Source organism: Bufo gargarizans, chromosome 5, assembly GCF_014858855.1.
Source record: "Bufo gargarizans isolate SCDJY-AF-19 chromosome 5, ASM1485885v1, whole genome shotgun sequence".
Taxonomy (NCBI): Eukaryota; Metazoa; Chordata; class Amphibia; order Anura; family Bufonidae; genus Bufo; species Bufo gargarizans.
This window is the reverse complement of record NC_058084.1, coordinates 31,392,815-31,536,993: the sequence shown is the minus strand read 5'-3', so window position 1 is coordinate 31,536,993 and position 144,179 is coordinate 31,392,815. Positions and strand designations below refer to the sequence as shown.

General features: G+C 44.5%; 1 protein-coding gene and 1 long non-coding RNA gene across 3 annotated transcripts; one reads left to right on the top strand and one right to left on the bottom strand.

Annotated features, from left to right (window-relative positions):
• Nucleotides 1-10,167: 10,167 nt before the first annotated feature.
• On the bottom strand, nt 10,168-28,739 carry LOC122937709. The gene is made up of 3 exons (XR_006389902.1): nt 28,720-28,739; nt 27,570-27,652; nt 10,168-10,289 (listed from the first exon to the last, which is right to left on the bottom strand). It is a non-coding gene; the product is annotated as an uncharacterized LOC122937709 (long non-coding RNA).
• A 53,258-nt stretch (nt 28,740-81,997) lies between these two features.
• Nucleotides 81,998-137,774, top strand: ATP6V1C1 (ATPase H+ transporting V1 subunit C1). Of its 2 annotated transcripts, XM_044293949.1 has the most exons (13): nt 81,998-82,130; nt 92,430-92,598; nt 98,338-98,405; nt 99,670-99,755; nt 101,476-101,570; nt 106,510-106,601; nt 111,614-111,712; nt 112,774-112,842; nt 118,353-118,445; nt 118,521-118,614; nt 129,681-129,778; nt 133,725-133,851; nt 137,099-137,774. In XM_044293949.1, exons 2-13 carry the CDS (start codon nt 92,467-92,469, stop codon nt 137,192-137,194), a joined length of 1,149 nt encoding a protein of 382 aa, XP_044149884.1. In that variant the 5' UTR covers nt 81,998-82,130; nt 92,430-92,466; the 3' UTR covers nt 137,195-137,774. The 2 variants fall into 2 exon arrangements, with proteins under 2 accessions (XP_044149884.1, XP_044149885.1); XM_044293950.1 differs by lacking the exons at nt 81,998-82,130; nt 98,338-98,405 and having other exon boundaries at nt 92,476-92,598.
• Nucleotides 137,775-144,179: the final 6,405 nt, after the last annotated feature.

Genomic DNA, 144,179 nt, shown 5'->3' with positions numbered 1-144,179 from the left:
TGCACACAGAGTCGTTTCCGTTTTTTCCAAGCCCCATTGAAATCAATGGTTTCGTATACAGACCTGTAAAAAAAACAAAAAAAAAACGGAAGAAAAATACGTTTGTGTATGAGCCCTAACAAAGGATATTTAAAGGAGTTGTGTCATCTCAGATGGGTGAGGGTCCCACCTCTGAGACCCACACCTATCTCCAGGACAGGCCCCGAAAGAGAAGGAGAGTGCACAGTACATGTGCGGCGTATTCTCCTTTTAATTTCTATGGGAGTTTTGAAAATAGTAGAGGTAGCGCATTGGGCTATTTTCGGAACTCCCACAGAAATGAATGGAGAGCGCACTGCGCAAGTGTGACCACCGCTCTATTAATTTCTATAGGACTGCCAGAAATAGCCGTGCCAGCGCTTGGCTATTTTCAGTAGTACCATAGAAATGAATGGAGGTCCCATTCTAGAGATAGGTGTGGGTCCCAGACAGGCTTGGAGTGGCCCACAGGGCTCATCAGTGCAGAGCAGAGAGATCAAGATTAACTGGGTAAAAGGCCTTTGTCAGGATCCAGGGAGGGTACTATTTTGGCCTCATGCACACGACCGTTTCGCTTTTTGCGGATCCGCAAAACACGGAAGCTGCCCGTGTGCCTTCCGCAATTTGCGGAACGCAACACGCAGCCCATTGTAGAAATGCCTATTCTTGTCCGCAAAACGGACAAGAATAGGACGTGTTATTTTTTTTGGTGGGGCTACGTAACGGAGCAACGGATGCGAACATCACACGGAGTGCTGTCCGCATCTTTTGCGGCCCCATTGAAGTGAATGTGTCCGCACCCGAGCCGCAAAAACTGCGGCTGGGATGCGGACCAGAACAATGGCCGTGTGCATGAGGCCTTTTCCTTGTGGAGAGTAGGCATAAGGAGGCTTATAGGCCATGCAATGCTCCTCTGGGAAAAGGGTATGTAACCTGGCTGTCTTTCCAACAAGAAAAGAAAGCTGAGCCTCTTATGCCACCAGATGTAAGGTAGACATCCTGTAAGTCAATGTTTGACCTTTTAAACAGGCCTTGAGACATAATTTAGGATTATAGCCAAGCCGATACCTCATCTGTAGACAGCTGTTTCAGGATGATTGTCCCTCATCAGTGCAGAGATGGCCGTCTGCAGATGAGGCACTGGCTTAGCTATAATCCTAAATTATATCGCAATAGCTGTTTAAAGAGTAGAACACTGACCTATAGGATAGTTACCTTACATCTGGTGGTATCAGAGGTTTATCTTTATTTAATTTGTCTAAGATTGACAATTTGCATACCTTTTTTCCAAGAGGAGTATTAACTCCTTATGATGATGTATAGTCTTGTGTACACGCAGTCTTACCCTTAAGGCCTCAATGCGCTTAGCTGGCTGAGAAGACCTACTAAGACCTCGCCACAAGGGATTATCAACCTACTCCTTCCCTCATGATCAGCTTTGCTTTAGGGTACATGCCTAAGGAAAGGGTCTGTCTAATTTCATTTGCTATGCCACCAAAGACTATAAGGTGCAAACTAGATAATGTTCTACTTAAACACGTGGTGTAAGTGGCTGAGGCTGACAATATTTTGTGCAGTATTGCAAGACTAGATTACTATTGGGGAAACAAGGAATCTGCTTCAGGCCCGCGACGACTCTATGGGTCTCCGAAAGTGGAAAAATAAATAAAGGTAAGACAAGATCTGCCTGGGAGCAAGAGGTGGTCTGACATTGAATCAAAGGGATGGAGCTGCCTACCAGATGCTTATAGAGAAGAAATTTATCAGGACTGGGTTTTATATGTCAGTCTTGATCTACTTTGCACTGGAGGTTGATGAGCTGGGATAGATTTGAGCTACAACTTACAAGATCACGCCGCTTCCCATTGAACCCCACTCCTACCACGGCCACCTTCAGAAAAGTACTTCACACAATTTCCCACTGAATTACATTTTCATAGATAAAGGCCTAACAAAATGTGTGACTGAGTGTCAACGGTGACATTGTGTGGAACTAGGGGTATCGGATAAGCGCTCATTCAGATGACAGGTGTTCACCCTGATCCTCTGAACAAACATGCCATACACCTCTGGTAGCGGTATATCTCCTGTGAGAACCTCGGATTGTGCATGTTAAAATACAACATGCCCAATAGTTCATAGGCTAATGATTACTGATCGTAAAATGTACTCCACTTTTTGAAAACTATATGGAACAATTAGTGGATTGGGCTCCATGAATATATTTAAATATCCATGTTTGTCTCTGTATTTCTTTATGATATGTGTGTATGAGTGAGAACAGGACTCTAGAGATGATAGGACCTTGTTTATATGTTGGCATCAAAGAGAATTTGAAATAATTCTTGCTGTGCCAATGCTTCCCCCTTAGGGATATTAGAGCGGGTGGACATCATAGCTAATCCTCATCATTGATGTGTGTAGACAGGTAACTATAGGAATGAGATGCAGTTTTACCACATATTTAGTATAATCTTTTCCTGTCTGATGTAATTACATCGATGTTAGCTTGTCTCTTGAAAAAAGGACTCCAGAATGAATGCATTATCTAGAGTGCCCTGGAGCAAGGGTACTTTGGAGTATGGACGTTTGTGGACATTTGCCCCTACTATCTGCTACTATATTGCTACTATGCAAAGCCATCAACTCACCACTTTAGTGCACTTGGAAGGGTTAACTTGCACTATATGCCGTTGTTTACACTTCTACTGTGTTTGTAGTACCCCAGAACAGGCACTACCATGGCTTCACCCTGCTGCTGTCACTAATGGCTAACAATAATGTCAATTGTGTATTTATTTCAGTTTCTTTTCTACTGCATTTATAGTATTGCTAGGAAACTGTTCATATAAAATGTTCATGTACTGTGCCTAGTTCACCAGCAGGTGGCAGTGTATCTGGCAGAGGGAGATCTTTAGATAGAATGGAACTTACCGTTCCATTCTCCCCCCTTTTGGGCAGAAGTGGGCTAGTCCTGCTTCCTACCAAGGGAGGGGTTGCAGGAAGTGATAGTCAGTTGAAATTAGTTATAGTCTAGTTGAGTCTAGCTTTGGAAGCAAATGAGGCAAGATGGCGCAGTGAGGGGAATGGACGCCCCTCCTGCAGCAGGAGTCTCCCTAGGGAAGCATCTCATTAAGCACCATGACTCCTTACAGATAGAGACAGAGTATCATGAGGGGGCCAACAGCCAAAGGCACCCCACTCAAAGGGTACAAGAACAGTCCTAAAGCTGGAGTCTAGAACAGCAGAGAAAGATAGAGCAAGATATTCAAGTTTGCCTGCCAGTTTACCCAAACCTGCTAGAACCTAGAGAAAGAAAAATATTGTCTAGATGCAAGTTTATTCAAGTTAGAAATCTTCCACAGTTACTATAAGGGACTTTTCAAAGTTTTGGAGGGCAAAAGCAAGACACACTGACCTTCTGACTGTCTGGTTTCTGCTGTTGACATCTGGAAAAACTGATTAGTCATTACCTTAGACTTGCATTGAAACTCTAAACAAGTCAATGACAGACCAAAATCACAAGTTTCTATTTAGACAGTACTTCTCCAATCCATCCTTACCACTAAAAGGTTCTAGTTCAGTTAGAAACTGTATATAAGGAGAGCAGTTAGAGTCCCTAGTTGTCTGCAGATAGGGACCAGTGCTTAGTAGAAGAGACTGCAGAAGTACATAGGATGCCCTGTGCAGTAGTACCTTCTTCTGGTAGCCCCATCCTCAGTTACTATATACTGTGTACAAATAAGCATATTAAGAGTGCCATACAGTATATTGCCCATATAACAGTGCTATGCATTGGCCAAATAACCCACAACTGCCTAAGATCTGAAAGATGCTAAATCAGTGCCATCCTTAGAATGCATGGTGTCCTATGGGGTACGTTAGGATAGCATCCACCATTTTATACTGTTATAAAGCGCTTGTGCAGGATAAAATTGTCATTTAACTGTGTAAACCTCGTCTAGTCTCCTACAAAGCATAATAGTATACCTTTCAACTTTTCCTATGGCTAGGGTATAGGCTATACATCTCTTTGCATTCCGGCATTGCCAGACGTTTGTAAATCTCCATCTGGCCCCATTAACTATAAAGGGGAGCGGCGGAGATCCGACCGCATTCCACCAAATTTGCCAAGAATCGGACAGAAGAAAACTGCTGCATGGCTTGGCAGGGGAAGCACGGGGAAAGGGAAAAATGTATACCCAGATAACCCCTAAGTGTACAATGAACTACAGTATAGCAAATATGTCTAAATTATAAGACCCACACAGTATGGTGGCTTATCCTCAGGATAGGTCATCATTATCTGATCGTAGGGGTCCAATTTTTAGCAGCCTCACAGATCAGCTGTTTGAAGAGGCAGTGGGGCTCCAGAGAGTGCTGTGGCCTCTTCTTAGGCCAGTGATGTCATGTTCATTGGTCACTTGACCTATGTGCAGCTCAGTTCCATTCAAGTGAATGGAGCTGAGCTGCAATACCTAGCACAGCCACTATACAATGTATGACACTTTGCTTGACATGTTGTGAGGAGGCCGCAACACCCACAATACTGAGGACATGTCATCAATATTGTACTCTCTAAAAATTCCTTTAAATAGGTTGTCCCATGAATAATATTCTACGGTTTTCAAACCAACACCTGGATCTGAATACTTTTATAATTGCATGTAATTAAAAATTTAGAATAGCCACTAAGTTATTCAATAAAATGTATCTGTATAGCACCACCTGCTGTTAGTTTTTTTCCTTATTTCTTTGACCTGCTCACTGAGAAGGCAGCACATGCTCAGTTTCATCCTTCAACTGCCTCCTGAGTTGTGGTAGGAAGAGCTGAGACACGCCCCTGAGCTGTGATAGGGAGAGCATGGACACGCCCCCTGAGCTGCAGCAGAAAAGACCCTCCCCCTGAGCTGTCAGCCTGATATAAATCTAGCAGAGCAATGAATGAGGAGATCCCTGGATCCATGTGGCGTACAGGGCTGGTTCTAGGTTTGTTAGATAGAGATGGTTATATACTAGATGCAGGGCCAGCGTGAGTGGGGGTAAACTGGGCCCGATCCTCTAAGGGGCCCCCATGCTTCAGGTTGAACAGTTGGGAATTTCACAGCTTAGGAGTCCCTGCTCTGACTCCATATATCAAGTCAGTGTTATGAACATGAAAGGGGTATTCCTAAGCATGGTCATTATGTGTATATAAGTCTATGTATATAAGTCTAATTTAGATTCTATTTTTGAACAGTTTCTGTGGGGATTTGAACTCGCAACCATCTGCATTAAAGGCAAGAATCTGCATTAAAGGGTTTCTACCACTTTGATTTCACATAATTAGGTGTCAGACACTAGCGATCCGCTAGTGTCTGCTCTGCCAAACTATCCTGCTATAATAGCTTTTGGGGCAGCCGTTTACCTATAGGTGCTATGGGGGCGTCATTAGCACCTAGAGGTCTACCTTCACAAGATGCCGCCGCCCCGCGCGTCCCTCCAGCCCGCCCATCTCCTCCGGAATGCGATCAAACGGACACTTCACGTGCATGCGCCGTGTGCGGCTGTATTCAGCGCATGCGCAGTGAATGTCTGACCGCTTCCCTGCTCAGACATCTCCACTGCGCCTGCGCCGATGGAGCACTGTGACGTCAGCGACGCAGGCGCAGTGGAGATGTCTGAGCAGGGAAGCGGTCGGACATTCACTGCGCATGCGCCGAATACAGCCGCGCACGGCGCATGCGCGTGAAGTGTCAGTTTGATCGCATTTCAGAGGAGATGGGTGGGCTGGAGGGACGCGCGGGGCGGCGGCATCTTGTGAAGGTAGACCGATCCTCTAGGTGCTAATGACGCCCCCATAGCACCTAGAGGGTCATTAGCATATTAATATAAGTTCTTTTTTTAGGTAAACGGCTGCCCCAAAAGCTATTATAGCAGGATTGTTTGGCAGAGCAGACACTAGCGGATCGCTAGTGTCTGACACCTAATTATGTAAAATCAAAGTGGTAGAAACCCTTTAAGTCATTGCTGAAAAACCTCATAGACGTTTTTCTTGCAGAATACAAGAAATCGACAAAATGTAATGTATAATACAAGAGAAACTTCTATGAGGTTTTTCAGCAATGGCTTAAAAGGGTTCTGCACCTTCATTTAACTGATGATCTATCCTCTGGATAGATCATCAGCTTCTGATCGGCGGGGGTCCGACACCCGGGACCCCCGCCGATCAGCTGTTTGAGAAGGCAGCGGCGCTCCAGCAGCGCCGCTGCCTTCTCACTATTTACCGCCGGGCCGCCCGCCCACTGACGTCACGACTTGTATCAACTAGAGTGGGCGCGGCTAAGCTCCATTCAAGTGAACAGAGCTTAGCCGCGCCCACTCTAGTTGATACAAGTCGTGACGTCAGTGGGCGGGCGGCCCGGCGGTAAATAGTGAGAAGGCAGCGGCGCTGCTGGAGCGCCGCTGCCTTCTCAAACAGCTGATCGGCGGGTGTCGGACCCCAGCCGATCAGAAGCTGATGATCTATCCAGAGGATAGATCATCAGTTAAATGAAGGTGCAGAACCCCTTTAACATTGAGCTCTATAGCCCAGTGGTTAAGGTACTTGCCTTTAATGCAGATGGTTGTAAGTTTGAATCCCCACAGAAACATTTTTAAAATAGAGGTTAAATAAAACTTAGGCTACTTTCACACTAGCGTTTTTACTGGATCCAGCAGGGTTCAACAAAAACGCTTCTGTTACTCATAATACAACCATCTGCATCTGTTATGAACGGATCCGGTTGTATTATCTTTAACATTGCCAAGACGGATCTGTCATGAACTCCATTGAAAGTCAATGGAGGACAGATCCGTTTTCTATTGTGGTAGATTGTGTCAGAGAAAACGGATTTGTCCCCATTGACTTGCATTGGGGGTCATGCCAAATCCGTCTTGCTCCGCATCCCAGGACGGAATACAAACTACAACATGTTGCAGTTTGCTCTCCGGTCTGGGAACGCAACTAAGTGTAACGGAATGCATTTTGGAGCATTCCGTTCTGTTCAGTTCAGTTTCGTCCCCATTGACAATGAATGGGGACAAAACTGAAGCGTTTTTTCTTCCGGTATTGAGCCCCTATGATGGATCTCAATACTGAGAAACTAAAACGCTAATGTGAAAGTAGCCTTAAATACACAGGGTGTCCTCAACAGTGAAAAGTTTGATTTATAATTTTTTTTTATGGAGCAAAACTTAAAAAGTTTTATCAAATAACACCTGTATTAACCCACACCAACCTTTTTAACTTATGTAACCAGTATTTTTTGTTGGTAAAGGTAGCAACCCTAACAGCACCCCTGCTCCGGACGTCTATAGGCCCGTGCACTGCAGCAAGCTAAGCCTCATCACTCAGGACTCACTTTGTAAAAAAATATTTTTTTCTTTTCATATTCTGACTCATAACTTTTTTTATAGTTATGGTTACGGAGATGTGTGGGGGCTCATTTTTTGGGGTGTGTATGACTTGATCACTTTTTATTCAATTTTCTTGGGAGATAAAGTGATAAAAAAACGCGAATCTGTCTTTTTTTATTTTTTTTGTTACGCCATTCACCATATGGGCTAACTTTTTTTGAAATATTTTAATAGTATGGGCGTTTTTGCATGCGGTGATGCCCATAATGCTATTTTTTTTTGTTTCTTTTTATTTTGGGTAATGTGGTGGATGTTAATTTTTACGTTTTTTTTTATATTTTCTAAACTTAAAAAACATTTTTTTTTACATTTTGTTAAGTCCCCCAAGTGGACCACAACTTACAATCATCAGATGTAAATTGCTCCATTATTCTGTATAGAAATCACTTTATCACAGTTCAGTGCTGCCATCTAGTGGCCTGAATCGGGATATACTAACAATGAGCCTGGAAGCCTAGTAAAGGCTGTGGCTTATTTATAGAACGGTGTGCTTTCCCCAATCTCCGCTGGGGGAAAGCGCGCCTGAAGAGGAATCCCACGCTCTCGGTTTTTAACACTCTGAGTGAGGGGAACTCATTGCTGTGAGGGGAGGGGGCATGTGGCGTATTCTGGGGCCATGAGGGTGAAGAACTGTGTGAGGAGCTTTATGGGGTGTAAATCTGTGAGGGAGGGCCAGAATTAGTACATTATTACAAGATTTGGGGCCCCACTTTTGATTTTGCCCAAGGCTACATTTTGTCTAAAACCGGCCCTGACTAGATGATGTCTGAGTTTCATTTTTTACATTAATCATGGAATCTAGTGTCACCACCACTATACTATGCAAAATTAGTGTACTGTACAGTGACTTAGCAGCAATGCCACATAATGCCTAAGGCTACTTTCACATCTGTGTTTTCATTTCTGGTTTTGAGATCCGGCAGGGGATCTCAAAACCAGAATTAAACTATTCAGTGTTGTCCCCATTCATTGTCGAAGGGGACAATACTGATCAGGATGCATAAGTATGCATTCGTTTCGTTTTGGTGCTGGACACAAAACTGCTGCAAGCTGCGGTTTTATGTCCGATTTGCGAAATGGATCAAACCGTATCCGGCATGAAAATCAATGTAAGTTCAATGGTGCCGGATACATTGTTCAGTTTTGATTTAATACAACTGGATCCGGCCAAAACTGATGCTTCCGGATATATTAAATGGCACGGATTCGTTTAACTCCAGTTTTGAGATCTTCTGCCAGATCTCAAAACCGTTATTTACAATGCAGATGTAAAAGTAGCCTAAGAAATTACCACCATCTAGTGCTCACATAATACCAACATACAGTTACCAAATACCGGCTCCATACATAAAGGGATCAATAAGAGCCCTGTACAGTGTCTCAATCTGTGTATACGTCTATATATTCAACCTCTTCTACCATCTGATTCGAGGACTAAGCTTTAAGACAACACTTCTTCCCTGGGGTTTCCATGGCGATGAATTTCCTGGGATGGAAGTATTTTGCCCAGATGAGAACACAGAGTCGATATCGCTGTCAGGCGACAGAACCGGTCTGGAATGAGCACTTTATTACACAGTTCACACATCTTTCTCGAAATGGCGGCCTGTTAAACAAGTAGGCAATGTCAGACTTTCAGCAGTTACCAATGATAAATCAGTGAGAAGTAGTAATGAGCAGCATAGGCAATATTCGTTTTCGCAATATTTAGTGAATTTTTCGCATAATATTCGCAAAAAAATCGCGAATTCGTTATCTCCAGTCATTATTTTAGCGATTGAGCAAATCGGCACTAATAATGTGCATATTTTTTGCACAATACATGCAAGTTCACATTTTATCAGGTCTGAGTAGATATTACTGATTGGTGCATTAAGTATTGTTGTGACATCACAGCTCTACGTATGTATGGACAGCAGAGAAACACTAATTCCTATCACACTACCTAACACCCTGCACTGGAACCGCTACAGCTCCCACTTACTGTATGATATATATGAGCTAACTATATACCGACAAAGGCTGAACCCAGCCACTATATGTACCGCACGGCCACAAAACATGAAACTCCTACAAAGGCAAAACACACCCGCGGTAATGTTCATGCAAATCTTTATTAAACAAATATGCTCACATACAAGATAAATAATTGGTTAAATAATTAAAACCCAGTAGGGAACCCCCTGAACTTCATGGTCGCTGTCATGGCACATAACAGGTTAAACTTAGTGTTAGGTTCCCGTCTTACAGAGATCGCCTTGACGTGTGGCAGACGGGCTCAAATAATTTTGTATAAAAAGTATTTGCCAAGCATCTCTAATTTATTAGCATAGTATTAGCATTACAATACATTTTGTACTTTATTTGGTTTGCAGAGAGCTGTTGCATTGTATGTTTTGTTTTGTGTTTTCAGCCATAGCAACGTGCACCTGCGCATTGGGATGTGCTGACTAACCCCCTTTTTCTTTCGTGATTGTATTTTGACATTTCAGTTTTCATCTTCTTCATCACTCTACTGAACTTCATCATTTAGCAGTGGAACCCTAAATTATTATACAACGCACCATCATGGGGGGCCCCCCAGAGCGTATACAACTTGGGGGACGCATGGGAACATGATCACTTGTTCTTTTGGTGGTCTTATTGTTTTGGATGGTAGGGCTATTTTGTTTGTCTCTCCCCCTTTTATTTGTGTTTACAGGTCTTACCGGAGGAGAAAATCCGGTTCCAGCTGGTCTACAGGTGTCTTGGAGTCAGCTGTTCTATTGGTCAGCTGTAAAGCGGCGGAAAGAAGTCCATCAGCTGATTGGATGACAGCTGCTGTGACGGGAAGCCTGCGGGTTTAATAGAAGAGACATCGCTATTAGTCACCAGAAGTTCTAAGACCCGGACCTGTGCCCCACCCTCCCTCCCCTTTTTTAGTCGTGTTGCCTATTTGGGGGATATGATCTCCCAGCTAATACTGGGTGGACTTAGTGGTCGATATTCAGTCATTATTGGTTTCATTATTTATTGGTGGTTTATTTATTGAATATATACATATATATATATATATATATATATATGTATATATATATATATATATATATATATATTGATTGGTTGACTGAATTTGGTAACCCCGAATAAAGCAACACGGCCTATATTATCCAACATTTAGTTGTGATGTCTTATTAACAATTTAATGGTTTTTATTATGTGATCTATGTTATCATGGTGTGAGATATCCAAAGCTGAATAAACTTTGGATGCATGATACTTACCTGACCCTTTACAGCAGTTTTCCCGGGAATACTGCCACAATGCTGAATGCTGAACGAATAATGAGTGGTTCCCCTGGGTACATTTATGAGCATATAACTGTAAAATTTCTGCTTTCTTCTGCTTGTTATGCATGAAACACCTGTGTCTACTCAAGAGACATCTATTCTTGTTATGCAAGACCCGCAAGGGGCAATGTGTATATGACTAAAACTTGCCTAAAGCCACTGTCACCAAAGCAGCATGAAAACTCATGAAACTTGTTTTGTAAGGTCTATAATTAGGGACAGATAGGAGGACTTGTTCTTCCTCTTCTCACCTTCAAGTGAAAAAAATCATTATATGTTCCTGGTATGATGGCCTCTACAAACCATCTCTAAATGTTTTAAAAGTATAAAGACAAGGCTCCTGACTACCCAAAACAGGCGCCACTCAGCCTTATTCACTACAATGCAACTAGGCTGCATCACTAGATAGAACCCAAGAAAGCAGTCATGGTTTTGTAATGCTGGACAAGGGTTTGAAACCTTTTGAAATACCATAAAAGAAATCAAATCATAAGATGATTGTCTTTCCTTGTGCCTGGTAGGTGGGGTATGGGCTGCTATGGATTTTTAACTGAGCCCAGGATTTCCTAGTTACACCTCTTTAGGGAGAAATATCTACTCTTCTACTAGTTTCTTTGAAAACTGGTTTTATGTATCAGCGATAGTCCTTAAAAAGGATTTCCAAGAATTTTTAACTGATAAGTTTAACCTAACCTATCTTCTGGACAGGTTATCTCTATCTGATCGGTGGGGGTCCGACAACAGGGACCTTCACCAAACTGCTGTTTGAGAAGGCACCGGTGCTCCGGTAAGTGCTGAGGCCTTATCTCAGCTTACTAAACGCGGCACCGTACATTGTGACCAACGAACGTGACATCACTGGCCCTGGGAAAGCTGCAAGAGGGCCATGGTTCTTACAGGAGCGACAGTGCCTTCTCAAACAGCTGATTGTCAGGGGTCCTAGGCAGTGTTCCCTCTAAGCTGCGCGGGTGCGCGACCGCGCAGCAACTATTGTGCCTCCGCTCATGTCCGCTCAGCACCCGCTCACCCTGCCGCCGGCAAAATGCCTACACTAATGCCCACACTAATGCCCACACTCAAGATGACGTTTTCAATACGACCTGTGACTGAGGCTCAGCGTGGCGCCGCCTACACATATTACCGCTCTACTGCTGCGGCTCCTCCTTTTTCTGACCGGAAGAGGAGAGGAGGACTGGACTGAGCACGCAGCAGCCAGGCGAGGTAACGTCAGCGGCGTCATCTTAGAGGCTAGAGTGGTTTTACTGTCAGGGGGTGGTAATATGCTGTCCGGAGCACACATGCATTGGTAAAAGCTCAGCAAAGACATTATTTGAACTCATGGGTTTTCACAAGGGCATAATAGACTGCGCAGGAATGTATCCATCTGAGGCTCGGGGTCCAGGGGCCCCCTGGGAGTCTGGACCCCACATACTGCAGCAATATAATACCATGGGATACCCCAGATCACACAGGGTTGTCAGACATTAACCCCTCACACTTCTTAGCTTTTCTTCTTACAGACTCTTGTTATTTGGTTTAGCTGATACACTTGAACATGTCCACAGCTGTGGCTGCGTTACATTTACAGCAGGTTACACTTGTTTCATCCTTTTGGTTCCTGGTGCTGCCCTCCGCTATGATGCCCTCACCTAAAGGACCCTCATCTACAGTGCCATCACCTGTAGCATTCCCATCTACCATGTAATTTAATCTTGCCAAGAACAACAGCGTGATGGAGCTATACATTACCGTGCTAAAATGAATAGCACTATAGATGACTACAGTATACATTATAAGCCCTGTACCATGCTGTACAATATACAGTATAATCCATACACCATAGTGTACAGTATACAGTATAATCCCTGCCCCATGCCGTATGATATACAGTATAGTTCATATACCAGTGGGCTTATGCCTTTTGATCAAAACGTACCCTAATGCCTCTTGTACAGCATGAAGTATGGGGGGCTGTACACTTTAATATTGCACTGAGAAGCGAGTTTAATTAGCTCTAAGCATAGCATTGTGGATGTGCGATCCAGTTCTGTTTCTCCCCTTGGTATGCACCATGCTGTACAATATGCATTATAATCCATACACCATGCTGTATAATATACGGAATAACACCTACACTGTGGGGTTATTGTGTATATTGTACGGCATAGTGTATGGATTATACTGTATATTGTACAGCATGGTGCATACCAAGGGGAGAAACAGAACTGGATCGCACATCCACAATGCTATGCTTAGAGCTAATTAAACTCGCTTCTCAGTGCAATATTAAAGTGTACAGCCCCCCATACTTCATGCTGTACAAGAGGCATTAGGGTACGTTTTGATCAAAAGGCATAAGCCCACTGGTATATGAACTATACTGTATATCATACGGCATGGGGCAGGGATTATACTGTATACTGTACACTATGGTGTATGGATTATAATATATATTACACAGCATGGTGTATTAACTATACTATATATTGTACGGCATGGTGCAGGAATTATACTGTATATTACATAGCATGGTGCAGGGGTTACACCGTATTGTACGGGATGGCACAGGGGTTACACTGTATGCTCTTAGATGTGACAATTATCCTAGGTTTTCCTATCGCCCACCTTCGATGGCGCTGTGCCCAGCTCTGAGCTGACCCCGCTCAGCAGCTGCCAAGGCTTAGAGGGAACACTGGTCCTAGGTATCAGACCGCTACCAATCAGATACTGATGAGTCTCAGAAAACCACTTTAAAGGGTGTCTGTCACCTTCAAAATCAGCTTCAAATTGAGCTTACCGCCATATAAGCCAGGTACTCCAAAAAACAAAACCTTTCTATTAAAAATCCTCTAATCCTAAAAAAAGCTTCTTTTTATTTTGATGCAAAACAGGGGTTGTTTTTGCACCATGTTCGAGGCTGTTATGTTCCATGCACCTTACTTCCTCTACATCATCTCTCTGAAATCTCAGGGGCCTTCAAACAAACAAGAAGGCAGAGTACTGGGAGCAGTTACTGGTGGAACAAGGCCACAACAAACAGAGTGAACCACCCACGGTGTACTGAAAACCTTATTTGCATGAAACTAAAAAAGTAGCCTTCTTCAGGATTAGAAGACAGAATTTCCACAAGAAAGGTATGGTTATGTTTCAGGGCACGAAACTTGCATAAAGGTATGCTTACTTTGAAAATGATTCTGGACTCTTAAATCACATATTTTATAGTAAAACACTATTATAACCTGACAGTCAAATCCTAAATATCTTAAAAATATGATTGGAAGGGACAGGGAAACTCTACAACCCCCACTGACCCAAGGAGGTCCTATTTCCCATTTTCGAAGAAAGACTGAGTTACTTGCCATTGAAATGATTGCCCTTAGAGGTCTTCATTTATGACATGGAGGATTGTCTTGGCTCATGGATCCTCACATCTTTTTGTTCCATATTTAGCCTGTGTTGGTTTTCACTTTGGGACACGGTTGGGAATCTACTTACTAGACTCCCCCTGAGGTGGACTTCCGGTAGATAGAGTTGCATACTTGCCAACGTTTAGGTTGGTGAAATAAGGGGCATCAAAAACCCTGCTAACGGGAACGTCCCGACTCTGTCCGGGACCACTTGTTTTTTGGCCCACCACAGCCTGAATTTGCCAGGACTGTCTCTGAAAATCAAGAACAGTCCCTGAAAATTCAGGACAGTTGGCAACAGTTGACGTCATATAATTGGAACACCCCATCAAATATTTTAGTATTTGGGGAAGATTTATGAAACTGCTGTAAAGGAAAACTAATTGCAACCAATCAGATTCCACATTTCATTTTCCAAAGCAGCTCTGAAAATTGAAAGGTGGAATCTGATTGGTTGCTATGAGCAACTAAGCCAATTTTCATTTACACCAGTTTTGATAAATCCCTCTTAATAGGACCATGGAGTCATAGGCTGCTGGAGTGAAAAACTAGTATGCAAGATCAACAGCTGGCATCAGAAAAAAGATCTACATACTACAAAGTACTGCTGGGTCATATCAGGTTACAACCACCGAAGTGCTGTAAGAAAGCCAAGCTAATGTCACAATGGCAGTACATACAGCATGCCAGCGCCTACATGGTAGGGGCTGGCCAGTTATCCTACATGTATGGGCAAATAGGATGGAGAACTGCTTATCTGCCAAGTATATACATGCACACACTATGTGGATATTTCTCTAGAGAAATGCAGAATGCAGACAGGCTACAACCCCCAACAGAATTTAGTTTTCTAAACTGCATTTTGCAACCACTTCAAGAGGTTGTCCCATGAAAAATATTCGACAGTTTTCAAGACAGCGCCTGGATCTGAATAATTTTGTAATTGCATGTAATTAAAAATTTAGTAAAGCCGCTGAGTTATTCAATAAAATTTATCTGTACAGCGCCACCTGCTGTTTGTTATCTTTCTTATTTCTTTGTCCTGCTCACTGAGATGGCCGCACATGCCCAGTTTCATCCTTCATCTGCTTCCTGAGTTTTGATAGGGAGAACATGGACACGCCCCCTTAGCTGCAGCAGAAAAGACACTCCCCTTGAGCTGACAGCTTAATATAAATCTAACAGAGCAATAAATAGGGAGATATCTGGATCCATGTCAGGTACAGGGCTGGTTCTAGCTTTGTTAGAAAGAGATTGTCATAGACTATATGATGTCTGATTTCCATTTTTTACATTAGTCATGGGATAACCCCTTTAAAGGGAAACTTCATCTAAATCTAAGGCCGCTTTCACACAGTCAATTATTTCCATCAGGGACTGTAAGCTAAAACCAGGTGTGGGTCAAAAACACAGATCTTTCCATTATACCTTATCTCTGTGGAGGCTTCACTTCTCATTTTGGCTCACAACCACTGATGGACTAAACACTGACTGTGTGAAAGCGGCGTAATAGTCTTAACGGGGTTATCTGGGTAAAGATAATGATGACCTATCCTCAGGATAGGTCATCATTATCACATCAGCGGAGGTCCGAGTCCTGGCGCCCCTGCCGACCAGCTCTTTCTGTGCCGCCGTGCTCACTGGAGCTCTGGTGAGAGCAGTGGCCTTCTAGGCACTTACCAAGCACAGTGCTGTACATTGTATAGTGGTAGTTCTTGGTATCACGTTCCGCCCCATTGTCTTGAATGGGGCTGAGCTGCGCCTAGGCCACATGACCGATGTACGGTGACGTCACTTGGCCTAGGAAGAGGCTGCAGTGCTCACGGAGTTCCCAGTCTCTTTTAACAGCTGATTGACTTGGGTCCTGGGTGTCGGACCCCCATTGATCTGATATTGATGACCTATCTAGAGGATAAGTTAGCAATATTAATTCCCAGATAACCCCTTTAAAGAATCTGTTGCTAACATCTTGGTATCTGATACCACAAGACACCGTCAAAGGTCTTGTGGAAATCTTGCCTTGGTGGGGTCAGAGCTGTTTTGGGGCACCAGACGGACCTGCACAATATTAGGTAAGGAGTTTCAAAATGTTAATGTTATGGCTGCTCGGTGCCTCTGTACATGTTGGACATTACACATTAGTGCCGTCATTCTCTGTTTTACACCTGGTAAATTAAAGTTCAGCCACGGGCAATTTAGTAATGTCGTTGTCGCCACCTAGTGGTTTCTTAACATATGAGCTCACACCTGAGTTTAGTGCATTGTTTCTGGCTTTCAAAATTGGACACTCTCACTAATGAGAGTTCAGTTCATGATAGCCATACCTTAAAAGAAAAAAAACGTGTAATGTGCCCGGTAGGGGCGACGACAACCAGGTTATCCTCTCAGATAAATCAGCAAAAAATATATAAATCCTTGTGTTGTCTTGCTTAAAATTCGACTCACCTATTTTCTAGTTATGTGGGATTCTCCTTTAGAGATGAGTTGTCACTCAGCTATTCCAGACACCTGAATGGCACATCTATCTAGTTAAAGGGGTTATCCAGGAATAGATAATGATAACCTATCCTCAGGATAGGTCATCATTATCACATCAGCGGAGGTCCGAGTCCTGGCGCCCCTGCCGACCAGCTCTTTCTGTGCCGCCGTGCTCACTGGAGCTCTGGTGAGAGCAGTGGCCTTCTAGGCACTTACCAAGCACAGTGCTGTACATTTTACAGTGGTAGTTCTTGGTATCACGTTCAGCCCCATTGTCTTGAATGGGGCTGAGCTGCGCCTAGGCCACATGACCGATGTACAGTGACGTCACTTGGCCTAGGAAGAGGCAGCGGTGCTCACGGAGTTCCCAGCCTCTTTTAACAGTTGATTGACTTGGGTCCTGGGTGGCGGACCCCCGTTGATCTGATATTGATGACCTATCTAGAGGATAAGTCATCAATATTAATTCCCGGATAACCCCTTTAAAGAATCTGTTACTAACATCTTGGTATCAGATACCACAAGACACCGTCAAAGGTCTTGTGGAAATTTTGCCTTGATGGGTCAGAGCTGTTTTGGGGCACCAGACGGACCTTGCACAATATTAGGTAAGTAGTTTCAAAATTTTAATGTTATGGCTGCTCGGTGCCTCTGTACATGTTGGACATTACACTTTAGTGCCGACATTCTCTGTTTTACACCTGGTCAATTAGAGTTCAGCCACGGGCAATTTAGTAATGTCGTTGCCACTTAGTGGTCTCTTAACATTTGAGATCACACCTGAGCTTAGTGCATTGTTTCTGGCTTTCAAAATTGGACACTCTCACTAATGAGAGTTACAGTCAATGATAGCCATACCTTAAAAGAAAAAAAATGTTGTGTTCAAAAAGGGAGAGTTTTTTTGCCTTTGCCATCACAACGTGTGACTACCTGACAGAAAATGACAATGAATCCACATCTTTGCACAGATTTGGCCTTTTAAAGGCATGTGGTCCTAAAATTTTGATCAGCTGAAAAACAGTCAGTTTAATTTTTTTTTGTCTCACTCCCATTTCTTCTTGTTGCATGTTGAAGCTCTACTTGGAACCTTGTTAAGATCCAGCCATGCTAAATATGATTTTGTAACATTTTTTAAACTTCTTAAACTTTTGATCAGGACTGTAGTACATGATAACCTTTTTCTAACAAAGCTAGAACCAGCCCTGTATCTCACATGGATCCAGAGATCTCCCCATTCATTGCTCTGCTAGATTTATATCAAGCTGACAGCTCAGGGGAGGGTCTTTTCTGCTGCAGCTCAGGGGGCGTGTCCATGCTCTCCCTATCACAGCTCAGGGGGCGTGTCCATGCTCTCCCTATCACAGCTCAGGAGGCAGTTGAAAGATGAAACTGAGCATGTGTGGCCTTCTCAGTGAGCAGGACAAAGAAATAAGAAAAAACTAAACAGCAGGTGGCGCTATACAGATTTATTTTATTGAAAACCTCAGTGGCTATGCTAGATTTTGAATTCCATGCAATTACAAAATAATTCAGATCCTGGTGCTGGTTTGAAAACTGTAGAATATTTTTCATGGGACAACCCCTTTCAGTGCACCGAGGGAGGACCCAAATCACTCTGTGCACCCGGGCTCCTCCTGCTTCCTCTGCCAGGCCTCCCCTCTCCTTCATGTTTGGCAAGTTCAAGGCGAAATGACTATACAGAAACCTGATACTGTCAATCAAGGAGAGGCAGGGGTTGTCATAAGGCGCAGGGGAGTAAGGGAGCACATTGTGGCTTGGACCAGCCCTCAGTGCACTTAACTGCTCATTTGCATAGGGATTAAAAGTACTTTTTTCCAGAAGGAAATAACTGATCATTAAGTGAACAGTAAAAAACACTTTTATTCCATATGCAAATTAGCTCTGAAGGTGACCAGGGGCGGCGTTCAAGGGGTCAGTATAGGTGAAAGACTCCCTTTAAACAATACAGAGTGCTCTACAGTATAATAACATAATAACATACTGGTGTACATGTGCCTCAATGCCAAAAATTCTAATACCAACACTCAGTTTCTACAAATTTAAAGGACGTTTGTCAACTTTTTCTAAAATGTTCTGCTCCAAAATATGCAGTCTCAAATGACTTTTTAAAAGCCTTGCTTTCTCAAGGTATCTAATATTTTGTTTAGCAAAAATGCACGCTGATCCCTGCAAAGAACCTTTGCCCGTTGAGAAGGTTCTCGTGGGCTGAAATTTAGGAAAAATGGAAATCAGAGGCTCTCGACACTGATGTTGAATGAACCCTCATGGATACAGGCCTGGCTTCATGAACCTCGCCAATGTTCCCAGGGTCCTTTTTGAGACTATGACATTGCCCGCTGTCTTTGTCCCTTTCTAGCTGGGCTGACGGGGTCAGACCATATGTTAGATATATCCTTCATAGCCACGCGCTGCATGGTCTGGGGGAATGTACTGAACATGATATGGAAGAGAACAGGTGATTATTACTAAGATCTCCCATTGAGGCAGTGTCATCAACTTCATTCGACTTTTCAGTGACCTTAATCGCCCTGAATTCAGTTTCACGCTGTATCAGTCTCTCTAAGCGCCTCTTGTATACACAAAGGAGCAATGTTATCAAGCTCTAATCTGCAAATCAGCTTCGCTTTTACGAGCTGTTTTATTCCAACAGAAAAAGTCATTCATAAGAGCAAGATGACTTTCCTTGACTAGGAAACGCTCTAACATTGTCATCAGTGGGGATCTGACCTTTGGGACCGCCACGATCCTGAAAACAAAGCAACAGAGGTCCCTTTTGGATTTCTCCTGCAGTAGAACAGTAAATATTGTATTGCTGACAGTTGTGATTACATTGCTAGATGCACTACTTATACTAAAGGGCCCTTTAAGCCTCATTCACAAGTCAGACACACGTCACACGTCTCCATGGACAGCACATGTCCCCATTCATTTTAATGTATGTATTCAGACATCAGTGTTGTAGCGCGGTCCATGGGTCCGTGTTTTCAGCACGGATGCATGCTCTATTTTGTCTGTGTTCACGGATCCATCACAACCGTTATAGTCACGGATCATTAGGAAGAGATGCTTTGAAAATAATTTTTCAGCTGTGCAGGGTCTGTGAAACACAGATGACACACGGACAGCAAAAAACGGACACACGGACCACACACAGATCCTTCACGGACAGCTTCACGGATGCATCACTGATCACCTTCTCACGTATTTGAGCACGGACGCGGACGTATGAATGAGGCTTTACACTGCCCGATGTTTGGACAAATTATCCCGAACGGGTGTTCATATGAACGATAATCTGCCTGTGTAGAGGTGCTGCCAATTGCCCAGTGAACGAGCGCAAGCCATTTATTGCGTAATTTGTGCGGACACCAAAAAGCCCCTTTATATGGCCTGATGTAGAAAGCGATTGTTGGGAAGTTATCATTCCTTCCCAACAATTAATGTTGAGTGTTGAGCGAATCGAAGTATCCAAAGTAGACTTTCATCCGAATTTCAGGGAAAATTTGATTTGCCGCAAAGCTGAATTCCCTCATGACTTACGGTAATGAATAAATTTTCCCTGAAATGGCAGTAAAAATAATCATACTGACCTCATCTACAGTGGGATGCGAAAGTTTGGGCAACCTAGTTAATCGTCATGATTTTCCTGTATAAATCGTTGGTTGTTACGATAAAAAATGTCAGTTAAATCTATCATATAGGAGACACACACAGTGATATTTGAGAAGTGAAATGAAGTTTATTGGATTTACAGAAAGTGTGCTATAATTGTTTAAACAACATTAGGCAGGTGCATACATTTGGGCACTGTTGTCATTTTATTGATTCCAAAACCTTTAGAACTAATTATTGGAACTCAAATTGGCTTGGTAAGCTCAGTGACCCCTGACCTACATACACAGGTGAATCCAATTATGAGAAAGAGTATTTAAGGGGGTCAATTGTAAGTTTCCCTCCTCTTTTAATTTTCTCTGAAGAGTAGCAACATGGGGGTCTCAAAACAACTCTCAAATGACCTGAAGTCAAAGATTGTTCACCATCATGGTTTAGGGGAAGGATACAGAAAGCTGTCTCAGAGATTTCCGCTGTCTGTTTCCACAGTTAGGAACATATTGAGGAAATGGAAGACCACAGGCTCAGTTCAAGTGAAGGCTCGAAGTGGCAGACCAAGAAAAATCTCAGATAGACAGAAGCGACGAATGGTGAGAACAGTCAGAGTCAACCCACAGACCAGCACCAAAGACCTACAACATCATCTTGCTGCAGATGGAGTCACTGTGCATCGTTCAACCATTCGGCGCACTTTACACAAGGAGATGCTGTATGCGAGAGTGATGCAGAGGAAGCCTTTTCTCCGCCCACAGCACAAAAAGTGTCGCTTGAGGTGGGCTAAAGCACATTTGGACAAGCCAGCTTCATTTTGGAATAAGGTGCTGTGGACTGATGAAACTAAAATTTAGTTATTTGGCCATAACAAGGGGCGTTATGCATGGAGAAAAATGAACACAGCATTCCAAGAAAAACACCTGCTACCTACAGTAAAATATGGTGGTGGTTCCATCATGCTGTGGGGCTGTGCGCCCAGTGCAGGGACTCAGAATCTTGTCAAAGTTGAGGGACGCATGGATTCCACTCAGTATCAGCAGATTCTGGAGACCAATGTCCAGGAATCAGTGACAAAGCTGAAGCTGCGCCGAGGCTGGATCTTTCAACAAGACAACGACCCTAAACACTGCTCAAAATCCACTAAGGCATTTATGCAGAGGAACAAGTACAACGTTCATCTCAGTCCCCAGACCTGAATATAATTGAAAATCTGTGGTGTGACTTAAAGAGAGCTGTCCATGCTCGGAAGCCATCAAACCTGAATGAACTAAAGATGTTTTGTAAAGAGAAATGGTCCAAAATACCTTCAACCAGAATCCAGACTCTCATTGGAACCCACAGGAAGCGTTTAGAGGCTGTAATTTCTGCAAAAGGAGGATCTACTAAATATTGATTTCATTTCTTTTTTGTGGTGCCCAAATTTATGCACCTGCCTAATTGTGTTTAAACAATTATAGCACACTTTCTATAAATCCAATAAACTTCATTTCACTTCTCAAATATCACTGTGTGTGTCTCCTATATGATATATTTAAATGACATTTTTTATCGTAACAACCAACGATTTATACAGGAAAATCATGACGATTAACAAGGTTGCCCAAACTTTCGCATCCCACTGTATTTGAGTGCGAAGAGGCCACCGCGGCCATCTTGCTTGAAGATCCCACACACAATCTCATGCGATAACATCATCACACCAGCCAGTGTGATGACATCATCATGCAAGATTTTGTGCTGGATCTTCAAGCAAGACGAAGCTAAGTACAGTCGTGGCCAAAAGTTTTGAGAGTGGCATAAATATAGAAAATTGGAAAAGTTGCTGCTTAAAGGGTTTCTACCACCTGATTTTGACCTAATTAGCTCTCAGACACTAGCATCTCAGCCAGTGGACGAATTCTTGCGCCTGCGCCGTGCGCGTGTGTATTCGGCGCAGTGAATGTCTGACCGCTCCCTACACAGACATCTCCACTGCGCCTGCGCCGATTATGTCAGAGTGCTCCGAGGAACAGATGGCGCAGGCGCAGTGGAGATGCCGGCGCAGGGAGCATTCAGACAGTCACTGCGTCTGTGCCGAATACAGACGCACACGGCGCAGGCGCGAGGATTCGTCCGCTGGCTGAGATGGAGGATGGCATTCTAGAGGAGATGGGCGGGCTTGACGGACGAGCGGGGCGGCATACAGTGTGAGTAGACCGAGCCTCTAGGTGCTGAAAAGACGCCCCCATAGCACCTAGAGGCTCATTAGCATATGAATAAAAGTTCGTTTTTTAGTGAAACGGATCCACACAAAGGTCTGAAAATAGCATTGTTAGGTAGATCCGACACTAGCAGATCGCTAGTGTCTGAGAGCTAATTAGGTCAAAATCAGGTGGTAAAAAACCCTTTAAGTTTTTATAATAGCAATTTGCATATACTCCAGAATTGATCAGATGAATTGCATAGTCCTTCTTCGCCATGAAAATTAACTTAATCCCCCAAAAACTGCAGTACGCAGCCCTGCAGGGTGAGGCGAATGGTGAGGTCACAGGGGTAGTTACTAACCGAGGGTGTTTTTTGGTACTCACAGTTTTTATATATACCCTGGGCAGGCGTACAGCAGTGATGGAGAGACTGGCACAGGGGTCCTCTGGGGCACTCTCTATGTATAGGGACCAGGCCGGATGATAGGTGAGGTGCCCTGGGTGTTGCAGGTTTTTAATGTGACGGTGGCAAGATCCCTTTTAAGTTCGTGACGCCAGTGCCGGTAATGGTGGCACACCGATTTATTGTAGGAATAATTGAGGAACACAAGTTGCAGTGAACCAGAACTTCCTTTTACTGAAACAGTTCAACTATTTACAGTCTTTGGTTAGTTCCACATGTAAAAAGGTTGAATACAGGCAGGCTTCATACAAAACGGCAGGCAAAGTCTTTGCGAGATACTCAGAGGGCATAAACACTTACAGATCAGGCTGCACTTTTCCTCAGATCCTGTCTGGCTTACTCCAAGGCCTGTATGCCCAATTGCTGGCTTTATCCTTGGGTAGGGAAACCTCCCTCTGGTATATGTCTCCTTGCTGTAGAAATATCCTTCTGCCCTTCAGCTTTATATTCGGCTGGAAAATAAACTTGGCTCTGCACTGCTCCTTTAAGGGAACTTGGTTTCTCAGGAGGCAAACTCTTCCCCTGGTGGCAAGCTAGGAGCCTGGGCTATCTAGCTGCATGTCAGAAGCTCTTCAGCTTCTGCCTAGCTAAAGTCCACACTGATTTCTGACTCTGCACACCTCCCTGAACAGGACCTGACTATATATACTAGGAGTTCCCTAGCTCCCTCTACTGTCTAGGAGGAGGAACTACACCCTAACAGGCCTGATACACAGATAACAGGAAAAACACATAAAAACCATCATATAAAATACAATGACCCTGTTCCACAAAAGGTGGGGAACAACGTGGCCCAATTGACCCTTGTGTAGTGCCCACATTTACCTAGTGGGACACTACAAACCTTTCCACTGCATTTCATTGCTGTAATTAAAGGACCTGCTGAGATCATTTCAGTAATCGTCTTGTTAACTCAGGTGAGAATGTTGACGAGCACAAGGCTGGAGATCATTATGTCAGGCTGATTGGGTTAAAATGGCAGACTTGACCTGTTAAAAGGAGAGTGATGCTTGAAATCATTGTTCTTCCATTGTTAACCATGGTGACCTGCAAAGAAATGCGTGCAGCCATCATTGCATTGCATAAAAATGGCTTCACAGGCAAGGATATTGTGGCTACTAAGATTACACCTCAATCAACAATTTATAGGATCATCAAGAACTTCAAGAAAAGAGGTTCAATTCTTGTTAAGAAGGCTTCAGGGCATCCAAGAAAGTCCAGCAAGTGCCAGGATCGTCTCCTAAAGAGGATTCAGCTGCGGGATCGGAGTGCCACCAGTGCAGAGCTTGCTCAGGAATGGCAGCAGGCAGGTGTGAGCGCATCTGCATGCACAGTGAGGCGAAGACTTTTGGAAGATGGGCTGGTGTCAAGAAGGGCAGCAAAGAAGCCACTTCTCTCCAAAAAAAACATCAGGGACAGATTGATCTTCTGCAGAAAATATGGTTAATGGACTGCTGAGGACTGGGGAAAAGTCATATTCTCCGATGAAGCCTCTTTCCGATTGTTTGGGGCATCAGGAAAAAGGCTTGTCCGGAGAAGAAAAGGTGAGCGCTACAATCAGTCCTGTGTCATGCCAACAGTAAAGCATCCTGAGACCATTCATGTGTGGGGTTGCTTCTCATCCAAGGGAGTGGGCTCACTCACAATTTTGCCTAAAAACACAGCCATTAATAAAGAATGGTACCAAAAAACCCTCCAACAGCAACTTCTTCCAACAATCCAACAACAGTTTGGTGAAGAACAATGCATTTTTCAGCACGATGGAGCACCGTGCCATAAGGCAAAAGTGATAACTAAGTGGCTCGGGGACCAAAACGTTGACATTTTGGGTCCAAGGCCTGGAAACTCCCCAGATCTTAATCCCATTGAGAACTTGTGGTCAATCCTCAAGAGGCGGGTGGACAAACAAAAACCCACAAATTCTGACAAACTCCAAGAAGTGATTATGAAAGAATAGGTTGCTATCAATCAGGAATTGGCCCAGAAGTTGATTGAGCGTATGCCCAGTCGAATTGCAGAGGTCCTGAAAAAGAAGGGCCAACACTGCAAATACTGACTCTTTGCACAAATGTCATGTAATTGTCGATAAAAGCCTTTGAAACGTATGAAGTGCGTGTAATTATATTTCACTACATCACAGAAACAACTGAAACAAAGATCTAAAAGCAGTTTGGCAGCAAATTTTGTGAAAACTAATATTTGTGTCATTCTCAAAACTTTTGGCCACGACTGTACAATTTATTTCTTTTTTTTTTAATGATTAACCCCTGAAATGCCTTAATATTCATCTCAGATGCTGCAATCAGCGATGAACTGAGGGGGTCAATGATGGGGGGGGGGCACAATTGCTGTTGCCTATCATTGCGTCCGCTACTTTAAAAAAAATGCACTTCGTGACAAAGTCATTAGTCAGAAAGCACATTTGTTGTAAAATTCCGCGAAGCAGCCAAATCGAATTTTTAAGAACTTTGCTCGTCTCTACTGACAATCTTCTGCTCATCAGTAAAGGAGACTGATGCATTTCCATACAGGGATCCCCTCCACATTATGGGGAGAAGTGATTTCTAATGCCATCGCTTGTCCCCAAAAAAAGAAAGGTATTGTTTTACTCAGCTAGATCTACCCTACCAGGTTATATGCCTGGTTTAATAGGGTTGATCATGGTGACAGAGCCGCGTGTAGCATAAAGAGCGACATTCTGGAGAAGCAATATTATCAACTCCATGTAACAAAGTTTTGATGCTGTGTCTACCTGCACAGGCATTTTTTCTGTTCCTCCATTCCCTTCTAAATGGAAAAAAAATAAGCAGCTTTGCAAATAGTCCTCATTAAAAATATCTTCTCGTTTTGTGTCTACAGTTCCCTTGCAGACTTATATATTTCCAAAGTTACAGACTACAACCCCCCCCCCCCCCCATCCTTGTTGCTAACTTACATACTGTCTGTGAGTGGGACATGTGGGAGGGAGTAAGATTGCTGCAGTGTCAGACTACAAAGTGTTTGTAGTCTGTAACCATGGAGACATATAGAAGAACATTGGCGCTGTAAACAAGACAATGGATCATTTTTAATCCAGATTATTTGCAGAGTGGCTCTACCTTGTATTTCAGGCTACTTTCACACTCGCGTTTGGTGCGGATCCGTCATGGATCTGCACAAACGCATCCGTTCAGATAATACAACCGTCTTTATCTGTTCAGAACGTATCCGTTTGTATTATCTTTAACATAGCCAAAACAGATCCGTCTTGAACATCATTAACCGCCTCCGGACCGCCTAACGTAGGATCGCGTTCCGGAGGCAGCTCACTCAGGCACAGTCACGCATCGGCGTGTCATCTCGCGAGACGCGAGATTTCCTGTGAACGCGCGCACACAGGCGCGCGCGTTCACAGGAACTGCAGGTAAGCGAGTGGATCTACAGCCTGCCAGCGGTAGAAATATCTCTCTAAAAGACAACTTTTCCCATTTTTTTATACAAAGTTGTCATTTGACAGAGATATTTATCTCACCCAGCATGGGTATATGTAAAATGACTCCCCAAAACACATTGCCCAACTTCTCCTGAGTACGGAGATACCACATGTGTGACACTTTTTTGCAGCCTAGGTGGGCAAAGGGGCCCACATTCCAAAGAGTATCTTTAGGATTTCACAGGGCATTTTTTACACATTTTGATTTCAAACTACTTCTCACGCATTAGGGCCCCTAAAATGCCAGGGCAGTATAACTACACCACAAGTGACCCCATTTTGGAAAGAAGACACCCCAAGGTATTTTGTGATGGGCATAGTGAGTTCATGGAAGTTTTTATTTTTTGTCACAAGTTAGTGGAATATGAGACTTTGTAAGGGAAAAAAAAAAATCATAATTTTCCGCTAACTTGTGACAAAAAATAAAGTGTCTACTTTCCGAAATGGGCTCATTTGTGGGGTTTTTCTACTGTCTGGGCATTGGAGAGCCTCAGGAAACATGACAGGTGCTCAGAAAGTCAGAGCTGCTTCAAAATGCAGAAATTCACATTTTTGTACCATAGTTTGTAAACGCTATAACTTTTACCCAAACCATTTTTTTTAACCCAAACCATTTTTTTTATCAAAGACATGTAGAACAATACATTTTGAGAAACATTTATATAGAAAAGTAGTTTTAAAAAAAAAATTACAACTGAAAGTGAAAAATTTCATTTAAAAAAAAAAAAACCAGTAAATTTTGATTAATAACAAAAAAAGTTTAAATGTCAGCAGCAATAAAATACCACCAAATGAAAGCTCTATTAGTGAGTAGAAAAGGAGGTAAAATTCATTTGGGTGGTAAGTTGCATGGCCGAGCAATAAACGGTGAAAATAGTGTAGTGCCGAAGTGTAAAAAGTGCTCTGGTCATGAAGGGGGTTTAAGCTAGGGGGGCTGAGGTGGTTAAGGTCAATGGGGGACGGATCTGTTTTCTATTGTGCCATATTGTGTCAGTGAAAACGGATCCGTCCCCATTGACTTACATTGTGTGTCAGGGCAGAGTTGAGGGAGATCATCACCCCTAGACCAGCCATTACGTATAGAAGAGGGCAGAATATAAAAGAAAAACTAGTGCACAGTCACTTTATTCAGGACAAAATACAAACAAAACCCACCTGGCTTAGAACGGTTGGGTCTTATCCATGTGGGGACTGTAGCTTCTGCAGGCTGATGTCACCAAGGAAGGAATTTACAAACCCTAGTGACAATAAAAAATATAAGATCAAAGAATATATCAATTGTAAATCAATGGGAGTAGTCTACGCCATTCAATGTGACTGTCCGAAGATTTATGTGGGTAAAACCATGCAAGAATTGAGAAGACGCATCTCAAAACATCTTAGCATGATCAATACTACTGGCGATACACCCCTCTCAAGACATATGCACTATATACATAATGGCAATGTTCAGAATTTGAAAGTATGGGGAATACAAAAACTTAAACTAGGCCCAAGAATGGGCAACCTAGACCAGAGATTACAACAAGTGGAAACCAAATGGATATATCGGCTAGGTAGTCTGGCCCCATATGGCCTGAATGAGGGATTTACCTATGCCTCATTCCTATGAGAAAGATTCCTAAAAAACAATTTTATAATGTAAACAAAGAAATGTATAGAACTTTATGATTTGCATAATATGGGACGGATAAGATGACTCCTGGGAAACCAAGAAAATGATCAGAATACTGGATATGATTCTGATAGATATGATGTACCACCAAGCAGATATATGTGAGTACAAAAAATAGAGAGTAGATGATACAGAACAACATATCTCATATAAGATCCCTCTAAATATATCCGTATTTATATAAAAAAATAAGATCTATATAAAAAAAATTAAAAAAAATAAGATTTATATATATAAAAATAAGAAAAATAAAAATAATAATAAAATAAAATATAATGAGTAAAGGAAATAATAACTAATAAACCTTAATCTAAAAGTATGATAAAAATAAAAATCCCTACATTATAATGGACATAACAATACCAGATCAAAATAACTCAAGATCTGCTATTCACTATGACTAAGAGCTGTGAAAATAAGTAAACAAATATGATCAAAGAGTGTATTAATTTAAAAAGATAGAATAAGTAGACACAAATAATGCCAGTAATGAATCACAAAATATAGAATATATAATAATTCAATGGATAATAATAAAAAACAAAATAAAACACATTAAAAAGCATATTTAAAAAGATTTAGAAATGAGCACGTGCCCAATTGCACAGTCATGCACTAATAAATACTTACGTGGTGAGAGTCTAGAAAATCCTGGGATGTGTGACATCCTATTAGAACCTATAAAATACAAAAGACAAAAAAGACATTGATATAGGGCAGTTAGTGTCCAATAATAAATAAATTGCAGATAGAGGGGCTCAATCAGGTATAGATATGATACTGATATAACATTAGAGTGCACATCAGATAAGCCCCATAGAAGAAATTAAGAACAGGGGAGTATGTAGTATCAGATGATGAAGGGAGAAAAGAAGTACACCCAATGGGTCTCAGCATAGACTGTATGTAGGGGTAATAAAAATATTAAAAAATATTAAAAAATAATAAAAAATATTAAAAATAAAAAAATAAAAAATAAACATTAAAAAATATCAATTTATAGATAGGGATATGCATGTAATGAAAGAGAGGGGAGTGCACATTGAGATGCATCATTATTAGTAGTTAAAATAAGGTCAAAGGATTAGAACTTAATGAGATATCTGTACAGGCGTTTAGGACCTGAAATGTACAGGGGAGAATAAACACAAGTACTTCACAAATCTGACGTGTCTGCACAATCACCCTGAGCAGCCGCACTACGATCTATGACCGGACGGAACTGAGACTAAGTCAGATGACATGCGCAATGGGTGACGGCGCATAGTTTAGACGTCATCTAGAATGGAAGAGCGCATATAGGTGGAACTGACATCAGCCAGCGACCAAGTGCCCAGACATGCGCATTTGGTCAAAAGGATCGGCAATTTAGACCAAGGATTAGCGCAACCTAGTTGGCGCAGGAGAACGGTCATTGGCTGGGGAGACACTAGGAGGAGACATCAAGGAACGATAAGTGGTAGACACATTAAGAGTGGTTGAGCGGTCTGACTAAGAGAAAGAGAGACACGCATTGGATAACAGAACCGCCACGCCCATAGGGAGGTTTTATAAACCGGGATCCGCCCCCAACACACACTTCACTGCCCAAACCCCTGAAGACGCCAAGTGTTTGGCGAAACATGTCGGGGGGCAGATAGCGTGTTTCAGCCAGTGTATGCATGGCTAGGAAATGATCTGATGATAATATAAAGAGAGAAAGTGTACCTCTTGAGGGCGACTGCTGTTTGAAATAGCGCACTGTGCTAATAACAGAGCGCAGTAACATAGCACTGGGGCACCGTAATAATAGGCAGGAGAGCCTCAAACAGCTATTAGTTACAAGCGCCCTCTAGTGGGATCACTCAGTAAACAGAGTCACTGGCACCATTGATGAATGTATCTAGCAAGCATAGCTGATTATTTTAATTGTAGTGTTCGAAACAATTTAAGGACAAGTAATAAATGTTAAATTTTAGACTTAGTAACACGTGTCAATCAGGGACATCTATGGTCCTAGTGACCAATTGTAAATAAATAATCAGGGCAGATCTGTCTCGCTCCGCATCCCAGGATAGACAGAAAAACGCTGCAGACAGCATTTTGATGTCCGTCTCCAGAGCGGAATGGAGACTGATCGGAGGCAAACTGATGCATTCTGAGCGGACCCTTTTCCATTGAGAATGCATTAGGGCAAAACTGATCTGTTTTGGACCGCTTGTGAGAGCCCTGAACGGATCTCACAAACGGAAACCAAAACGCGAGTGTGAAAGTAGCCTCAGAGGTATTGCAGCAATGCGAAAAATGATTGTGTAGGTGAAAATAGCCTTTAAATTTTACTGTACAGACATACCGCAGTCAGGGTTGCAGCACCAATGAGGCCAAGTGCGGGCGATCGCCTCAGGCAGCACCAGGTAGAGGCAAGAGGGGGGCAGCGGAAGGGACATGGGCAATAAGCGGTTTCATTGTGGCAAAGGGGTTTGGTTAAGAAATTGGCATGGGGGGGGGGGGTTCAGTTTTCACCTCAGGCAGCAGGAAGGCTAGACCTATCCTCAATATGAAATTATGAAATTATAATGGTCTTTGTTCTACAAAAATGCCCTAAGCTCTTTTATGTAATGATGTAATAGGCAGATAACCTCAGTGTACTCTGTGTATAATAGGACAGCGGGCCTGTTGTAACTCAACCGAGAGCCATTACATTTAATAAGCAAGAATCACAGCTGAAGTTAAAAGCTTGTGTTTTTCATTTGCAGGAGAAATGTAACGTCTTACAGCATATGATCTTGGATTTTCTTTGAATGTGCCTGTTGCTTCCTCCTGCCTGGAGTGAATATGTCATTATCATTGCTGAATCACAGCATTTAAATACTCTTCTTGGCTTTGGATACACTTAGCCTTAATTACCCATGATTTATATGCAGTGACGTAAGTCTGCATCCTGAGTCTACTCATCAACACAAGCAGATTAATAACAGTATCACAAGATAGGATGAAAATGTCAACTATCTCAGAAGTCAAAGTAGAAAGCAGTCCGCACTACTTAGGACTCAGTCCGCACGAGAAGGAAAAGCTTCCAGAACGTCCAATGGGTTGAACAGAGATTATGAGCTTGTTCATCTATTATAGTGGTACTCGTTACTGCATGTAACTAAATGAATATTTCTTTTTGCAGACTGGAAACCTCAGATGACTGGTCTCCTGAGTGGTATCGTCAACTTTAATATTATGTTATACTATTTAATTGAACTAATTATTGTTTGTATACACGTCATTATTTGATTGATATGTGTTTAAGCACCGCCTGGGGCGTCTGACGTCACTCCACGTGTTTAATTAGCCTTGTTATAAAAGTGTGTAAGAATGTATTATACATTGAGCTGATGAAGGGTATATGGGCCGCAACGCGTCCTCATACTATTATCCTTTGAACTGATGGAATAAAAACAAGCCTATAGATACAAGAGAGAACGTCCGCTGAGATTTATTATATAAATATCACAGAGGAGCAGAGTAAAAACTTACTAGTATGAAAATTGTAGATGATGATTTTTTTCCATTTACTTAGGGACCTTTTACACGCGCCGACTTCAGCCAGATCAACAATATAAGAGGATGCAGATCTATCAGTGCAGGTTTAAAGAGCACCTGTCACCGCTCCTGACAGGCCTGTTTTAATATCTCCATGCATTCCCCATGTAATAGAAATTCTGGAGCATCTATTCTTATGGCTGTATGTTGTGCCATTCCTTTATTATTTCTACTAGAATTTATGAATGAATTGCTAGCAGTCTGCAGTAAGGGTACAGAGTGGAGGTAACCAGTTGGGGGGGGGGGTGTAACGGGGTGCCGAAGGCGCACTCGGTCTTCCATCAGCCGCAGACCTGCTGCTTAGCTTTGGGAGCGAGGATCTGTGTTTGACCTCGTTCCCAGGGCGGCTTTGCTAGCTGGGAGGCTCCCTGCTCCTAGGTCTGCCTTGAGCGCCGAGGTGATCACTCGGTGATCGACTGGTCGGTCTGTCGGTCATGTGACACTGGCCACGTCACATGACCCTCACTCCCCACTATAAATACATGCAGCCTGCTGGCCACAGGTTGCCTGTTAATTTAGGTTCTTGGCATTCTGTTGGACTACTGACTACTACCTGCTCCTCCTGTACTGCGCATCTCTCCTGGTATCCTGACCCCGGCTTCCACCTGACGATTCTTTGCGGACTCCTGTTGTACTTCGTTTCTCTCCTGGTATTTGACCTCGGCTTTTCCTGTCTATTCTCTGCTCATTCCTTAGTACTGCGTAGCTCTCTTGGCTCTGACCCGGTCTGTTCACATTCCGTTATTTTCTCTTGTCTGTCTTCCCAGCACATATCCTAAGTTAGGGACTGCCGTCTAGTTGTCCCCTGTCATTAGGACTTGCGAGGCAAGTAGGCAGGGCCAGGGGTGAGGGTGGAGCGCAGTGGTCACTATCCTCCCCCCTGTGTGTAGTTTACGTGACCTTCACAGGGTGTACCTGCACAGACTCGCTATCCAATCAGTGCTGCCATTTTCAGTCTGTGCAGGTACCCCTCCCCCCCCTCAACTGGATTTCATAAAAGAGACCGCACAGCTCAAAGCGTCAAAGCTTCTTTACTGTAAGAACTGTGAATCTGTGGAATAGACTTCCTCAGGACGTGGTCACAGCAGGAACAGTGGACAGTTTAAAAAAGGGTTTAGACAAATACTTAAAAGTAAACAACATTAATGCTGATGAAAACGTGTAGAAATCTGAGTCTCACTTCCTTCTGGGATTCGCGTCCTCACCTATCCCTTGGTTGAAGTTGAGGGACGTATGTCTTTTTTCAATCATATTAACTATATAACCATGAATCCATAACGGTGATGTAAACTCACCCTTACAAAGACACAACATATAAATACATTAAAAATGATTCACCAATAATTAATAATATAATAATGCAATCCCCTAAAAAAAAAAAAAAAAAAAAAAAAAAAATCCAGCATAAATATATGTAAAATATCCTGATTCAAAGTTGGTTTAAAAGAGGGCAAAACAGATAAAGAATGTAACATTCTTACAGCCTGGTGGACAGAGCTATCCATAAATCTGCCAGTTCTAAGACTCCTTAGTCTCCTCCCTGATGGCAACAAGTAAAGGAAGTAATATAATGGGTGAACCGGGTCTCCGGCTATGCCAATGCCCTATGAGTAAGGCGTATATTTTATATTTCATGCAGAGATGGCAACGAGATACAAATAATCTTCTCAGTTGCTCTTACAATGCGCTGAAGGGTCTCACGACAAGACGCGGTACAGGCCCCATACGACACGGTAATACCACTTGTTAGAAGGCTCTCAGTAGCACCTCTGTAGAATGTGCACATAATTTGGGTTGGGGCACTGGCTCTTCTTATAAGTGATAGTTACTGTAAATGTAACAAATAAGAAGGTAGCTGTTACAGCTACAGTAACTATTGGATCCCACATGTAACTATTCAAGGACATTCCTGAAATGTCCTTGTTGAGACAGGGCACAGGTCAGTACATGGACAGACAGCCAAATTCAACACCTTAGGCCTCATGCACACGACAGTTTTTTTTCACGGTCCGAAAAAACGGGGTCCGTGGATCCGTGACCGTTTTTTCGTCCGTGGGTCTTCCTTGATTTTTGGAGGATCCACGGACATGAAAAAAAAGTCGTTTTGGTGTCCGCCTGGCCGTGCGGAGCCAAACGGATCCGTCCTGAATTACAATGCAAGTCAATAGGGACGGATCCGTTTGAAGTTGACACAATATGGTGCCATTTCAAACGGATCCGTCCCCATTGACTTTCAATGTAAAGTCTGGAGTTCTTTTATACCATCGGATTGGAGTTTTCTCCAATCCGATGGTATATTTTAACTTGAAGCGTCCCCATCACCATGGGAACGCCTCTATGTTAGAATATACTGTCGGATATGAGCTACATCGTGAAAATCAGATCCGACAGTATATTCTAACACAGAGGCGTTCCCATGGTGATGGGGACGCTTCAGGTTAGAATATACTGAAAAACTGTGTACATGACTGCCCCCTGCTGCCTGGCAGGTGCTGCCAGGCAGCAGGGGGCAGACCCCCCCCCTGTTTTTAACTCATTGGTGGCCAGTGCGGCCGCCCCCCCCCCCCCTCCCTCCCCTGTGCGGCCGCCCCCCCCCCTCCCTCCCCTGTAGTAAACTCGTTGGTGTCCAGTGGGCCCCCCCTCCCTCCCCTGTAGTTAACTCGTTGGTGTCCAGTGGGCCCCCCCTCCCTCCCCTGTAGTTAACTAATTGGTGTCCAGTGGGCCCCCCCTCCGTCCGCTATAGATAACTCATTGGTGTCCAGTGGGCCCCCCCTCCCTCCGCGGTAGATAACTCGTTGGTGGCCAGTGGGCCCTCTCCCCTCCCTCCCCCTCCTAATTAAAATCGCCCCCCTATCATTGGTGGCAGTGGTGAGTACCGATCGGAGTCCCAGTGTAATCGCTGGGGCTCCGATCGGTAACCATGGCAACCGGGACGCTACTGCAGTCCCGGTTGCCATGGTAGCTTAGCAATTTGTAGAAGCTTCATACTTACCTGAAGAGCTGCGATGTCTGTGACCGGTCGGGAGCTCCTCCTACTGGTAAGTGAAAGGTCTGTGCGGCGCATTGCTTATAGCACAGACCTGTCACTTACCAGTAGGAGGAGCTCCCGGCCGGTCACAGACATCGCTGCTCTTCAGGTAAGTATGAAGCTTCTACAAATTGCTAAGCTACCATGGCAACCGGGACTGCAGTAGCGTCCCGGTTGCCATGGTTACCGATCGGAGCCCCAGCGATTACACTGGGACTCCGATCAGTACTCACCACTGCCACCAATGATAGGGGGCGATTTTAATTAGGAGGGGGTGGGAGGGGAGAGGGCCCACTGGCCACCAATGAGTTATCTATAGCGGACGGAGGGGGGGCCCACTGGACACCAATTAGTTAACTACAGGGGAGGGAGGGGGGGCTGGCTACCAAGAAGTTAACTACAGGGGAGGGAGGGGGGGGGGGCGGCCGCACTGGCCACAAATGAGTTAAAAACAGGGGGGGGGGGGGGGGTCTGCCCCCTGCTGCCTGGCAGCACCTGCCAGGCAGCAGGGGGCAGTCATGTACACAGTTTTTCAGTATATTCTAACCTGAAGCGTCCCCATCACCATGGGAACGCTTCTGTGTTAGAATATACTGTCGGATCTGAGTTTTCACGAAGTGAAAACTCACCTCTGAAAAAGCTTTTATGCAGACGGATCTTCGGATCCGTCTGTATGAAAGCAACCTACGGCCACGGATCACGGACACGGATGCCAATCTTGTGTGCATCCGTGTTCTTTCACGGACCCATTGACTTGAATGGGTCAGTGAACCGTTGTCCGTCAAAAAAATAGGACAGGTCATATTTTTTTGACAGACAGGATACACGGATCACGGCCTCGGCTGCAAAACGGTGCATTTTCCGATTTTTCCACGGACCCATTGAAAGTCAATGGGTCCGCGAAAAAAAACGGAAAACGGCACAACGGCCACGGATGCACACAACGGTCGTGTGCATGAGGCCTTAGTATGAACTTAGCAAGCTAGGAGCTAGGAGCTTAATTGCTCAGGCAAGGAGAGAGAAGGCAGGCCAGAAATTAGTGCAGAAGCTGATTAACAATTAGAAGAAGTGGTGCAGCAGCACACAGATTAAGGAGAGGATGGGAGTAGTGATGATGGCAAAAATGGAAGTAAGAAGTAGTTCAATGAATAATGATCCTAATAGACGAAGCGGGCAGTGACAGACATGGGCCTCCAATGTAACAGATAGGGGTCCAATATTTATCTTGTGGCTTTCTGCACTAGCACAATTTCCCTCAATTCAATTATGTACTCAGAATGCTGCACTACAAATTTTGACTGTGGAACATAGTCCTTACCAGATCCTCCTCTAATCATGTCTAGTCTACAGGAGATTTTATGTCCTGGACAAGTTAGCTGTGTAGTCCATAAGTCATTCAGACAAGTTATCTCCACAGTCTTTGTTGCTCGCACCTCCTCTTAACACTGGAATGCTCCAAAAATTCCCAGTGGGTTAATGGCTTTTTCTCCACTAACTGGTTCACTACACAGAGCTGTTCTGTTTTTTCTTCCTTGCACTTCTCTGTCTCTTCTCTATCTTAGGCCTCCTGCACACAAACGTGTGCGCCCCGTTGCCGTATTGCGGACTGCATTTGCGGATCCGCAATACTGGGGTGCCGTTCCGTGGGCATTCCGCATCACGGATGCAGACCCATTCACTTCAATGGGTCCGCAAATCCGGAGATGTGGAATGGTGCGGGACAGAAGCACGGAATGGAACCTTACTGGAGCACTACGGAGTGCATCCGTGGGGTTTCGTCCCGTACTTCCGTTCCGCAAAAAGATAGAACATGTCCTATCTTTTTGTGGAACGGCTGGGTCACGGACCCATTAAAATGAATGGGTCCGCGATCCGCTGCGGCTGCACATTGACGGTGTTCGTGCATTGCGGCCGCAGCACGACCACGGGGCGCACATGTTCGTGTGCAGGAGGCCTTAGACTGTACTACCTCTACTCCTCCCTAAGAGGAGGTTGTAACTGCCGCTTACGAATGGCCTGTTAACTCCTTGACAGCACATAGACATGACCGTTGCCAAGGGCAACCATTGGGAAGAAAAGGAGGCAGAAAGCGGTGCGGCTCTTAAGAGTTCAAGTGTTTACGGCTGGGGTGTACAGAGTCCGAGAAAGGATGTCTGGAGGAGCCGTGATGCGGGTGCAATTAACCACGACGGCAGGCAGCTGTCCTGCAACAAAGAGAGTGTGAACCTGATTGTCCTATGGTCAGAAGTCAGGTAACCAGGAATCAAAGGCGGGAGGCTCCTAATGTCCAGGAGAAGGACAGTGACCTCGGGGAAGATGTTCCTGGCACTCCCTCATCACCTGGGACTGCCGAACCAGTGATGTCTGTGGGTAAAACTGTTCCGGGTTTTTCTTGTGTAAAAGACAAAGTGACAGTGAGCACGGTTCTGGAGACTGGGCAGGTTGCTGACCAGTGCCCTGGGGCTTCAGAAGCCGTGAACTCTGGTGTGAATCGGCGGCAGTTGCTATCTGCAGAATCGGGAGGTGTTGAGACACCAGGACTGGAGACTGAGCCGCAAATTATAGATGTGCGGGACAGTCATGCGGATAATAAGGACTATCCGGTGGTTCTCACTCAGTGTGAGACTCCAGTGAGAACTGGGACTTGTGAACCTGATGTTATAAATATGCTCATACATGAGGGAATGTTGGGCCGTGATTTCCCGTTGTTTCGTGACTTGTGGGGAAGTGGAAACACTTCTGCAGTCAGTGACGAAACTCCTGGTACCTAATCCGTTAAGTGAAGTGACCATTAAAAACAATGTTGCAGATAAGGTGCAAGGTGATTGTGCCAAGTTGGCGGAAATGCATAATGAAAGGGGGATGTCATGTGAAATATCTGATGTTAATAACATGCCTTTTCCGTTGCAGGTTGTGGTCAGGGGAGAAGCGCCCGCTGGTGGTAAAAATGTAAATGATGATGAAGCTTTATTTTCTTCATCTGCTATTTTTCATGAAGGTCTATATGACTTCATCAAAAGATTTGAAGAAATGCATATAAGTAGTGTGGAGCAAAGCACAGCTCCAACTTTGGGCACTTTCACACAAGCATTTTTCTTTTCCGGCGCTGAGTTCCGTCCTAGGGGCTCAAATCCGGAAAATAACTGATCAGTTTTATCCTAAGGGCTCTTTCACACTTGCGTTGTCCGGATCCATCGTGTACTCTATTTGCCGGAATTACACGCCGGATCCGGAAAAACGCAAGTGAACTGAAAGCATTTGAAGACGGATCCGTCTTCAAAATGCGTTCAGTGTTACTATGGCAGCCAGGACGCTATTAAAGTCCTGGTTGCCATAGTAGCAGTGGGGAGCGGGGGAGCGGTATACTTACAGTCCGCGTGGTTCCCGGGGCGCTCCAGAGTGACGTCAGAGCGCCCCATGCGCATGGATGACGTGCCATGCGATCACGTCATCCATGCGCATGGGGTGCCCTGACGTCACTCTGGAGCGCCCCGGGAGCCGCACGGACGGTAAGTATGCTGCTCCCCCGCTCCCCGCTACACTTTACCATGGCTGCCAGGACTTTAGCGTCCCGGCAGCCATGGTAACCATTCAGAAAAAGCTAAACATCGGATCCGGCAATGCGCCGAAACGACGTTTAGCTTAAGGCCGGATCCGGATCAATGCCTTTCAATGGGCATTAATTCCGGATCCGGCCTTGCGGCAAGTGTTCAGGATTTTTGGCCGGAGCAAAAAGCGCAGCATGCTGCGGTATTTTCTCCGGCCAAAAAACGTTCCGGTCCTGAACTGAAGACATCCTGATGCATCCTGAACGGATTTCTCTCCATTCAGAATGCATTAGGATAAAACTGATCAGGATTCTTCCGGCATAGAGCCCCGACGACGGAACTCTATGCCGGAACAAAAGAACGCAAGTGTGAAAGAGCCCTAATGCATTCTGAATGGAGAGTAATCCGTTCAGGATGTCTTCAGTTCAGTCTTTTTGACTAATCAGGCTTTTCAGAAAACCGTAGCATGTTATATTTTTACCTCCGGCCAAAAATCCTGAACACTTTGACTGAACGCTGGATCAGGCCTTTTTCCCATTGACTTGCATTAACGCCGGATCCGGCGCCGTGTGTTCAGTCAAACCAGATCCTGCTTTTGCATGTTAAACCCGAAAAAAGTGAAAAAGTCCATAAATGGCGGATCCGTTTTTTCCAATGCATTTTTTCATTGTGATCAAAATCCTGATCAGGATTAAAATGTAATCCGTTTTCACACATTTTTCCAGATCCGGCGGGCAGTTCCGGTGTCGGAATTGAACGCCGGATTTAAACAACGCTAGTGTGAAAGTAGCCTTAGTGTTTGAATGTGCACGAAAATGTGGTAGGGCTAGAGGGTGTACCGCACGTACCAGAGGTGGATATGCAGTCTCCACAGTGTTTTATGGTAACTAAGTAAGTGTCCCAGGTGGGGATTAGCTCATCTGTGCCCCTAGAGGTCAGAATTACTAATGACACGAGCGGTATATGTGAAGTATGTGCTGTGACCGATAGCAACTCAGAGAGTAAAGCTACCATGTCAAGGTCCTGTGAAACTAAGGTGGTTACTAGTAGCGACCAGACAGTTATATCTGACGAGATGAGAATTAAGTCGGGTGACGTCAGCCTAGTGTCTGAAGCCCATATCCAGACAGTTGTAGATGACCTGACAGAACAGTACAGCTGCAAACAGGAGGATGATCTCTCTCTCACCTCACGCACCCTAGAAACGTTAGAGAAGGGACTAGCTGTCTTCACTGAGCAACTGAAGAAGGCTTCAGAATGGTCAAAGGAGGAGAGCCAGAAAGAGAATGGTGATACTCCTACATCTGCTGCAGCAGAGCCAAGCAAGGAGCAGCTGGAACCGGAGGCCCAAAAGCGGGGCACTTCCCACAAGCTTGTGCAAAAATCTGAAAATAAACTGTTGAAAAACATGGAGTTGATGGTTCAGCGCCTGGAGAAAAAGGGTCTGACATGCGAAAAGTTGGAGAGAACCAAGAACAAAGTTCAGCGAGAATTGGATGATCTGATGGTAGACCTGGACCACCAGAAGCAAATTATGTCTAACATAGAGAAGAAACAGAAGAAGTTTGACCGGCTCCTGGCTGAAGAGAAATACATCTCGGCTTGATATGGCGAAAAACGTGACCGGGCGGAGACTGATGCTTGGGAGAAGGAGACCAAGGCCCTCTCCTTGGCTAGAGCCCTTGAAGAAGCGCTTGAGGAACATGCTGAATTTGAGAGGCTGAACAAGCAACTCAGAGCAGAGATACTGTAGATGATCTCGTGAGCTTAAAGGATGACGTCAGGAAGAATGTCTATGAGTTGGAGAAGTCTAAGTTAGAGCCTATTAATAATGGGTCTGGAGATGGTGGCACTGCGTTGCTGGCTGTGGCAGAGAAGACGGAAGATGCTTCTGCTGAACCAGTTGATGGGGCTGATGTGGATGCCGAAGACCACAGACCCATGGTAGAGTGTAGCCCGGGCCTGGAAGACGTCCTCTCTGCCTACAAGGCCTTCAAAATAGCCAGCAGCCTGCTGGGGAAGAAGTACGAGGAGGTGAACAATTAGTTTTTGGATCCTGGCTATTACAATGGGCTGTCTCTCCTGACTCCTCCCCAAAAGGAGAACAGTGTCCTGGATGAGCCTCTGGAGAAAATGCCAGAAGACGAGGAGTCTGCTGAAGACCCTGGTGTCTCCTGCCTCGATGAGAAAGAAGGGGAGGAGTTAAGAGGGCAAGTTTATGGTGCCACGTCCGAGAAGGATGAGAAGGTTGTCAAAGAGACTGGAGTCTCCAAGAAGACGGATGTGTTGATTGACGTGAAGTCCCCAGGTGCTGCAGAGACCAAAATTAAGACAAAGGGAGTGGCAGCCGAAGTGGAAAAAGCCATTAAAGAAGCAAAGGTCTCTGAAACTGCCACCATAGCTGGGGAAACTAATGCTGGAAAGAAGGAAGATGTGAACCAGATGCACGTAAAAGAAACGAGCAGGGGCAAGCATGCTCTGCTGAAGGAGCCCCGCAAAGCAAAGGAGAAAGTGTCTGGACATGACCATGACTGGGAACAGTTCAGTCAACAGCTGCAGCAGTCCAAGAAAGGACATGAGGTGCATTTGCGGGAGCCAGAGGATCTAAAAAGAGAGAGAGATCAAATAGTGCAAGAGCGCATCATCATCATTTGGGAAAGAGTAGAAAAAGAGTATCTGGCCATGAGATGGGCACATGAGGCCTTTAGGCAGTTTCTATTGGGCAACACGTCAGTTTTGGTGATAAACCAAGCTCTGCTGGCGTGGGTCTGGCAGAACAAAGGAAAGGTTATAGGCCAGGTGAATGCCCTCTCACCAGCCTCCCGTGGTTATGCATGTGTTCACCCTCACGGGCTTGAACAAAGGGGAAGGGGGGTATGTGAGACAGTGACAGGTCTCACACAGGTTAGAGGCAAGGAAGGGGTGGATAGTATGATCCACAACCCTATTCCACCACAGGTGAGACCAGCTGGAGGTACTCGGGCTGGCATAAAGCACCTCCCAAGGTGTCTGTAAGAGGGGAGTGTGTTACACGTGGACAAAGGCCTGGAGGCTCTGTGAATGTGGTCTCAGCTGGGCAAGGCTGAAGGACCAAGAGGCTGGGAGATAACCTAGACTGACTTTGTTGCAACCTGGAAGTGAGCTGGACTACTGGCTAAGAAAGCCGCACCTGAAACAGAGTGTGAACTGTGAGGTATACTTTAGGGGAGTCAGGTTATTATATGTTTAGTTAGAGCCCAGCCGGGCAGGTGTTTATTTTGTATTATGTTTTGTTTTTGCTGAGGTGCCAAATAAAAGCAATGTTTGGACCTTAAAACTTGGTGTCCATAAAGTTGTGTGTGGTCGCAACCCCCGAAAAAGAGCTAACCCCCCACAATATATATATATATATATATATATATATATATATACAGGAAAAAAGATTCAGTGGCAGCACCGTCAATGGAAAGTGTGGGTGCAACTGGCCCAATGCAGATAAAAGCCAATCCAAATAGACAAAACAACAAAAAAAGGGCAGCACTCCATCAAGTAAAAAATGAAAAAATTCTTTAATTACCCATATGGGACAAGCGACGTTTCGGCTCAATGTGTGAGCCTTTCTCAAGCAATGTGTACAGACAAAGTGCCAAGCATATATACCAGTGCAAGTCAATACAATCAATGCGCATTGCAGGTGTACTTAATTCATACTAAGTGAATTAATCAACTGCAAAATACAGTATAAACATCGTGTTTGCAAAATATTTCATAATAAAAATCAGTGCAAAATAGTATGTTGAATAATCAATTAAGACATACAAACGTTATTCACCAAAGTGTACAATTACAGGCAAAGATTTCATAATTATCCATTATCATATAATTGGTGCCAGCTGTATATATTAATAAAGTGCTGAATGCTTACTGTGTAGGTCAGGCAGACGGGGGGTGAAGGAGGACATAGGGTATGGACGGCTGTTTCAACACATGCGGATCGGCGTGCTGGCGACATGACTGCGCATGTCATAGTGACGTCTACAGAGTACTTCCTGGTTACGGTGTTGATGCGATGCCGTGAATGCGCATTGGCTTTCTGATGTCTCTTACACCATCTTGGATAAGGGCATCGTGCCTATATTGCCAGGTACCTCAGTTGGTGACAGCCGGTGTAGAACAGACACAGGTATGGGCACAATTAAGTGCTCCTTTTAGCCTATATTGTTGGCAGGGTGAGTCCAGATACGGGACGCGACAGCAAAGCCGCAGCCCACATCCATGATCACAGTGCAACTGCGCACCCACAGGTTAGTGTGGGATCACACTGCATCTGCGATCAGTGCCCACACATAGCCACCCTATAGGGAGGGATCTCCTCATGTCTACCTGCTATGTAGATACGGACCGTCACCACCAAGGCACCAATTGCATCTAGAGGCAAGAAATATACTGATGGACAAGAACCGTCATTACATAGATGTGAACAAAAACCGTTATTGTGTGGATGTGCCGTCCATTATAACCATCTCGTATCTCCTCACTCCATTCTCCGTGGCCCACCTACTACAGAAAAAGAGAAAAAAAAGGAAGAAAAACAAAATAGTAATAAATGTATTGTATATAACAATAAAATAAGCAAGAAAAATATATTCTTTATCTTGTACAAAAAATCACAATACATGCAGGTGCGATCAACAGTGCACCGTACGTACAGGAGGCAAGCCACAAACCTAACCCACCCCAATCTTGTAGTCCACATTTAGACCACAAGGTTTGAGGGAATTAAGGGTGTGTATCCACCTAAGTTCCCGTCTATTGAGAAGACTAGCCCTGTTGCCACCTCTTCTGGGCATGGGTATAAAATCAATAATGCAACACCTAAGATCTCTTTCAGTGTGTTTGAGGTCCGTAAAGTGTTTAGATACTGGCAAGTCGAGACGTTTTTTTCTTATGCTCAGGCGATGATTATTAAGTCGTGACTTAAAATCGGTGGTGGTTTCGCCTACGTAAATTAAATTACATGGACATATGAGTACGTAAATGATATAGCTAGAGTCACAGGTTAAATAATGTCGTATTGGATATACTACCCCAGTTTGTGGATGAACAAAATTTCTGCCTTTCACAATATATCTGCAATTTACACAAGATAAGCATGGGAAACATCCTGTGCTGGTTGCTGTCAATGTTGTCTGTCTTGATTTTTTTAAAGTCCCTACATCAGCCCTGACCAACTGATCTTTGATACTTTTAGATCTGCGGTAGGACATCAGGGGGGGGGGGAGAATGGAATTCCTTTATGGCACTATGGCATCCACCCAGTATGCCCCAGTGACGTCGGATGATGTTCCCTATCGCTGTACTTTGTTCTGAGTGCATGGAAATGAAGGGAATTCTAGCTGGCTTTGTCTGATGTACCTTACTTTTAAGTGTATCATTCCTATTCAGTTTCTTGACCAATTCTTTTTTGTCATGAAGTAATTTAAAAGGATATCCTCGTTTTCTGAACTTGTTGGTCAACACATCAAGTGTGGTGTCCAACATGTCCTGATCTGAGACTATACGTCTTGCTCTCAAGAATTGGGCAAGGATCTGATCATCTTTTTGGGATGGTTTCTGCTATATGTCAAAAGTGTGTTCCTGTCGGTCGGCTTTGTGAAAAGTGTGGTGTGCAACTTACCGTCCGACACGAACACACATGTGTCAAGAAACTGCATATCAGTGTGGGAGTGCACTAAGGTGAATTGTAGTGCTTTGTCAATCCCATTCAGGAAAATGTGAAAATCAAGGAGTTGTTCAATGGTGCCAGTCCAGATGAGGAAGATGTCGTCTATGTACCGCCACCACGCCATAGCGTGCTTGAAGTGGTGGCTTCCATAGACGACATCTTCCTCAAACCGTCGCATAAATATGTTGGCGTAAGTTGGGGCCACGTTGGACCCCATTGCCACGCCCTGTTCCTGCACGTAGTAAGAATCTTGAAAGAGAAAATAATTGGATCTCAGAACAATTTCAAGAAGAGATAATATGAAATGTTGAGCTTGACTAGTTAAAGAAGACCCATCCAACATGTGAGCAACTGCTGCTAAACCCTTGCAGTGATCAATTGAGGTGTAAAGAGAAGTGACGTCAAAGGATACTAACGTCACGCTCTGTACACCTGTCAAATTGATCAACTGAAGCTTTAATAAAAAATCAGTAGTGTCTTGTACATAGGAGCTTCCTCCACATGCAAAACTGTGAAGTATCTTGTCCAGAAAAATGGCAACATGGCTAAAAATGGAATCAGAACCCGATACAATAGGTCGACCGGGGGGATCGATGAGAGACTTGTGGATTTTAGGCAACACATACAGTACCGGCGTAACTGGATGCGTTACTGTAAGATAATCCACAAGTCCCTCATCTATGATCCCCGCATCTAAAGCAACGGTCAATACATTTTTGATTGATTCAGCAATTTTAAATTTGGGGTCAGCACCAATGGGTCTGTAGATGGTGTTGTCACTCAACTGTCTCAATACCTCAGCAATATATTTGCTGGTATCTAATACGACCACCGCACCGCCCTTATCAGCGGCTTTGATGGTGAGTGCGGGGTCGCATTTTAACTCTTTGAGAGCAACAATCTCATCAACAGTTACATTGGGGTGACTGAAAGGTTGTAGAGAGTGTGTCTCTCTTAATGTCTGTATATCAGACTTAACCGCAGCCATGTACGCCTCAATGGCAGGATCATAAATGACAGGATTAAAGTTGCTTCCAAGTGAGAGATCGAACATGCCAAGAGATAACTCACTCATCTTGGCATGCCCGATCCGCTCCTTGTTCTGAAACCAGACCTTAAGTCTGATAGCCCGGAAAAAAACATGTAAGTCATAGTCAAGTTCAAACCAATTTGCAGCAGTTTTTGGGCAAAAAGAAAGTCCCTTACTAAGAACACTCACTTGAGAGTCAGTCAAGTCCTTTGATGAAAGATTTATCACAATTGTTTCCTCCTGGGTGGAAGGTTCCTGCCTGGTGTTGGTCGTGGCTTGTTGCTGCGAAGCCTTTTGGTGCCTTCGATGTCTGTGGCCTCCACGTCTGATACGTTGTTTCCGGACACTTCCGGTTCTTTCACAGCTAAAAAAGATTGATCTGTAGAGGGAATTTGTGCATTCCTTTTCTTTTTCTTCCATGTATCTTTGTTGGACTGCATATTTTTATCATCTGATTGCCATGAATAAATGTTGCCCTTCTTATAATCCTCAGTATCACGGTTCCACTTAGAGCGTTTTCCTTCCTCCATATCTGTGCGGAAATTTTGTAACTGGGTAGACATTGTATCATGAAAAGTCCCGTGTTCGTCTGTTGAAAACAGATTACTCAATTGCTGCTCAATTTTAGTTAATTCACATGTAACGCCAGATAATTCCTCCTGCAGGTATTCAATATTCAGCAGTATAAAATCAAAGGCGTAACGGTTAGAGAGAGTCTCCAATTATATGATAATGGATAATTATGAAATCTTTGCCTGTAATTGTACACTTTGGTGAATAACGTTTGTATGTCTTAATTGATTATTCAACATACTATTTTGCACTGATTTTTATTATGAAATATTTTGCAAACACGATGTTTATACTGTATTTTGCAGTTGATTAATTCACTTAGTATGAATTAAGTACACCTGCAATGCGCATTGATTGTATTGACTTGCACTGGTATATATGCTTGGCACTTTGTCTGTACACATTGCTTGAGAAAGGCTCACACATTGAGCCGAAATGTCGCTTGTCCCATATGGGTAATTAAAGAATTTTTTCATTTTTTACTTGATGGAGTGCTGCCCTTTTTTTGTTTTTTTGTTGTTTTTATATATATATATATATATATATACACACACATGTCACTTATTGTTTGTTGATTCAGTGCCTCCACCCAAGTCTCGCTTGTAAGATGGGTAGTGGGAGCTTCTTCCACTAGGGGGGACTCGGGGAACCCCTGCCCAGCACTTTCTAAGTAGTAATAATAACACAATATACTTATAGGTAGGTATCAAAAAAGAGAGGCCTTTATTGCTGTAGTACAGGTAGGCAGTACTGATGGGCCTAGTACAAAGCACAAAAGCAGACCTCGCAAGTGTCCCTCTTTTAGAGGGACAGTCCCTCTTTTTGACCCGAGTCCTTCTATCCATCTTTGCTCCATAAATGTCCCTGTTTTTGAGGTATAGATTTTCATTACTGCATTTACTATATTGATCCAGAAAGTGTTTGTCTGGTTCCTCTCTGTATATTAGAGCCCGCCTTGTATATTATTTCACTACTTGATGCAATTAGAATTTTAAAGATTTCTAAACTGAGATAACTTTTGCAATTTTTGTAGGAGAAAACTATTGAAGTGTATAAATATGCAGGAAAAAATTGATCTTTCACACAGTGAAACCATAACAACTGTCCCTCTTCGAACATTCAAAAAGTTGGGAGGTGTGCAAAAGGAAAGATAATTAATCTACTAGAGAATAAAAGAATTATAATAGTAGTCGCATAACACGTAGTAAACACATTAAACGGTTAATACAATGCGTTTCAACAAGTAACAACAAAAATGTTACCCCACCGTTCACACCGTGTGCACGGGTCCACACATACCAGTAGCATCAACCTACCTAACTAGCTCCCTATCTCTGAGGGCTAACGATAAACAACATGTAATAGTCCCCAATGTCAGAAGCTGCTGGAACCGTTGGCACTCTTAAACGGGAGGGTAATTTTACCATGCAAAGTCCAGTCTCTACAGAGGCTGAGAGTAGTAGTAGGACTACTGGCTTCTATTTACTCAGTCCTCGTCTCTTGTCCACAGGCTGATGGGAGAGCATAGGAATGCGGTCAGCCTATTGGCCTCCTCTCTGCTGACATTTACCTCACAGCCTCTCCTTGGTCTACCCCAATAGTGTCTGGTAGTTCTGTCTCGGTCTCCCATACCTGACTGTGTAGTAGGGAGTCAGAGATTAGGAGATTCTCAGGCAGCCATGTCTCTAGTGGCCCTTCTTGATGGTCAGTCACCTTCTGTGTCTGTCCAGACAGACTGAGATTTCTACCTGGGCTAAGTAGTTCCAGTGACAAGCTGTAGGCTAGGCTCTAAAGTTCTCCTGACAGAATGTAGTTTGTAGCTGGGCTTTGTAGTTCTCCTGACTGCTTTTTATCTTGAATGCGTTCACAAATAGAAATGTTAATAGTTGCAAAGTGAATGAACCAAAGGGAAACTTAAAACCAATCAATATTTGGTGTAACCGACCTTTGCCTTCAAAACAGCATCAGTTCTTCTAGGTACACTGCACACAGTTTTTGAAGGAACTGGTCAGGGAGGTTGTTTCAAACATCTTGGAGAACTAACTACACATCTTCTGTGGATGTAGGCTTGTTCAAATCCTTCTGTCTCTTCATGTAATCCCAGATAGACTTGATGATGTGGAGGCCAAATCATCACTTCCAGGACTCCTTGTTCTTCTGCACACTGAAAATAGTAACTAATGACACTGGCTGTATGTCTGGGGTCGTTGTTTTGGCTTGTCTTTTCAAAGTGTAGAAATTAAAATTTATCATGCAATCCTATATTGCTTTGTTAATGCAAAAAGAAAAAAGTTTCTAATTTTTGAATGAAAAGCGAAGTCCTTAAGGGGTTAATTGTTTAATATTTGTCAACATACCATATTTTTCGCCCCATAATATGCACTCTCCCCCCCCCCCCCCCCAAAAGTGTGTGGGGGGGAATGGCAGTGCGTCTTATGGGGCAAATGCTGCCATTTTTACTCTGCTAACACTGATACATCGGCGGCCGCGATGCTGCACAGCGCGGCCTGCGATGTATCAGAGGGGAGGGAGGAGGGGCTGGAGGCCGGCAACTCACGATGGGGCCCGATGCAGTCACTGTACGCTATTACACCGGGCCCCGCTCACACCAGTATTCATATATAAAGTGTGGCCAATCCATATGTAAAGTGTAGGAAAGGTAGCACAATCCACTACTCACTATGAAACTACCGTACTAGCAGGCACTGCAGGCTGGCCGGTCACTCACTGAGTAGTGGATTGCGCTACCTTGCCTACACTTTACATATGGATTGGCCACACTTTACATATGAATACTGGTGTGAGCGGGGCCCGTTGTAATAGAGTACAGTGACTGCACCAGGGCCCCGCCGCGATTATTTCAACACCAGTTGCCGGCTTCCAACCCCTGTATTGGGGTCACTGTTTACACAGGGACACTGTTATGGGGGGATCTGTGGATACCACTATCGCATAAGATGCTATATGTGTCACCCACAGATTCCCCCCATAACAGTGTCATCCACAGATCCACCATAACAGTGTAATCCACAGATATCCCCCATAACAGTGTCATCCACAGATCCCCCATAACAGTGTCATCCACAGATCCCCCATAACAGTGTCATCCACAGATCCCCCATAACAGTGTCATCCACAGATCCCCCATAACAGTGTCATCCACAGATCCCCCATAACAGTGTCATTCACAGATCCCCCATAACAGTGTCATTCACAGATCCCCCCCATAACAGTGTCATCCACAGATCCCCCATAACAGTGTCATCCACAGATCCCCCATAACAGTGTCATCCACAGATCCCCCATAACAGTGTCATCCACAGATCCCCCATAACAGTGTCATCCACAGATCCCCCATAACAGTGTCATTCACAGATCCCCCATAACAGTGTCATTCACAGATCCCCCATAACAGTGTCATTCACAGATCCCCCATAACAGTGTCATTCACAGATCCCCCCCATAACAGTGTCATTCACAGATCCCCCATAACAGTGTCATCCACAGATCCCCCATAACAGTGTCATCCACAGATCCCCCATAACAGTGTCATCCACAGATGCCCCCATAACAGTGTCATTCACAGATGCCCCCATAACAGTGTCATTCACAGATGCCCCCATAACAGTGTCATTCACAGATGCCCCCATAACAGTGCCATTCACAGATGCCCCCATAACAGTGGCATTTTACAGATCCCCTATAACAGTGCCATCCACTGACCCCCCCATAACAGTGCCATCCACTGACCCCCCCATAACAGTGCCATCCACAGATCCCCCATAACAGTGCCATCCACAGATCCCCATAACAGTGCCATCCACAGATCCCCATAACAGTGCCATCCACAGATCCCCATAACATTGTCATCCACAGATCCCCCCCATAACAGTGTCATCCACAGATCCCCCCCATAACAGTGTCATCCACAGATCCCCCATAATAGTGTCATCCACAGACCACCATTAGATCAAAACCCACAAAAAGCCACATTTTGGTTCAAAATATTATTTTTCTTATTTTCCTCCTCAAAAACCTAGATGCGTCTTATGGGCAGGTGCATCTTATAGGGCGAAGAATAAGGTATCTATTCACTGGTCTCTTTAGTAGACAGCTTAAATAAGTGCTTATGACCTCTTAGTAGTTTGGAAATAAGGTTTATTAGATGACCAGCACAAAGTGAAAGTACCAGTCACACAGTTAGAAAAACAGTTAACCCTTTGTGACAGAATGGTTCAATATTTTTTAATATGATTTTTAGCCAAAAAATAGTAAAATGCAATCATAAGCAAAAATTGCCTCTGAAGGTGTACATAGCATTTAACAACTTCAGGACACTGCCATATTTCACCTTAAGGACCAGGCCATTTTTTGCAAATCTGACCACTGTCACTTTATGAGGTGATAACTTTAAAACACTTTTTCTTATCCAGGCCATTCTGAGACTGTTTTCTCGTCACATGTTGTACTTCATGACAGTGGCAAAATTTAGTAAAAAAACTAAACATTTTTATTTAAAAAAAAAATAAAAATTACCAAACATTTGGAAAACTTAGCAAATTTCCAAATTTTTGTTTCTCTACTTTTATAATAGACAGTAATACCTCCAAAAATAGTTATTACTTTACATTCCCCATATGTCTACCTCATGTTAGGATCATTTTGTGAATGCCATTTTATTTTTTGGGGACGGCGGCACGGCGAAATAGCGGCAGGACGGATCCGACAGGGTGAACAGCCTGTCGGATCCGTCCTGCCGCTAGTGTAAAAATAGCCTAAGCCTTCTAACGTCCCCATAAAATAAATAGTTTAGAAGCAAATCTTGAAATTTTTCTGAAAATTTCCAAAACCCACTTTTTAAGGACCAGTTCAGGTCTGAAGACACTTTGTGAGGCTTACATAATAGAAAACACCCAAAAATTAATGCATTTTACAAACTACACCCCTCAAGGTATTCAAAACTGATTTTACAAACTTTAACTCTTTAGGTGTTCCCCAAAAATTAATGGAAAATGGAGATTACATTTCAGAATTTCACTTTTTTGGCAGATTTTCAATTTTAATCAATTTTTTCCAGTTACAAAGCAAGGGTTAACAGCCAAACAAAACTCAATATTTATTGCCCTGATTCTGTAGTTTACAGAAACACCCCATATGTGGTCGTAAACTGTTGTACGGGCACACGACATTGCGCAAAAGGAAAGGAACGCCATATGGTTTTTGGAAGGCAGATTTCACTAGGATAATCTTAAGCTGCCATGTCACATTTGAAGACCCCCTGATGCACCCCTAGAGTAGAAACTCCAAAAAAGTGACCCCGTTTTGGAAACTACGGAGTAAGGTGGCGGTTTTGTTGGTACTATTTTAGGGTACAAATTATTTTTATTTGCTCTATATTACACTTTTTGTGAGGCAAGGTAGCAAAAAATAGCTGTTTTGGCACCGTTTTTATTTTTTGTTATTTACAACGTTCATCTGACAGGTTAGATCATGTGGTATTTTTATAGAGCAGGTTGTTACGGATAATAAAGCATTTTAAAAAAATATTTTTTTTTTGTGGCTCCACATTCTGAAAGCCATAGTTTATTTTTTATTTTTTGGGCGACTGTCTTGTGTAGGGGCTCATTTTTTTTCGGTATGAGATGACCGTTTGATACTATTTCTGGGTGCATATAACTTTTTGATCGCTTGCTATTACTCTTTTTTTGATGTAAGGTGACAAAAACATAGTTTTTTTTACACCGTTTTTATTTTTATTTTTTTAAGGTGTTTACCTGAGGGGTTAGTTCATGTGATATTTTTATAGAGCAGGTTATTACAGATGCAGTGATACCTAATATGTCAACTTTTTTTTTTATGTAAGTTTTTTTATTTTTGGGTGATTTTCTTAGGTAGGGGCTAATTTTTTGCGTGATTAGGTGACGGTTACATTGGTACTATTTTGAGGGGCATACACCCTTTTGATTGCTTGGTGTTGCACTTTTAGTGATGTAAGGTGACAAAAAATGGTTTTTTTAGCAGTTTTTATTTTATTTTTTGACGGTGTTCATCTGAGGGGTTAGGTCATGTGATATTTTTATATAGCCGGTCGATCCGGATGCGGAGATACCTAATATGTCTACTATAATATGTCTATTTTTTCTTTTTTTTTTTTTACTTTTGGGAAAAGTACGATTTTTTTTACTTGAAACTTTTATTTTTTTTGTAAAACTTTATTTTAGTAACTTTTTTTTTTCACTTAAATTTTTTGGGGTCTGATCCCCTTTACAATTCTTTACAATACTTCTGTATTGTAAAGCATTGGCTGTAAGTGTATTACCAGTGTAATACACTTACAGCCTGCTTGCCTATGAGATCCAGGGGGCTGGATCTCACAGGCTCTCCTGGAAGGCAGCCACAATGCCTAAGTAAGGCATCGAGCTGCCTTCCATGCCATCGGGTCCCTGTCACAGCAGCGCTGGGACCCAATGGCAGCTCCGATCCCTGCATGGACAGCGCACATGCCGCGGTCAGCGTTGACCGCGACACATCAAAGGTTAATGCGCAGGCATCAGTGTTTTCACCGATAACGGCGGATGCAGCAGGGGTCCGGCTATCAGTGACTGCCGGACCCCTGCCGCGGATCAGGCGGGCGCAGCTCTTGCACCTGCCCAATCACCGCACATGCACATGGGCCCCTAATGTTTTGTCCCAGGCCCCGAATGTACTGTCTGCCAGATAGATCCAACTGTATTGCGGTCCTCAGGATGGCAATACAATTGAATTTAATGCCGTGCAAGAGCTGAAAGATCTGTGATGACATTACAGCCCATGTGTTCAGTTCTAAATGCAGTAGCTGAAAAGGACCTGCGATAATGTCACCATCATGTGACCAGTGCAGGAGAGGATGGCAGTGAAGAGGAGAATACCTGGTGGAAGAAGCTGTGGTGATGTCTGCTACATGAGGAGAGGTAAGTGAAGGGGTAGATTATTCAGTGAGAGGCAGAGCAATGTTGGGAGTTTTAGTTATTTAACTGGGACTGTATGGTAAGGCTGGAGGGAGGTAAGTTATTTACATGGGACTGAAAATTGAGGGGGTAATGATATTTACATGGGACTGTGTTGGAGGTGGCTGGGGCAGGGTGATGTTATTTAAATGGGACTATATGTTGAAGGCAGCTGTGGGAGGGAGTCATATTATTTACATGGGACTGAATGTTGAGGGGTAATGCTATTTACATGGGACTACATGTTGGAGGTGGATGGGGAGGTGGTGATTTTATTTACATGGGGCTGTATGTTGAAGTTGACTGGGGGAGAGAGTGATGTAATTTACATGGGACTGTATGTTGAAGGCGGCAATGTTATTTACGTGGGACTGTATATTGGAGGGAGCAGGAGAGATGGTGTGATCTTATTTACATGTAACTGTATTTTGGAGGGGGATGTAGATAGAGAGGGATAATATTTACATGGGACTGTATATTAGAGGGGGCTGGAGAGATGGTGTTATGGTATTTACATGGGACTCTATGGCGGAGGAAGGAAATAATGTTATTTACATGGGACTGTATGGTGGAGGGGCTGAGGAATTATAATTTCTGAGGACAGTAAACTGAGGAATATTGGTCGACTTACAGAATTGGGCCGTATACATTGGGGCTTGGGCTCGGGATCTTTTGAGACTCTAGCAACGCCCTTGATAGGTAGTATACACATTTACCAGACACACATCAGTGGACAAAGAGACACAACAATCATCTGATGCCAAAGGGTATTAGTGCTTTCAGGTCTCCCCCAAGGCCCCACGATCTGCCCAAAAGAAGCAGTCTACTCAATCTCCCCCTCAACTGTTCCGTAAGGAACCACTCTGATAAAGAAAAAGGTTGTACGAGACTCTGTATGTCAGAATCAGTCATATAGTTAAGATTAAATCATCTCCATTTGTAAAAAAAAAAACTTTTAGTACACTTGTCCTTGAGTATCTCTGTTTTTAATCATTCAACATATAAGAGACTCTTCATTTGATCAATTATAATGGAGATGGGGGGTGGATATGCCTGTAACCATTTCTCTTGGTAACCAAACAGAATGGAACAACCGAGGAGGTGATAGAATTGGGTCATCACCCTCTTCATAATGGAAGATAGACATTTGGGGCCTCAGGGGACCCTTCTGACCCCATATATCCTGGAACATTTTGGTAACCCCCTCCCATAACTCTTTAATCTTCAGACACAATCACAGACTGAGAAATAAATCAGTTTTGGCCTCTGAACACTTAGGATAGTTGGTCAACCTATTCGGCTTGTTGGGTGTGGTGGTAAATTAAACCCATAAATGGATCTATGGATGATTCTAAGTTGGGTAGTCCTCCATGGCTTGCTTGCTTATTATGTGTTTATGTATGAGCTGCCAACCCCTCTTGGTTCTAGGATCCAACTCGGTATCCATAAGTTGGGTGGAACAGCCAGAGAAACACGAGGACCCAGGAAGTAAGGCCTTCTACTGTCTCGTCCAAAAGTAAATGGATGTAACTGATACTTTACACTCCCATAGTTTTAATATTTTATCCAAACTATTAGTAGCCACCTCCCTGTCCACCTCTCATAAGGCAGACATAAAGACAGCCTTGACCTGGTCATATTGTATAATCTAAAAAGGGCTTAGAGAATATTTAGCGATCAAGTTTTCTCTAAAAAGCCACCTCGGCTCGGAATCATGAGAATATGGTTTTGTCCCATGTGCAATTCTGTATGTTCTGACCCCAGTTATGAACTTTCTATGCTCTAAGCATGCTACTGTCTTGTCCTACTTGGCATCCTTCGAAGCACATATGCATCTGGTGACGACTTTGTTGGCTGTCACCTTGAGATCCAACTTCTTTCAAATGGTTTACAATGCAAGGTGTAGGAAGGCGCAAGGGTCCGTCATTGACGGAAGGTACGTGTCACCGAGGTTCCTGGCCTCGGTGAGATAAGAACCAGTTATTTTATGTGTCAGCCGCAGCTAGTGCTCACTGACACTGTTTTATTCTTAGTGTGGCTGAAAAGCCGATCCGGGCCGGTTCTTATTGGGAGCAGCCAAAGAGCAGGGTGGGTGGCTGTTCCCCTCGTCCAGGCCAGGTTTTGAGCTGGGGTTTAAAAGCCCAGCCAGAAGCTCAGCTGGGTGTGGTCTGTTCCTCCAAGTGAGAGTGGAGCTGTGAAGGCTCTGGGCTTCTAGGAGCTGCATGAGAGCCGCCAGCTGGAAGCCAAGCGCCCTAAAAGCCTGCTGTGGACATCCAGGTGACTTGTTTGTTTGAGTTTGGTGGACTTTGAAAAAACCACGGAGGAATTCCTGCGGTGTGAATTAACACCAGGACTCTGCCAAGTGTTTGTTTTATTTTGTTCCTTGTTGTGTGAATAAACACTGACTTTTGCTTTACAACCTTGTTTTTGCCTCTGTACTGCGTCCGCTTACCCTGCCTACCAGAGCGAATCCCCACAAAGGGTACCTCATATTCCATTACCTGATTTAGCCAGTGCCAAGAGGTGGCTTGAAGGTTCCATTATCTCAAACCACTTAGACATCCTGTTGGTATATACTGTTCATCAACAGCCTAATGCCTATGGAGGCTGCCAAATCACTGGATGGATTTTTTTACCTGTCTAATTTCAATGCTTAACCCAAAGAAAAGCCACACACAGGGATCTGAACTATTAATGAGGGCAACAATGTTTACAGTATGTCTACATGTAATGACCTTTACTACTGTGTGATGATAAGTCTTATAGTTATAAATTACTAAACAACGCATGTGGTATAACTGAGAACACTAAACTTCTGTGCCCTTGTTGGGACCCTCGGGATAAATCCAAAATAACAAATCAACAACTGTCCCCTGTTTCACCCTGACAGTTTTAAATTTACGGTTTTGTAGTTCTTAATATATAATAATAAAGTATGTAGTTTTATTACACACAAGTTGGGACTCTTAAAGGGGTTCGGTGGTCAATTGACTGTGATTGTTATTGTGATATAACTGAATGTGCAACCAGTAATTTTTTTATTCTCTTTCAAAAGAAAGTATTCCATTTTCAGCACCCTAGAGCATTATTGTCCAGTTTATTAAGTTGGTTTTACTACATGAGCCTCCCAGGATGGCATTACTCAGCACATATCATGCATCGCTACACACTTAGACATGGTAGTTGACGGAGATCTTGAACAAAGACAAGTCTTCAGGATTTCAAGTTTAGGAGTTGCTGCTATAGATCAGATGACTGAAATCAATCGCGCTGGTGCCATTCTGTTTTATTCGTGGGACAAAAATGATTTAATAGGGATATAAATTATTTACAATTCCTGTAAACTGATTACAGAACATAGTCAACTTATTGTCACAATGCAGCTTAGGCTAGGCTATACCCAAAATTCATCCCCCTTTCTCCAACAGCCACCCTGCCACGTCAACTTTCTGTGCTAGTACTGACAGCTGGGTTTTACCATTCCTCTTGTCAAAGGACTGTGACACTCTCAAATAATCGCAAACAGTGTCAGACTATATAGGGCAGTGATGGCGAACCTTTTGGAGCCCAAACTGCAACTTAAAACACACTAATTTATTGCAAAGTGCCAACACGGCAATTTAACCTGAATACTACAGTCCAATATGGTGTCACGGATGGTGTAACAGAAAACAAGAAGTTACAAATAAGGATCCGACTGGCTTGATCCGAAACTAAGGAACAAAAGGGAGACCCCTATTTAAGCCCTGAAACTCTCCCTGTCTTCTCAGCCCATGCAAAGATTTCTATGATAGAAAATTGCATGCCCTCGTGCCTCGACTGTATGACACCTGAACACCCTATAATAGTGAGGGGACACGACCACCGGCTCCCTACACTTAATACGGAGGGAGTCAGGGTCACCTAGGATCAAGCAAACAGGAAAACACAAATTAATGAACAGACTTATCTGTAGAAGCATAAGTTGTAGCATCCAGCTTGTACACACTCCAAGAAGTTGTATAAATCGCAAAGTGATGCAGTATGGGAGGGGATTTAAAGGGATGCAATCAGTGCAACTAGATGACAGCTGAGAGAGGGAAACGAGATGACAAAACGAAAGCAAAACAAAAGAACCTCAAGCAGGAGGTTCTGAAGAACGTCTGTCAGAGCTTCTCAGATGTCTGGCGGTGACATATGGTATATCTTCCATGTACTTTATTATTTAACTATAATAGTCTGCCTACATTCAGTGCGCTGCCTGTGCTGTTCATAGCGCGCCCTGCGCTGATGGCAGGAAAAGTCTAAAGCATATTGGTACACCATAGACTTTTTCCGGGGTGCAGGTGCCCACAGAAAGGGCTCTAAGTGCCGCCTCTAGCACCCGTGCCATAGATTTGCCACCACTGGTATAGGGACACATGCTATTGACCAGGTGAAGGGTAGTGCCTAGTTGTCAGTTTGGCCTTGGCCATACAGCTACTTTGTGTGCTTTTTTGTGGAATACTAGTAGTTACTATAACAGATATGTCAGGAGAGGAGACAGATCCTCTAGAAATTCAGTGAACTCATAGGTGACATTTTCTGTAATTATAGGAGTTTCCTTTCCTTCTGTCATGGTCCCTCACGTGACTGGTGTCAGGAGATCAAGGCGACTGACTGAGTGTGGAGGAATCTAACAGCCTCCTTGATTTCTCTTGATTCAGGGCTGATAGGGTTAATGACCACTTCCCTTTTCTCAGCTGTTGCTGAGTGGTCATCACTTCTACCCTTTATAGTCTGACCCCACCCTTCTGACTATGCGGTAGATCAGAGCTTAAAAATATGACTCTTCTCTGGTCACACAAGTAAGATATGACTCTTATGTTAATTTGCATAAAAGGCGGGAAGTACAAAAATGCATAATACTTATTGAATTCGTCTGCAAATGAAATGAAAAGTGTAATTTATATCTTTAGGGTAACACAATGAACATTTAGAAAAGCTCAGTGAGGGTAGCATAGTGGATGTGACAGGTTCCCTTTAGGCTGCGTTCATACTCTTCTGGGAATGAGTGTCAACATCTGGGTATGATCATTTCTTTGCTTAAGGATGATGCACATTCTTGGGCTTTTTCTCTGCCGACTGGATCACCGTCCCTCCAGTCGGTAGATTAATTTTTTAGAGCCTTGGGTCTTATTAATGATGACCGGCATCGAATCTCTCAGGCTGAGACCAAGTTACGTGGTTTACGGCAGGGAGAGCGCTCCGCAGAAATCTATTGCTCTGAATTTAGGAGATGGCTACGGATTCGGTGTGGAATGATCCTGCTCTCCGTAGCCAGTTCTGTCAGGGTCTATCTGAAAGGCTGCAGGACGCGTTGGCCTTTTATGAAAAACCTGAGTCATTGGAAGCAGCCATGTGCCTTGCTGTACGTCTGGATAGACGCCTGAGGGGGAGATCTAAGTGTCCTCACCCTCAGGATGTACTGTCAAATAAGATGGCGGCTTCCTTTGACACTTATGGTAAAGAGACACCTGTATTACGCCTTGTGAAGAGCCTATGCAGTTGGGGGGAGCTACTCCTGGGGCTGCTGGTAAGAGCTCTGGTCATATGAAGGGAGTCTGTTTTTGTTGTGGAAGAAAGGGACATTTCGTGAATATTTGTCCGTACATTCAGCGTCAAGGTTTAAACAAAAAAAAAAGCCTTATCCCCAAATTACTTTTGGTGGTGTGGGTGGGGAGCAAGAAAACGTACTTTTGTCATTTACTGGTAGTACCCGATTTCTCATGTCTGCCGAGGTGGCGCTAGAGAACAAAACTGTGGAAATCGAGGTATTTATCGACAGTGGGGCTGGGGTTAACCTGATTGATGGACAGTTTGTTCGTATTCATGGGTTGACTACTAGTGCACTAGAGAAAAGCATTTCTGTCTTTGCAATTGATTCTGCACCTCTTACCCAAAAATGCCTGTCGCGGTCGGTAAATGACATCCATTTAAGAGTGGGCGATTTCCATCAGGAATCTGTCTCATGTTATGTGTAGGAGGGTCTGCCAGCTCTGATGGTTTGGGGCTTGCCATGGTTAAGCAAACATAACCCGACCATCGACTGGCAAGCGAGACAGATTCTCGATTGGAGTCTTTCTCTGTGGTCACCACTAAAACTGTACCCTCGTTCATTTCCGGATTTTCTGATGTGTTTTCTGAGAGTGGTAACCAGAAGTTTCCCCCTCATCGGGAGTATGATTGTCCCGTGAATCTTATTCCTGGAGCTAAACTGCCCAGATCTAGGTTGTATAGTCTTTTGGAGTCCAGGATGACTGGGTTGTCTCTGGTCCTAACCTTATTCCAGGGCCTTATATGGAAATCAGGGCCTAGGTATACTGCATATGAATATTCCTACCTTCAAGGTCTATTTATATGGATAGGTAGTTAGGGCCCGTATTGGGGTTGTTTAGGAGGTGACCTGTTCCTTCTCTAGTTTCCAGGCCCAGTTACTGTTCCCCCTTCCCTCCTGTGTTCAGTGTGGTGTTCCCCCCCCCCCCCCCCCCCCCCACACTGATCGTGACATCTTTTCCATCTGTACCAGATCATCATGACAACTTTTCCTGCTGGCCTCAGAGTTTACTGCCGAGGTCCCTGTTTATGCGATCATCCCCACCTTCTATAGCAGCACAAATACTTTTAGATCACAGACCAGAATTCTAAATTGGTAGATTCAGACCTATAAATACAGTCCCCCAAAAATAAATACTAACCAAGCAATAAATACAGCTCCCAGGCCTCCAAAGACCTTAACACTATTCAGGACCATATGATTTTCCATTTTAAGCATACAATTATTGTAAAGAACTCACTGAAATACAGCACAGCCTGCTATAACCACCTAGATATAAATCCTATAATGTTCAATCAATGGCCGGCTCTATGTAACATGCATACCATTTTATTTTAAAAATACTTCACATAAAAATACCAATTATACAATCTAAAAAAGGAAATAATAATAAAAAATAAATAAAAATACATATACAATATATATCTCTTAATAGCGTATAATTTAGCAATTGTAATCTCAGTCCCTCTTTTGGTTCCTATTTGCGGAGCTCACGCAATTTTTGGAACCTTTGTTGATATGTAGCAGTCTTATAAAGATAAATTGTCACCAATTATCATATTCCTCTATCATGTATCATTTGCTGTTGATCCAATTTGATCCTGTTGCCACTTTGTTTTATTTTTCCATATGCAGCATGCTTCGTGCACACTTGGGCTAGGTACAGTATTTATTTTGCTTACCCCTCTTCTAGTGTGTTCATTCGATGCTGGGAATAATAATTAGTAGATACGTGGCTTTCTCCTGTATGGCTGTTCCCCCCCCCCCCCAAACATGCTGGATCTTGCGTTAGTTCGCGCGCTAGTGCCGGCACTTTAGTTTTAGCGCATGCGGATTAGGGATATTGGGACGCCAGCTTTGCTCTGTGGCATGTGTTTTATTCTTTCATAGAGGATCTTTGTTATTTTCTGTATTGCCGCTATCTTGCCTTTATATTTCTTTGCAAAGCGTTTCGAAACCTGACTGGTTTCTTCCTCAGTGGTCTGATATATGATATAAAATGAGGGACAAATCACTCCTTATATTGAGTCAGTATTATCCTTAAAGACCCGGACCAGACTACGGTATATTGGGCTAGTGTAGTGACTAAAAACTTGGACCAGACTACATTTGCTATTTATTTCTTAGGCCTTATGCATACATTGTTTTATTCCGTGTCCGTTGTTCCGTTTTTTTGTGATTTTCTGCGGACCCATTGACTTTCAATGGGTCAGTTGAAAAGTCGGCTAATGCACCATTTGTCATCCGTGTCCGTGATTCCAGTCCGTCCAAAAAATATAACCTGTCCTATTATTTTCGCAAAAACTGTTCGCGGACCCATTCAAGTCAATGGGACTGCGAAAAAACACAGAGGCACACAAGATTGTCACCCGTTTTTTTCCTATCATTTGCATGGCACACCTGTCTTAGATTTTTTTTTACTTTCCTTTATGACTGGTGATTCTCCAAAAATAAAGGAAGACACACGGAAACAAAAACAGAAACGGATCACAGAACAATGGAACGCCATTTTGCGGAACGGCACACAACGGTTGTGTGCATGATGCCTTATTCACATATTGCGATATCTTTACTTTTCTCTATTATTTCATTGCTATACAGTGATAAAACATCTTCACAGATAGCCATATATGAAGATATAGTAACTAGTCATATATGGATATATAATATAACAATAAAAAAAAGGCTTGATACTTTTAAAAGTAAAAAGGCTTGATAAATATATACAGTATATATTCATGGATGTTTTGGAGCCAGTGGAAGCATGCAGGTCATGTCGATGCGCTGAAAAACAGCCTGGCACTGACATGTCGTGTAAACCTGGCACCGGCCCTTTAACCCCTTAAGGACACAGGGCGTACAGGTACGCCCTTGTGCCCTGGTACTTAAGGACACAGGGCGTACATGTACGCCCTGTGCATTTTCAATCACCGCCGCGCGGCCGGCGGCGATCGGAACCCCGTGCCTGCTCAAATCATTGAGCAGGCACTTGGGGCAAATGCGTCGGGGGGTCCGGTGACCCCCCCATGTATGCGATCGCAGAAAACCGCAGGTCAATTCAGACCTGCGGTTTTCTGCGTTTCCGGGTTATTCGGGTCTCTGAAGACCCGATAACCCGGAACAGGATGGTGATGGTGGTGTGATTTCACCCCACCAATCACCATCCAGCGATCCTGAGTGGTGATGGTGACATCACCACTCAGGATTGCTTTCTGATTGGTCTGTGGGCGGTCCGGCGGCAGATTCAAAAGAGGCAGGCGCCCCTCTCCTCCTCCTTTTGTGTTCCGGCGCCGGAGGAGAGAGGAGATGCCTGCACGTGTCTGCCACCGCTGCCTGCACCCCGATCTGTGCCCCCCAGGACCCGATCTCTGCCCCCAGCACCCCATCAGGTACATAGGGACAGCTAGGGAAAGTTTGGGATAGGCAGGGGAAAAAAAGGGAAAGGTAGTTTTTTTGACTTTTTATTGCATCACCCCAGTTAGGGTGTCTGGGGTCCACAGCACAGCTGTGTGACCCTAGACCCCCCAGGGGTGCTGCCACTTGCCCCCCTCCCCCTGTCACTTGCCCCCCCCCCCCCCACCTTTTTTGGGGTGCTTTTTTTTTTTTTTTTTGAGTTCGCTGACTGTGACCGGCACTTAGCGTCCGGCCACTGTTAGCGCATCGCACACCCCACCGCTGATCAACTTCGGACGGTTGATCAGCAGTTTTGAATTTTTTTTCCTCACTTTTTTGCCCTTTTTTTAGTTAGTTTTATTTATTTTTTTCTGTTAGTTTTAGGGTGAGTTCGTGAACACCCGTGCCCCCTCACACACGCACACCAAATAAAGAGTTACACACACGCACATATACACGCAGACACACACTCCCCTATGGCCCGCCGGACGTTCTCGGCCGAGGAGGCATACGCCCAGCTTGCCTCCGAGTCCGAGAGTCCCAGTGAGGATGAGGATGACCCCACATTCCTGTTGTCATCCGCATCCTCCTCATCATCTAGCGATGATGATGAGCCCCCAAGGCGGCGGAGCAAGGGGACCGCCATGTTAGGGACCCTGTGGCCCACACTAGTACGAGCAGCTCTGGGGCTCGTACTGGTTTCCCGGCCCACCAGTTAAATCCACCGGAGCACCCTGCCGGTGAACTTGTCTGGTGTAGCCCAGAGCGATACGAGCCCGTGATTCCTGATTTCGTAGGCCAATCAGGAATCCAGATTTCCACAGTGGGCTACACTGAATATGACTTTTTTTGTCATTTTTTCAGTGACCCACTGGTAAATCTGATGGTGGAGCAGACGAATCTGTACGCCCAACAGTTCGTCGCTCAACACCCGGGCTCCTTTTTGGCCAGGCCCGGTGGCTGGACGCCGGTCAGTGCAGCCGAAATGAGGACATTTTGGGGCCTCGTGCTGCATATGGGCCTGGTCAAGAAACCCAGTGCCAGGCTGTACTGGAGTGGGGACGTCCTATATCAGACCCCACTTTACAGTACGGTTATGACACGCTCCCGGTTTGAGGCCATCAGGAAATGTCTGCATTATTCCGATAATGCAGCATGTCCACCCCGAGGTGATCCTGCCCATGACCGTCTGTACAAGATACGGCCGGTCATCGATCACTTTGGGGCCAAATTCATGGAGGCCTATGTACCTGGAAGGGAGGTCGTGGTTGATGAGTCTCTCATTGCGTTCAAGGGGAGACTCATTTTCCGCCAGTATGTGCCTTCCAAGCGGGCGAGGTATGGCGTGAAGCTATACAAAATTTGTGAGAGTACCTCAGGGTACACTTACAAATTTCGTGTATACGAGGGGCGAGATTCCCGGATTCAACCCCCAGAATGTCCCCCCACTCTGGGTGTTACCGGGAAACTTGTGTGGGACCTTATGCACCCACTGCTGGATAAGGGTTACCACTTGTACGTGGATAACTTTTATACCAGTATCCCCTTGTTCCAGTCCCTTGCCGCCAGATCCACGTCCGCTTGTGGGACCGTGCGGAAAAATCAACGCGGCCTCCCTGCCCACCCCCTCCAGGTACCTATCCCCAGGGGTGAGACCCGTGCCCTTACCACTGGAAACCTGTTGCTGGTCAGGTATAAGGACAAGAGGGATGTCCTTATGCTGTCCACAATTCATGGTAACGGCATCACCCCTGTCCCTGTGCGAGGTACCGCGGCAACGGTCCTCAAGCCCGATTGTATCGTCGCCTACAATCGGTATATGGGAGGAGTTGATCTCTCGGATCAAGTCCTCAAGCCATATAACGCCATGCGCAAAACCCGGGCATGGTACAAAAAAGTTGCGGTCTACTTGGTACAGGTTGCCATGTACAACTCTTTTGTACTATCCCGAAGCGCTGGCAGCACAGGGACATTCCTCCAGTTCTATGAGGCAGTCCTCAAGGCCCTGATCTTTTCGGACCGGGAAAGAGCAGGCCGGAGTACCTCGGGAACTGTAGGCGCCCGGATCGTCCCTGGCCAACACTTTCCAGGTGTGGTCCCCCATACTGGAAAGAAGGGACGAACCCAAAAAAAGTGCAGAGTGTGTCGCAGGAGGGGGATACGGAAGGACACGACTACTCAGTGCGACACATGCCCCGATCATCCGGGCCTCTGCATTGACGGTTGCTTCAGGGAGTATCACACTTCCATGGAGTACTAAATTTATATCCCAATTTAGCACTGACATCGGATAAAAAAAAATGGTTCTCAGACTTGAGACACCCAAAAAAACTAAAATAATTTATTAAAAGTAGACATAGGTATTGCCGCGTCTGTAATAATCTCCTCTATAAAAATGCCCCATGACCTAACCCCCCAGATTAACACGGTCCAGAAAAAAAAAAAAAAGTGCAAAAAAAGGTTTTTTTTGTCACCTTACATAATAAAAAGTTTAATAGCAAGTGATCAAAAAGTCATATAGCCCCCAAATTAGTGCCAATAAAACCGTCATCTCATCCCGCAAAAAATGAGCCCCCACATAAGATAATCAGATAAAAAAAAAAATAGAAAATGACTCTTAGACTTTAGAGATACAAAATTTTTTTAGGGTATCAAAAAGGATAATATAGTCTAAAACCTAAATAATTGTAAAAAAAAAGTTGACTTATTAGGTATCGCCACGTCCGTAAGAATCTTCTCTATAAAAATACCCCATGACCCAACCCCCCAGATTAACACAGTAAAAAAAAAAAAAATAGGTGCAAAAATTTTTTTTTTTGTCACCTTACATAACAAAAAGTTTAATAGCAAGCGATCAAAAAGTCATATAGCCCCCAAAATAGTGCCAATAAAACCGTCCGCTCATCCCGCAAAAAATGAGCCCCCACATAAGATAATTGGCTAAAAGAAAATAAAAAAAATGACACTTAGACTTTAGAGATACCCAAAAAAAAGAAGTTTCAAAAAAGATAATATAGTCAAAAACCTAAATAATTGTAAAAAAAAAGTAGACTTATTAGATATTGCCGCGTCCGTAAGAATCTCCTCTATAACAATATCCCATGACCTAACTACCCAGATTAACACGGTTAAAAAAAACGCTATTTTTGGCACTTTTCCATTTCAGTCCGTTTTTTCCGGTAACAAAACAAGGGTTAACAACCAAACAAAAGTTAAAATTTATTACCCTGATACTGCAGTTTACAGAAACGCCACATTTGTGGTCGTAAACTGCTGTATCCGTAAAAGGGAGGCTGCAAAAGGAAAGGACCGACATGGTTTCTGGAAGGCCGATTTTGATGGCCTTTTTTATTGACACCATATCCCTTTTGAAGCCCCCTGATGCCCCCCTAGAGTAAAAACTCCCTAAAATTGACCCCATCTAAGAAACTACACCCCTCAAGGTATTCAAAAATGATTATACAAACTTTATTAACCCTTTAGGTGTTCCTCAACAGTTAATGGCAAATGGAGATGAAATATCAGGATTTCAATTTTTGGTAACCTTACCTCACAAAAATGTAATATAGAGCAACCAAAAATTATATTTACCCTAAAAATACTCCCCCAAAAAATGCCACCTTATCCCGTAGTTTCCAAAATGGGGTCACTTTTAGGGAGTTTCGACTCCAGGGGTGCATCAGGGGGGTTGAAACAGAACACGGTGTAAATAAACCGGTCCATAAAAATCAGCCCTCCAAAAACCAAACGGCGCACCTTTCACTCTATGCCCCGCTGTGTGGCCGTACAGTAGTGTACGGCCACATATTGGGTGTTTCTGTAAACGGCAGAGTCAGGGTAATAAAGATACAGTCTTGTTTGGCTGTTAACCCTTGCTTTGTTAGTAGAAAACATGGGTTAAAATGGAAAAGAAGGCAAAAAAATGAAATTTTCCAATTTCATCCCCATTTGCCAATAACTCTTGTGCAACACCTAAAGGGTTAACGACTAATGTAAAATCAGTTTTGAATACCTTGAGGGGTGTAGTTTCTTAGATGGGGTCACTTTTAGGGAGTTTCTACTCCAGGGGTGCATCAGAGGGGTTGAAACAGGACACGGTGTAAATAAACCGGTCCATAAAAATCAGCCCTCCAAAAACCAAACGGCGCACCTTTCACTCTATGCCCCGCTGTGTGGCCGTAGGAGTAGTGTACGGCCACATATTGGGTATTTCTGTAAACGGCAGAGTCAGGGTAATAAAGATACAGTCTTGTTTGGCTGTTAACCCTTGCTTTGTTAGTGGAAAACATGGGTTAAAATGGAAAATAAGGCAAAAAAATGAAATTTTCAAATTTCATCCCCATTTGCCAATAACTCTTGTGCAACACCTAAAGGGTTAACGACGTATGTAAAACCAGTTTTGAATACCTTGAGGGGTGTAGTTTCTTAGATGGGGTCACTTTTAGGGAGTTTCTACTCCAGGGGTGCATCAGGGGGCTTCAAATGGGACATGGTGTAAATAAACCAGTCCATAAAAATCAGCCCTCCAAAAACCAAACGGCGCACCTTTCCCTCTACGCCCCGCTGTGTGGCCGTACAGTAGTTTACGGCCACATATTGGGTGTTTCTGTAAACGGCAGAGTCAGGGCAATAAAGATACAGTCTTGTTTGGCTGTTAACCCTTGATTTGTTAGTGTAAAAAATGTGTTAAAATGGAAAATTAGACAAAAAAATGAAATTTGCTAATTTCATCCCCATTTGCCAATAACTCTTGTGCAACACCTAAAGGGTTAACGACGTATGTAAAATCAGTTTTGAATACCTTGAGGGGTGTAGTTTCTGAGATGGGGTCACTTTTAGGGAGTTTCTACTCTAGGGGTGCATCAGGGGTCTTCAAATGGGACATGGTGTAAATAAACCAGTCCATAAAAATCAGCCCTCCAAAAACCAAACGGCGCACCTTTCACTCTATGCCCCGCTGTGTGGCCGTACAGTAGTTTACGGCCACATATTGGGTGTTTCTGTAAACGGCAGAGTCAGGGTAATAAAGATACAGTCTTGTTTGGCTGTTAACCCTTGCTTTGTTAGTGGAAAAAATGGGTTAAAATAAAAAATTTGACAAAAAAAGAAATTCTCAAATTTCATCCCCATTTGCCAATAACTCTTGTGCAACACCTAAAGGGTTAACAACGTATGTAAAATCAGTTTTGAATACCTTGAGGGGTGTAGTTTCTTAGATGGGGTCATTTTTGGGTGGTTTCTATTATGTAAGCCTCGCAAAGTGACTTCAGACCTGAACTCGTCCCTAAAAATGTCGTTTTTGTAAATTGCTGAAAAATTTCAAGATTTGCTTCTAAACTTCTAAGCCTTATAACATCCCCAAAAAATAAAATATCATTCCCAAAACAATTCAAACATAAAGTAGACATATGGGGAATGTAAAGTCATCACAATTTTTGGGGGTATTACTATGTATTACAGAAGTAGAGAAACTGAAACTTTGAAATTTGCTAATTTTTCCAAAAGTTTGTTAAATTAGGTATTTTTTGGTGCAAAAAAAAATATTTTTTGGACTTCATTTCACCAGTGTCATGAAGTACAATATGTGACGAAAAAACAATCTCAGAACGGCCTGGATAAGTCAAAGCGGTTTAAAGTTATGAGCACTTAAAGTGACACTGGTCAGATTTGCAAAAAATGGCCTGGTCCTAAGGTGTAAAAAGGCTGTGTCCCTAAGGGGTTAATAGAAAGCCAAAAATATCAAAATCCGAATTGAGTCCCAAAGGTGACAACGACTAGTGTTGATCACGAATATTCGAAATTGCAAATTTTTATCGCGAATATCGGCACTGAGAATTTGTGAATATTTAGAATATAGTGATATATATTCGTAATTTCGAATATTCGAGATTTTTTTTAATCAGTACACATGATCCCTCCCTGCTTCTAGCTTGTGGGCCAATGAGAAGGCTGCAATATCTTTGACTTTAGGAGTAGTGTTGATAGTGAATTTTCATAATGAGAATTTTCGTAATGAGAATCAATGAGATCATGAAAACTCAGATCCGAGGGTATATTCTAACCCCCAGGCGTTCCCATAGTGATGGGGACGCTTGTCGGGGAGGAGTGTGCCAAAGTGGAACAACTGTACAGATTTAAAAAAAAAAATACGAATATTCTAAAAAACAAATATATCCTTTTTTTAGAATATTCGTAATATTCTAAAACAAGAATATATAGCAATATAGCGAATATTCGAAAAAAAATGTAGAAAATGTAGCTAATATAGTGCTATAATCTTTTTTTTTAATAGTTGTCATTTTTTTTCCAATCTGACCTTCAGACAAAGAAGATTATAGCACTATATTAGCTAAATTGCTCTATATTCGTTTTTTTCGAATATTCACTATATATTAGTTTTTTAGAATATTCGTAATATTCTAAAACAAGCATATATAGCGAATTATTATATTATGAAAATTCGCAATCAACACTACTCCTAAAGTCAAAGATATTGCAGCCTTCTCATTGGCCCACAAGTTAGAAGCAGGGAGGGATCGTGTGTACTGATTTAAAAAAAATCTTATGAATATTCTAAAAAACTAATATATTAAATTTCTATAATATTCGTCTTTTTTTTTTTTTTTATCTGTACAGTTGTTCCACTTTGGCATACTCCTCCCCGACAAGCGTCCCCGTCACCATGGGAACGCCTGGGGGTTAGAATATACCATTGGATCTGAGTTTTCACGATCTCATTGATTCTCATTACGAAAATTCTCTTTACAAAAATTTGCATTACAAAAATTCACAATTAACACTACTAACGAATATTCGAATTTGTGAATATTCTATGAATATTCTACAAAATATTCGCAAAATATTGAGAATTCGGATATGACCCCTGCCGCTCATCACTACCAACGACCCAAATTCATAACTAACTCTAGACTCATACCTCGACATCTTGGAGATAAAGTCCCCTCCTCTCCAATCCTTCTTCACTGATTGGATCGCTGCATGTTTCAAACCTGATGGATTACTGGCATGATGTATCCTAAAGTGATATGATCAAGTGTGTTTCTCATATCCTTTCTTGATATTATTAAAGGGAATCTGTCACCTATTTTGACCATATAAAACCGTTTACATAGCAATGTGCAGTAAAGTACCTTCCTACCTACATGTGTTTTCTTTCTTTTATTCAACTTTTCATTCTTATAAAAAAGCTATTTTTCTGATATGCAAATGAGGTTCCAAGGTGCCCAGAGGGGCGTTATTACTCTGCTCTAGTGCCCAGTAACGCCCCCCTGCAGTGCCCAGCCCACCTTTCTTCCAAGCCCAGCACGCCTCCTAAGAAATAAATGTCCTCCCACATACTTGCCGAACGGCGCCGCCCCCTCCCCACTACGTCATTTAATTTATTCATTGCACCATCGTGCTTCCTCCTCTCTTGGCCTACGGCGCCGCCCCCTCCCGATTACGTCAGTTATTTTATTAATTGCACCGGACCTCCCTTCCTCCTCTCTTGTCCTCCGAAATCCCGCGCAGGCGCAGTATCGGTGAGTGCCTGCACGATTCTCCTGTTCCAGAGGGCAACAGCCTCAATAGTGTCACTGGGCATGCGCCGAGCCCAGGAAGTATAATTAAAAAAACGACACGGGACATAAAAACAGATTACAAAAAAGGACATGTGTTACTATCTGGTTTTAACTTGCAGAACAAAGTTTCTGAGTCCTCAATCCTAACTGCGCCAGGAGCACATACTCCAAATGCCTCAACCCAGCTATGCTCCTGTATGGTACAGCCTGATAAGTTGCCTATTTTTAAGTAAAATAATGACAGGCAATAGTACTCTACAATACAGAAAGTAAGCCAATGCCATTTGCAGAACAAAAATAGTAATAATTAATTCAATGGGGCTAATCCACAAGTGGCAGCCAGCCACAGTTTCATGTTTTTGTTTTTTGAGCCAAGGTTATGTGCAGCAAGCCCTTGAGAAGCCGGTGCAGAGGATGGGAGTGGTAGTGGCCTAGAGAGTCACGGTGTACTCCCTTAGGCCATTGTACCCTGGGGATTGTTGCAGTGGAAAGGTTGAAGAATTAGGCCAAAAGTAAACGCATAACAGTCTCTCTTTACTTAGCACAAAATATAACTTGTGGCACATCCAGCAGCAATAAATACAAAGTGCAGTCTTTCTGGCACCAGATGAGGAGGTATGGTGGCTGGTTGAATGGCAACAGGTTGGCACTAGCAAGCATGTGTGAATTTTGATGTCCATTGTAGTATAGGCTTAATGTTTGTCTGGCCTAGCAGTGATTTAGGTAGGTGATGGGTGTCTGAGATATATTCCCTCACCTGCAGCATTTCACTAATCACTCAGCTGCTTTGTCGCACTGATGCTTTCTGGAAGCAGTACTCTAATTTCTGTTGAACTCTGGAGTACTGGTCTCACATAAGAATGATATCTTGTTCCAGATGATCCCTCTGTAGAGTTAATCTCACAGGAGAATTAGACACGGTCATTAGAAGTAAGAGCTGTCACATGTGCTTAATTAGTCCCCTACTACCTGAACAGGAACTCCCTTCTCATCTCCTAGCTAGACACCAGCCCACTCCTACCAAGAAGGAAGGAGCAGGGTAGTTAGCTCTGTTCCTGCCAACCATACCTTCCTTTAGTTGGAATATATGGCCAATACATTAAAATACATAGCATCACGTACAAAACATACCAGTTGCAAATACCTTCTCTGGGGTATTGTATATGCACTGCAGATTTTAAGAATGGAATGGAGATTTTTAAGTAGATTCCACATGGATTTTGGTGCAGAATACAAGCTGAGATCTACATGGAAAATTAGCTGTGTGCACATACCTTAACTAATTCATGCTGTCCTCAGATAAGACAATATAAATGTGGTGACAGATTCCCTTTAAGAGTGTTTACTTGTATAGCAATTCTCTCTTTCATAGTCTCATGCATAGTTCTTTCATTGATCACAATTATCACGGAACAACGGGTGTGAACCCACTGTGCCACTGACTAGCAATACTCCAGAGGGGTGTGACTAAGCAACTACCCGGATTTCACTAGACCCTCAGATGGTGAGGATAGGCTTGACCGTCGATAGTTGCCAGGGGCTACTCTGGAGCGTAAACCAGTCAGTGACAGCTGGTCCAGGCAGACCAGGAGGTACCTGCGAAGGTACCGACAGTAGAGACGTAGTAAACCAGGCAGGGTCGCAACCAGGAGCAACAAGAAGGAACCGGAGGATGATGCCGAGACGTAGTCAGGACGAGCAAAGGGTCAAGGCAGGCGGCACAGGAGCAAGGTCAGACAATCTGGATCGGCAACAGGAGAGGCGATGCAAGCAAGCTGGGATAGGAGATAAACGAAGCACGAAGTCAGGAACACGAGTGGTAAGCAAGCTCTTTAGCACAAGATTAGGACCTTGACACTGAGGCATCTGGCTAGAGGGCTGAGCCACTAAAGTACCTGCAGGAGAGCCAGGATAGGTTAACGAGATCACCTGACACAACTCAGCCCCGCCCAGGGAGTGATGCGTACTGCCACAACCAAAGCCGAGTTCAAGCAGTGTTCAGGTTGAATGGAAGTTGTAGAGTGGAATCTTTAAGGTAATACTAACCACACAGGCAGAACCCAAAGCTGTAGCAGAGACAGGAAAGCACAGACCACAATCACAGATGAGCACGGCGCCCAAAACCGTGGCGCTAAGCAGGGGGACAGCGTCGCACAGAGGATGCTGTTACAACAATGTTATGGCATATCTTAGGCTACTTTCCCACTTGCGGTAGCCTTTTCCGGCAGGCTGTTCCTGGGGTTCCTCTGCCCCCCCCCCCCATTCCCCCATTATAGTGAATGAGGCTGGAGTGGACTTCCTGTGGCGCGAAGGACTAGCGGCAGCACAGATCCAGCAGGCTGTTCCCCCGCCGGAACAGCCTGCCAGAAAGGGCTACCGCAAATGTGAAGGTAGCCCTAATCATTTCTTATCTATCCTGGCCAGACTGCTATGATGAATTTTGAAGGCTGCTAAGTTAATTGACAACACATCTTTGGATCCTTGGTTTTGCAGCAGTTTTCAGCCTCTCTACCAACAAAAATAAATTCAGACCTCATTGATATCCCCATACCAATGACAGCCATAAACCTCCCATGACAGTAAAAGCTACAAACCCTCCATGACAGTGACAGAGCCCCATAAGAGTGACAGTCACAGAGGTGCCCCATAAGATTTACAAGGATTAAAGATTAAAATTCATAATAGTGACAGCTATACATCCTCACAGTGACAGTCATAGATCCTCCATAATAGCAACTGCCATAAATCCCCTACAACAATGACAGCAATGGACCCCCATGAGAGTGACAGCCATAGATCCTCGATAACAGAAACGGCCATAGATCCCCTACAACAATAGACCTCCATAACAGTGACAGCAATAGATCCTCCGCATGAATCAAACGTATTTTGCATGATCCACTGTACATAAGGGGGTTTCGAGCTTGTAGATGTTGATGATTTATCCTGAGGCTAATTCATTAATATCAGATTGTTGGAGGTCCACCACCTGGCACCCCTACTGATCAGCGTTTTTTGGATGTAACTTCCCCAACCTGATATTTATGACCAGTTCTGGGATTATCATATCTTAAGGATGGAAAACCTAAGGGTGCTTGAGGGCTGTGATGCAATGGGGCAATAAGAAGCGCTTCCACTGCAGGCAGAAAGTGGCATTCAAAATCCTAGAAGAGATCCCGCCAGCAAGGCAGGAGTAGGACGGTTATCATCACGTGTTTGACCGTTGCACCAGATCTCCATTCTCCATCTAAGAGCAGCAGAGCAGAAAAAGTTCTTGGACACCCCGTTAGTGCACCACTGAAATTCAGGGTCACATGGTCATAGCATTAGTTTCATGGTCGAGATGACGATGGAAACTGGCCTGTTGGCATGTTCTGCAGGCCGGGGGCAAATATATAATAGTTTTAAACAGTTATATTAGGAAAATATTAAAAACTTAGGGCTCATAGGGTCTCTTTTTAGAGAGCCCTGCTCCATATGTTTTTGAGAGGGGAAGCACATATTCCACTCACAGGCTTGAAATAACCCTCATAAATAATGTCTAACCCCCTTACATGCTTGTCCCCTCTTGATCCAGGATCAATCTCTTTGGGAATACCATTTCGTCCTTCACCACAACTAAGATTCCATGAGAAAAATACTCCACATACTGTTTGTTACTCTTATGCGAATTCCAGAGTACAGTCAAGTTTTCAAATGAAGCTGGAAATATGACCTTAAGGCTCTGTTCGCATTATCAACATATGCCCCAGTATGTGCCTGCATCAACAGGTTTGTCACATGTGACAGCAATGATAGCCCAGACACCATGATGGAACCACAAAGGACCCCTTATAACTCAATGGAGTCCATCAGGTGCTGCTGAGATCTACCTTCAACTCATATGACATAGTGTTGTGGCTTTTGTTATGATGCATATTCAAATATAGGTTGAGATGAGTTCATTTAGGCTGCATTTACACTACCGTACTTCAGCACACTACAGTTCCACCGGATCACATGGAATGAATAGAGCGGCATGCAGCGCTCTTCTTCCTGTCAAAACATGGGACAACATTATGGAATCCCTCATTAGAAGTAAGTGATGTCTGTTGGGTGCCAATGGTGTCTGCACAGAGAAGGAAGTCCGGAGCTGAAATTCCTCTCCTCCCAACATGAAAATACTGCATTTTCATGCAATTGCCCCTAGGTGGAGCTCAGTGCAAATTCCTATGCAATGAGCTCCCCCTAGTGGTGACTGCAGGCAGCCCGTTTTGTATTGAATAACAGTGATTTAGAGTTGTATAGTGGAGATTTAATAAGTGTTTTTATGCTAGTTGTCTTACATTGAGAAATATGCCGTTCATGAGTGCCATAATTTTAAACCACTGGTTCCACTTTTTCAAACATAGAAGTTGGATAAAGTGGGTGAGACAGAGGGCACATTTTTTTTATTACAATTTTTTTTAACATTGCAGTGCAAATTCTGCATTGCCTAGGAGTGTCTGGCACAGACATACTGGCAAACTTGGGTGGGAGCAGGGGAACCCATACAAAATTTTATAATGGGGCCCTAGGAGATTTGTGCACAACGCTACCTGTGTAAAAAGGAATGTGCTCCCAACAAACAATGAATTTGTATGGGGAAGAACAATCACAGTAGCGATCATTCATCCCTAAACAGAGACATGTAATTATGCAAAGCAGCTGAATGATGTAGCAGTAACTGGGAAGGAAGGGTTCATTTCCAATCAATGCCCTACATACAGACCCATGTAAATGGACCCTCACTTTGACATTACTGAATACTGGCTTACACCCATGAGAAAGTAATAAAGGAAACAAATCTACATCAAGATAACAATTCAGATTAATCTATTAACTACCAGACACCAATGTCATAGGATAAACAGCCCCACAAAGGGCAGCATGAGCACAAAAGAGGAAGTCACGGTAATACACAAAGAGACTGAACTAAAGTCTGCTCAGGCAGAGACCTATCTACAATACAAAAGAAGGTCAAAGGTCATACGTGAAGGTTAATTTGTAAACTCATAAGGAAATGGGTAAACTAGGTGGAGGATGGGAACTGCATCCTGAGGCAAAACCTCCCCTAAAAATATAATAATACGTCATTAATGTATAAATGTAAAGTATCTCCACTGCTATTGGCTTAATCTTATGAGTCATTGCTAAAGTATTTAAAGTGTTGGCTATTATAATAAATATGATCTTTTAGTTACGGTTGCCAGGATATGGGCTGGTCCCATTTTGTCCTGACTAGAAATAGGGTATTCCTAGAAAGCCAAGATAAGACCTGTTTTGGTGTGCTTTGCCAAATAGGCTCTGAAAGAACTGTTCTCCGGGAAAACACCAGTACTGAAAGTGGAAAGCTGCCAGAAAAAGCTACTTTGCTGAGAGCTACCTCTGAGAGAAAGAAACATTGTCATTTTGCAGATGGTTGAGGACCATGGAGGCTGTGCTTGGTCAGTAAAGGTAAGACACGCTGATGGTTTTGGACTTTACTACCTTTGACCTGGGTTTATTGCTTCTGGTGCCCGGCACATTTCTGAGACAGACTGGCCATCCGATCTAGGACTGCAACCCGCAGACTGCGCATTGCAGACACATTTTGGGAACTCAACATCTGTGCTCATTTTAAAATATTACAGTTTTTTTTTACTACTACAAGGGGGGGACAGAGGGCATTGGGCATTATTACTACAAAGGGGCACAGAGGGCATTACTACTATGAAGGGGGCACAATGGGCATTATTAGTACAAAGAGAGCACAATTGGCATTACTAATATGAAGGGGGCACAATGGGCTTTATTACTATGATGGGGGCACAATGGGTATTACTCCTGTGAAGGGGGCACAAAGAGGGCATTACTTCTGTGAACGGGGCACAATGGGTATTACTCCTGTGAAGGGGGCACAGAGGGGCTTAATTCCTGTAACGGGGGCACAGAGGGCATAACTACACTGAAGGGGCACAGAGAGGGCATAACTACTGTGAGGGGGGCACAATGAAGGGATAAGTACTTTAAGGGGGCACAATGTGCGCATAATTACTGTGAAGACTGTACAATGAGGGCATAACTACTATGAGGGGGCACAGTGTGGGCATAACTACTATGAGGGGGCACAATATGGGCATAAATCCCGTGAGGGGGCAGAGTGTGGGCATAACTACCATGAGGGGACATAATATGGGCATAACTACCGTGAGGGGGCACAATGTGGATATTATTAGGGGGCACATATCTGGACATAACTACTGTAAAGGTTGTACAATGAGGGCAATTCTACTGTGAGGTGATTGGGGAGTGGGTTGCCAGAAAAAGGACCCGCCCCAAGTGCAAAACACCCTAGGCATGCCACTGTTTACCACAAAATGGAATTAGCACCAAAATTTGCAATTTTTTTATTCCGGAAAAATGTTGTATATTTAGACAATGATACATTCTCCCTATGCATTATGGTTTTACGCAATATGCTGTATTTTTAGAAGATTTTTGCATCTTTTTTATTGAGAAAAACTGTGTCCAGATGTTAGCTGTAGGTCTGTGCCCTCTGTGCCCCCATTATAGTTATGCCCCCTTACAGTAGTTATGCCCTCTCTGTGCCCCCTTCACATTAGTAATGCACTCTGGGTCCCCTTCACATTAGTAATGCCCATTGTGCCCCCTTAATAGTAGTAATGACCACTGTGCCCCTTCACAGTAGTAATACCCACTCTGTGCCCCATAACAGTTATGCCCCTTCACAGTAGGAATGCCCTCTAAGCTCCTTCACAGTAGTAATGTCCATTGTGAACCCTTCATAGTAATAATGCCTATTATGACCCCTTCATAGTAGTAATGTCCACTGTGCCCCCTTCACAGTAGTAAAGCCCTCTGTGCCCCCTTTATAGTAGTAATGCCCTCTGGCACCTTTATAGTAGTTATGCCCTCTGTGTCCCCTTTATGGTGGTAATGCCCTCTGTGCACCTTTATAGTAGCAATGCCCTCTCCTCTGTGCCACCTTTGTAGTTGTAATGCCCTCTGTGTGAGTTTATAGTAGAAATGTCCTCACCTCTGGCCCCCTTTGTAATAATGCGTATTATGACCCCTTCATAGTAGTAATGTCCACTGTGCCCCCTTCACAGTAGTAAAGCCCTCTGTGCCCCCTTTATAGTAGTAATTCCCTCTGGCACCTTTATAGTAGTAATGCCCTCTGTGCCCCCTTTATAGTAGTAATGCCCTCTGAGCCCCCTTTATAGTAGCAATGCCCTCTGAGCCCCCTTAATAGTAGTAATGCCCTCTGTGCCCCCTTTATAGTAGCAATGCCCTCTGTGCCTTTATAGTAGCAATGCACTCTATGCCCCTTTGTAGTAGTAATGCCCTCTGTGCACCTTTATAGTAGTAATGCCCTCTCCTCTGTGCCCCCTTTATAGTAGTTATGCCCTCTGTGCCCCCTTTATGGTAGAAATGCCCTCTGTGCACCTTTATAGTAGCAATGCCCTCTCCTCTGTGATCCATTTGCAGTAGTAATGCCCTCTGTGCCCAGTTTGTAGCAGTAATGCCCTCTGTGCCCCCTTTGTAGTAGTAATGCCCTCTGTGTCACCTTTGTAGTAGTAATGCCCTCTCCTCTGGCCCCCTTTGTAGTAGTAATGCCCTCTCCTCTGTGCCCCCTTTGTAGTAGTAATGCCCTCTCCTCTGTGCCCCCTTTGTAGTAGTAATTCCCTCTGTGCCCCCTTTATAGTAGTAATGCCCTCTGTGCCCCCTTTATAGTAGCAATGCCCTCTCCTCTGTGCCCCCTTTCTAGTAGTAATGCCCTCTGTGCCCCCTTTGTAGCAGTAATGACCTGTGTGTTAAAAAACAAAACAAAAAGAACACAGTAACTACTCACCTTGTCCTGTTCCTGAATCTCACATCTCTCTCCCCTGCAGACACAGATCGCTCTGCAGCACTGTGTGGGGGGAGCTTAGGCAGATTTCCGGGCTGTAGGCTCCTCCCACACAGGCCGGCAGTGCGATCTGTGCCTGCAGGCTGAATGGTGGCGCAGGGAGAGGAGGAGCGCGGGGTGCTGAGCGGTCAGTGAGTGACAGGACAGCAGCTCCCAGCAATGAGCACTTCTATCTGTATTGTTTGAAGCGCTCATTGCTTCTGGCACCCCCAGAGAGCCAGCACCTGGGGCGGACCGCCCCCACGCCCTGCCGCCCCTTAGGACACCACTGGTGGTAAAATCTTTTCACCCATATCCAACAACCTAACCGCTTTTACAAAAAGTAGGTGGTGTGTGGGCAGAAGGTGGTGAACCAACCTCTGAGGCCGACACATTTAACAGTATGAGTGCCAGACAACTGCCATACATTGGCCTAGATTAAAAATGGTGTAAGCTCAAACCATCATTTATAAAATCACCACTGCACAATTAAGAAGTCCAATTTTCATTGATTATCAAATCTCAAAATGAATCCACAAATACATGTAAATGACAGGATGCAATAGCAGTAATGTAACTAGATTCTGACACTTCCGTCTTCTTCTGGACTTGGTCACAAAGTCCCAAGGCAGAAGCGGCAGAGAGTGTGAAGACCTTGAGGAACAGTGGTGTAGTGCTGGACCTCGCTTGTTACTTTTTTGAAGCAGATTTGATGGTGGGTTTCTATAGAAGTCAGTGGTAAGCAAAAAAAAATGAAAATCTCTTCTGCCCCTCATTGGCATTGATGCAGTTCATGTGGACAGCGGTTTCAAGCTGCGACCGTGCCAAGAAGGGAAATGTCCCTTCTTGGCGCAGTGTCTGGACAGATGCCATGGAAGGTGCCTGTTCGCAGTTTACCTCCATTCAATGAAGCTAAGCCGCGAGCAGGTTGACTTATCCAGTCTCCTCTCGGGCAGAAGAAGGGTCCATGCCGAGGAAAGGACTGAGGTAGTTGTCTCTCTCTCTTTCAGAAGGTTGGCCAAAGGCTGGTGGCCCAGGATTTGTGGCTCAGTAGTCCAGCTGGCTCCTTGGTCACAGGGCTGGTGACCCAGGGTCTGTGACTCGGCATCCCCATCTTAGCCCCTTCTTCTAGTCGCTCATGCTGTCTGGCAGAGTGTTAACTTCTAAGCACTGTTTCCTAACTACAGCAGAACACTAGGGGCTGTGACTGCTCTCCTTATATAGAGTTTCTAGCTGTACTAGAATCGTCTGGTGGGAGGGGTGGAGTGGAGATACTCAGCACAAACAAATACAATGTTACACTTTCTGTCTCTCAAAGACTTGCATTAGAAATGCAATAATACTCAATGGCAATGATAAAGCAGTTTTTCCAGACAAAAACAAGTATTCAGACATAATAAAATAGCTAAATCAGGCATTCAAAAGATCTGGCTTTGGTGATAAGTCTGGCTTTTCCCCTCCGAAACATACTCTTCTTTAACCCTTATGATAACTGTGAAAAATTACTAGCTTTTTTATTATTAGCTAGAAAGTCCCAAACATCACTCATTTATTAACTCTTTTCCACAGTGCTCTGCAAATACAATGCAAATGAAGAAGAAATATACCACAAATAAAACATAAAATACAGTTACAGAGTATTAAACAGTATTAGTCAATGCCAGGTAACCCCTTTAAGGTGAACTATAATAAGGAGTTGATGATTTTGCACTGGGGAAACAGAGGCAGATACCCTTAGAGTGGTATCACACATAGCTTTTTGTGCCAATTTCTATGCAGTTTTTTTTAAACCAAAGTCCAAGGTAGGTTCAAGAAAATTAGAAATATAAAAGAAAGACTTAGCGCATGGCCACACAGTCAGGTTTTCTTTTTTTTTTCTAATTGTATGTCACGGTGAGACCATCTCGGAACAAGGGGTGCTAAAGGAAGGACATCATGGAGGGAAGCCAACTACAGACTATCCATATGGACCTAGTGAGCGCCATCGGACCAAGGAGTTGTCTAGGAGAGGAAGGGCTATAGGGGTTCGTCCACAAAAGAGAATTCCGGTGAATAGTTGCCAACCAAAGCTGCTCAATTGACATCCATATGGAGAAGGAATGGAGAGCGGCATGCTGCGGTTTTTGTCCGGCCGCCTCTCGGCATGTTATAGTGCATGGAGCTGGGCGGACTTCCAGTAGCACACATGTGCAAACAGTAGTATGGATTCGGCAGGGGAACTGCCTGCCGGAAAAGCCTAGCGCCAGTGTGAAACTGGCCATAGTAAATGACCCCTGATAGCTTTTTTTCTTCTAACCTCAGCATGCTCTGGGTGTGGAGTTTAACCAAACAGACGTACATTGCTGCTGGCCAGTTTTGCATGACTTTTTCTTTTACTAATGCTTTTTTCCTATGGATTTCGACAGAGGAGGTGACATTACAGGCGGCATATAGTTTCCTAAAAAAACAAACAACAAAACTCTAGACATGCAAACATATAAAATCCCCGAGTCTGCAACCAAGGTTGCCAACGGGAATTTTTTCTTTTTTTGGGCAACTTATCCCAAAATCACAGACAGCCAACATTTTTTACGGACAAATTGGAAAACCAAAATGAGTGATGAAGATTATTAGTGATACATGTCTATAGCTCAGTATACCGGTAGGAACTCACTACCAGCATTAAAGGGAAATCACCGGGATTTTGTGTATAGAGCTGAGGACATGGGTTGCTAGATGGCCGCTAGCACATCCGCATTACCCAGTCCCCATAGCTCTGTGTGCTTTTATTATGTAAAAAAAACGATTTGATACATATGCAAATTAACCTGTACATGAGATGAGTCAGGGACAGGAAAAAGCACACAGAGCTATGGGGACTGGGTATTGCGGATGTGCTAGCGGCCATCTAGCAACCCATGTCCTCAGCTCTATACACAAAATCCCGGTGACAGGTTCCCTTTAAGGCCCCTTTCACACAGGCATCGCGTGTGAGGGCCGGATAGGAGGCATGTGCGTCGCAGGAAAATCGTGATTTTTTTGCCTGCGAGTGGGGTGAGTTTTGTATGCGATTGCGTTGCGTTCTTCATTTTTTTCCGCCTGAGTGCAATGCATTTTGCACGCACTTGAGAAAAACCTGAATGTGGTACCCAGACCTGCACCCGGACTTCTTCACAGAAGTTCGGTCTTGGGATCTGTGTTCTGTAGATTGTACTATTTTCCGGTATAACCTGGTTATAAGGGAAAATAATAGCATTCTGAATACAGAATGCATAGTACAATAGGGCTGGAGGGGTTAAAAAATAAATAAATAAATTGATCGCGCATCCAGCATCCTCTTCTTGCTTCTTCTTTTTTTATTTTTTTAACCCCTCAATCTACATTTTACTATACATTCTGTATTCAGAATGCTATTATTTTCCCTTTATAACCATGTTATAGGGGAAAATAATACAGTGATTAGACTTTAATGGGGTTCGGGGTTGCTTTCATCCCTATCATCTCCTAGCAACCATGCGTGAAAATCGCACACCGCATTCGCACTTGCTTGTGGATGTGATTTTCACGCATCCCCATTCATTTCTATGGGGCCTGCGTTGCGTGAAAAACGCTGAACATAGAGCATTCTGCGATTTTCACGCAACGCACAAGTGATGCGTAAAAAATCACTGCTCATCTGAACAGCCCCATTGAAGTGAATGGATCCGGATTCAGTGCGGGTGCAATCCGTTCATCTCACACATTGCAACCGTGCGGAATTCTCACCCGTGTGAAAGGGGCCTTACTGTGAGCTGTAAAATGCTGATAATTACCCCCAAAATAATCTAGTCATGTACCACCAGCCTAAAAAAAATCACGGACACATCAATTTTTTTAACGGACACAAGAAAAAAGTTGCCTATTTTTACGGGCTGTCCAGGTTTAGCTCCATTCGCTGGGGATAAACCATGAGGGGGTCCGCAGCGTTCACACTGAAAAACCACAGCAGAAACCAGAGGGTTTTCTGCTGCGGAATACGCTGTGGATTTTGTTTTACACCGGTAGTTTCAAATATGGCTTCTTTGAAAAAAATAAAAATAAAAAAATGTGCAGTTTTCTTTTCATGCAGATAATTGAAGCCAGGGATGGATCCAGTAGAAATAAGTCCTTTGATATTTCTCATTCCTTTCAATAACTGCCACAAAAACCACGTGCAGACCCACATTTAGCGCTCTGTCTGGGGTTTTAAAATCCTTACTTTGAACACTTTTTTTTAAAATTAAAATTCTATAAAAAAAAGGCTGTGAAACGAGGCGCCAGAGGGTCAAGAAAACAACGTGCCATAGACCTAAGGGTCAGTTCACATCACGTTTTTCCCATCCACTTAACGTATACAAAAACGTATAAGTTAAACCGAAGCCTCAGACTAAGGCCGTACAGTGGCATAACCATAGAGTTCAATTTAAAAAAAATATTTTTTACTGTATACCTTTTTTTACTGGACTCTGCAGGATACAAGAACGTGGTGTGCCGCGTTTTTGTATCCTTTTTATTTTTTCTAACGTATACGTCAAACGGAGGCATAAAATGTTATGCGGCCCCTCCCTAAGGCGTGTAGACATTACAACTCCATAGATACTGCAGACCATGTACAGGCTATGTAACTATACATATAACATGCAGCAGAACACACCCGGCTCTGCTGCATCTTTATGTTTCCCATTCCGGGTCACACTACTGACCACACAGCTGTAAACTGCAGGGAAAGAAACCTTCCCACCATCCACCGCTAGGAGGAGCCGTTCCCTCTAGCTGTCACGAGCTCGGGCATTACAGCTGGGTGTATTGCGGTAAAAAGACCTTGGTGTGTGTGCGTGTCAGCTGACACAATCATGTGATGCGGTGTGTGACACGGGCTCGCGAGCACTAGAGCGAGCTCCCTCACTCCACTGTCTTGTCTCCATCTGCGGAACCATTTTGTTGGTGACTTTAGGACATAACTTTATGCATTTGCCTTCTAGAAAATGGCTTCCGTCTAACTGTGTAAAGGGAAGCGAATGTATTTTAATGCTTTACTTCTTGCACCGAGAAGAGGCGGTGGGTTGTGAGCAAGAGGATGGCGGAGATCTGATGAGCTGACCCTCCGCTTGTTTATACCGATTGTGACAGTTTATCTCAGCTAATCAGGTAAGGATCCTGCAAGGTGAGGAGGGGCGAGTGGCCGAGGTCTGCACATACATGTAGCATGTGTGTGCACCAACGTACATGTGATGAGTGGTATCCAGTGCATGGAGGAGATGGTGTAATATGTGCATATGGGAAATGTATGATGAATGTGCTATAAATGGACAGGTGTATGTATAGGATATAATGTGTGTATATATATATACATGTATTTTATGCACCTATATATCGCTACTATATTCCGCAGCGGTATAAGGGCATGTTGGGAGTTGTAGCTTTGCAACAGCTGGTGGGCTGCAGACTGAGCATCCCTGCTCTAGAACTACTGGGGCTCATCTACTGAACCCCTAAAAATCTCTGTGGAGCCTGCTAAATTCAACCCAACTGCAAATATTGAGAAACAAGGATCGGACATGTTGGGGTAAATATGCCTAATCCTTTATTTTTTTCTGCCAAGAGATAAGCAGTTGTCTGCGGTGTTTGGCCGCCCTTTTGTTTTCATTGCTATTGGCTAGGCCGAGCAATGGGTTCATGGGAGTTTTATACTGATGATCTGTTCTCCTGGATAGGTCATCAGTATCTGATCAGTGGTGGTCCAACACCCGGGTCCTCCGCCGATCAGCTGTATGAGAAGGCAGCATCGCTCACAGTACGGCTGCGACCTTCTCCGTGCTCACCAAGCACAGGGCCGTACATCGTCTAGCGGCTGCGCTTGGTATCGTGCTCTGCCCCACTCACTTCTGAACGTGTCGTCACTCGGCTTTGGAAAAGCAGAGAGAAGGCAACAATGCTACTGTGAGCAGTGCTTACCTTCTCAAACAGCTGATCGGGGGTCCTGGGTGTCGGACCCCCATTAATTAAACTCCCGGAATGCCCGGGCCCCTCACACAGGTTGTACTTACCTCGCCACCCGGCATCCGCGACGCTTCTGATGCCAGCACAGCCGCCACTGCAACCCCCCTGTCGTGCAGACCAAAGCATCCGGCAACGAGGGGGGGAGGCCAATAGCAGGCCGCATCGCAGGTGACGCTAGGGAGGCTTGTTCCCGTTGCAGCCTGCTATTGCTTGTCCTCCCATGCCCTATTACTGGATATTTTGATCGGCACGATGGGAAGAGTGGGCGGGGGACGTGCGGGCATCAGAAGTGACATGGGTGCCAGGGAGCGAGGGAAGTACAACCTGTGTGAGGGGCCCGGGCATAATAGGGTTTGGATAACCCCTTTTAAGAGAAGGTTTGTCCAGCATCTATCATATGTGTAGGCCTGGTTTTGGAGGCCCACCCCTGTAGCAGAACAACACGTCGGACTATCAGCGCACTTTGTAGACGCCTTACTAACCCTCATAGTTGGATCAGGTCAGCTGAGGAGCTCCTCCACCATTTTCTTTCAGGCGTCGTCAGCAGTCTGGCAATGTCTGCATGCCGTGGTGTTATATCCTGTACAGATTATGGGTGCGGGTACCTTCACATCTGCGGCAGCGGATCCGGCAGAGAGCAGCATCCGGCCTTGCCAGTTTCTATAGTTCACCACCGGTTCCCCAGCATTTGTGCCGGATGAAGCATGCCGCTGATGTGAACGTACCCTGAGGCAATTGGGAAATTGACCATTCAGGAGACGCTTCGGTTTTGGTCATTGTTGAGAATTCTTGCACTTGGCCCACGTTGTCCTGAGCGTACTTTTTGCTCTATGGAGTAACACAAGTCCCCCAGCTGAGGATACAGCCCGACGTGTATGTGTGAATGGCGCCCTGCGCCTCAGTGGAGATTGCGTCACCTGGGAGAGGAAGCTCTTGACCACACGCTCCTCTTCCCACTATACCGATTGCCTCACACGGTAGAGGGAAGTAAAGTAATGTGAAGGCCGTGATTTCCAGAACCTGTAATGCAAGAGCTTATTTGAAGCTTTTTCTGCACATAAAAAGAAAAAAAAATTCAAAATGTTAAAATAATACATTTCTTCCCCATTCTCCCTCTGCATGGTGACATGTCGTCCCTGTGCTGCCAGTTGTGCCCCGGTGTATGACATCACTGTAGTAATCCCTGCAGCTGGTCATGATGTGACATCAGCGCGCCGGAGTGTCCACTTCTGGGCACAGTTATGGGTCTCTACATTATATATACGTTTCTGGGCAAACTTGTGAGATGATTTGGGCTCCATTAAAGGGCATCTGTCAGCAGTTTTGTACCTATGACACTGGCTGACCTGTTACATGTGCACTTGGCAGCTGAAGGCATCTGTGTTGGTCCCATGTTCATATGTGCCCGCATTGCTGAGAAAAATGATGATTTAATATATGGAAATGAGCCTCTAGGAGCAACGGGGGCGTTACCATTACACCTAGAGGCTCAGCTCCCTCTGCACTTTGCCAGGGCCAGGCAGTGTAAACGTGATCACACCTGGTCCTGATTTACTACCTGTGGCCCTCCAGCTGTTGCAAAACTACAATTCCCAGCATGCCTGCACACCCTACAGCTATTAGAGCATGCTGGGAGCTGTAGTTTTGCAACAGCTGGGGGGCCCGCAGGTTGAGCATCCCTGCCATAGACAGTGTACAGCTCGGCTGGATGATACATCTGGTGCAGGGACGGACACTTTTCTCTGACTCTATCCCAACTATTGGTTGGCTTATCTTGAGACGCATTTTTACTTAAGAATTGCGCTAACATTTTGGTGAATAATGGCGTATCTTAGGTCCCATACACTTTCCAGTGAAGCTCAACCCACTTCCTGTTAAGCCCCACCATTTTTTGGAGCAAGTTGGAAAAAAATGTAGAAACCCGAGATGCGCCATTTTTATAGACTAAGCGAGTCATTTATTAAGCTGAAATACGCCTATATAAGACATATTTTAGGCGCAGATTGCGGCGCAACTGCTAGTGACTTCTCCCCACTCACGCCAGGTCTAAAACACCGGTCTTAATAAATGTGCCCCTGAGTTTTTGGCGTGGATGCGTAAGTAAATCTGGGCCGTAGCCTCTGAATTTGTGCCATGAATAATATTGAGATTTTTTTAAACCAGGACCTGGATCTGAATACTTCAGTAATTTCATGTAATTAAAAATTAATAAAGCCACTGAGTTATTCAATAAAATGTATCTGTACAGCGCCACCTGCTGTTTGTTCTTGTCCTTATTTCTTGTCCATCTCACTGAGGTGGTCGCACATGCTCAGTTTAAATCTTCAACTGCCACCAGCCTTATCCTCTGTGAAGGGGAAAGAGCTGAGGTACAGGGCTGGTTCCAGCTTTGTTAGAAAGAGGTTGTCGTGTTCTATATGATGTCTGATTCTCATTTATTACATTAATCATGGGATAACCCCCTTTAAAGAGGATTTTTCAGCTTACTGATCACTTACCAACTGAATAAGTGAGGGTGGATGACATGAAAACCCCATTATTTTTAGCGTTCTACATTACAAATCACACATGAAGAACGGACAAGTCGCCTCTAAATAAACTCCTCAGGACTTCCTTGACCCATACGAGTCTGTCCATACAGCAGCTAGAAGTCGCACACCCTTTGGTTGTATGTGAAATAAGCAGTGCACGCCCCTCAAGTTTCACGGATCACCAATAGGATATATATCTCCAGAAAAACGTACAGCTCTCAAAAGGGTCGCAGTGCAGGTAGGTTTTGTTGAGAATCTAGTGTCGCCTGGAGACCAACTACAAGCAATGTTTTGGGCTTACATACCCTTTTCCAAGGCATGGTGGAGCGGCGGACGGGACGAGCATCGCCCGAGTACTTGTTCGCTCCACTTAGAGGGAACCTGTCGCCATGAAAATGCAGTGTAAGGTATATGCAGTATATTACAGAACAGGAGGAGCTGAGCAGATTTGTATTTAGCTTTACGGGAAAAAATTCATCAAAATTTTTATTTATTTAAATTCCTTCTCATTCTGGACTTTGAAGTCAAGGAGGCGGACCTATCAGTGATTGTCATCATTCCCTCTATGAGGAGGCGGTCCTATCAGTGATTGTCATCATTCCCTCTATGAGGAGGCGGTCCTCTCAGTGATTGACAGCCTGCCCACTATGACTGTGTATACAGAGATAGCTGTCAATCACTGATCGGACCGCCTCCAGGACTTCAAGACTCAGAATGACCAGGAATTTAACTGAATAAAATACAAATTATACTGAATCTTTTCACCCAGAACTATATAACATTCTGCTCAGCTCCTCCTGCTGTCTGCAGCTCAGACACCATGTTTAACATGACAGGTTCCCTTTAAGCTTGAACAAGGGCGTGTGAGCCCCGAACATCGCTTGTAATTCGTCTTCTGGTGACACTGGATTCTACACAAAACCTACCTGCGCTATCGCCCCTGTTGAGAGCTGTTCTTTTTTCCGGAGATATGTATACAAGTCTGTCCTTTATAATCCACTGCTGAGGACTAGCGGCGGACATTTTGGTTCTCATGAAGCTATGACACTAGTGTGAGCTGAGCCTTAGGGCTCATGCACATCAACATATTTATTTTCCGTGTCCATTCCGGTTCCCCCCCGTATACAGAACCATTCACTTCAAAGGGTCCGCAAAAAAAAGGGAAATGACTCCGTGGGTATTCCATTTCCATATGTCCGTGTGGCCGTTCCGCTAAAAAAATAAAACTTCTTTATTCTTATTATGCGGAAGGATAGGCATTGTTACAGTGGATTGGAGAAAAAAAATGTATGCAATAGGGATGTCACACGGACATCAAATGTATTTTTTTGCGGATCCGCGTTTTTAGTGACCTTGGGTCTGTGAAAAAAAAAAAAATCATAAACACACGCCCTACTTTCATCCGTGATGTGGACCAAGATCGTCCATTATAGTCTATGGGTCCGTAAAAAAAAAAACATGCACACCACACGGATGGCATTGGTTTGTGTCCGGGTTCGGTCCGTTTTTCACTGACCACTGATAGGAGATGCTTTGGAAATTAACATTTAGCCTAGCATGGATGACACACGGAGGGCAAAAAAAACCTGACACACGGACCAAACTCGGATTCTTCACGGATGAAACACTTAGGCGTCTTTCACACGGGCGTCGCGTGTGAGGGCCGGAAAGGATGCGGGTGCGTCGCGGGAAAATGCGCGATTTTTCCATGCGAGTGCACGCGCGTGAGAAAAATCGGCATGTTTGGTACCCAGACCCGAACTTTGACTTCTTCACAGAAGTTCGAGTTTGGGATCGGTGTTGTGTAGATTTTATTATTTTTCCTTATAACATGGTAATAAGGGAAAATAATAGCATTCTGAATACAGAACTGCATAGTACAATAGCGCTGGAGGGGTTAAAAAAAAATATAATTTAACTTGCCTCATCCACTTGTTTGCGCAGCCGGGCTTCTCTTCTGTCTTCTTCTTTGATGACCAGGAGGAAAAGGACCTGTGGTGATGTCACTGCGCTCATCACATGGTCCATCACCATGTGCACTGCCCCATAGAAATGAATGGGTCAGGATTCAGTGCGGGTGCAATGCGTTCACACCACGCATTGTACCTGCGCGGAAATCTCACCCGTGTGAAAGATGCCTTACTGATTTTTGCACAGATTTCATATGGACACAGAAATATGAAGGAGGCCTCAAGGCGCATTTACACGCCCCGGGCGAGTGGGCAATTATCAGGAAGGAACCATTCCTACCCAATAACTGCATACTCGTCAGTGGAGGTGAGAGTTGCATTTACATGTGGAAATCACCTCTGCTGTATGGGGACCAATGATGGCTGCTGAAGGCAGTTTTGTGGAACGGGTGCGGAGTCATTAATTTCAACGGGGCCGCAACACCGTGTGCTGTCCGCCTCAGTAGTTCCGTTCCGCAGCCCTGCAAAAAAGATAGAGCATGTCCTATTCTTGCCCACAATTGCGAAGAAGAATAGGCATTTCTATCATAGAGCCGGCCATGTGCAGTCCGCAAATTGCGGAACGTGCACTGGCCGATGTCCGTGTTTTGTGGACTGCAAAACAAGGACGTCTGAATGGACCCTAATGAGTGTATTGCGGGTAATCGGTGATCGGTTTGTTTCCAATATTCGACCCAACAATTGTGCGGTGTAAATCTGCCTTAACTGCTGGATGGTTATATCGTGTTTGGTGTACACGGGTTACAATGGTAGTTGTCACTCGCAGCGCCTCCCGTACACTGCAGCGCACCATCTAATAAAGTGAAATGGCGTTTTTGTGTGCAGCGCAACAGGACACCGTGGTTTAATTGGTGAATACAGCAAGATGAGCAGAGGTGATGAGTGTAGAAGGAAGACACAGTATCGTTCCAACTAGGGCTAGGAGGGTATGGGCGAGTTCTGCTAAAGACCGCAGATTATGTCATAACCCTTTAATACCCATTGAAAAAAATGCATAATTTTTTTGCTGAATGCAACTATATAGGAAAATGCGCCAGACTCTCTCACATTAAAGGGATGGTCTCCCATCTGGGCGTTTATGGCATATCGGTAGGACCGAGTGCCCAAACTATAACCCAAAACCCACTTATTTATCACAAAGTGCCAACACGGCAGTTTAAAGGGCTTCTGTCACCCCCCCTAAAGTCTTTTTTTTTTTTTTGGCTACTTAAAATCCTTATACCGCGATATATTAATATATAATGCTCTTACTCATTTTTGGAGTACTTTTGCTACTTGCTGGTAGCAGCCGCGTCCTCCTTTCATAAAGACGCCCCCTCCTCATGTTGATTGACAGGGCCAGCGAACGCGCTCGTCCTCTGCTGGCCCTGTCTGCATTCAAAATCTGGCGCCTGCGACGTACCTGTCTTTAGTCGGCGCAGGCGCACTGAGATGAGGATGCTCACTCGGCCGCTCCATCCTCAATGCGCCTGCGCCGATGACGTCACATCTACACCCGTCGCAGGCGCACTGACGAAGGAGCGGCCGAGCGAGCGTTCTCCTCTGTGCGCCTGCGCCAACTGAAGACCGGTACGGCGCAGGTGCCAGATTTTGAACGCAGACAGGGCCAGTCAGAGGACGAGCGCGTTCGCTGGCCCTGTCAATCAACATGAGGAGGGGGCATCTTTATGAAAGGAGGACGCGGCTGCTACCAGCAAGTAACCGCTCTACTTGCTGGTAGACAGGTAATTTGCATATTATAAAAGTCTGTTTTTTTAAGAAACTACTGAACGAAAATGAGTAAGAGCACTATATATTGATATATCGCAGTATAAGGATTTAAAGTAGCCCAAAAAAAATATATGACTTTAGGGGGGTGACAGAAGCCCTTTAACCTGAATACTACAGTCCATTATAGTATATCTTCCACATACTTTATTATTTAGCTATAATATCCGGCCTACATTCAGTGCGCTGCCTGTGCTGTACATAGTGCGCCCTGCGCTGATGAATGGCAGGAAAAGTCCAAGGCATATTGGTACACCATAGACTTTTTCCAGGGCACAGGTGCCCACAGCTCTGAGTGCCGCCTCTGGCACCCGTGCCATAGGTTCGCCACCACTGGTATATCCTATCGCTGTGCAATAAATATCTATCTTTGAATACCCCTTTTTAAAGAAGCATTTTACGCCAAATTCTTGGCACAATCTGATAAATAAATCTGGGCTAAGGAGCTGCATGTTCTGGTCGCCTGCAGCCGCCACTAGAGGGAGCTCAGCTGCTTACTGCATACTGATGTACATTGAACTCAGTAATAGCACAGCACATGCAGTGAGCTCCTTTTAGCCAGAATATGATGTGCACACAAAACAAATATCACTTGGACGCCTCTTGCAGAGTGGCCCCAGTCCCGTGGTGCATCCTTGCTGACTCCCAGACCTACATAAGATTTGTCCAACTTTGCATTAAAAAGATTATTTTCCCAGGGTGGGCATGGAGGGGTCCTGACTCTGCCTACAGCAGATTTCTGGGGATAAAAGTATTTGACATTTTGGATTTAAGTATGCCCGATCCTTTGTTTTCACAGGAGATAAGAGATGTCTGGCAGTGGCATATTCTCTTGTCCCCATTGGGCACACATGCATGCTCGGCTAAGCCAAGCGTGCATGTTCATGGGATGAATGGCGCATATGGCTAGCCGTACAGATACGTGTGGGCGTTGTAGACCTCTTTCTCTTTTGCTTGTTTACCAGAGGCAGCTGACTTCTTATGTAACCTCTCCGTCTGTCCGGTCAGTTACAATTTCATCTAACATTTTAATTAGATAATTGCCGTGTGGCCGGCAATGAGTTCGAGGAACACACCCCAAGTAAACATGTTTTGCGCTGAACATTTTAGCTCCTCTATAAAGGGGAAACCTTATTTTTTTTTTTTTTTTTTTAGCAATTTCTGCAATACAAGAAAGAACAGGACACATTCTATAATTTGCAGAACGGACATACGTTTGTGGACAGCGCAATGATGACATCTGTCTGCTGTGGACCCCAGAAATGACTGGGTCCATGTGCATTCTGCAAAAACTGCGGATTGTACACAGACGCAAAATACAATCTTGATTATTTTCCATGTACAGAGCATCTATCAGCATGACCAACCCTAATGCCTGATAGGGTTGATCATGCTATGTCTTAGGACTCATGCACACCCAATCTTCATTTATTGTGGATCCGATGCGACCCGTTCACTTCAATGGGGCCGCAAAAGATTCGGGCAGCGCACTGTGTGCTATCCGCTCCGCATCCGGACATTACTACTGCAGTTAAAAACATAAATGGTGACATGCAGTAGGCACGTATCCGTGATTTGCGGACCACCCCTTATGGCCATGTTCATGAGCCCTTATGGTTGTAAGAAGAACTACTGCAGCAATTATATTAGTTTTTATATTTATGCAAATTAGGCCTCTTTCACACTTGCGTTGTCCGGATCCGGCGTGTATTCCACTTGCCGGAATTACACGCCAGATCCGGAAAAACGGAAGTGAACTGAAAGCATTTGAAGACGGATCCGTCTTCAAAATGCGTTCAGTGTTACTATGGCAGCCAGGACGCTATTAAAGTCCTGGTTGCCATAGTAGGAGCGGGGAGCGGGGGAGCAGTATACTTACCGTCCCTGCGGCTCCCGGGGCGCTCCAGAATGACGTCAGAGCGCCCCATGCGCATGGATGACGTGCCATGTGATCACGTGATCCATGCGCTTGGGGCGCCCTGACGTCACTCTGGAGCGCCCCGGGAGCCGCACGGACGGTAAGTATGCTGCTCCCCCGCTCCCCACTACACTTTACCATGGCTGCCAGGACTTTAGCGTCCCGGCAGCCATGGTAACCATTCAGAAAAAGCTAAACGTCGGATCCGGTAATGCGCCGAAACGACGTTTAGCTTAAGTCCGGATTAATGCAATGGGCATTAATTCCGGATCCGTCCTTGCGGCAAGTCTTCAGGATTTTTGGCCGGAGCAAAAAGCGCAGCATGCTGCGGTATTTTCTCCGGCCAGAAAACGTTCCGGTCCGGAACTGAAGACATCCTGATGCATCCTGAACGGATTTCACTCCATTCAGAATGCATTAGGATAAAACTGATCAGGATTCTTCCGGCATAGAGCCCCGACGACGGAACTCTATGCCGGAAGAAAATATTTTTCCTGAACGCAGAAATAATGCGTGAAAAAACGATGCTCATGTGCACAAATCCATTGAAATGAAGGGGTCAGGATTCCATCCGGTTGCTATGTGTTCACAACACGTATCGCATCCAGACGGAAAACTCGCTTGTGTGAAAGAGGCCTTAACGCTCAGTACGGTTCCCCCACCCCTCACTAATAGAGAGCGTTATACGGGGACAAGCGAATACTTACCGTTCCATTCTGCCGCCACCCGTTGTGTCTTTGAAGATTCCTAGAGGAATGAATGATTTTGAAGGGCGTAGTGGTGCTCCAAGAGCTGTGCTGGCCCCTCGGTGCTCAAACTGTCTAATTTGCCTAAATATTAAATCGAATATAATTTCTGTAGCAGTTAATCGTATAGCCATAAGAGATATCCATCGGCAGATCAACCCTAGTTTTTTCCTGTTTTTATTTTTATGTACCGTAACGCCATGAAGTTGCGGCCACCCACCTGTTGGAATAGGTTTAGGGGATCGATGCGGTGGCCGGAGGAAAGCTGACAGCCGAAGTCACTGATGCCCAGACAGACTTAACTAATGCTGCCCCACTGAAGGGGGGCAGGAGCTTGTCCAGGGCCTAATGCACGGATAATAGAAGAAAAATTAAGGCGGACATAGCCTTTAAAGGGGTTGTTCTAAACTTAATGTCGTACCCTTTGGACAATGCCAACCACCTGAGCAAGCTTTATTCAGTACCAGCTTCATCATTTTAAAGAGCTTATGTCATTTTTTTATGTTTTATTCTAGTGAAATTCCGCCTACGACCAACACTTAACCCACAATTATGACCGAGTTCTGGTTGATCTCCGCTCCTGGGGAGAAAACATGCCAGCAAACCTGGGAAAAACTCATGGCCGCCACCATTAAGAATAACAACTTGTCTGCCAATCACAAGTTTAACATCCCTGACTTAAAGGTACGTACTTTTGATTTTGAGATCTTAAAGGGGTTTTCCTGGTTCGGGATCTTGATGGCCTACCCTCAGGGACTGGACAAAGCTGCAATATCATGCCCTGCCGCTATAATGTAGACAGCGTGCAGTTAGATGGCCCCATGTAAGCAGCGAAGAGGTCACGGTGCCTTAAAGCTCATCGCGGCTCTTTTACGCTGCAGATCACTGGGGGTGCGGAGAGTCGGACCTCCACTTATCTGATCCTGAGGATGGGCCATCAACATCCAGAACGTGGACAACCCAATCTGGAGTAAATGTTTCTCACTGATTTTCATGAGGCTTGTGGCCTAGCAAGTGCGAGATGTGGCTCTTGTTGATGACCTTTCCTCAGGATAGGTCATCCATATTTGATCGGTGGGGGTCTGACACCCGGCTGTTTTGAAGAGGAAGCTGCGATCTACCGTATTTTTCGCCGTATAAGACGCACCGGCCTATAAGACGCACCTAGGTTTTTGAGGAGGAAAATAAGAAAAAAAATATTTTGAACCAAAAGGTGTGCTTTTGGTGGGTTTTGAACTAATTGTGGTCTGTGGATGGCACTGTTATGGGGGATCTGTGGGTGACGCACTGTTATGGGGGATCTGTGGGTGACACTTATGGGGATCTGTGGGTGACACTTATGGGGAATCTGTGGGTGGCTCTTATTGGGGTCTCTGTGTATGACAGTTATGGGGGGGATCTGTGGATGACACATATATAGCATCTTATGCTATGTGTCATCCACAGATCCCCTCCATAAGTGTCCCTGTAGTGAATGACCCTCAATACAGGGCTGGGGGCCGGCATCTGGCTTTATAATGACAGCGGGGCCCGTGCAGTGACTATTCTACTACACGGGCCCCGCTCACTGTATAATCGTATGTCTAATAGTAAATAGTTATGTGCATAATCGCATAATGAGCGGAGTACTTACAACTACAAGCGCTCGCCGAGAGGAGGGAGGAGGCAGGAGGCAGGCTGGGAGGACAGGCGCTGGCAGCGTGAGTCATACGTCATGCGCCCACGCCGCCTGCTTCATTCATAAAGTGGGCGGCGCAGGCGCGTGACGTATGACTCACACACTGCCAGCGCCCGTCCTCCCAGCCTGCCTCCTCCCTCCTCTCGGCGAGCGTTTGTAGTTGTAAGTACTCCGCTCATTATGCGATTATGTACATAACTATTTACTATTAGACATACGATTATACAGTGAGCGGGGCCCGTGTAGTAGAATAGTCACTGCACGGGCCCCGCTGTCATTATAAAAGCAGACGCCGGCCCCCAGCCCCTCCTCCCTCACAGCTGATACATGAAAATGTATCATTGAAAATCGCAAAATAATTTGCGCAAAAAATCGCGCTAAAAATCGCGCAAAAAATCGCGCTAAAATTTGCGCGAAAATTTGCGTGAAAATTCGCAAATCGCAAAATAAGCTGCATTCGCCGTATAAGACGCACTGCTATTTTCCCCCCACTTTTGGGGGGGAAAAAGTGCGTCTTATACGGCGAAAAATACGGTACTTCCTCTTCAAGATTAGGCTACTTTCACACTGGCGTTTTGAATTCCGTTTGTGAGATCCGTTTCAGGGATCTCACAAACGATTCAAAACGGATCAGTTCAGCCCCAATGCATTCTGAATGGATAAGGATCCGTTCAGAAAGCATCAGTTTGGCTCCGTTCCAGGGCGGACACTAAAACGCAGCTTGCAGCGTTTTGGTGTTCGTCCGGCGATGCGGAGCCAAACGGATCCGTCCTGACTTACAATGTAAGTCAATGGGGATGGATCCGTTTTCACTGACACAATATGGTGCAATTGAAAACGGATCCGTCCTCCATTGACTTTCAATCCAAGTCAGGACGGATCCGTTTTGACTTAGACTTTATTTTAAAAGAACTTTCTGAACGGATACAAGCGTTTGCATTATAGGCGCGGATCCGTCTGTGCAGATACAAGACGGATCCGCACCGAACGCAGGTGTGAAAGTAGCCTCACGCTGCTGGTCATATTGGAAGTCTTGGCGGCGCAGTGTCATCTCTTAAATGGGACGAGCACTTGTAATTACACTGCGCCGCCAAAGCACGTGAGACAACGCACTGTGTAATCTTGAAGAGGAAGTAGCTACCTCCTCTTCAAACAGCTGATCGTCAGGGGTGCTCGGAGCTGGACCCCCACCAATCAGATATTGATGACCTATTCTGAGGCTAGGTCAGAAATATGTACTGGCTGTGGAGGAAGGTGGATGCTGGGAATGAGGCTCCTCTACTTATGGCAGAAAAACACTGTAAAATTCTTCTCTCCAGGTTTTTTCAGTAATAAATACTAGACGACACTTGCTTTAGCTTTTTTTTTTTTTTTTTTGCTTTTTTTTTTTTGTCTCCTTGACATTTTGCAGTCAGATGACTTTGTGTTTGTGAACCCTTCAGAATTTTCTATAAAAGTCCTAAAAGTAGATAAAGATAACTAAATCAAACGAATGAGTCATAAATCGTAGACTTGGTCATTTATTTATTGCGGAAAATGATCCAGTATCGCATGTCTGAGAGTGGTAAGTATGTGAACCTTTGCTTTCAGTATCTGGTGTGACCCCCTTGTGCAGCAATAACTACAAAAAGTTCCTGGTTGTTGATGAGTCCTGCACATCAGCTTGGAGGAGTTTTACCCCATTACTCCATAATAAACAGCTTCACCTCTGCTATGTTGGTGGTTTCCTCCCATAAACTGCTCGCTTCAGGTCCTTCCACAACATTTCCATTGGATTAAGGTCAGGACTTTGACTTGGCCATTCCAGAACTCTAAGGCCCCTTTCACACGGGCGAGTATTCCGCGCGGATGCGATGCGTGAGGTGAACGCATTGCACCCGCACTGAATCCCGACCCATTCATTTCTATGGGTCTGTTCACATGAGCAGTGATTTTCGTGAAAATCGCAGCATGCTCTATTTTGTGCGTTTTTCACGTAACGCAGGCCCTATAGAAATGAATAGGGTTGCGTGAAAATCGCAAGCATCCGCAAGCAAGTGTGGATGCGGTGTGATTTTCATGCACGGTTGCTAGGAGACGATCGGGATGGAGACCCGATCATTATTATTTTCCCTTATAACATGGTTATAAGGGAAAATAATAGCATTCTGAATACAGAATGCATAGTATAATAGGGCTGGAGGGGTTAAAAAATAAATAAAAATATTTTAACTCACCTTAATCCACTTGATCGCGCAGCCGGCATCTCTTCTGTCTTCATCTTAGCTGTGTGGAGGAACAGGACCTGTGGTGACGTCACTCCAGTCATCACATGATCCATCACATGATCTTTTACCATGGTGATGGATCATGTGATGGACCATGTGATGACTGGAGTGACGTCACCACAGGTCCTGTTCCTGCAATCAGCAAAGAAGGAGACAGAAGAGATGCCGGCTGCGCGATCAAGTGCGCAATCTTTGTTAGAATGAGTTGTGTGCTTAGGGTTGTTGTCTTACTGCATGACCAATGCTCTCTTGGGGTTCAGCTCATGCACAGTCCCAAAACATGATAGTACCACCACAGTGTTTTTCAGATGGGATGCGGTTTTATGCTGGAATGCAGTCTTTTCCTTTCTCCAAATATAATGCTTCTCAGTAAAAATAAAAAAAAAGTTTTATTTTGGTCTCATCTGTCCACAAAACATTGTTCCAATAGCCGCCTGGCTTGTCCAGGTGATCTTTATAAAACTGCAAACAGGCAGCAATGGTCTTTTTGCAATCCTGTCATGCTCAGCATTGCTGTTCACTGTCCTCCTGATGGTGAACTCATGAACATTAATATTAGCTAATGTGAGAAAGGCCTTTAGTTGCTTAGCCGTTACCTTGGGTTCCTTTGTGACCTCGTGGACTATAACACACCTTGCTCTTGGTGTGATCTTTGTTGGTTAACTACTCCTGGAGTGGGTAATAATACGCTTCAATTTTCTCAATTTGTACACAGTCTGTCTGACTATGGATTGGTGGAGTCCAAACTCTTTAGAGATGGTTTTCTAACCTTTTCCAGTCTGAAGAGCATCAACAACTCTTCTTCTGAGGTCCTTAGAAATCTCCTTTGTTCATGCAATGATGCACTTCCATAAATGTGTTGCAAAGATCAGACTTTTGATAGAACCCTGTTCTTTAAATAAAACTGTTTCGCCCACTCACCACTGATTGTCATCCCATTGACTGAAAACATATGACTCTTACTTTCGCCTTCAAATTATTTACTAATCCTAAAGGTTCACATATTTTTGCCACTCACAGACATGTGATATTTGATAATTATTTCAATAAATCATCAAGTCTTAATATTTTGACTCATTTGTTAGATTTGGTGTTTTTTGCCTACTTTTAGAAGTTGTGTGACAAATGTGATGTAGTTTTTGATCAAATTTATGCGGAAGTATAGAAAATATCACAACCTTTCGAGCACCACTGTTCTATGGCTGCGTGAGCACTGCAGTCAGCTAATGCCCTCTGCTGTATACAACATGAGACTTCTGAGGACATTGATTGGCTGCAGCGGTCACGTGCTGTATACCCGTGTGTCATCACTGATGGCTTGTATGCAGACGGCTTGCAGAGAACCAGAGCTGCAGCAAGCAGAACGCTGCTGGAGATGGAGCGGTGTAGTCTATGATATTTTTTCTACACTTTAGAGGCTGTCCAGTGATGGCCTATCTTCAGGTTAGCACCAACAAAGCAAAACAATCGGCACTGCCCACCATTAATTCAATCGTGGTAGCAACTACAAACCCACCAACGGTGGCTTGTAAACCCCATGCAGTCCGTACATTTACTAGTCCTCTCCCGATAATGTACCTATTGTCAGAAATTTTATGAAGATCTGTGAGGTGCAGTGCCGTGGGTTCATCTCTTTTTGTTGACTCCCCCCTCAAGTTAGGCCACCGCTGTCCGATTCAGCTCTTCTGCAGTAGCCCCGGTGGCAGAACCACACAGCTTCATCCATTGTACCCTTGAAGTGAATGGGAGCAGCGCTGCATTAAACCGCTCCATCCACTGAGCAACAGACGTTGCTGTTCTTCAGCGCTGGAGCTTCTGCACAGCAACTGATCGGCGGAGTGTCAGATCTGATCAGATAGCAATGACCTATCCTGAGGATAAGCCATCACTTATAAAGAGTTGGAGAACTCTTTTGAGGGTTTTAGTAGCCTGGGCTGCCTTTTATTTATTTAACTTGGACAACCCCTTCAAGCCACCTGCACACGTTGCGGAATATGAGCAGGTTTCTCTATGCAGATTTCTATGCAGAAAAACCAAAGCGTAGCACAGTATCGGCAAAGCGTCTGAGATTACACAACTCTCATGTACACTTTGCAGATTTTTTTCTGTCCGGAAATTGACCTGCGGTGCGGATTTCCAAATCTGCAGCATGTCAATTATGTTTGTGGTTTTTGCTGCGGATTTAACCCTTCTCCAATGAAGGTTGAGATCTGCGGCAGAACTGCATCAAATCCACACCAAAAACTACTCTTAGAAATTGTGGATTTTGGTGCCCGGAAATTTGCGCAGGATCTTGTGTACATTCATCCGCACTCGTGTGCAGGTGGCCTAAAAGAGTGCTGCTCCAGTGAGGTATCTTTTCTCCCGCCACTGTCTATGGTCATATATTTTATGTCAGATTTTAATACACAGGTAACACGCCTCTCAGGTAATTTGTGATGTCTCTTAATTTTTGTTTCTGATTTTGCCTTTATGCAGGTCGGCACTCTTGATGTCCTGGTCGGTTTATCTGATGAACTGGCTAAACTGGACTCATTTGTAGAAGGGTAAATGCTATATTAATATATCTTTGAAGGGGTTGTCTCAGTTCAGCAAATGGCATGTAGAGAAAGTTAATACAAGCCACTTGCTAATGTATCGTGATTGTCCATATTGCTTCCTTTTCCATCGCATTATACATGGCTCATTTCCGGGGATCGCGACCACTGCTGCAGCCCAGATACGAGGTGGCCGGGGCAGGAGCTGTGGTGCATGCGTGCTTATGTGCGCAACCACAGTCCTGGCCACCCTAGAGGCGGTTTTTCCTATAGTGTGCAAGCACGACCACCGCTGCTGGATTGGAAGGTGGTCATAACCCCTGGAAACGAGCAGTTGACATGTATCCATCTAATATGCATGGGGGATGTCATGACTTTCTCCTGATAGCACATGTCTGGGGACATGAGGATAGGGCTGTTGGATTTCATCATGACGACCCTTTTGTTCTTCAGGGCGATAATTCTCTTATTGAGAACACGTGCATGCTCGGCCAAGTCTACTTGTAGGTGGGAGCGAGTCAGTCTTACAGGTTGTTGGCTTGTCTGTCTGTCTCTTCCTTTGTGCTTCCGTGGGTATGCTTCTTGATGATTGGGTTAGGGTCATTGTTTTTAGATTTTATTTTTTGTTAGGAAATGATAAGTTTAAACTGAGCGGTCGTTTCTTCTAAAATCAATTTTTCCGGGGAGGATCCAACAAGTCAAGAGAGGCGCACTCGGGACCTTTCTGCAAGCCGTGAGACAAATTATTCCCCGCAGATGGAGATCAGCCGAGTGTATACAAAAAATAACTTGGGTATCTGCACTTAATATCCTTGTCCGTATGGATGAGATGGGAGCCGAGGTTTAATCATGGATGTGTGTCTTCACCCAGGTCTGGGAGCCATGGTCTCGGTTCCAATTTTCGGACTGGTTAGCCAATGGCATTGTCCCCTCATAAGCCATATAGCCAATATGTGTCACGCACACAGCATTTACCCTTACCCACCTTACCTTCTGTCCCTGTCAGGCCCCAATGTAGTCCATGTCCTATGAAGCTTGTTTATTTTATGACTAGGTATCCCTTATAGTTACCTCATTGTTTTGATAGATGCATGTGTATGAGACATTATACAATGGAAAATGTATTTGACAGAACCGCAGTGTCCACACACCTGTACCATTTGAAGGTGTATTCTTTTATTACTTTAATAAAAAGATTAAACCATAAAATTCCTGTAATAGTAATTATTATTGTAATAGTCGACAACATAAATCCTTTAATGTTTTTTTACAGAGCGGTGAAGAAGGTTGCGCAGTATATGGCGGATGTTCTGGAGGACAGCAGAGACAAGGTGCAGGAGAACCTTTTGGCCAGTGGAGGTAACGCTAGCGCTCAGTAACAGGCCATATAACCCGTATCATATTACAATATTTTATGACATATATCATACGTATCACAGCTGGCTATCTCTTCAGCTTGTCCACCTATCCACACGAGGTTCACTGAAGGCGGGCAGGACCCCTGGGACTTTATAATTTTGGTAGATCAAAAAAGAAAGTTCTGTATAAATGGTGGAGACTATGACATCTTCTCCCTGTCACTTTCCTGAAGGGTGACTTTGATTTTAAAAGATTTTAAGGTGTCATAGTGACACCTTAAAGGGGTTCTCCAGGACCTGTCCTAGAATGTGAGCAGGACTGGTTGCCTCCACTTGCAGAGCCTCACTATGCTCGGCACTTGCATATGCTATGTATTGGTGAGCGTTCCTGTGAGACAGCTCAGCCATGATGGCATATCCTAGGCAGGATCATATCATTACCAGCTATTGTAGAGCAGTGTGGTATATAGTGATGCCTTGTCCCCTCACCCCCCTAGGCCGCTCTGCTAGTGGAGGCAATCGGTCCTGCTCACGTTCTAGGACAGGTTGCTGGCAGCCATTTTAAATCATTCCTGGAGAACCCCATGAATAGATTCTGGAACCCCCAATGATTGCTAGAAGGAAGGGGCAGAAGTGCTTGATCTCCTCCTCCTTAGCCATGTAGGTGCTAACAAAAAGAGCTGGAACAGAGCAGAAGACAACTGTAGGGGCACATATCTTGCCCCCTTAATTGTAGCCTGTGGTCTCAGCAGCTGGACCACCACCAATCACCATAACATGAGAAGTTTTTAAAATGATAGTGACCCATTTTTTAGACCACTTATCATTTAAAGGGATTCTCCAGGCTACAGATATTGATGCCGTGTCCTCAAGATAGGTCATTATTATCAGATTGGTGGGGGTTCAACCAGCAGCTGGCACTCCCACCGATCAGCTGTTTCAGGCTATGCCAGAAGCTGTACCATCCTCAGAGCTGAAGGCAGACCTACCAGGATATTCAGCACGCCGGCGCCAGAAACTACACAATGTACAGAGCCTTCTGCTTTCGCTCCGTCAGTGTGATGTTGTTGACCTATCCTGAGGATAGGTCCTCAATATCTGTAGCCTATCGAACCCCTTTATGTCCCTTTTAAAGGGGTTGTCCTCAATGGTCTTTCTGCCCTAGCGATGACGTCACTCCTGTAGCGATGACATGTGACGTGACCTGAGAAGCATTGGCACAGGAGCGTCGGGGAATGGTATTACTTACTTTATTACTTTATAGTATTTTTTTTAACCCTTTGTTCTTGTGTAACCCCCTGGAGATGATATTCTCTGTTCCTTAGGTTGTAATTATGGAAACCTGGTTGCCGTAATTGGCCGGTAGTTTTTTTTAATGTGATTTTTCTTTTATTAATAGGACAACCAACTACCTATACTTACCAGAAGCCCCATTATTACAGATCAGTTCTAGTTTTCGTATAGATCTACTCTGAATTTTATGTCCATTTTCATCTCAGAGTGTAATTATCTTGCGGTTTTCACGGTAATGTATGAAATGATAGGTTATTCCAGCCGTCGTTGGAGGGAGATTGAAGTCCTGTGATTACCCTGTAAATGCCCCTTCTGATATGACACATTCCAAGTGATTCAGTCCATATAGATGGAGACTTGCTTGAAGGAGAAGATTGAGAAGCACATGACGGCTGACGCGTGCCAGTGACTCTCTCTTTGTTTTTCAGTGGATCTGGTGACATACATCACAAGGTTCCAGTGGGACATGGCAAAGTACCCGATTAAACAGTCTTTGAAGAACATTTCAGAAATAATTGCTAAAGTAAGACCCGTGTTTTCAGTACTGTCATTTTCCGCCTTAATGGAAACTCTTGCCGAGGGTGAGGAAAAATGGTGTCATGGAAAAGGAGTACGTTATTTCGTTTGTGGCCATTGCTATTCCTATGTTCTATACCATGGCTAAGAGGCATCGGTTGCCGGTGGGTCAAGGGCCGCTCTGTTTCCGTGAGACAATACGTGCTATTGTAGGAAGTGTTCACATGATGCCGCAATACTGGCGATATGTCAGCCATATGTGAATGCAGCGTGACCGTCTGAAATTCTCAAGCAGAGAAAAGCTTTACTGATCGTAACACTAGTGATACATAAATCTGGAGGAAGGGTCATCCAAATCAGAATATTACTGGTGGTATTAAACCTACTGATGATGTCACAATACCTTACTTGACTGAAACCTTGTGATGTCACAGTATTTTACCTGACCAAATCTACCTGTGATGTTTCAGCAGTTTAATTGGCTGAAAACCGATTGTGATGTCACTGCAGTTTACTAGACTGAACCCCACTTATGATGTCACTGTAGCTTACCTGGCTGAAACTCACTTATGATGTCACAATAACTTACCTGACTAAATATACTTATGATGTCACACTATCTACCTATGATGTCACTGTAGCTTACCTGGCTGAAACTCACTTATGATGTCACAATAACTTACCTGACTAAATATACTTATGATGTCACAATAGCTTCACTGACTGAAACCCACTTGTGATGTCACACTTTCTACCTATGATCTCATAGTAGCTTACCTGACTGAAACCTGCTTGTGATGTCACAATAGCTTATCTGACGGAAACATGCTTGTGATGTCGGTAGCTTACCTGACTAAATCTACATATGTCACAGTAGCATACCTAACTGAAACCCACTTATGATGTCACAGTAACTTACCTTACTGTACCTACATATGGTGTCACAGAAGCTTACCAGACTGAAACCCACTTATGATGTCACAGTAGCTTACCTCACTATATCTACATATGGTGGCACAGAAGCTTACCTAACTGAAACCCACCTATGATGTCACAGAAGCTTACCTGCCTTAATCTGCCTGTGATGTCACAGTACCTACATTGATGGAAACCCACATGTGATGACACTCTAGCTTACTGGGCAAAAACCAGCATGTGAGGTTGCAGTGGCTTACTTGATTAAAACCCACGTGTGATGTCACTGGCTGAGTTCATATCTGCAGAGTGTTTTCTGTCATTCTATTTTGAGCACAAGGGATCGATCCCTATGAAAGAGGCTCCTCGGAGGGGGTTGTGCAAATGCGGCCAAAACTCTGGAGTAAGAATTGTTCATACTCCAGGTGCAGCTCATGGAAATGAGGGTAAAATACAGGATTTTGGGGCGCTGCCATTAAATGTACTTAATTTCTTTTAATACATTTATGTTCAAGGTGCTACTCATTTCGGGGATGAACTGTCTCCTAAAATGATAATGATCAACACAATGAATAAAAGGAGTCGCAAACAATAAAAATACAAAGCAAAGTTTATTACATCAGTAAATATATAAAAAAAAAAAGCATATTCAGGCGAATGAACGAATGTGTCAGGATTACTGGAAATTGTGCTGTAATCACTCAGAGGGGCGGCACGTCATCATCAGGAGGAGAAGAGAGCTCAATGAATACAAGCACTTGAACTCATGGAGCTCCTTTTGGTGATGCACTCACTGCCGCTCCGGGTGATGACCGCAATACTGACAAACCCGTTGGTTCACCTGAATTAGATTTTTACTGATATTACCAATTTTAATGTGCCCTTTGCTTTGTATTTTAGTGATTGTGACCCCCTATATTGATTGTGTCCATTTCCGGGGTCTGTGCTCAATGCCTTATTATGTGCCTGATGAAGGAGACAGATTGTCTCAGAAACACGAGCACTTTGTACTTGATTTCTTTTAATACATTTTAAGTTCATTTAATGGCAGCGCCCCGGAATCCTATATTTTACCCTCACATCCCTTAATAGCTTAAAGGGGTTCTCTAGGAATTAAAAAAATTTAAATACTTAAATATTATTTTATAATAAATATATTCACAAATACCTTGCATTAGTTAGAATGGCTTGTTTTTTCTGGGGAGCAACCATTAGGGGGAACAAAATGGCCGCCGTCCTATCAGTACACACAAAACCTGTCCTAATCACACATGAGGACAAGTTACTTTACAACACTGAAGTAAAGAGCTGCCTCATCCTCCTCTCTGCTCTATTTGTCAGTGATTATGATCCTGAATACAGGTGAATCTTTGTGGGAATGGAGATGATAAAGAGACATGAGAGGAGCGTGAGGTGTGGCTAATGAGCAGCAGCACTTGTTTACAGTCTCCATCACCACAGCAACACATTACCACAGTCTGTCCTGTCCGTCCTTTCTGTACTTCATGTCTCCTCATGAACTAAATTCCATAGAGATTCAGCTAAAGTTCTTATCATCTGTATTCAGGATCATAATCCCTGACAAGCAGAGAGGAGGATGAGGCAGCTCTTTACCTCAGTGTTGTAAAGTAACTTGTCCTGCTGTGTGATTAGGACAGGTTTTGTGTGTAGTGATAGGACGGTGGCCATTTTGTTTCCCCTAATGATTGCTCCCCAGACAAAACAAGCCATTATAAATAATGAAAGGTATTTTTGAATATATTTATAATAAAGTAATATTTAAAGAGGATCTTTCACTTGTATAAACTATGTGAACTGAGTATGCTGCCATATAGAGCAACGCCCGGGGATCTCACTTCACTTACTATTATCCCCGGGCGCCGCTCCGTTCTCCCGTTATAGGCTCCGGTATCTTTGGTCCTTAAAGAGGACCTTTCACTACTGTATAAACTAAAAACTAACTAGATCAGTGGGCAGAGCGGCGCCCAGGGGTCCCCCTGCACTTACTAGTATGCCTGGGCGCCGCTCCGTTCGCCTGGTATAGGCTCCGGTGTCTGCGCTCCCTCTGACTGATTTTTTTGTAGGAGGCGTGTCCCTTGCTGCAGCACTGGCCAATCGCAGCGCACAGCTCATAGCCTGGCTATGAGCTGTGCGCTGCGATTGGCCAGCAGTGCAGTTTTTAGTTTTAGCTATTTCATCAACATTGCGTGCAGCAGCAACCACAGCCTCCCAGACACTGTTCAGAGAGGTGTACTGTTTTCCCTCCTTGTAAATCTCACATTTGATGATGGACCACAGGTTCTCAATAGGGTTCAGATCAGGTGAACAAGGAGGCCATGTCATTAGATTTTCTTCTTTTATACCCTTTCTTGCCAGCCACGTTGTGGAGTACTTGGACACGTGTGATGGAGCATTGTCCTGCATGAAAATCATGTTTTTCTTGAAGGATGCAGACTTCTTCCTGTACCACTGCTTGAAGAAGGTGTCTTCCAGAAACTGGCAGTAGGACTGGGAGTTGAGCTTGACTCCATCCTCAACCCGAAAAGGCCCCACAAGCTTATCTTTGATGATACCAGCCCAAACCAGTACTCCACCTCCACCTTGCTGGCGTCTGAGTCGGACTGGAGCTCTCTGCCCTTTACCAATCCAGCCACGGGCCCATCCATCTGGCCCATCAAGACTCACTCTCATTTCATCAGTCCATAAAACCTTAGAAAAATCAGTCTTGAGATATTTCTTGGCCCAGTCTTGACGTTTCAGCTTGTGTGTCTTGTTCAGTGGTGGTCGTCTTTCAGCCTTTCTTACCTTGGCCATGTCTCTGAGTATTGCACACCTTGTGCTTTTGGGCACTCCAGTGATGTTGCAGCTCTGAAATATGGCCAAACTGGTGGCAAGTGGCATCTTGGCAGCTGCACGCTTGACTTTTCTCAGTTCATGGGCAGTTATTTTGCGCCTTGGTTTTTCCACACGCTTCTTGCGACCCTGTTGACTATTTTGAATGAAACGCTTGATTGTTCGATGATCACGCTTCAGAAGCTTTGCAATTTTAAGAGTGCTGCATCCCTCTGCAAGATATCTCACTATGTTTGACTTTTCTGAGCCTGTCAAGTCTTTCTTTTGACCCATTTTGCCAAAGGAAAGGAAGTTGCCTAATAATTATGCACACCTGATATAGGGTGTTGATGTCATTAGACCACACCCCTTCTCATTACAGAGATGCACATCACCTAATATGCTTAATTGGTAGTAGGCTTTCGAGCCTATACAGCTTGGAGTAAGACAACATGCATAAAGAGGATGATGTGGTCAAAATACTCATTTGCCTAATAATTCTGCACTCCCTGTATAGCGGCTGTGCTTGGTATCGGGCTCAGCCCCATTCACTTCTGTGGGGCTGAGCTGCATCTAGACAATTCAATCATCCGCAGCACTCGCCGGTAAATGATGAAAATAGTGGTGATTTATTCACTCAAGCAGCCAGTATACAGCGACGTTTCGACCTCAGTTGGTCTTTATCAGGCTTATGCGGCACCACTACTGATGCACTGAAGGCTACCTGCACACATTGCGGATTACCACTGGATACTAGCAAAGCGAATGAGATCAGACAAATGTACGTGTGGATTTTTCTGTGCGGATTTCACCCTTTGCAATGCAACATCCGCATCAAATTTGCAACCTGTTCCTACACCTCTCATACTTAGGGCTCATGCACGCGGTCGTTGCCCGGCCATGCCTGCAAACAGCGGGTGCGCAATATGCGGCCTCCGGCCTCACTTGAATGGGTCCGCAATCTAGAAGGTGCGGAACAGAGGCACGGAAGCACCACTGAGCGGCGCCGACGGATCACGGGCCCATTCAAGTTGAATGGGTCTGGATCCGTCTGGGGAATCCACACGGATGTTGCCTGTGCATTGGGGGCCGCAAATTGCACGGAAAGGCCGTGTGCATGAGCCCTAATGCAGAAAGTCCCTCGGCTATGTCATCTGGACTGATGTAAGCATCTGACCTTTTACTTTGTGCATTTACAGGGTGTTACACAGATTGATAATGACCTGAAAGCAAGAGCTTCTGCCTACAACAACCTGAAAGGAAATCTTCAAAATCTCGAAAGAAAAAACGCGTAAGATTCCACATTCTGTGGTCAAGATTTATATATATATATATGTGCCTAAAAGAACAATGGTCTTTGTTGCCCATGGCATCCAGTCACAGCACAGCTTTCATTAACCCTGGGTTCACACCTGAGCGTTCTAAAAGGAGCGCTCTGTATGCGCGATTGTACCGGCGTTTACAATCGCGCATACAGAGACAAGCAAACGCCGATTGTCGCGCGTTCCCGAAAGTCTATGTACGGGAACGCGCGACCAAATGCCCCAAAGTAGCTCAAGAACTTTTTTGAGCGTAGGGCGTTTTTCAGCGCGTTCAAACGCGCTGTAAAACACTCAAGTGTGAACCAGGGCCATAGGGAAGCATTGGTTTTCATGTGTTGAGCGTTTTACAGCGTGTTTGAACGCGCTGTAAAACGCTCAGGTGTGAACCCAGGGTAAATGTTCTCCTCTGAAAAAATAAGAGCTGTGCTGTGATTGGTTTATATGGACAACAGGGGGGTTAACTCCCAAAATACATAATTAGTTTGACGAATAGATGTGTTAGAACGGTTCACTAAGCAAATAAATGTCGCTAAAATGTAACGTTTATTCGGTATGTGTTAAAATAATTAGGGGAAAAAAAATCTCATAAAATATATATTGTCCAATCTCACTTATTTCCGGAATGGTTCACCTGGCGGGGGCAGCCAGCCAGAATACAGGCACCGCTATCCCCCCGGGGGACAACCTTATCCCCCAAGGGACAACGGTGCCTGTATTCTGTCAGTCTGCCCCCGCCAGGTGAACCATCCCGGAATAAGTGGGATTGGACAATATATATTTTATGAGTTTTTTTTCCCCTAATTATTTTAATACACACCGAATAAATGTTACATTTTAGCGACATTTATTTGCTTAGTGAACCGTTATATGGACAACAGACAGCTTTTTATTTTAGACATTTATCAGAAACCTGCCCCAGCGTCCTTAGACAACTGCCTCTCTGGTAACAAGGAGTTACCCTGTTAGCAAACGTCTGACCCTTTAAAGAGTTGTCCCATTACAGCAGCCTATCCACTATCCACAGGGTCCGGCCGCAGGGACCCCTGCCGATCATTAAAAATCCGGGCCTGTGTTCTTCCATTTGACTGCATGGCAGACACGCATGTGCGCTGCGGCTCCAATCCGCTCTGTGGGACAGCCACATACAAGCACTCCGCTGTCCCCAGCAGCCCTGTGCAGTTGAATGGAGTGGTGGCACGCAGAGGTCGCACTACATTTTTTCCGGAAGAGTCAAAATACTCCTCTTACCATTTTTGAGGAGTACCGTATATTTAGCCGAGGAGGAGTACGAAAATTGCAGTTATTCATATATATATAATACGTGATGACATAATGCTACATAACATTATGGGGTTGCTATTCATGCAGGGAAACCATTACCAGTGTCCTCTATAATGTCTTCAATGCAGAAATAGCAAATCTTGACCATTTTACATTTCTCTCTCAGAAGACTGAATCCCTGCCTTTTTTGAAGCACTTAATCTGTCACGTAGGGATCGGAGCGGTAGACTGTGCAAAACTCAATGCAATAAGAATTGAACACGGACGTCTGGTCGTTGTGGCAGGGGGCAGTGGGTGGTGTCTGGGACGAATGCTCGAGACACAGCTTTTCATGCAGCCTCTCAGAGTGCCATAGACCGCAATAGTATCCCAAGGGGACTGAAAATTACAATGTAAAAAAAAAAGTAAAAAAAAAAAAAAAAAAAAAAAACACAAAAATATTAATAATTCAAATCACCCCCTTTCAATTTTACATATATTTTTTGTTTATTTTATAACAGGTACCAAAATATTTTTCCTGTGTGGTGAATGCCTTAAAAGCAAAAGTGATCAAAAAGTCCCAAAAAAGGTACCAATATAAACTACAGTTCCCCCTGCAAAAAACAAGCCCTCACACAGCTCTGTGTAGTGTCCCTGTAATCCCACCGACCCGCAGAATAAGGACGTCATGTCATTGTTAGCGCACAATGAACACCGTGGACAAATAGGTCTCTCCAGAGAAAGAGAAGCGTCTCGTGCTGGAAGTGGCTCCCTACGAGTCAATGTCTGACGTTCTATCCAGTATTGTGACGTGTCCTCAGAAAGTAGCCAAATATCCATCTGCAGACGGCTCTTTCGGGTCCTCGTCAGTGAGTGCCTTGGAGGCAGCTGGTCTTTCCTTAAGGGTCCATTCACACGTCCGCAACTTGGATCCGGATCTGTTCCTCAATTTTGCGGAACGGATGCAGACAGCACACTATGTGCTGTCCGCATCCGCATTTCCAGATCCGCACTTCCGGTAACGCAATTCTGTTCCTGAAAAAAAATACAACATGTCCTATTCTTGTCCGCAACTGCGGACAAGGAAAGGCATTTTCTATTATAGTGTCGGCGATGTGTGTTCCGCGAAATTCAGAACGCACATTGTCAGTGTCCGTGTTTTGCGGATCCACAATTTGCGGACCGCAAAACACCTACGGACGTGTGAATGGACCCTTAAGATACCAGCTGTGAACGGAGATTTAAAGGGCATCTGTCAGCAGATCTGTACCTATGACTGTTACATGTGCACTCGGCAGCTGAAGGCATCTGTGTTGGTCCTATGTTCATATGTGCCCGCATTACTGAGAAATATGATGTTTTATTATATGCAAATGAACCTCTAGGAGCAATGGGGGCGTTGCTGTTACACCTAGAGGCTCTGCTGTCTCAGTTTTTTTTTATCACGTCTGCCTGGCCCTGTCAAAGTGGAGAGGGCGCAGCAGCTGCCAAGCTGCACATGCAACGGGTCATTCAGTTTCCTAGGTATAAATCTGCTGACAGATGCCCTTTAAGCCGTCTGCGGACGGATATTTGGCTATTTTAGGTATTTACCCTTGCCATACCTCAAGGCTTGTTAGAAAGTCAGACTTTGACTCAGAGAGAGCCCCTTCTAAAGGGGGTGCTAGCGAGCTGCGTCTCTTTCCATGGCTGCTGGAGGGAGGTTACCGTGACCCGGTTATTTCCATAAAGCCCCACGCTGCGGGCTCGGATATGTTACCCGCAGCCATATAGCAGTTCCTGTGTGATTAATGTAGGATCAGTTCCCTCTTTGCTCCTATCACGTGAGTTTCTAGCTCTGTTGGAAAACTGAGTCATCTGGCCACAGGTTAACTGTATGAATCCTTAAAGGGGTTAGAGAATAACAAGCCGACTGCTGGGACCCCCACTGATCACGAGAAGGGGGTCCTTTATCACTGTATTCGGCCATCTCTAGCGCTTCCATACAGAATAAATGGAGCCGCAGTGCACATACATGGCCTGCCAGTGACAGAAGGCCGAGACAGTTTATCAGCGTCTCTGCTTCCCCCTCAATGGGCACTGTGTATACCAGGCATCCTCAAACTGCGGCCCTCCAGCTGTTGTAAAACGACAACTCCCACAATGCCCTGCTGTAGGCTGATACCTGTAGGCTGTTTGGGCATGCTGGGAGTTGTAGTTTTGCAACAGCTGGAGGGCCGCAGTTTGAGGATGCCTGGTGTATACAGACCTGGAAGCAGCCATGACGCTTCCTGCACATATGATCGCTGGGTCACTGAAAGAACTGCTGGGTCTTCACAGATGAGCTCTGCGGGGTGTCTCCGGAGGCCGTATTGCTAAAATGTCAGCCCCAGTTATCGGAAAAATTTAAAAAATTATTTTATTTGTGCTTTTGAAAAACACAAAAATGCGACAGACTGTTTTCCCTTTGTTTTTACGTATAAAAAGCAAAAATAAAAATACTAAAATAAATACTAAATAAATAAATATTTAAAATAAAGCCCCATGCGCCTGGTCATGATGGGGATAAATGGCCTGGTCTTGGTCTCGAGGCCTTACTTCACTCCGGTGCTCAGCGCATTAGGCTTATATTACGCTGGCCGATGGCTGGCCAGATCATTGCTAACCAGAGTGCGTAGGAAAGCTCGTAAGAGAGGATATGGCGGTGTAATACTGTCGCCGATTACCCGGGCAATCAAGATTTCTGCAGGTTTAAAAATCGTTGTTTGCCGATGGCAGATGGTCCTGTGTAATCGCGATCTGCTGCTGGCAAACAGTGATTCAGTATGGGGACGAGCGATGGCATTATCAATCGCTGCTCCCCATACTGACGAGGAGATTGCCGCATGTAAGGCTACTTTCACACTAGCGTTTCTATTTTCCGGTATTAAGATCCGTCATAGGGTTTCAATACCGCAAAAAAACGCTTCCGTTTTGTCCCCATTTATTGTCAATAGGGACAAAACGTAACTGAACAGAACGGAGTGCTCCAAAATGCATCCTGTTCCGTTTGGTTGCGTTCTCATACCGCTTGGTTGCGTTCTCAGCATTCTGAGGTTTTCTTTCCGTGAGCAAGACGGATCTGTCCCCATTGACTTGCATTGTGGGTCATGACGGATCCATCTTGCTCCGCATCACACGGAACTCTGACACAATAGTAAACGGATCCCTCCCCCATTGACTTTCAGTGGTGTTCATGACGGATCCGTCTTGGCTATGTTAAAGATAATACAGAACGGATGCAGACGGTTGTATTATCAGTAACAGAAGTGTTTTTGCTGAGCCCTGCCTGGATCCAGCAAAACCGCTACTGAGAAAGTAGCCTAATAGCAGCGATCTCCTTCCCCGATGAGCAGGCGACGATCTCCTGCCTGATCTGCTAGTGTAATACCAGCCCTGGTTATCAGAGCTTTGTGACCAGGACAGAGTTGTAACCCCTTCAAATGCCTGATAAAGGTTCCTATTGAATGACAGCAAGCAGAGATCTTGGAAACCATGAGGAAAGTATACTGGCAAATCGTGTAACCTTTTGTTATATTGCAGACACTCAATAGAAAAACGAAATTTCATTAAAAAATCATTTTGTTAATTAGTAATTCTAGACCTGGTCCTTTTGACCCGGTCGCCATGTATCTGTAATTGCGGGGTTTGCTCTGTAATACGGTTATACTTGGTTTTTATACGGTTGTTTTCATCCCTGCAGAGGAAGCTTAATAACCAGAAGCCTAGCGGAAATTGTGAAGAAAGACGACTTTGTCCTGGACTCTGAATACTTGATCACTCTATTAGTTGTCGTTCCAAAGTAAGTAGTATTTTCTGTTCATACTCACTGGTGAGGAGAAGGCCACCATCATCATCATCAGACCCCACATCATCTACTTTTAGGGTCTTTCTTTGCTTAGCACGGTGGTGGCAGATGTCACACAGATACAAGAATTGTTCTGGAGGTTGATCTAGAATCAGGACAAATCGGTGGTTGGGTCTGTAGAGAGCAATGTTAGGTATCACATTCCATATAGGGGCCTTCATAGGAACGCTCGTTCCCGTATAATTGAGCAGCCATCATTGTGTATTTTTATATATTTTTGCAGGACAGTATTGTGTATTTTTGTATTTAATAGCATAGTGCTGCTGAATAAAAAAACAGTCACAAATTCTAAGATAAAAAAAAACCTTAAAGGGGTTATCCTACCCCCCCAAATGCCCAGGCCCCTCACATGGCCGCCGCCGGGGGCAGCCAATAGCAGGCTGTGATGGGCGGCCGTGTGGGCATCAGAAGCGATGCGGGTGCCGGGGAGCGATGCAAGTACAACCTGTGTAAGGGGACTGGGCATTTGGCGGGGCATATTTGGGGTTGGATAACTCCTTTAAATATTGAGTTTGAGAAACAAAATACCATATTCTGATGGACGTGCTGTCGAAATCATTTTATTAGTGATCGTCGCAACGGGAGAGTCCATTTTCCCACATGAGATTAGGCGTGCCAGCTGCCACTCCATTCAGTGTCTGACTCTAGAAGAAAATAGTTGAGCACTGTGTTTGGTGACCCATAGGGGCCCCGCAGTCAGACGCCCACCGGTCGAGAATTTGTCTACTATTTAGTGAGTAGGTGAAAAATACTTAAGACCAGAAAACCAGTTTAACATCATTGAGGTCACAGCAGCTCCTGCCCACATGGCTCCAATATGAATGGAATCCATGACGCCAGGAAAACCAGAACTGTATGTCCGGGCATTTCAGTTGGTACAGCGGAGTCTGTCAGTTGTTTGGAGTATATATATATTTATACTACAGTATCTAATTGTTGATTGGTTGCAGAGATTTTGTTGCACTGATCAATGTGTTATCAATGTTGTCTTTCAGAATTAATTATAATGACTGGGTTAAGCAATATGAAACTCTGGCAGAGATGGTGGTCCCCCGCTCCAGCAGGTAAGTGACAAGCCAAGTTCAGGTATAAATGTAATGTAATATACAGGTGCCAAACCCACCCCAGTCTTAATTTGTATGGGGGCCACTGAGTCCTCCCCCGACAGCAAATGTTGGAGGAAAATGGGATTCGGCATACCGGCCCGCACAGTGTCGGTGCACCTAGACACTGTCATGAACTTCAGAAAAATTTTATGCCGTCTGGCACATTTTTGGCACAGTTTGTCGCATCTAGCTCTTGATAAATCCAGAATGGAGTGTGGCTTTTCAGAAAAGGGGGGTGGTCCAAGATGCAATATTTTCGCCCAAATTACTCCATATTTTTGGCAAAAAATGTTGTTTCAAAGTAAGCCAACGAATAGTTGGTATAGAGCTAGATAAAAGCATCTACCCCTGCACCAGATGTATCCTCCAGCCCGAGCTCCTGTGATAAATCTGGTGCTTACACCATCTACAGGATTACTAAATCTGCCCCAATGTATTTGCCGTGCCCGATCCTTTGTTCTCATGAGAAATACACCAGAAGGCCTAATCTCCCCTCCCCTAAAATAAACCCGCACACTGTGTGTGTCAGGAGAATTAAAGGGCTTATCTGACCCCTGAAATGCTCCCACATATGCCCGGGCCCCTCACACACACCATGTACTTACCTCGCTCCCCGACACCCTCGTTGCTCCTGGTTCCTGCACGGCTGCCGCTACATCTCCCAGTGCACGGATGAAAACATCCAGTGTGTGGGGGGCCCGGGCAGTAGGGGAGGCATTTCAGGGGTCAAATAACCCATTTAGCCAATAGTTATTTGATTTTTATGGCTACCTTGTGGGGCTCAAGGTGACCACACACCTTACATAGCTGTGGGCCAAACACCCGTTCCTCCTGGCCCCCTCGCTATACACATGCAGGCTCGACTTGGCAGAGCGTGGCTATGCTCTTAATAGGCAGAGGGGAGTAGGCCACTGTCAGACACCTAAGGCAGCACCTTATTTCTTCTGAGAACTAAGGACTGGGCAATTGAAATCCAACACACATTGTCCTTCTTACCCCCAACATCTGCCATCAGTGGGGACCACCATACACATTTATCCCTAAATTTGAGGAGTTCTGCAGACTTTTGGGTATGGCCAGCTTTAGTTATTCATTTTAAGTGCCGCAATAGTCTTTTTAAGTTAGTCATACATAATAGATGTCGGCTGGACCTGCTGATTTTATTTTATTTTTTTATTATTATTTTTATTATAATTTTCAAATTTTAAAAACAAAACAGTAGACATAAGATGACTTTCAGTATAATATAGCAGAAGAGGAAATTATCATTAGAGAGGGCGCCGAAAATCCATAAAACAATCCTGTACAATCAAAGTAAAAACCCAGTAAATGATCGAGTATTGAGCTTGGGCTCGCCATATCAAAAGAGTTGAGATGTGTCTAGGCGGAAATGATTTAGCTAACGGCCTTTCAGACTAAATCTTTCAGGATTTCGAGTAGGAAAAACAAATGTTCCTCATTGTATCAGCTGATATTGAGGGTATATGAAGGGGAGGGCCCCCTCTGGTTCGATTTATGCTTAAATGACTTAACGGTCATCCAACCAACTTATATGTTTGGGGCCTCCCAACTCTCCCATGATGCCAGATGTTGGGTGGGGATAAGGAATGGAAAAAGTACCTTCCCCAAAGCCTTATAATGATGCGCTCAGAGGCTACTTTTGGGCAGTGAACTTCTTGATGAGAGAGTGTTGATTGCTAGACATGCTTCTATGAAGCACTCAGAGATGTTTTGGACAGACTTTGAGAGGGGGCTGCATCATTAGATTGAGAGAAGCAGGATTGTCATTTTGATTTGGCCGGTGGACTGACCTAGCTGTTAGGAGCAGTGATTACGTGAAGGTGCGAACACATGGTGAACAGACTCTGGGCAGCCCAGACAGGCCATCAGTAAGGAGGATTGTTTGATCCACTGACAAGCATGAGAAGCTCCCACAGTTTTGTTGTCCACCATTCAGACACATGTGACACCTTCCTTACACAACCCTGTCTCTGGCCGGACCATTTCCAGGCAATTAGCAGAAGGAAATTTTGGCTCACGGCGCGGATTACATGTCCTGCCATTGACGATCAGCCACCGTTTTGATGGGAATGAGACACCTGAACTGCTACGGACTGGAACCATATCATATTTAGCTATGAAAACAAACAGGTTCTGTTTGAGATCCCAGGTTCCAGTATGGAGGCCTCATTGTGAGAGCTTCAATCCAACCTTTGTTTTGGAGCTACACAGTGCCCCAACTGCTGGTGGGATGATCTGGGGCCCATCCCATATGACAGTAAAAGTCGAGGGCCACAGCAGCGTATCCAACCAAATCTTCTTTGTTGTACAAAACTCCAAAGCACAGTGTACAAAGGTAGCAACGTTTCGGCTAAGTATAGCCTTTGTCAAGCATATATTACAGGTGTACATGCTCACATATAAATGCTAAAAATTAGACACTCCCACACTGATAGTGGCCCAATGGGCAAATAGGTCGGCGAACACACATCAAATGCAACAAATCGCAGTGAACTCTCGCGGCTGAATGACGTGCGCGGACATGCGCAGTCGTGGCTGAATGACGTGCACGGACATGCGCAGTCATCACTATGGGACGCTGTGGGTCACACTTATTGCCACTGTGGATCATTTGATACAGGTGAGGTAGTTGGGCGTATGTTCACCTATTAGAAACTGCTGCGAGAGTTCACTGCGATTTGTTGCATTTGATGTGTGTTCGCCGACCTATTTGCCCATTGGGCCACTATCAATGTGGAAGTGTCTAATTTTTAGCATTTATATGTGAGCATGTACACCTGTAATATATGCTTGACAAAGGCTATACTTAGCCGAAACGTTGCTACCTTTGTACACTGTGCTTTGGAGTTTTGTACAATAAAGAAGATTTGGTTGGATATGCTGCTGTGGCCCTCGACTACCTTTGGACCGCCCTGGATCTGGGGTCTCCTGCCCAGCTGCTGCATTATACCACCTCAGCTCTGCACAAGCCGAATGAAGTGCTGCTCCTAACTCCTTTTTTCTCCATCCCATATGACAGTCAGTCACCCCTAGTAATGATACGAGGGACACTGACAGATGAGCTATATGTACAGGACATCCTGCGGCTACATGTGTTCCTCTCATGGCAGGACTTCCAACTTGCATTTTTCATCAGAATATCATTCACCCACACAGCAAGGGTTTTCCAGGAATGTCTTCTCCAGATTACAACAGTTCCTTGGCTGCCTGGTCACACGATTTATTGTTAATCGAGCATTTAAGGGACCAGCTGGAACGTCAGCTTCAGCAACCTTCTGGTGCGTAGGATCTACAGGTCCAGCTTTAACATCTGTGGGTAAATGTGCCGCAGTATACCATACAGAACCTGTATTCCTCCATACCAAACTGTACTTCATCTATCTTGCAACCATGCTTGAGGAGCCCAACAGGGTCCAAGAGCCTCCCTTGAATTGTACGTTTTTCCTCAATAAACCCTTTCGCTCTAAAATTGTAATCCCTTACATATATCGTCATTACATTCACACATATTATTATTTATTATTAAAGTGCCATTCATTCCATAGCGATGTCTGGACCAGAGAGGTAGATTTGTGTGTCGTCAGCATAAGAGTGATACTGAAAGCCATGGGACTCTATCAGATGTCCCAGGCCAAAAGTGTAAATAGAGAAGAGCAGGGGTCGTAGGACAGAGCCTTGCGGAACACCAACAGAGAGGGAATGAGACGAGGAGGTGGTGTAAGAGTGGGAGACGCTAAACGTTTGGTGTGTGAGGTATGATGTGATCCAGGAGAGGGCCAGGTCAGTGATGCCAAGAGATGAAAGAGTTTGCAACAGAAGGGAGTGGTCAATAGTGTCAAAGGCAGAGGACAGGTCAAGGAGAAGGAGGACAGGGTAATGTTTTTTGGTTTTGGCTCCTAGTAAGTCATTGGTGACTTTGGTAAGGGCAGTCTCGGTCGAGTGGTGGGGTCGGAAGCCAGATTGTAGGCGGTCAAAGAGGGAGCAGGAGGAGAGGTGGGAGGAAAGTTCGGAATGGACATGTTGTTCAAGTAGCTTTGAGGCATACGGAAGAAGTGATAAGGGGCGATAACTGGACAAAGATGGGTCAAGTGAAGGCTTTTTGAGGATGGATGTAATGGTAGCATGTTTAAAAGCAGAGGGGAAGACACCAGAGGTTAGTGATAGGTTGAAGAGATGAGTTAGGGCTGGGATAAACACTGGTGAGGTTAGGGATGAGGTGGGATGGAATTGGGTCAAGTGCACAGGTGGTGAGATGAGATCTGGAGAGTACAGTGGAGAGTTTTTCTTCTGTAATGGTGGAGAAGCGGGTTTTGGGAGAAGAGGACCGAGCAGTTGTGTAGAGGGTCTGTGGGGACTGTGTACAGAAGCTTTCTCTAATGTTGACTATCTTTTGTATGAAGTATGTGGCAAATTCCTCAGCTGAGATGAGAGGAGACGGTTTAGAAAGTTTCATTCAATTCCAACAACTTCTTCTTGGTGCTGGATTTTTTTTCGTCTCTGAGTTTGTATGCCCTAAATGTCTCGTTGGGAATAATCATTCCGGCTGACAAACGAGGCCTTGGAATTTCTGGATGCAGACAATGATTGTCTAGTCCCACAAAATATCTGTCTGTGTAGGTTTAGATTGGAGGATTCTCCTGTGTTCGGTCTGTCAGTAATATTCTTTCAGTAGGGTTAGGCTACTTTCACATATGGTCAGTAGGGTTAGGTTACTCTCACATATTCGTTTTTGTCTGATCCGGCAGGGATCAGCAAAAACTCTTCGGTTTTTATAATACAACTGGCTGCATCTGGCTGAACAGATCTGGTTGTATTATCTTTAAAATAGCCATGACGGATCCGTCTCTAAAACCGTTGTAAGTCAATGGGTGCCAGATCCGCTTTCTCTTGTGTCTGAGATCCTTTTGCGCCGCATCCCACGTTTGACAGAAAAACGTTGTTCCTGGCAGTTTTCTGTCCCATATGGGACCATCACCAAATGGAACGGAATTCATTCTGGTGCATTCCGTTCCCTTCAGTTCAGTTTTGTCCCCATTGACAATGAATGGGAACAAAACGGTAGAATTTTTCTCCAGTATTGAGACCCTGTGCCGGTGTTCTGTCATTCTGGTGGAACTTACCGAGATGTGATTCTCCTCTAGCTGATCTCACACCCCCTGGAAATCCACATTTGCACCCGCAGGATAGTGATTGGAGGATTTGCAGGGGTGTGTGACTGTGTGTGAGGCTGCTGATTGGTGGATTTCCGGAGGTGTGAGATCAGCTAGAGGAGAATCACATCTCGGTAAGGTCCACCAGAATGACAGAACACCGGATCTCAGTACCGGAAAAGAAAAACGCAGATGTGAAAGTAGTCTTATTAGATATTTACTTCCCTACAGGGGTAACGTGTGCCACTCATGGACACGGCTCTGCCAGACTCTTTCTAATGATTTTCTCTTCTTCAGTGTGTTATCAGAAGACCAGGACAGCTACCTGTGTAATGTCACCCTCTTCAGAAAAGCAGTGGACGACTTCCGGCACAAAGCCAGAGAAAATAAGTGAGTTGTGTCTTCAATCCCTGGAGAGACTGCTCCGCATCAGATGTTCCGTACCTAATATTTCCCTAATTACAGGTTTGTGGTCCGTGATTTCCAGTACAACGAAGAGGAGATGAAAGCCGATAAAGAAGAGATGAACAGACTGTCTACTGATAAGAAAAAACAGTTCGTAAGTACAGCATTATATGTTTAGGGGCCCACAGAGACAGGCTAGGGTCTCAAAGCAAAACTCTGAATGGACCCCACTGATGAGCTTTGTCAAGTGCACTCCTTTCCACCATCTCATTGAGCTCTGCAATGATGCATTTTTACATAATATATATTTACTGGTGATAAATGTTTTTTCTGTCTTGATAAATGATGTCATTTTGGCTACCTGTAGCCACCACTAGAGGGAGCTCATTATGTACTTATACAGCTATTATTGATATCAATGGAAGCTTTAAGAACCTTTATACAGTGAGCTCCAGGTAGCAGTTTAGTGCTGGTATGGTATGCTACAAATGACAGGAAATCTGCATTAGGTGGTGACAAGTAGGGATGAGGGAATCGGTTTTGGACGAAACATCTGATGTCGATTCGCATAAAACTTTGTTTCAATACTGTACGGAGCAGGAGCTTAGGAGTATTAGAATGTATTGGCTCTGATGAGCCGAAGTTATTGCTTCGTGAAGTCTCACGACACTTCAGGTAGTAACTTCATGAATTAATTTGTACTTTAAAAAACCATTTCCCGAACTCTGGTTCGGTTACAAGGTACCGCATCCGGAGTGGATTCGCTCATCCCTAGTGACAAATGATTCTGTATGCATCTGCTAACTCTAAAAGAAGATATTAAAGAGGCTCTGTCAACATGATCAACCCTATTAAACCAAGCATATTGCCTGGTAGGGCTCATTATGCTGATTTAAAAGATGCCTTTCTTTTGTCTGTATGCCAAAGAGATGCAGAGAGATCTGTGTTTTTAATCATATGCAAATGAGCAAGTTGGTGCACCAGGAGGCGAGGCTGAATCCTTTGAGCACTGCTGTGTAACACCCCCTGTGCTTTAGGCGTTTTCCTATAGTGTGTGAGCACGACCATAGCTGCTGGATTGCAAGGTGGTCATAACCCCTGGATATGAGTAGTGTATAATGTGATGGAAAAAATGTAAGGGTTAAAATCAAGAAGCGAGGGCTTCTGGTAGTGATCTGGGGTGAACTTACATAGTTAATACGGTTGAAAAAATACATAAGTCCATCAAGTTCAACCAAGAGATAGGTGGGGACGCGAATCCCAGAAGGAGGTGAGACTCAGATTTCTACACGTTTTCATCAGCATTAATGTTGTTTACTTTTAAGAATTCATCTAAACCCTTTTTAAAACTGTCCACTGTTCCTGCTGTGACCACGTCCTGAGGAAGTCTATTCCAGAGAGTCACAATTCTTACAGTAAAGAAGCTTTGACGCTTCTGGAGACTGAACTGTTTCTTCTCCAGTCGGAGGCAGCGCCACCTTGTCATTTGAGCACATTTTACATGGAACAGTTTTTCACCGTATTTTGTGTATGGCCCATTTATATATTTGTATAGGTTAATCATGTCCCCCCTTAGACGTCTCTTCTCAAGACTAAATAAATTTGATTCTTTTAATCTTTTTTTTTTATAATTAAGACCCTCCATGCACCTTATCAGTTTAGTCGCTCTCCTCTGTACTTTTTCCAGCTGTAGTGCATCCTTTTTATGGACTGGTGCCCAGAACTGAACTGCATATTCCAGATGAGGCCGCACCAGCTCTTTGTAAAGTGGTAGTATTACATCCCTGCCCCGCGAGTCCATGCCTCATTTAATGCATGACGATATCCTGGTGGCCTTAGAAGCAGCTGATTGACATTGTATACTATAATTTAATCTACCATCCACAAGGACACCCAAATCCTTCTCTATAAGTGACTCTCCCAGTGCTACATCACCTAGGACATATGAAGCACAGAGATTATTACTACCAAGATGCATAACTTTACATTTGTCCACATTGAACCACATTTGCCAAGTTGATGCCCAATCACTCAGAGTGTTCAGTCAGCTTGTAGTATATAGACATCTTCTATAGACTGTACAGTTCTACATAGCTTAGTGTCATCTGAAAAAATAGAAATGGTGCTATTAATCCCATCCTCGATATCATTAATAAATAAATTAAATAACAGAGGACCCAGCACTGAACCTTGGGGTACACCACTTATAACCCGGGACCATTCTGAATAGGAATCAACTTGGCAAGGTAAACTGATATTCGGCTTCGCTGATGACCCCTTCCTTCAGGCCTTTATCCTTGTACTAGGCTTCTGGGCTCATTACTTGTATATTACAGTTGAGGCCAACAGGTGGCAGCACTGAACTGTAATATAGTGATTTCTATATAGAATAAGCAAATCCCATTATTTTATACAAATTGCAATCTGATGATTGCAAGTTGGGGTCCTAACAGAAAGTTAAAAACAAAAGTAAAAAATCGTTTTTGGGAAAATATAAATTGATATCACCCCGGTTTCCCCAAAATGAAAATAAACAATAAAAAAAAATAACACCATGGGCATTGCCACTTGTGAAAATGCCTCTGCCATTAAAATATAAAAAAAACATATCCCATACAGTGAATGGCGTAACAAAAGTGATTAAAAAGAGTCAAACTACAGATTGTCCTGAAGAAAATGAGCTTATCTCTGTAGACCTAACTATAAAAAAAAGTTATGGAGGTCAGAATATGGAGAAAACAAGATATTTTTTTTCCAGTATTAATAAATAGGCAAGAAAAACTATACATAGGTGATATTGCCATAAACGTTCTGTCCCGTAGAGTGAAGAGCACAAGTCAATTTTACCGCATAGTGAACGGCATAAAAAAAACCCCCATAAACCTGTTGCGCAATTGCATATTTTCTATTTAGCATTTTTTTCCTGCTTCCCACTAAGTTGTATGTAATATTAAATGGTGGCATTAGAAAGTACAACTTGTCCTGCAAAAAACAATCCCTCATACGGCTATGTGAATGGAAAAATAAAAAAGTTATGGCTCCGAGAAGGCAGGGAGTGAAAAACAAAAATGAAAATTGCTGCATCAGGAAGGGGTTAATATCTGATCACAAGACTTTGTACTCTCGTGATGATGATACAATAGACCCGCGATCAGATGACTGGCTGTGTCAGATGCAGTCAGTTTGAGTCAGTGGAGCTGCGGTCGGCCCCGGAGATGCGTGAAGAGCCCTTAACATATGAACATCACAGACGGACGATATTCCATACAAGAGTCTGAAGTCTTCATAGCCCTCGTATATATAGTAGCTACTACAAACAAAAATGGGAGCAGTTCCCTACAGTAACTTTTACTTTCCAGAGCGTGTTAGGCTACTTTCACACTTGCGGCAGAGAGATCCCGCAAGCAATTCCATCGCCAAAACTGCCTGCCGGATCCGACAAAACGTATGCCAGCTGATGGCATTTGTAAGACTGATCAGGATCCTGATCTGTCTGAAAAATGCCTGATCCATCTTACAGATGTATTGAAATGCTGGATCCGTCTTTCCGGTGTCATCCGGAAAAACGGATCCGGCATTTATTTTTTTTACCTTTTTTTCGGTCTGCCATGCGCAGACCGGAAGGACGGATTCGGCTTTCCGGTATTATGAATGCTGGATCCGGCACTAATACAATCCTATGGAAAAAAATGCCGGATCCGGCATTCAGGCAAGTGTTCAGTTTTTTTGGCCGGAGATAAAACCGTAGCATGCTGCGGTATTATCTCCGTCCTGAACAGTCAAAAAGACTGAACTGAAGACATCCTGATGCATCCTGAACGGATTGCTCTCCATTCAGAATGCATGGGGATATGCCGAATCAGTTCTTCTCCAGTATAGAGCCCCTGTGACGGAACTCAGTGCCGGAAAAGAATAACGCTAGTGTGAAAGTACCCTTAGCCTCACTTTCCATTCAATACATGGGTCCTTAAAAGGGTTATCCCATGATTGATGTAAAAGATGAAAATCAGACATCATACAGTACATGACAACCTCTTTGTAATAAAGCTAGAACCAGTCCTGTACCTCACATGCGTCCAGAGATCTCCCCATTCATTGCTCCAATTGCTCTGCTAGATTTCCTTCAGGATGACCGCTCAGGGGACGTGTCCTTTCTGATGCAGTTCTCTCCCTGTAACTGCCACAGCTTCTAACAGAATATATGGCTGGTGACAGTTGAAGATTTAAACTGAGCACGTGCGACCACCTCAGTTTGCTGGACAAAAAATAAGGAAAAGAACAAACAGCAGGTGGCGCTGTACGTATGCATTTTATTGAATAGCTCATTGTCTGTACTAAAGTTTTAATTACATGCAATTACAGAAGGTTATTCAGATCCAGGTTCTGGTTCGAAAAAAGTAAAATATGTTTTGTGACACAACCGCTTTAAACAAAGTCTGTGGTCCCCAAAATTAGTTCGGAAGCATACTGTCATGAAACATAACCACAACTTCCTGGTGAAAATCCAGTCCTCCAATCCTGAGAAATAAGTCTTTGTATTGTTGTGCAGATAGGGTTTCCAGTGCACCATGGGCGGGGCCACTCGGTTCAGTGCACCATGGGCGGGGCCACTCGGTTCAGTGCACCATGGGCGGGGCCACTCGGTTCAGTGCACCATGGGCGGGGCCACTCGGTTCAGTGCACCATGGGCGGGGCCACTCGGTTCCGTGCACCTCGCTTTTCCTGTATCACTGCTGTCAGATCTAAAATCTCAAGGACTGTCATCAAAACAAGAGTGGGAGGTGCTGGGTGTTATGGCACAGCAGCGATGCACCTCACATTGCAGTCCCGCCCACAGTGCACGGAATAACTTAGGTAACTTTCACACTTGCGTTTAAATTTTCCGGTATTGAGATCCGGCAGAGGATCTCAATACTGGAGAAAAACGCTTCCGTTTTGTCCCCATTCATTGTCAATGGGGACAAAACGTAACGCTCCAAAATGCATTCCGTTCCGTTTGGTTGCATTCCCGCTGCATGCTGCGGTTTTCTTTCCGTCATGGGATGCAGAGCAAAACTGATCCGGCATGACACACAATGCAAGTCAATGGGAACATATCCGGTTATTTATATATCGGACACAATAGAAAATGGATCTGTTACCCATTGACTTTCAATGGTTTTAATGACGGATCCGTCTTAGTTATGTTAAAGATAATACAACCGGATCTGTTCAGTAACGGAAGCGTTTTTGCTGATCCCTTTGGGGGTGTGGCCTGGTCGGCAGTGTGAACAGACGTGGCTGCCTGAGCTCCACTTGACTGTATCCTGGAGCAGTTTGCGCTAGTTCCCCGTGCAGAGGGAAGCCCTGGGGACTCGGACGCTGAGCTGAGGAGGACGGAGGAGCAGGAGGCGAGCTCCCCTACTGACAGGGCTCTACAAGATGGCGCCCAAGAGGAAGGAGGATCCAACATAGCAGTTGTGGGTGCAGGTGAAGGGGGGGACCCCAGATGGGATGGCCACGCAGTTTATACCTCCACTGAACCTTCCCCTTCACGGGATGACCCATGACAACAATGCAGCTCTGCCCTACTGACCCTTAACACCTATATAGGTTCACTACAAGAGAGTGTTTCTTTTATCAGACAAGACATCCGAAAAATCAATGAGAGGGTTGCTGGAGTGGAGGAAAGAGTGGGCCTGCTGGAGGATCAAGTACCTCCGGTGAAACGCGACCTGGCATCCATAATATTGCTCTTCTCATTGACAAAACGGAGGACTTGGAGAACAGGTCCCGTCGCAACAACCTCCGCTTAGTGGGAGTCCCTGAGAAAGCGGAAGGGGTTAATGCTGTTCGGTTCTTTGAAGAATGGTTTAAAGCTAAATTCGGACAGGACTCTCTATCTCCATTATTTGCAATAGAACGAGCTCCACAGAGTGCGGTTCTACGCGCTGTAAAACGCTCAGGTGAGAACCATTCCCATAGGGAATCATTGGTTCTTGCCTGTTGAGCGTTTTACAGCACGTAGGAACGCGCTGTAAAACGCTCAGGTGTGAACCATTCCCATAGGGAATCATTGGTTCTTGCCTGTTGAGCGTTTTACAGCACGTAGGAACGCACTGTAAAACGCTCAGGTGTGAACCCAGCCTTATAGTTCTTCCATTTTTCTTTCTCTATTTTGGTCTATATATGTTGGCTATATTATTTAAGTGCCGCCTGATGTACAAGTCCTGTTGCTGCTCAGGGCTCTTCTTTGCATATTGTAGCCTGAATATTACTAAGGCTATGCTTTCACGGATGTTCTCTTTTTTTTGCTGGCTTCAGGAAATTTCTGTGCCTCATGTTCCCGGAGTGGGACGATTAGAGCGTTTTTTGTTGGGTGTTTTTTGTTAGATGTTTGCACTGGGTGGGAAAATGCAGAGAGACGACTTCTACATATTTCTATCAGAGACGGGAACACGCTGTCCTATATGGAAGCATATCCCTTACATTTATGTACTTTCCTATATGATGGCGGGTAGGGTTCAGATTGTGGTGTGGAATGTTAGGGGCCTGGGAGATGCCACAAAACGTCAGGTAGTCTTCACGGCTGTACAGAAATACCAGCCTGCTATTTTATGTCTCATAGAAGCACACCTGTCTAAGCAATCACAGAGATTGCGGCATTAAACCACGGTTCTCACACGCCTACCACTCCACCTTCTCTACACATTCTGGGGGGGGGCAGTATCCTAATTCATAGAGCTATCCCCTATAAATGTCATTGACCCTGACGGCAGGTATGTCTGCCTACACTTCTCCATATATAAGATAAAACATTTTTTTGATTGCTATATATATTTCGCCACGTACTCTTGTGACGTTTGTAGCTAGGGGCCCTCCTGTGCCTATACTTATGTTGGGTGATTTTAACAAATATCTAGATCCAGCACTACACAAATTTCAGCAGGGCTCTGCCCTACCAGGTACTCCGGAGACCTCATTGACAAGGTTACTACGAGAGTTTGACCTTCACGACTTGTGGAGGATTCGGTATGCCCAGGTGCGCCAATATTCCTGCTTTTCCCCGTCTCACAATTCTCTTTCCAGAATAGACCCGCCCATAGGGCGCTTGGAGGCTTCGGCCTATGTCTCCTCTATAGAATACCTGTCGCGTAGCCTATCGGACCACTCACCCATTGGCATGGAGTTACAACTTGTAAGGGATAGGGAAAGGGGCGGTCTGGCCCTCCGGAAACTTAATCCGTTCAGGATTCTATTGTAAGACGAGGAAGAGCCTCTCACGGGACTAATTACAGAGTCTTTTTAGGATTAATGTGGGGTCAACGTATATAGGGACGTTATGGGATACCATGAAAGCCTACCGTATGTACGGGGGCTGTATATACAAAATATTAAAAGGCGTAAAACGAAGTCTAGGGAACTCACTGACTCTGAGGCTGCTTACGTGGAAACCCATCTGAGCGGACTCAATCTGCGTGGAGGGAGGCACAGGATACGCTAAATAATCACCTGACCCAAGTTGCTGACCATAAGAGCTTCTTTCTAAAACAGAAATACTCTGAAGCGGGCGAAAGTGCGGGAAGCTTGCTAGCCAGAGTAACTCGTTCGCAGGAGGGCCCAACGAGGATTGCGGCTGTTTGAACGCCCTCTCTAGTTATTTCTATGGAGGACTCAATCATCCTTAATGACTTCTATACACACTATCAAGACCTATATAAATCCCAAATTATTGATGGGAGGTAGTGATATAAAATCCTACCTTGCTGATATTTCTGCCCCTCAGTTGTCACTGGAGGCGGCCTGATACCCGGACGAGCCCCTCGAATTGGAGGAACTCAGGGAGGCTTTTAGATCGTTCCCCAATGAGAAGGCCCCGGGCTCGCAATGCCTTCTATCAGAATTTTTCAAAAGATGCCAATAGATCACCCTCCCTCATTTACTAGATACCGTTAATGATGCTTTGACATTGCCTGCATCTATACGGGAAGCGGTGGTGATGCCAAAACCTTGTAAGGATCCAAATCTGCCTGAATCTTTTAGGCCCATTTCCCTGTTGTCCACTGACCAAAGGTACTGGCCAATCGGCTTAACAAGGTTATTACTTCCCTCATACGTGAAGACCAATCCGGCTTTATGCCTGACAGGAGTACCTCCATTAACCTTCGTAGACTCTTTTTTTTTAATTTGCAAAGGCCTGCTGACACTGGGGGATGCCGGGCAATAATATCTTTGGATGCGGCCAAAGCAGTTGACAGCGTGGAGTGGGGATACTTGTGGGCGGTTATGGAGACCATGGGGTTTGGCCAGGGATTTATGTCTTGGGTTAAGCTACTATATAGTTCACCAGTGGCAAGGATTAGGGCGAATGGGGAGCTTTCTGCACACTTTACATTGCACAGAGGAACGAGACGGGGCTGTCCTTTATCCCCCCTATTATTTGCAATTGCCATTGAACCCCTGTCCTGTATTTACGTTCTACATGGGAAGGGTTCCCCCTGGGCTCAAGTGAGGAGAGAGTGTCCCTGTACGCCGATGACACGCTCCTATATGTGGGAAATTTGGAACACTCCATTCATCCCATTATGCATGATATTATTGAATTCGGGAAACGGTCGGGGCTGGCTATCAATTGGGACAAATCTGTAATGCTTCCGCTTGATCCCCTTCCGTCTCAGATGGATTTGACCCAACCCCGGCCAGGATCGCCTCTTTTATTATGAAGCAAAAAGTGCCCATCACTATGGCAGAGCTGGGGAGACCGCGCTTTTACTATGGGAGCTACGACACCATTTCTCTAATAACGAAAGTTTGGTCTAGGTTTAAAGAAATGATCGGCCTTGAGGGATTACACCGACATACTCCCTCATGGCGCAATCCACAATTATCAGAAAGGTTTAGACTAGAAGGCTTTAACGCGGCATTCTTTTTCTCCATCAGATACATACAGGAGAGGGTATGAAGTCGTTCACACAGCTCCAGGTGGAGTTTGGTCTTCCTAATGGCTCTTTTCACACGACCGTGTCGTGTTTTTGCAGTCTGCAAAATGCGGATCCACAAAACACGGATGCCGCCCGTGTGCCTTCCGCAATTTTACGGAACAGGAGGCCCATTATAGAAAAGCCTATTTTTGTCCGCAAAACGGACAAGAATAGGACATGACTCATAATTTTAGCGCGGCCACGGAACGGAGCAACGGATGCGGACAGCACACGGAGTGTGCCCCATTGAAGTGAATGCGGCTCGATGCGGACCAAAACCACGGTCGTGTGAAAGAGCCCTAGAACTGTATTTTACCAATACCTTCAATTGAGACATGCGCAGTTTAGGGATGGTTTGCGGGTGACCGCATCCCCTCCTAACAGCTGCTGTGTGGTGGTAGCGCCAAGCGTCTTATCTCCTTGATCTATAGACATCTATTTACTAAATATAATTCATCAAGCCCATTGCCAGTGAAATATAACTGGGAACGGGACGTTGGCGGCATCTCCCAGGAACAATGGGACACTGTCTTATCCTTTAGCCCCTAGCCCCACGCTTAGTGAGGCTCAAAGTTTATCCTAGATATACTTATTACATAGAGTGTATAAAACCCCTGCATTTCTATACAGTCTGCGGACGGACTCAAACTGTCCCCGGTGTGTCCGTGCTACATATGTTCTGGGAGTGCCCTGAACTGGTGGCCTACTGCATCCCGTTCTGCCCCATTGAGAATGAATGGGTCCGCGCCCGTTCCCGATATTGCGGAACGGATGTGGACCCATTTGCGGACGTCTCAATGGAGCCTTACTCTTACAACGTGCTTGTTATGGAACAACGCACTGAGAGTGCCTCTGTCTATTTTTGGACACGGTATGACTTGGGCTACTTTCACACTAGCGTTTTTTGCTGGATCCGGCAGGTTCCGTTACTGATAATACAACCGTCTGTATCCGTTATGAACGGATCCGGTTGTATTATCTTTAACATAGCCAAGACGGATCCGTCATGAACTCCATTGAAAGTCAATGGGGGACGGATCCGTTTTCTATTGTGTCAGAGAAAACGGATCCGTCCCCATTGACTTGCATTGGGGGTCATGACGGATCCGTCTTGCTCCACATCCCAGGACGGAAAGCAAACTACAGCATGCTGCAGTTTGCTCTCCGGTGTGACAACGGAACGGAATGAATTTTGGAGCATTTCGTTCTGTTCAGTTACGTTTTGTCCCCATTGACAATAAATGGGGACAAAACGAAATCGTTTTTTTCCAGTATTGAGACCCTATGACGGATCTCAATACTGGAAAACATTAACTCTAGTGTGAAAGTAGCCTTAGTTGTCTCTCTGCAGAATTATTATTGTTTGGGGGGAGGGGGTTTTGCTTTTGTATTTGCACTGTAAGACTTATGTAACCTACTCCTTAGGCTACATGCACACGACCGTTGTGTGTTTTGTGGTCCGCAAATCGCGGATCCTCAAAACACGGACGGCGTCCGTGCGCGTTATGCAATTTGCAGAACGCCACGGACAGCCTTTAATATAACTGCCTATTCTTGTCCGCAAAGCGCGGACAAGAATAGGACAGGTTATATATTTTTTTTTTTTTGCGGACCACAGAACGGAGCCACGGATGCGGACAGCACACGGAGTGCTGTCCGCCTCTTTTGCGGCCCCATTGAAGTGAATGGGTCCGCCAAAACTGCGGCTCGGATGCGGACCAAAACAACGGCCGTGTGCATGAGGCCTTATATGGATATTACTGTAAAAATTAGTCTGAAACTTTTTTGTATATAAAAAAAAACTTTATTTCAATAAAAAAAGTTTGATTAAAAAAAAAGAAAGAAAGTAGCCTTATTTGCATAAAAGGAATTAGGGGACAGGATTTTCACAAGAAAGGTATGGCCGTGTTTTGGGGGAACCTACCCCCTTACTTTGAAACTGATTTTGGAGGAGACAAAATATTGTGTGACATGGAACAAAAAAGACCTCGGTTTTCTGCCCGCGGGCGATTAGCCAAAGGAAGTAGAATTTTCCTTGAACTGAGCTTGGATGGGAGAAGTCGCTCACCTCGTGACGGCATTGATTTTCTGGACAAGTCTCATTAGCAGAGCGTGAACCTTCCAGGAAAGAATCTTTTTGAGAACTTCCAAGAACCTTTTCTGCCACCGTTTCCTGTGTACAGCCAGCACTGGGTAAAAATAGTGAATTATGGTTAATTTGTCTCTTTTAATAAGCTGTCATTATCTCATTCTCCTGCAGGGTCCTCTAGTACGATGGCTCAAAGTTAATTTCAGCGAAGCCTTTATTGCCTGGATCCACGTGAAAGCTCTGCGGGTTTTTGTAGAGTCTGTACTAAGGTAGGAAGCAATTACCAGACATGGATGATATGGTTACTGAGGTCTGCAGGCGAAACCCAGAGCTCATCAAAGCTGGTAGTGTGTAGTTCTTAAAGGGGTTGTCTCACTTCAGCCAATGGCATTTATCATGTAGACACAGATAATACAAGGCACTTACTACTAATATACAGGTCCTTCTAAAAAAATTATCATATTGTGATAAAGTTCATTATTTTCTGTAATGTACTGATAAACATTAGACTTTCATATATTTTAGATTCATTACACACAACTGAAGTAATTCAAGCCTTTTATTGTTTTAATATTGATGATTTTGGCATACAGCTCATGAAAACCCAAATTTCCTATCTAAAAAAATTAGCATATTTCATCCGACCAATAAAATAAAAGTGTTTTTAATACAAAAAAAGTCAACCTTCAAATAATTATGTTCAGTTCTGCACTCAATACTTGGTCGGGAATCCTTTTGCAGAAATGACTGCTTCAATGCGGCGTGGCATGGAGGCAATCAGCCTGTGGCACTGCTGAGGTGTTATGGAGGCCCAGGATGCTTCGATAGCGGCCTTAAGCTCATCCAGAGTGTTGGGTCTTGCGTCTCTCAACTTTCTCTTCCCAATATCCCACAGATTCTCTATGGGGTTCAGGTCAGGAGAGTTGGCAGGCCAATTGAGCACAGTAATACCATGGTCAGTAAACCATTTACCAGTGGTTTTGGCACTGTGAGCAGGTGCCAGGTCGTGCTGAAAAATGAAATCTTCATCTCCATAAAGCTTTTCAGCAGATGGAAGCATGAAGTGCTCCAAAATCTCCTGATAGCTAGCTGCATTGACCCTGCCCTTGATAAAACACAGTGGACCAACACCAGCAGCTGACATGGCACCCCAGACCATCACTGACTGTGGGTACTTGACACTGGACTTCAGGCATTTTGGCATTTCCCTCTCCCCAGTCTTCCTCCAGACTCTGGCACCTTGATTTCCGAATGACATGCAACAGTCCAGTGCTGCTTCTCTGTAGCCCAGGTCAGACGCTTCTGCCGCTGTTTCTGGTTCAAAAGTGGCTTGACCTGGGGAATGCGGCACCTGTAGCCCATTTCCTGCACACGCCTGTACCCGGTGGCTCTGGATGTTTCTACTCCAGACTCGGTCCACTGCTTCCGCAGGTCCCCCAAGGTCTGGAATCGGTCCTTCTCCACAATCTTCCTCAGGGTCCGGTCACCTGTTCTCGTTGTGCAGCGTTTTCTGCCACACTTTTTCCTTCCCACAGACTTCCCACTGAGGTGCCTTGATACAGCACTCTGGGAACAGCCTATTCCTTCAGAAATGTCTTTCTGTGTCTTACCCTCTTGCTTGAGGGTGTCAATGATGGCCTTCTGGACAGCAGTCAGGTCGGCAGTCTTACCCATGATTGCGGTTTTGAGTAATGAACCAGGCTGGGAGTTTTTAAAAGCCTCAGGAATCTTTTGCAGGTGTTTAGAGTTAATTAGTTGATTCAGATGATTAGGTTAATAGCTCGTTTAGAGAACCTTTTCATGATATGCTAATTTTTTGAGATAGGAATTTTGGGTTTTCATGAGCTGTATGCCAAAATCATCAATATTAAAACAATAAAAGGCTTGAACTACTTCAGTTGTGTGTAATGAATCTAAAATATATGAAAGTCTAATGTTTATCAGTACATTACAGAAAATAATGAACTTTATCACAATATGCTAATTTTTTTTAGAAGGACCTGTATTGTGATTCTCCATATTGCCTCCTTTGCTGTCTGGATTCATTTTTACATCACATTATACCCATGGTTACGCCCACCCTGTAATCCAGCAGCAGTGGTCGTACTTGGATACTATAGGAAAAGGTGTTGGCCTATCTGGTGGCTGGGACTGTGGGAGCGCACATAGGCACACATCCTTCCTTTGCTGGCTTCATCATCCATTTTTCAATTGCACACTGCTCGTTTCCAAGGATTACGACCACCTCTTCAGCGCAGATACGAGGGGGCAAGGATGTTAGTTTCAGCACATCCGTGCCTGTGGACAGTCCCTGCCACCAGAGAGGCCGGCGCCTTTTCCTATAGTGTGCAAGCACGACCACTGCTGCTGGATTTTAGGGTGGTCATAACCATGAAAACGAGCCGTGTATAATGTGATGGAAAAATGAATCCAGCCAGCAAAGGAGGCAATATGGACAATCACAATACATTAGTAAGTGCCTTGTATTAACTTCCTCTACATGATAAATGCCACTTGCTGAAGTGAGAACAACCCCTTTAAGCAGTTGTCACACCCAGCAACAAACAACTATTAATTAAAGAAATAAATGCAACAATTGGCATTAAATTTCCGCTGAAAAACGCTGATTAAAATAGTGACACATTTCCTTTAGGGCGCTATCTAATTAATTTGCCCTGTTAGATCCCACATAACAATTTCAATTGGAATAAAATAAAAAAAATGTAATGTTTAAAAATGCTCCCGTGTCTAGATATTGCTGCTACATACTTGTTATGGCGCCCTCTGGTGTTCTTTTGATCCTGTATCAGAATGTCCAGCTGATCTATCCAGTGATGGCGGTCACACATGGCCAGTCACCCAATCTGGATCCGTTTGTACCCGGAGTGGTTCCTCAATGTGCAGGCCATCCAAGAACATACTGCATTTCTCTAGCAATTTTTATTTTGTGATATGACAGACAAATGTAATATTTAATCATGGGACCGCCCCTTCAAGAAATGGCCTAGTTCACTATAGTTTATTCTTTTGGGAAGAATTTTTTTTTGCATCTTTTTTTTTTTGGGGGGGGGTGCAGTTTTTCCATTTTAAGTGTGTTTTTGAGCAGATTTTGATGTTTTTTGCTTCCCATTGATTTTAATGGTAATTTACACACTGAATCCGCACCAAAAACATATGAAGCGTTGCAGTTTGTATATTGGCCAGTAGTTGTCAGTAGCGCACACGACAACCCAGGCTGGCAAATATCAGCTTTTCATTTTATGCTATAAATGATGTTCAGATGCAGCAGATGTGTTTTCTTCAGATCTTACCCTTTGCCTTGTAAAAATCCACAGAGATGCTGCAGATTTAAAGGGGCTGTACAAGAATGGGGTCCTTGGCTGGTCCTGCTCCTTCTCCAGCAGGCCGCGATGCTCCACTGGGCTCCCTCGATGTCAACATCCAGTTTAACATCACTGCAGCCAATCGCGCTCCGCATCGGTGACCAGTTCCCCTTATGTCATGGCAAATGGTCATATGACATAAGCGGATCCAGTCAATGATTGGCTGCGGCCATATCAAACCAGATGTTGACATTGAGGGAGCCCAGTGGAGCATTTCATGCCTTGAGGAGAAGAAGCGAGGAGCCCGCCTCGGGAAGCGGGTAAGTCATCTTTCCTTTACAGGTCCAGCCATGAGGGGGGGTTTGCCAAACCCCAACCCCTCGTCCCATTCTTGCACAACCCCATTAAAACCTCTTCAAAGCTATGTTCACGCAGAGGATTTTTGCCACACGGATTCCATTGCATGTTGCCACCTCCCATTGTTTTCAGTGGGAATCTGCCCCGCCGTTCTTGTGACTGTGGATTACTTGCGTGTGGCTTTCCAGACAGCACTGAAGAATCCAAGACACCTTGGGAAACCCCAGCCCTGGGATGTTGGTTCGGCTTGTGGTTTAACCCTTCGTTGGGGTTAAACCGCAAGTGGGTCTGCGATGCTAACATTAAACAACCGAGGCAGAAACCTTGGCGGTTTCCGCTGCCAAATAGGCACCAGATTTTTGACATTGTCAAAACCTGGCGTGTGAGCTTATCGTGTACTGTTCTTTCTTGTGGATGATCAGTCTGCGATCTGCACTGAAGATCCGATACAAATCCACCTCGTCCTAATGTGGCCTAAGACGCTGGTAATGTGTCCGATGTAACTTCTATTTTATCTGTCGTGACCACCTTTCAGGTACGGGTTACCAGTGAACTTTCAAGCCATGCTGCTTCAGCCCAATAAGAAGACCATGAAAAAACTCCGGGAAGTCCTGTATGATCTGTACAAACACCTGGACAGCAGCGCGGCATCCATTATTGATGTAAGTAATCCGTGCCCCTGACGCATCTACGTATTCATGCTGTCCTTGCTTGGCGTGTCAGATTTGGCTAGAGGAACATCAGTCTCACAAGTGAGGTCACGGTCTCCTGTTACCTTGGATATGATGGTATCTTTCTCTCCTAAGCAGCCCAGCGTCCTCACTTCACTCAGAAGCGTAGCCTCAACATATCCAGGATTTTATCTCCTGCATTTTACTCTGGTACAGTAGATTAGTCATTTTACGTCGCAGAGGATGTCCATACCGCAGAATCTGATGGTCATGAGAACAGAACCACCTCCACTAAGCGGCCATATGTGTCTGGGATTAAAGGGGTTTTCTAGTTGTAACCATTTTCACCTTTATAATATTAGTGCCCATCCAACCTGGTCTTTCTAGCTGTTGTGAAGCTACTACTCCTAGCTGGGAGTTGTAGTTGTATAGCAGATTATAATAAGGAACAGTTATACCGAATAGTTTAAACTCATGCTGTGGGATCGTACAGTGCATATAGAGCCATCTATACTATAGATATATTTAAAGGGGTGTTCTGGGTTAAAGACGCACTCTGGGATTTTTTCTTTGCCCATATACAGGTCCTTCTCAAAATATTAGCATATTGTGATAAAGTTCATTATTTTCTGTAATGTACTGATAAACATTAGACTTTCATATATTTTAGATTCATTACACACCAACTGAAGTAGTTCAAGCCTTTTATTGTTTTAATATTGATGATTTTGGCATACAGCTCATGAAAACCCAAATTTCCTATCTCAAAAAATTAGCATATTTCATCCGACCAATAAAAGAAAAGTGTTTTTAATACAAAAAAAGTCAACCTTCAAATAATTATGTTCAGTTATGCACTCAATACTTGGTCGGGAATCCTTTTGCAGAAATCACTGCTTCAATGCGGCGTGGCATGGAGGCAATCAGCCTGTGGCACTGCTGAGGTATTATGGAGGCCCAGGATGCTTCAATGCGGCGTGGCATGGAGGCAATCAGCCTGTGGCACTGCTGAGGTGTTATGGAGGCCCAGGATGCTTCGATAGCGGCCTTAAGCTCATCCAGAGTGTTGGGTCTTGCGTCTCTCAACTTTCTCTTCCCAATATCCCACAGATTCTCTATGGGGTTCAGGTCAGGAGAGTTGGCAGGCCAATTGAGCACAGTAATACCATGGTCAGTAAACCATTTACCAGTGGTTTTGGCACTGTGAGCAGGTGCCAGGTCGTGCTGAAAAATGAAAATCTCATCTCCATAAAGCTTTTCAGCAGATGGAAGCATGAAGTGCTCCAAAATCTCCTGATAGCTAGCTGCATTAAACCTGCCCTTGATAAAACACAGTGGACCAACACCAGCAGCTGACATGGCACCCCAGACCATCACTGACTGTGGGTACTTGACACTGGACTTCAGGCATTTTGGCATTTCCCTCTCCCCAGTCTTCCTCCAGACTCTGGCACCTTGATTTCCGAATGACATGCAACAGTCCAGTGCTGCTTCTCTGTAGCCCAGGTCAGGCGCTTCTGCCGCTGTTTCTGGTTCAAAAGTGGCTTGACCTGGGGAATGCGGCACCTGTAGCCCATTTCCTGCACACGCCTGTACATGGTGGCTCTGGATATTTCTACTCCAGACTCAGTCCACTGCTTCCGCAGGTCCCCCAAGGTCTGGAATCGGTCCTTCTCCACAATCTTCCTCAGGGTCCGGTCACCTGTTCTCGTTGTGCAGCGTTTTCTGCCACACTTTTTCCTTCCCACAGACTTCCCACTGAGGTGCCTTGATACAGCACTCTGGGAACAGCCTATTCGTTCAGAAATTTCTTTCTGTGTCTTACCCTCTTGCTTGAGGGTGTCAATGATGGCCTTCTGGACAGCAGTCAGGTCGGCAGTCTTACCCATGATTGCGGTTTTGAGTAATGAACCAGGCTGGGAGTTTTTAAAAGCCTCAGGAATCTTTTGCAGGTGTTTAGAGTTAATTAGTTGATTCAGATGATTAGGTTAATAGCTCGTTTAGAGAACCTTTTCATGATATGCTAATTTTTTGAGATAGGAAATTTGGGTTTTCATGAGCTGTATGCCAAAATCATCAATATTAAAACAATAAAAGGCTTGAACTACTTCAGTTGTGTGTAATGAATCTAAAATATATGAAAGTCTAATATTTATCAGTACATTACAGAAAATAATGAACTTTATCACAATATGCTAATTTTTTGAGAAGGACCTGTAGTGCAGGATAGGCCATTAATAAAGAATAAGATGGAGGCTCTTGTGTATGCCTGTTTTTATTTGATGTCATTTTTGGGTTGGCAGCCATGTTGATTCCTTCTTCCCCTCAGATATTGTTTTCTATCATGTCTGGCTTTGGTGTCAGATCATCTCACCTGATGAAGAAGCGTTTCGCTTGTCCATCGTGTGATATGCAGCTTTTCACAGGCTGTTTATTGGGAACAAAAATTTGTAGGAGCGTTCTTTCCAAATAATCGGTCCAAACATCGGACCATGTAAATGGAGCTTTACTCCGTACAAGTACCGGTTTTCAGTAACTTTTCTTTACATACATTGTCCTGATCAGTCATCTGCCCTTCATTCACACCACCAGCAGAATTCAGAATTCTTGCTGCTGTCCTGTTAGATCCCAGGCTGCAGAGGAGAGATCGATCCGTTAATCTGGTAGCCTATAAAGCGTACCTGTTTTAAAAAAGTTTGCAAAATGGCTGTGCTTCTTTGTACAATCATAACAATGAAGGAACAGGTCCTTTTGAGGCTTCCCTAATGTCTTCTTCAGCCTAAATGCTCCCCTTTTCAGCTGCACAGCTAGATGTATTTCTCTCACAAGCAAAGGGGGGATTTCCTTTCTGTGGAATCTGCCTGCACTGTACTGCTGTCACTTCCTTAACCCTTTTTCCCGCTATGTATGTTTTAGCTCGAGCTCACAGAACAGATAAGGCAGAAGCAGTTCATTTATCAGGCTCAAGATCTCAGCTAGCTCTGACACACACCCACTTCCTCTCTCGTCTGACAACAGGCAGTGACTGCAACTTAGGTGGAAGTGAGACCCCTAGTGGCCATGACTTTACAGCTTTTTTTCAGGTGGATGCAGGCAGATTTTTTAAATGAAGTGATTTAGAAATTTGCTAGTTACATCATTCTCTAATAAACAAAGTCATATTGTGTGAAAGTACTGTGACCCTTTAAGGGTCACCACCAAGTTCACCCCCCTAATCATATGTATATTTCTTTTCTAGGCTCCTATGGATATCCCTGGATTAAACCTCAGCCAGCAGGAATACTACCCCTACGTCTACTACAAGATTGACTGCAATTTGCTGGAATTTAAGTAAAACTGTGCACTTGTGTTATTGGCGCAGAGATGAGTTTGAAGTACAGAGATTCTCCTCTCTAATTAACCCTGTGCTTGCTTCTCATGCCTGTACCCAGGACAACCCTCTCCTCGCCCCCCCCCCCCTTCCCCTAGTCGCCCCCCCCCCCTTCCCCTAGTCGCCCCTTTTGACACTTAATTTGTTTCCTTTTAAAGAATATACCGTAGATATTGTCACTTTTAATCAATGAGTTGTTGTAAATGTCTGCCGAGGACAGAAGAGTCTATTTATAAAGAGATTTATTTAAGGCTGGCCTTGCCGCATGACGCCAAGTTGTAGATGTCATCCCTCATCCGTACGGTGGTCGGCATTTGTCCTTCTCGTGAGCTCTGCTCGTAGCTAGATCTTGTTTACAAGGGCCCATGGTGTAATTGTTTTATACCATTCCATTCACTGTATTTAGTTCATAAATGGTGTTTCAGTGTGCAGTCGTGATGTAAAGTGTATGTACTATTTAAAGTGTGTGCTTTCTGTATATTTGATAAAGATCTCTAGAGCACTGTCAGCACTCACAAGGAAAAGAAATAAAACTGTAACCTGGCCACGTCTCTGTCTTCCTGTTAAATTGTGTCGATGCTTTGACCTTATCCATGAAAGCTAATATTTAAGGGGTATTCCAAGATTATTTTTAACCGATTACCTATCCTCTGGATAGTACAAACAAACAGGTAACGGCAGCATCTCCAACAACTTCTTTATTGGACAGACTTCACAGAAAGTGTGCCATAAAAATAAACCGCAACGTTTCGGCTACTACATAGCCTGACATAGGCCTAGATAGGTCATCACTGTCTGATCGGTGGGGGTCTGATACCCGGGACTCCTGACAGCTGTTTGAGAAGGCACCGGGGTCGCAGTAGCGCCATGGCCTTCTCGCAGCTTAGCCGGGGCCATGTGACATCACGTCTATCAGTCGTGGCCTAGGCGCAGTTCGGGTCAATTGAAGCGAATGAGGCTGAGCTGCGATACCAAGCACAGCCGCTATACAATGTACAGCGCTGTGTTTGGTGAGCTGAGAAAAGGCCGCAGTGCTCACCGGAGCGCCGGTGCATTCTCAAACAGCTGATCGGCCAGGGTCCTGATACTGATGACCTATCCAGAGGTAGAGATAGGTCATCAGTTAAAAGATTTGGAAACCCCCTTTAATGTAAAGTTAGTGACATGGATTATCTTGTGTCAATAGGGCCTGGGTGGGATATAGCGGGCAGCAGTTGAAAAATCAGTTCTTAGGCTGGATTCACACCTGAGCGTTTTACAGCGCGTTCCTACGTGCCTTAAAACGCTCAACAAGCAAAAACCAATTCCCTATCTACATGGTTCTCACCTGAGCGTTTTACGATCGCGCTGTAAAACGCCCGACGCCCCAAGAAGTACAGGAGCTTCTTTGGGGCGCATTGTCGAGCGTTCCCGCACATAGACCTAGCGGGAACGCGCGACAATGGGCGTTTGCTTGTTTCCTCGGCACGTATGTAAATGCCCGATAAGCACGCTTGTAAACAACGCTTATCGGGTACGCTTATGTGTGAACCTGGCCTTAAAGTTGATGTGTTGGAAGCGGAAAAAATGGGTAAGAGTAAGGATCTGAGGGACTTTGACAAAAGCCAAATTGTGATTGATAGATGACCAGGTCAGAACTTCTCCAAAATGGCAGATCTTGCGGGATGTTCCTGGTATGCAGAGGTTAGTAGCTATCAAAAGTGGACCAAGGATTGACGTATAAATAGGGTCATGGTCATCCAAGGCTCATTGATGCTTGTAGTCTCTGTCTTCTGGAGCATCTGTTATTATTGCTCTACAATGTGCCATTCTTGTATTATTCCTACTAGAAGTTATGAATCAATTGCCAGCAGTCTATAATTAAGGTCCATCTGGTTGTTACTAGTTAGGAGTCTGTTCCTGTACAGTCTGACACTATCGAATCAGTGCTGCCCCCCACCCCCACCCCACCACTACACTACGTGCAGAATTATTAGGCAAATGAGTATTTTGACCACATCATCCTCTTTATGCATGTTGTCTTACTCCAAGCTGTATAGGCTTGAAAGCCTACTACCAATTAAGCATATTAGGTGATGTGCATCTCTGTAATGAGAAGGGGTGTGGTCTAATGACATCAACACCCTATATCAGGTGTGCATAATTATTAGGCAACTTCCTTTCCTTTGGCAAAATGGGTCAAAAGAAGGATATGACAGGCTCAGAAAAGTCAAAAATAGTGAGATATCTTGCAGAGAGATGCAGCACTCCTAAAATTGCAAAGCTTCTGAAGCGTGATCATCGAACAATCAAGCGTTTCATTCAAAATAGTCAACAGGGTCGCAAGAAGCGTGTGGAAAAACCAAGGCGCAAAATAACTGCCCATGAACTGAGAAAAGTCAAGCGTGCAGCTGCCAAGATGCCACTTGCCACCAGTTTGGCCATATTTCAGAGCTGCAACATCACTGGAGTGCCCAAAAGCACAAGGTGTGCAATACTCAGAGACATGGCCAAGGTAAGAAAGGCTGAAAGACGACCACCACTGAACAAGACACACAAGCTGAAACGTCAAGACTGGGCCAAGAAATATCTCAAGACTGATTTTTCTAAGGTTTTATGGACTGATGAAATGAGAGTGAGTCTTGATGGGCCAGATGGATGGGCCCGTGGCTGGATTGGTAAAGGGCAGAGAGCTCCGGTCCGACTCAGACGCCAGCAAGGTGGAGGTGGAGTACTGGTTTGGGCTGGTATCATCAAAGATGAGCTTGTGGGGCCTTTTTGGGTTGAGGATGGAGTCAAGCTCAACTCCCAGTCCTACTGCCAGTTTCTGGAAGACACCTTCTTCAAGCAGTGGTACAGGAAGAAGTCTGCAAGGTAAGAAAAACATGATTTTCATGCAGGACAATGCTCCATCACACGCGTCCAAGTACTCCACAACGTGGCTGGCAAGAAAGGGTATAAAAGAAGAAAATCGAATGACATGGCCTCCTTGTTCACCTGATCTGAACCCCATTGAGAACCTGTGGTCCATCATCAAATGTGAGATTTACAAGGAGGGAAAACAGTCCACCTCTCTGAACAGTGTCTGGGAGGCTGTGGTTGCTGCTGCACGCAATGTTGATGGTGAACAGATCAAAACACTGACAGAATCCATGGATGGCAGGCTTTTGAGTGTCCTTGCAAAGAAAGGTGGCTATATTGGTCACTGATTTGTTTTTGTTTTGTTTTTGAATGTCAGAAATGTATATTTGTGAATGTTGAGATGTTATATTGGTTTCACTGGTAAAAATAAATAATTGAAATGGGTATATATTTGTTTTTTGTTAAGTTGCCTAATAATTATGTACAGTAATAGTCACCTGCACACACAGATATCCCCCTAAAATAGCTAAAACTAAAAACAAACTAAAAACTACTTCCAGAAATATTCAGCTTTGATATTAATGAGTTTTTTGGGTTCATTGAGAACATGGTTGTTGTTCAATAATAAAATTAATCCTCAAAAATACAACTTGCCTAATAATTCTGCACTCCCTGTAGTTGGTATTAACCATCTGGACCTTTGTTGCAAACTTCTAGCAATTCATTCAAACAGACAAGACCAAGAGAGGGGCAGCTCCTCTTTAAATGCTATTTTCATATAAAGCATTTATTTCATGCTGACAGTATATTCCCTAAATAGATATGGAAATCCCACTCATCAAAAAAATGGGGACCATGCTCCCCACTACAGAGGAGACAAGTTATCAGCACATGCACGAGGCCGTCTTTATTGTAGTTTTCAGACATTACAGAAACAAGTGTTCCACAACTCCTTCAAGTTACAATAAAGAGGGCTGCACACAGGTCGCAATAACGCCTGTACACGCATCTAGGACGCTTGTTCAGGCGATTTTACTCCTGGAAAAAGTCTAAGGCGTACCAATACGCCTTAGCCTTTTCCCCCACATTCATCAGCGCAGTGAGCGCTGTGAACGGTACAGACGGCGCAGCGATGCTGCCTGTGCCTGAAATAACCAATAACAAAGCTCTTTACAGCAAGGAGCTTTGTTATTGGTTGGGTATTAGCGCAGCAGAGCGATACAGGTCGGGTAAGGCAGGGAAAGCCGGCGGGAGCTGGAAGGAGAAGGGTCCGGCTCCCGGAGGTGGCTGTAGGGCACGCTGCCCTACGACCCGGGAAACATGACAGGGCCGCTGGAGAGCTAAGGAGCCATGGACTTGCGTGACTGATCTGAGAGAAGAGCTGCACCCGGGCCTGTGAATCCCCTGGCCATGTTGTGGCAGTTAAAAGCCCGGCCTGTCAGTCTTCAAGTAAGTAATTCCCCCCTCACCCAATCCTAGTTCCGTCCAGTCTCCCAGTTCTCTGCTCCCCCCTCCTCCTGTCACCCCACTGGTGACCCTGCTCCCCCTCCTCCTGTCACCCCACTGGTGACCCTGCTCCCCCCTCCTCCTGTCACCCCACTAGTGACCCTGCTCCTCCACACTAGTGACCCTGTTCCCCCCGCCTCCTGTCACCCCACTAGTGACCCTGCTCCCCCCTTCTCCTGTCACCCCACTAGTGACCCTGCTCCCCCCTCCTCCTGTCACCCCACTGGTGACCCTGCTCCCTCCTCCTCCTGTCACCCCACTGGTGACCCTGCTCCCCCCTCCTCCTATCACCCCACTGGTGATCCTGTTCCCCCCGCCTCCTGTCACCCCACTAGTGACCCTTCTTCCCCTCCTCCTGTCACCCCACTAGTGACCCTTCTCCCCCTCCTCCTGTCACCCCACTAGTGACCCTGCCCCCCCTCCTAGTGTCACCCTACTAGTGACCCTGCCCCCCTTCTCCTGTCACTCCACTAGTGACCCTGCTCCCCCCTCCTCCTGTTACCCTGCCCCCCCTCCTCCTGTCACCCAACAGGGAAGAAGCTGAACAGACTCTGCCGACTATGATGGGATCCGTTCAGTTTCCATTCGGGATCCTTTTTACCAGACAAAAAAGTGCGACGGGGCAGTAAGGAGCCCACAGAGCTGTTATGAACGTTTCAGGAGCCCAGCACCACCCCCGCATCATCTGAATCTCCTCCTTGCTTCCCCTACGTCACACAGACTGATGCCAGCACAGGGAAGGAACACTATGCCGGAACTGACATGCGGAGTACGAGCGCATGTTACCAGATTACGACGCTTCAACTCTAATGTCAGGGGAGCAAGGAGGAGATTCGGCGGATGCGGGGCGGTGCTGGGCTACTGAAACGTTGGTAACAGCCCCGTGGGCTCCTTACTAGCCTCGTTTGCATACAGTTGTGTTCAAAATTATTCAACCCCCACTGAAATTGAGTGTTTTGGCCAGTTTGACATTGATTTTGATCATTTCAGTCATCTTGTTTACAATTAAATCAAAGAGGCACTTGTAAGTCAGACAAATATAACATAACATTTATAATGAAATAACCACAAATGTCTTTTCTGTGCTCACATCATTATCAGTTTTATTCAACCCCCAAGTGACATTCAATCTTAGTACTAAGTACAACATCCTTTTCCAGTTATAACAGCTTTTAAACGTGAAGCATAGCTTGACACAAGTGGTATCTTCGCCCATTCTTCATGGGCAAAAGCCTCCAGTTCAGTCACATTCTTAGGCTTGCGCTGCAACTGCTTTCTTTAAGTCCCACCAGAGGTTCTCAATCGGATTTAAGTCTGGTGACTGCGATGGCCACTTCAAAATGTTCCAGCCTTTAATCTGCAACCATGCTCTAGTGGACTTGGAGGTATGCTTGGGATCATTGTCCTGTTGAAAGGTCCAACGTCTCCCAAGCCTCAGGTTTGTGACGGACTACATCACATTTTCATCCAATATCTCCTGGTACTGAAGAGAATTCATGGTACCTTACACACGCTGAAGCTTCCCTGTACCTGTAGAAGCAAAACAGCCCCAAAGCATGATTGACCCCCCGCCATGCTTCACAGTAGGCAAGGTGCTCTTTTCTTCATAGGCCTTGTTCTTCCTCCTCCAAACATAGCATTGATCCATGGGCCCAAACAGTTCTAATTTTGTTTCATCAGTCCACGGAACACTATCCCAAAACTTTTGTGGTTTGTCCACATGACTTTTGGCATACTGCAGTCGACTCTTCTTATTCTTTGGAGACAGCAAGGGGGTGCGCCTGGGAGTTCTGGCATGGAGGCCTTCATTACACAGTGTGCACCTTATTGTCTGAGCTGAAACTTCAGTACCCACAGCTGACAAATCTTTTTTCAGTTCCTCAGCAGTCACACGGGGACTTTTCTCCACTTTGCGCTTCAGGTAGCACACAGCAGTCGAAGTCAGCATCTTCTTTCTGCCACGACCAGGTAACGTTTCAACAGTGCCCTTTGCCTTGAATTTGTGAATGGTGCTTCCTATGGTGTCTCTTGGTATGGTTAACATATTTGCAATCTTCTTATAGCCATTGCCCTGCCTGTGAAGAGAAATCACCTCTTCTCTTGTCTTCCTGGACCATTCTCTTGACTTCACCATGTTTGTAAACACACCAGTAAATGTCTAGAAGGAGCTGAGTATCACAGTCCTTTTACATCTGCCTAATTGGTGCTTATTATGCTTGGTTGCTGCTCCTTGAGTTTTCAATACCTGATCGAAAACACTTGAATGAACCTCTGTTCTTAAGAGTGGTAGTCTTTAAGGGGTTGAATAATTGTTTCAATGAAGAAATCACAAAAAAAAACATTTAATACTGTATTACAAAAACAATTGATGTCATTTTAGTTGCATTTGGTTCTTTAAAAAGTCCTTGTAAGATTTCATTCTGAACACAATTACAAATGTACACTAAATTCCCTAAAACCCTTTACAGCATTGGGGGTTGAATAATTTTGAACACAAATGTATATATAAAATCGTTGTTTTTTCGACTCAATAAAAGCACTCAGAGCTATGGGAAATGTATATTGCGGATGTGCTAGTGGCAATCTAGCAGCACATGTCCTC

What these genes read in the sequence shown, in the direction of transcription:
- ATP6V1C1 (XM_044293949.1), top strand. Translation starts at nt 92,467, where the DNA reads ATGACCGAGTTCTGGTTGATCTCCGCTCCTGGGGAGAAAACATGCCAG. An exon ending in TTAACATCCCTGACTTAAAG is followed by an intron (nt 92,599 to 98,337) that starts GTACGTACTTTT and finishes GCCTTTATGCAG; the next exon opens with GTCGGCACTCTTGATGTCCT. An exon ending in TTTGTAGAGTCTGTACTAAG is followed by an intron (nt 129,779 to 133,724) that starts GTAGGAAGCAAT and finishes ACCACCTTTCAG; the next exon opens with GTACGGGTTACCAGTGAACT.